Genomic DNA, 144,179 nt, shown 5'->3' on the forward strand with positions numbered 1-144,179 from the left:
CAATCCCGGGACTCCAGGATCATGACCTGAGCCGAAGGCAGTCGCTTAACCAACTGAGCCACCCAGGCGCCCTCCATTTTGTTCCTTAAAAGACAGGAGATCCTTGGCAGTTTATATAATCAGTCTGAGACTTAGTTTTCATCATCTGTAAAAGGGGGATGGTGATACTGTCCTCACGTGGGCACTGAGTGAGACCTGAACTGTGACCACCATCCTCACACATGGCATTACTTTCTCCGTGTCTATAACTGCCCAGTACGTAGTAGGGGTGTGAATCATAGTTGCCGAATAGCTGCTTCTTAAACTTGGTTCTAAACAAAGATTATTTTAAGAGAGAGCATTGAACAACTTCAATTTTCTCCCATGCTGATGACAGGAAGTCAACAGTACTATCCCGATATGGCCAATCATACCACCGGGAAGGGATGTAACACTTTGAGCAGGAGAAAAAATGCCTAAGAGGGCTTTGGGCTGTTCCATCCAAGTTAGCAATCCAAGGATAATTGCTTAAAGGTTCCCAGTTCTCAGTGGGCTCTGTCTTGTCCCAGAGCCTCATTTCCCAGGATGTTGGCTGTCAACCTGGCCCAGGTTAAACACAGATCAAGTTATCATATCATGGTATTGCTCAATTCATTCCTCATGAATTCATTAAAAAATGTGCTCCTCACGGGTAACAAGTACTATTCTAGCTCCTGGGAATATAGATGTGAACAAGGCAGGCAGCATCCTGGCCCTCAGGCAGTGTCCACTCTGGAAGGAAACTAGCATTTTTAAAAAATCGCCAAAAAAAAAAAATTCCCCTTCGGGATCTATAGATACAACAACATAGACAAAGCATATTCCTTTGGAACCTGATAACACCCCACCAAGGCAGTATAGGTCATATCGTGTCATGTAGCAGTGGGCCCTGAGAGGCGCACAAGCCCACAGGGCCCCTGAGAGACAGGAGCAGAGGTAAGGCTGGGCTTTCCTGCCCCACCACCTGTGGCAGGGATCCTGCTGGGGCCAAGGATGCAAAGCAAATAAATCTTCTGTTTCCTCTTTGCAAAAAGGGGAGAATTCCTCCCGCTTAGGGTCATGAAGATTAAACAAGCTCTAGAAGAACAGCAGTTCAGATGGTACCTTACACTCACAGTTCATTAAAAACACATGGTAGCTGCTGTCAAAAATGCAGAGAAAACAAATAACCACACCATGGTGTGATAAAATTACTGGGAGAAGGTGCTTCCAGAAGAGAGAGCGACTAATACTCTTCAGCAGAGTAAGAGAAGGAGCCTAGATGGACTTTGAACACAAGGCGGGAGTGTGTGGTAGGGCCGGGGCACCACGACAAGGGGGAAATAGCATGGATGCTGCCCGGAAGAACGTGGCCCATGGTGGGAATGGACTGTAATTGCTTCTTGTGGTTGGAATATGAATGCCCTGGAGGAGGAGTGAGGGATGGGCTGGCTGAGCCCAGCAAGTAATCCCTTTTCCATGGCTGTCAGGAGCTCTTGAAGGTGATGGGAGACTAGGAGCCCCAGAGAAAACCTTCACCCAGGCCCAGGCACGGTGGACCATTTGGAACTCCATCGGCTGAGAGGTGAAACCCCAATCGTGTGCCAAATTGCCTCTTCAGGCTCTAGTCTCTCCCCACTGTGGACTGTTTGCCTGTCTGGAATGAGATAATTTGTCAGACACCAGCTGCTGATCATTCTTTCCTCATGGGCACATTTATTATTATGTTACAATGCGCATGAAGAATCTTTACCATCACTGGAGTGAAAATGATTAAAATGTTGTTGTTTTTTCCCCCCCAGAAATTCTCCAACCTTCCCTCTGCCAGAGATAGCATCGGTCATAGACGGTACTGGGGGAGTGAAGTGAGTGGGGGCGGGGGGATCATTGTCATAATTAACAAAACAGCAAGTAGAGAACCCCAGGGTGTGGGGCTAGAGAAGGAGGACCATTCAGAGCTTGTGAGCAGACCAGGAGTTTGGCAGCACAGAGGCTGGGCTGTGTGTCTCAAAGAGTGCAGAGGATGGGCTGGCTGGCTGGCTGGCTTCTAGAGCCACACCATGTCTAATTATGTACCAGGAGGCAAGAAAAGGTGTAGGTCTGTCTTTCCAGTTCAGGGGGAGAAAAAAATATGTGGTGTCTCGCGTCTAAGAAACGAACAGGCTGACCTTTTCAGAGCGTCTGAAAGAAAAAACCAGATGTATTCCTCAAGAGTCACTGTGACTGAAGGCTTGCATTGTGCAGTCACATAAAGGGAGAGCTAACCAGAAAACAGCAGCTGATGATCTGAAGCCAGGCTGTGCTATTGTCCGGCACACAAATGTTCTACAAGGACCCAGACCACCATGCAGTTTGCTGTGCACAGACTATGGAGGTTCGGGGAGGGGGGGAGTGGAGGGGGCCAGGGCTTTTTTCCCTCCTTTTCTTTCTTTCCTTCCTGAAACCTTTTCCTTCCAATCCCTCTACAGCCGCTCACATTCAACGGCTAGCAATTATTCCCATTGACCCTCCTCACTCTCCAAATGGGGTGTGGGTCTCTGAAGGCTTTCTCTTTGTATCTGACAACCCCATGTTGCAGGCAGGCTCCAGGGAGGAGGTGAGGGCTCAGCTCCCTGGGGACAGTGACTGGGAACGGAGTGGCTGTGATTTATTTTCCATCGAGCAAAGTCAAAGCGAGGTAAATGTGGGCTGGGAGGCAGACAGGAGAATCCCCCCAGCCTCATCAAGGGCTGCTTCTCTATTGTCCTCAGGGAAGCTCGGGTGAATGCTGGTGGTGTTGGAGGGGGAAGGGAGAAGAGGAAGCAAGATGAAAAAGAAGAGGCAGCCGAGTGAGATGAAGTGAGATCCTTTCTTCATTCCAACTCAGTTCTTTTAGATTTTCTCCAACAGCCTTCACCATTCTCAGCTTTAGTGGCTACATTTCAACTCCCCTACAAACTGTAAAGTCGTTGAAGGGAGACACTTGTCTTAGCCTCCTTCTTGTCTTTCCATTGCCCCAGTATTCTATTTGCTCCAAGCAGGTTTCAATCAACGTCTACTAACTAGAATTCACTCTGTGTCCCTAGATCTTCGGATCTGGTTCCTTCCTCCTTGTCATTCACAGACTGCCTCCCCCCCTCCTAGCAGCAGAGGTCCCTGACTACCTAATGTGAAGTAGCCCCTGCCCCAGAAACTCTATCACTTCATTTTTTGGTCATATCTACAGACATTTACTAAACAATATTAATTGGCCAGTAGGCAAAAAAAAAAAAAAAAAAAAGAAAAAAAATTCCATCAAGAAGATGAAATAATAATTCTCTGTCTTTTTAAGTGGTCTGACCACACTTTTCATAAGCCACTTGAGGACGACTCAATAATATTCCAGAAGCAGGATCTTATTACCTCTGTAATTGAGATCAGAAATCCTACTACCTAATGGCTGGACACTGGGCCACTCGGGGGTGAAGCGTCAGGTCCTATTCCTGAGGTTACAGGCTATACCCTATTTTAGATTTGCTATAGCACTTTGCATTGGAGGTAGTTCTGGTCATATATACATTCGGTTGTTTCTTGTCTCCTTCCCCTACTGGACTCCAAGTTCTGTCCAATAGTAGTAACACCAACAACTACTATTGGTTGTTTAGCGTGTCATGGTACTATTTTAAAAGCTTCACATGTATTACCTTATTCAATTTTTCCTTTTGTGGAAGCATATTCCCAGTGTCAAGAAGAGTGGTTGGCACATTTGGGACTTAATAAAAATTTGTTGAAACCAAGAGAAGGAACGAATGCTAGACCTTTCCCAGATTGCCACTAAACTACAGCAAAGTTCTAGAAAAAAAAGATGTCATGAGAAAGTAACTAAGTCAAAGGAACCTCCTAAAGCATTCTTGAAAATTCAGGTGAACCCAGCTTTGTACAATAAATTGCATGGCCCCTGGGTTTTTCAAGGATCTCTTCTTACTTAAAAAGCATCAAGGAGTTAGTGATTTTAAGAGAATTCTGTTGTGGATTTTTTTGTGAGGCGAAGATTCATTTCGTAATGAAAATAAATCATCCCCCTCCTCTAAAATAGTAATCATTGGCAAGAGCATCACAAATTAGCATTCTTCAAAGTGCTTTTCTACATTTGGCCATATGCTTACACATACGCTTTTCATGTCACTGGAAAACTCAGTGTATTGAGCACCTACTCAGTGATAGATCTCCTAAATACCAAGAGCCAAATACTCCCAATTTACTAGATAAGGAAACTGAGGTTCGGGGAGGGGGGGGAACATATTTTGACTAGAAAAAGCCCCTTTGACAACTTCTGCCTCTGACAGGTCTTCTCAGGCATGTTATCATTTTGAACCATGACCTGGGATAATTCAAATTTAGAATTAGCCTGGTTTGTTAGGTTGGTCCCTGATCAGAGATGGCTGTTTCATGTCCAGATTTCTAATTTATTTTAAAAAGATTTATTGAAGGCCTCCTATGTACTTCCTAGTGCTCTGGGAACTGGCAGGTATGACAGGAAACAAAAGAGAAAATAATTCCAGCTCTCAAGGACTTTTCTGGAACCTCACTGGGAGCCACTAGCCACATGTGGCTATTTGAATTTAAATTAAATTAATACAAGTTTAAAAAATTAAAAATTTAGTTCATCAGTTTCACTAGCAAATCTCAAGTACTCAAATACTTGAATTTTAAGTCTTTCAGTTGCTACTTGTGTCTGGTGGCTAACACATTAGAGGGTACAGATGTAGAATTCACCATTGTCACAGAAAGTTCTATTAGTATTGCTCTAGATAGACAATCAACAAATATATATTATGTGTCTGGAGGCTGTAAGGGTGGTGAAGACCATTAAAGCAAGGTCAGGGGATGAGCTGAGATGGGCAGAGAGGTATTCATTTATACTGGGTGGTGAGGTAAGATCTCTGACCAAGGGCCTGAATGGAGATGAAGCAGGCCTTATGGATCTCTAGGGGAAGAACATTCCAAGGAGGGGAGTACTTAGTACCTAGTACATTCCAAGTAAGGAAGCATGCATGTATTTGAGGAGTAGAAGGGGGGCCTCTTTGGCTGGAACGGGGTAAATGAAGAAGCAGTGATTGGAGATGAAATTAGAAAGGGAGGCTGGGCCAGATCACACAGGGACTTGCATGTCCCAATAATCCTTGGATCTCCATGAAAGCTGAGCACCAGCAATTTGGAGCTTTGTCTTTCCCCCGTCCCTTCTCTTTTCCCTTCAAGATTTCTCTCTCCCTTTCTCTCTCTCTCTCCACACCCCCATACCTCTCCATATCTCTTTGTCTCCCCACACCTTATGACAACTCATGCCTCTGTAAGAGATGTCTCCTTTTCATTAATGAGACCCTAGAGGAGAGCAGAGCACAGAATCACATTTTGCACCTGACAGCCTCAGGTTCTCTTCCCAGCCCGGAACTCTGACTCTGTGACTGCAGGATTAGGCGGGTCTGCTGCTTGTTAGGTGGGCATGATGACTGGGAGAGTTAGGCTGTGTTGACATTTTCACCTTCTGGCAGAGAGATACTGTGGGTAATGAATACTAATCAGTACTGTGGGCGATCAATACTAACCCTAGAGTTTACTATTTACAAAACAAAGGTGATATAACATTGTTCTTATTGATGCACTGAACATACTTATTGAGCACATACTGTGTACCTAGTGGTTTTCCCAGGGATGAGGGGATTCCCAGGACACCAGACCCCCCATGTTAAAACCAGAAAAGTTGCAGGCCAGGTGCAGTGAGCCTACTTGTGGTGGACATCATGGCTACAAAGACAAAACACGGTGCCTACCCTCAAGACGTCACAGCCTGGGAGAGAAGACAGATAATACAGAGATCTAAGTGCTCTGATAGAGGAGAACACAGTTGCTCTGGCAAGTTGCCCACTTGCAAAGCCTCAATACAGTGTGAGGGCAATGAGGGAAGGCTTCCTGGCAGAGGAGGATATCTGCTTTAATTCTGGAGGATCAATAAAAATGCCTGCCTTGTGGCCCCAACACAAATGGGCTCTCTGCAGAAATTTCTTTAAAAGGTAGGACAACATGCACCCACATGTCTGACTCTTTTCCACTGTGCCCTCTCCAGCAGAGAACCAGCTCACCCCCTGACCTCAGATTCTACCGGCCCCCAAATTCTTCTATTGCTTTGTTTGATTCAGAAACACTAGAGGGGAGGTATCAATATTTGGCAAAAGGAGGCTGTGGATCACATCTGTAATTCTTTCTGGCATAAAGAGAACTAGGGGACATCTACAAGAATGTATATTCATCTAAATTCGTGGGACAGAGGAGTCAGGCAGAAAGGCTTTTCAAAGGCGTGCTGCATCTTGCTCAGTGAGTGAGCATTTCTCAGTTCTTTCTTAGAAGCAGACATTAAAACCTGCAGCACAGTCATTTAGAATTTCAAAGGTTTCTTCTTCAGGGGGTGGGACACAAAGACACCACCGTTATTCACATAATGCCGGGATGGTGGGGGACAGCAAGCACACCATTAACGAAGTCTGTGCCGCAAATCTTTATGGAGAAAGGCAAGAGCTATTCTGCCAGGATAAAGAAGATGCTCATTACAGTTGTTTTTAAAAAAAGATTATTATCATTATTACCTTTTAAAATTCACTCCTGCATTCTACCTAGGTTGGGAGAACTTAAGAAGGGAAAGACAATTTTTAAAAGTAGTTCACAGACCACGAAAGAATCACAAAACACTCAACATTCAGTGCACATCCATCTCTCTCTCTCTCTCTCTCTCTCTCTCTCTTTCTCAATCTGACTTGAGGTTGTCAATCTGAATTTAGAATAAATGCAACACCCACATCAAGAGATCCTTCCTTTCTTAAGGCAGATGTCTCTCAGTGCTGCTCTACGTGGTTTTAAATGGTCCCCAAATCCTAGCCAATGGCTTGAAGGACCAAATAAGATGGAGCTTCTCACACGTAAAGCTGCTGGTCCTTCAACATTATCTTGCGAGGCTTTGCCTGTCTTCTCCCTCTCCTTTGTTTTGGAATTACATGAGGCGAATACCACAGATATAAGTTGGAAAACCAGGAGCCCAGGCTGCAGAACAGCCAGCAGACAACATTGTCTCTGAACTGCTATTGTTTCTATTTTAGGAGCACATTGAGTGATTAGCTTGGGTAACAGTAACATCACATTACCTTGCACAGGCTGGAAACGTCTTTCAATAAGGAGGCAACACGGAGGCCATGTGATACAATCCCGTAGACAGAGCCAAGTGGAATACATCAAAGAGAGCCTTGATGCAGATGTTTCATGCAGAAGAAAATTAGGTCAGAGACCACTTCAATTTCAGCTTCTGCCAGCCTCGTTTGAGAGCTTCCAGTGAATTCGTAATGAATAGCTTCTAGGGCACTTTTCTCTCATTCAGTCACAGGCTGCCACAGCCAGATGAGCGTTCCATGTGGGATCTTCTCTCATTATTTAAAACTGCTACTTTGTGTTCTGAAATTCCAGAACCTTTCCAATGCACTACCACTGTGGCCTAAAACAAAAAGACTCCCCAAATACGGAGAGACATTGATCTGTATCATATTCTTGTTCTGTTCCTTTCTTTCTCTCTCTCTCTCTCTCTCTTTCCTATCCATCATACACGTTCATGTGTTTTAATGCATCCCCCAGTCTCTTGTTCATCTGCCTATGCAGGTACATAAACCGTTGCTGAGGAATATTGGAGATGTCGGGCTTTTTTAATCTTACTCAACTTTGAAGAAGCTGAGTGGCCTATAGATGACCAAAATGCTTTGTTGGCTTCTTGCAGGGAGCATGCTCGTGTGAGTGAGTGTGGCGTGCATGTATTAAAAAAAAGCTTTTCTCTGTAAAGAGCAGAGAAGGGCAGTGTGACCTCAATGAAAGTGAATGATGCATCTTTTCCCTGCCCACCCCCAGCCCCATCTCACACATTATTTATTATATTGGAAGGTTAGAATCTGGAGCACCCTGGACTCTTCCTTTTCCATCTGCTCTGGCTGAGAGCTGCCTACCTTTTGCAGGGTTCACACTGACAAATCCTTGCGGACTGGAGTGGGGGTGTGTAGAGGGATCACTTCAATTCATGCCAGGAGAAGAATCATTAGATTCTAAATGCATTTGGAAGAGAGGGGCAGAGAGACAGACACGTAGGATCACAGAAGCTCCTCAAAGCTGGGGATGCTCCCATTTCCCATGGGAAAGGAAATGAAGTGGTGGCCCCAGCCCCTGCTCACCGTGACACAATTGCTTTGTCTTTGCTACCTCCAAAGCACCAGGGCATTCAGTAACTGTTGTTCTCCATTCTAGGGTTTGCAAAGTGGCGGCACTCAGTGGCCTGGGTCTGCTCCAGTCCAGGATGGGAAACCATCATGAAGCTGTTGCTGTTCTTGCCTGACATTTAAAGGGCTTTATCTGGCTTAAAAAAAGATACTAGTCTTCCTGCCTTTCTTCCTCAACTGGGTCTCCTATCCACCAGCACTCTCCTGCCTCGGTCTCTCTCTCTCTCACAGGCACACACGCCTATATACACTCACACACACACTCACACTCAATTTCCCGAGGAGGGCAGGAGTGCAGGGGAGGCGGTGATAGCAGAAAGATGACCTGATAAAGAGACCCAGTTTCAGCTCCACCTTTGTGGAAACGGGACCAGCAGCTCTCTTCTGTGGGTTCCGTTCTCACCTAGAGCGATGTGGGTGCTGATCCCTGATTCCCTCACAGCTTTGACACTGACTCAGTAAATAAGCCTTTCTCATGTGTTCCAGGCAATTGCTGTCATCCGGAAGTATCTGGCTGTGGGTTGTAGCCACAGGTCTACCTCCTAAGATGCTATCTAAGACCTTGCTCTAAGGATGAGCCTCAAGCCACCTGGGTACATTCATGCAGCTACAGGACAGTGTGATTCCTTCCAGACACACTGCAGTGGGGCAGCTCAGCACAGGAGAAACAGCTTTGACTTCATAGTCAGACAGATTTGAGGCTGAATTTAGGCTCTGTCACTTCCTGGCTGTGTGACCTCAGGCAAGTCACTTAGGCTCTCTGATACTCAGTTTCTTCCACAGTAAAATTGGGATAGTAACCATTATGAAAGGTTGTTACAAGATTAAATGAAATATATGTGCCTGATACATGGTAGGTACTCAGTAAATATTGGTGTGATTTTTATCATTGTTATTAAAAATTAATAATGGAGATATATATTGACAGATTGATATATATAGAAATATACAGATACCTATATTATATATTATATATATTTATGTATATTTCTGCATGTATATATGCAGAAATGGCACATATGACTTAGGGTAGTCAAAAAATGAACACTATTTGAATTAACTATTCTTGTGTGTGCCATGTGTCCACACACACACAAAATTTAATTTCTAAAGACAGTAGCAACTAATTTGAAATGCTTAGCAGAGATTTTGGCACATAAGTGCTTAGTGTCAGCTACATTTATTTTTATTTGCAACAATATTAGGATAGTGAATTCCCAAGTTATCATGCACTCCCTTCTCATTTTCCTCTCTGAACAGGCTTCTTTTTGAGAAGCAAAATGGGGGCAGACAGAACCTATATTAGTAGGAGTATAAAGCCATTGATTTGATGCTGAGTTCTTAATCACAAAATCATAGCACTTCCCAGAACTCGGTAGGTGAGAAACCGAAACACAAAGCCATCGCATGACTTGACCAAGGTCATGGAAGAACTCCGGTCCTCACTGAGTCCTCCTCTATGTCCTTAGATTCAACTGAGGCCATGAGTCTGAACATGCTTGGCAAAGACCAGGTGCTTTCCACAAGTCCACGCGCCCTCTGCTAGCACCTGCCCCGACTCCTACAGCAGCTGTGCAGAAGGCCATTATCACCGCGGTGACTATGGGGCTGTCTGATGCCAAAGGCACCACTGTCGAGCAGAGTCCTGCTTGCCCAGAACTGGACTTGGCCCCTGTCAAGTTATGAGGCATGGAGGACCACATAACCCCCCAGGAAGGAGCTCCATGACCCATCATGCTGAGCAGGCTGGGCCAGCACCAAGACTGGGAATCAAATACCAGTCTACCAGATTCTGGCTCCTAGTGCTGGTATGTGACCATACATGTTCACAAAAGCTAGAGAGACCAGACTTAGGAAAGGGAAACATCCATGTGTTCTTTTCTACATTTATTCATTCACTCACTTGCTTACTCATTTAATTATTCTTTATTGAGCACTGTGTTTGAAGAAACAGGGCTTCTAAGATTTCATTGAATAAAAGAGACTACATGGACAGAGATACAAACCAATTACGATACAATATGGAAAGTCCTATAATAGCAAAATACTGTGGCAACACAAGAGAGGAAGGCATTCAACTTTCCTGCTTTATAAGCATCAGATGGAGTAGAGATTATGTAATAATCAGCATTTGAGCAGAGAAATAAAACTGAAAAATGTCTGTATAGTCCTATGTGTGGATACACACACACACACACACACACACACATTTGTGTTATATATATGCATATCTACGTAGGGATTTGACCTTACACAATTGTGGGAATTGGTTTAACAGTCCATGTATGATTACTGTCTCTGCCAGGGTTTGGCAAACTTTTTCCATAAAGGGCCAGGCATAAATATTTCAGGTTTTGCAAGCTATATGGTCTCTATGTAGCAAATGGTCAACTCTGCTGACTTAGCACAGAAGCAGCCCCTAACAGTTCACAAACAAATGAGCATGGCTATGTTCCAATAAACTTATTTACAAAAACAGGAGATGAGACACATTTGTCCTGTAGGCCGTAGTTTACTGATCCCTGGTCTTTGGGCCTGGCTGTGGAGCCCAGAGTCAGTGGAACAAACATTGGGGCAGGAAGATGGATGTGAAGTGGAAGAGAGCAGGGACAAAGTAGGGCCCATGAGATGACCTAGAACGTGTGTCCATCTCTCATTGCCTTCAAGGCTTCACCTTCAATGATGTGAGTCCAGTAGGAGAAGGAGGGGGTCTTTCCTCATGTTGATAAACCTCTATGGGACCCAGGAATTGGACACACTGAAAGAGGACCCAGAGAGGACTGGAGTTGCTGCTGGTCCGGCTGCTGCCCCATGGCAACAAGTCAGCTGAGAAAGGACATCAGACATGACCTGCAATAGCTCCTGGTGCTCTCGTGATGACCTTCGGGATGTAAAATGAATATGGATTCTGTGTCAATTTGACCACCCCAAACTCATTCAAAACGTCTCTTCTGACCCACACTACTGTGGAACAATGTAGGGAAGGAAATTCTGAAACTTGGCATTCCTGCTTCGCTAAGTGATTCAATCAGGTCCATGCAATGAGAAGGTTTCAGAGGAGAGGTTGCGCTGGAACTAGACTTGAAGCACGAGTGAGGATTTTCCAGTTCGAGGGCATCCTTAAAATCCTCAGACAGCACGCCTTGTGAGTGATCTGTTTTCAAGCAACTCCAATACAGAGTTCAAAAGGAAAAAGGAACAACCTGTTCTTTTGCCTGCCAAACACTTGAAGTATTTATTTTCTTAATTTTTCACTAATTAACTATTTCCATCCACATCCTGATGTGAGCAGGGTGGTGAGTGCTGTGACAGACTCAGCTCAAGTCTCCCCATGCAGGCTGAGAGTCAGTCTGCATGTCTGGCACCAGCAGGCGTACTCGCCCGTGGGACAAGGGGGCCAATCTGTCCGTGTGGGCCTGGGCATCCCATGAATGTAGTCCCATTTAGCTGCGTTTTAGCAGACAACTCCCATAAAATTTTAGTCTGAGTCACAGCACCGAATGTTTCCCCCTTTTTTAGTAACTTGTTCTTTCTTCCTGCGTTTTGTCTTGATTAATGCTGTCAGATTTTACTAGATGTTCTAGCACCAAAAGTTATATTTAATGTCTTATTCTTTCCAGTTCCTTTGTTGTATTGATACTACCATTCATCCAGTCTCCACCCATATGTCCATCTATCCATTCATTTTTGCATGTATTTGTCTATCCATCTCTCTCTCTCTCTCTCTCTCTGTGTGTGTGTATATATATATATATATATATATTTGGCATTTTTGGCTACTACCCCATTTCAGTCCTTTATCATCTCATGCTTAAATGATTACAAGATCCAGTAAGTTGATTTTCCTGAAAGGCCTACTAAATGAATAGGATGTAAAGTAATATAGGCTTAGATCTAAATTTTGTCTCTGTCCTTAACTATCTGTACAACCTTATGTTATGTAACTATGTTAAGCACATAATTGAAACTAAGTCTGCTGAGGAACTAATAATCCATATCTCAGTATTGTGAGCATTAATTGAAATAAGGTATATAAAACAGGTAGTTCAATGCCTGGTATATAAGAGGTACTCGATAAATGTTATTTTACTCTCCTTTTCCTTATTTCTCCTACCCTATCTACTCTATAGCTTTCTTGAATACCTTCTTCATATATACATGCAGTTTTTACCTCATCCTGGACTTTGCTGATGTCATTCTTATTCCTAAAATTGTACCCTCCCCAATTCTTAATTTACTATTAGGAATTCACTCTGACTCTGGGTCTTTGATCATGGAAACTCTCCTCCCCGAGTTAGCCACATTCTTTTTTCTCTTTGTAAGGAATTTATCTGATTTCTTGGAATTACTCATTCCCCAGGTAAAATGTTATCTCTTCCCATAACCCTTCCTGAATCCCCCCCAATTTAAACTTTTACTCCCCTTGCATTATTATATGAATTTATTGTAGGAAAGGGAAAGGGAAACTGCATCTTTGAGCACAGTCTGTTGAGTGTTGATACCTGTGTCCTATACTCTTCACCAGAACCTCATGAAGTAATTATCACTCTCTTCATTTTTCAGCAGAACGTTCCCAAGGTCACTCAGCTAGTAAGGACCAGGGCAAAAATTTGAACCCAGGTCCGTCTGATTTCAAACGTCCTTTCCATTTCACACTACCTTGTCTTCTTCCATCCTTTACACTAAAATAGTAATAATTACATTCTGACATTTATGAACGATTACAAAAATTAAAAACCATGATTGGCTCCAACAGTGAATTCTATTAAAGGATACGGATATTTTATTTATTCTTATATCACTTTAAATGTCCTGGCATAAAAATTTAAACCTACCAGTAGGCACATGGTAAATGTTCAATTAAATGGCATTCAGTGCACAACCAGAACTTTCACTAGAGTCCTTATTCTTGGGAGATTTTACTCCAATTTCAAATGTAGTAAGTGACCATAAATCCTTCAGCCATCATATTCTCAGGGTATGGTCAATTTTGGCTTTCTTCCTTTTTAGTAAGGAAGTCTGCAACAAAGAGGAAATTAGTAGTAGTGGAAGCGGTAGCAGTATTTGGTTAAGATCTTATCACAATAAAAGACTCTTCATACACAGCTCTGGGCTATTTTGTGAAAATCCTTGGACCAGCCAGTCCACTGTCCATGGCATTCAGTAACCTTGTAAAAGTTATATTTGTTTTATTTATAGGTTGGAGGAGTCTTTACCCATGAGGAGTACTGAATAAATAGAGTTTCGCCATTTCTCTCCAAAGAGGTTGGGAAGGAACCACTCATGAGGAAAGCCTGGAGGGTACAAATTGTCAGAATGAAGTATAGTCCTTTGTTCAGTATCAGAAGAGTTAACCACTCAAATCATAAAATACCAGCTGAAGCTCACTTCACCAAGCAGGGGGAAGCAAAATGCAAAGAAGTAAAACATAACAACACTGAAAATGCCCGAGATATAATCTCTCCAGATTAAATCAAGAACTTCATTTGGGATCCTAGAGGTCATGCTTTGCCTAAAAGACCCAGAAAGCATGCTTTGAGGTGCACAGAAGACAGTAGGAGCTTTTTGTCTTCTTTTCTTAATTTAATAAAACAGAATAAGATTGACTGAGCCATGCAGAATAATCTGCCTATCTGGGAAGTGTTTCTGTTTGGTTATTTGTACTTGAGTGAAAGAAGAGCAACTCTAAGTTATTAAATTAAGGGGGTGCAAAGATCAACCTGACATCATTAAATAATCATATAAATTTAAAAACATGAAAACATGAATTAGTTAATATTCTATCTTAGGTCTGTTATTTCTTTGGAGAGAAATGAAATGGTTATGCTCTTTGATAAACCCCCAAAATTTGTGCTCTCCTCATAAAAGGAGCATACTGCTGAGTCACCATGAGCTTTGAGATCTTTTCCAAGAGAAAGAATGGGTTTTTGTTGCTCAGTCCACATGAACTTGCCTGGTGCCCCTACTGATTAATGGCATTTATTCCCTCAGAGAGCTGCCTGAGGCTGAAGGCAGAGATATGACATTGAGACAGAGCTAACCTAACTGGCTCTCATGGGGATTGATCGCATGCCTGACCTTTCACTATAGTGTTCTAAGCATTTGAGTTAACTGGGTGTGCCTCCCCTACAAATAAGTCTCAGCCATTCCATAAAAGGGAAGATGGGATGCTCAGATATCAGGTTTTAAGCACTCTACCTTTAAGACAAGTTAAGGTTTACCTTCAAAGCTCGGTGTGGGACCTCCTAGAGAAAAGACCTGTATGGTCATAAACTATTCATGCAGGTTATCATGTTTCTAGAACTACCTACTTTCTAGTTTCCTTACCTTGTCTCATTACCACCTGTCTCATCTCCTTGACAACTCTGATCTCAGATCTACCTTCAATTTATTTTTATTATGTTCATGCTCTCATCCTGGACATGTCTAGTCTTATTGATTTGATACCTGACCTTGACTTAACCTGACTCCATTTTCCCTACTTGTACTAGAGGTGGGTGTTGATGTCAGACCCATTTGTCAGTGCCTGTTCTTGATTCCATCCCCTGCCCCATTTTTGGCTTTGCTCTTTCTGTGAAAACATTGATAACTCTAAGAGGTCTCACTCCAGAGGCAAGACTCACAAATAATGTCTGAAGGGTTGCAGGCCTGAGAGAATGTGCTCCATTATCCTTGTCACTTAAGCCATGAGAGGAGTCCTGCATACATCCCAGAAAACTCTTAACTAAGAAGGAGCTACAACCCATCTCAGACTGTACTGTATCTTTGTCTTGAGAAAAGCCAACTATGCCATTATGCATCACCCAATGTGATACAATAGAATATCAAGTGCTTTGAAGTCAGGCAGACCTAGGTTTGAATCCTGATTCTATCCGTGTTGTCTGTGTCATCTCAATCAAGCTTCTTAACCTTTCTGAGCCTCAGTTTCTTCATTTATAAAATGGGGATAATTATATCTACTTTATACTGTCATTGTGAGAATTAAAAGACATACTGAATATATAATACAGAATATATGATATTCAATAAGTAGATCTTATTATTATTATTATTGCCATAATAAGGTCTTAATGCCTAAATTCTGGCAAGAATGGAGAAAATTTCAAATATTCAGGCAGCTCATTTCTTGAGAGATGGGTCACAGGTTTCTTCATGCACTGGGCTGGTTGATCAGAGTTATAAGTCACCAGTTGGCTTCCTGCCTGAACTTTTAATCTTGTCCCCATCTCGATTTAAAGAGGGTGAGAAAGCAGAGACATCAATCGTTTCCTTGTCAAAGACAACAGCCCCTTCCTTCTTCCTTAGTTTTCTCCTGGGGCCCCATCTACCCAGTGCCAAGTGATGGGGACTGCTGCTGAATACAAATCACCACGTGGTGGGGGAGCCTTTGTGCCTCCATGGGAGGCAGGAGTAATTTCACTGTCTCTGTGTTAGGCTGTGATGAGTCCAATCCAGTCCCCTCACTCCTCCTGGGGTTAAGAGCCCCACCGTGTTCCACAGTCGCCCTGGATAGTGATGTAACCATGAAGATGGCAGTTACCCAAGGTACTGGGACACAGACTGTATTGATTTGTTCTTCTAATGCATTAGGAGGAAACAGGAAACCTCAGGAAGGTCACAAACGACAATTGTGCATTGACTGGCACAGACATTTACTTCATTCAGGAAAGCACAACTCAAGTAGCCTTGCTATGAGAGGAAAGGAGACCATAGATGCATGACTCAAAAATAAAGACAATAAACATGGAATGGATCAGAAGGAATCAGAAAGGACTGAAGCACACTAATGCTCAAGCTCAAACTGGAGGAATAGTCTTTGTTCAGTTACTGGCAAGGCAAGACACTCAATCAATGTTGCTAAACAAATGGATGAAAGAATAAACCAGGCAAGGGTGATCCCCTTAGGTCTTTGCTCTGTTGATTCTCTAGGTAGCTCTATAGCATTCTCCCATTTGATTCTGTGGTTACATGTCCTTATTTCCATCTCTTAAAGTTGAGCATGTCAGAGAGCTTTCCATGCATTCTCACTGTTCTCAGCTTTCTCCCCTTTGTGATCCTGCTTGGCATCATTGATCATTGAAAAATCACAACATGTCTGGAGGTATCTTAGCCTTCCTGTACCCTCTTTCCTTCCAGACCTGGGTTCTGAATGTTTGGGGTCTGCCTCCCAATAGGTCTAGGCTGGGTTTGTCTTCCTTGATGATTTTAAGAGGCCAAATCTCAAATCTTCCTTTGAGGGTTCTGGTTACTTCAACTTTAGCAATCAGTTCTTGTTTTCTGGTGAGCAATTATTCCAGAATGTCAGCTCCAAAGTTAGCTCACTATCCTCTAAGAAATGAAACCTACAAAACCAAGCTTTCCCAAATGTTTGGTCTTTAATCATTTCAGGAGATTCTGGATAGGATGCTAAGGTCTCTTCTAACTTCATAAATCTATAATGAAAGCCAAGTCATCAGTCCAGGACTCCATGGAATATTTTCATTTTTCTATAAACATTTCTGTATTGCTTAGTAGAAAGTGAAAAATTGTAAAACACCAAGGTGAGATGGGCCTTAAAACTATATTTTTGTTCAAGCTTTTGTAGGCTCTATATGGACATTTAGTCTCTAATCCTGGTCTGAGAAGCCATATGAAACACCATCTTGACAGTAGGAGAAGCAACATAGGAGTGATACCTCCAACAAAAGACATAATGCTAGAGTTTACTCATATACAACGTGGAGATTGAGTGAGGACAGTCCAAGGCTTCTGTGGATATCAGATTCTAGCACAGGACATTATTTATCCCAACCCTGCCAGTCACTCTCCCTGTAATTTAGGCACAAGACAGAAATTTTGTAGCCACAGTGGCCTCATATTAAAAAGAGATTACTAATAAACTAATTTGGGGTTACTATGAGGATTAATCAGACAGTGGATTATAGCCTAGCACATAGTAAGTGTTCAACAAATGTGTTTGTTTTTCTCTGAGGGTCCATAAGATGTCTAGCCATTGGAATGTAGTTTGAGTCTTAGGATAAAAGAGCTAACACTTGACTAACCATTAACTACATGCCAGGAAATGTGCTAAGCAATTGGAAAGTAATGTTTTATCTACCTAGATACAATACTATATTTATATTTTTCTAGATATTAACCTAGATATAATACAGATACTAATTTTCCAGATAAGGAGAAGGAAGCGCAGAGGGATTAAATAACTTTCCTTACATTATACATCTAATCACCGATAAAGCCAAGATTCTCATCTTGGACTTTCTTACCCAGAGCCCATTGTCTCAACCACTTTGTTTTAAGGACGTTTTAGAATGAGAAATCGGTGGTATGACTTTAATAAGTGAAAAAACCAGTGAACTGTAGAGTCCTTGGGGAAATAGGGGTTGGAGAATGGAGGTGGAAATGCACTAAAATAATAGATTCCAGTATTGATCTAGTGAGCAGGGCTGAGGAGAACGAGATTAGCAGGATTTGTAAAGTTGTTATTAGTATTTGCCAAAGATGTTTGCCATCTCTCATGTTCTTCTTAGGAATGTTGCTTTTTGAATATCTCTCCAAAAATCAAGATCATAAAAAGCAGCCTTCTTCCTTCCTTCCCCCCAAAACATTTATTCAATCTTTTTAGCACTGGGCACCAAGCTAGTCACCAAGAATAGAGAGATGTGGAGCATGGGGCAAGATTTTATATTTGATATGTTTAATTTACAGATGCAACAAGTTGAGTCTGGGAAGAAAATCTGGGGCAAGATTTGGATGAGCATTGAGTTCACATTGAGGAATCTTGACTTTGATGACAACCTTACATATGGAGTTATTTGGGAAGAGAATGCTGTAAGGGTTGTGATTTCTAAAACCCACTATGGACCAGTGATGATGCTAACATTTATCACATGGTGAACATCAAGAGGTTCATAGATGATGAGATGAATACCTTAAACTCGTAGTTAAAAAGTTGTGCCTTATGTGTATATGGGTTTGTTTTCTGAGGATAGTGTCCAGCTTTATTCTCAAAGGGTCAGTGACACAAAATGATTAAGATCAAATGCCATTACGGTTGTCTCAGAAGGAAGAAAAAGTAGAGGAAAATAGGGGAAGGTTGGTGAAAAATACAGTCAAGAGATGAGGATGAGCTGACCTAGTGACAATGGAGATGGTTCTGGCAGGTAGAAAGGCTATTTAGGAGCTAGGAATGATAACTGGAATGGATAATCAACCAGATGTGGAAGGCGAGAAAGAGGAAAGATGAAGCTTCAACGCCTCTCAATTTTCTAGCCTAGGAGATGGGTTAATTCACCAAGAGAGGAAATAGAGGAGAGCCTGTAAGTTTGGGGTGGGGGGAAAGGGTTGTTAAATTTAGTATTGTTTTAGGTATTGATTGCTCCTTGGAATGTGATTATGGTATTGCTATTTTCTCTATGGGCCTTAAAACATATTTCAGGAAGGATAATTTAACTCATTGACATACCAAGCAAATGAGGGAAAACATGGTGATTTGAAATTTGTATTTCAAACACCAGAAGGATATTTTTCAATAAAGTTTGGATATATACCTAAAATTGAGGGGCATGACTTCATCCCCCATTTCTAGTCCTCCCACCACTCCATAGTCTCAGAGACAAATAGTGGTAATTCAAAATGACTTAGGGTATGTTTACATAATGCCAGGTGTTTAGACAATTTTTTTTTTACACTTTCCTCTCCTCACTTTCCTTTTTATTATGTTCAGTTAGCCAACATATAGTACATCATTAGTTTCTGATGTAGTGCTCAATGATTCATTCGACAAATACTTAAGAAGTGGCATAATCCAGATCTCTTCCCAAGTGGGTATAGGAGCAACCTAGCTGTTGCCTGAATTTTTCCTTTTTATAAAGCTATTTGACACTGTGTAGATATAGTTAAAGTCATATAAATGCCTCAGCTATTAGAAGGGTAAAACCTGGGCACCTGGGTGGCTCAGTTGGTTAAGCGACTGCCTTCGGCTCAGGTCATGATCCTGGAGTCCCGGGATCGAGTCCCACATCGGGCTCCCTGCTCAGCAGGGAGTCTGCTTCTCCCTCTGACCCTCTTCTCATGCTCTCTATCTCTCATTCTCTCTTTCAAATAAATAAATAAAATCTTAAAAAAAATAGGAGGGTAAAACCTTTATAAAGAAGATTTTGAGCAAACACTGTATACCAGTATTCTATCTCTTGGTGAATATTAACTATTTAACAACATATTTTTATGGTATCAACCCTGTTGAGGTAGATATTTTTATCTCTGCTTCACTAAGGAGGAAAATAAGAGTGAAAAACAAACAAAAACGTGCCCACGTTTGTTCAAGTAGGAAGTGGTAGAGCTCTTCCATCTTTCTCAACCAGCAAAGCTCAATCCTTGAACCCAGCCCTGCCCTCTTCATTCCTATTCCAGTCACTGATGGACTAGAAAAAAACACTCAACCATGCTCACTGGTCTCGCCTCCAGTTTGTGACCACAAACCTCAAGCGGGCCCTCTACCCTACCTGGCAATCTGGCCACATCTGTCTAGTCAATTGACTCTTTCATCATTCAAGACACCCATGGTCAAGACTTCTCATTTCTCAAGTTTCCTACCCTGCTCCCTTCTCCTTACTTTCCAATGAAGACTTTGCTTCTTGTTTGATTGAAGAAATAGTCATGAGCTGATGGTAAATACACCTATTCTTATGACCAAATTTACTAACCAATCTGCATCTTAACTTACAGACTCAGCCTTCCTCCTATTTATATATTTATTCATAAAAACTGTTCACACGTTTACCAAGACCAACACCTCCACTGATGTACTGGAGCGTATCCCCTTTTCTAGGACTTTGTTCCTGCAGTTGTCTTCTCTCTGTCCTCATTTTTCCCCTCTACTGATCATTGCTATCAGCAGAAAAACAGGCTTTACTGTCTTCCATCTTAAGAAAACAAAACTTGCCCTCGATCCACATTCCCTTCCAGGTCTTATCTTATGTTTTTCATCTCTTTTAAAGCAAACTCCTAAAAAGAATTGTCCATCCATAATTGCTCTCTCCACTTTCCTACCTTGAATTCCCTTTTTAACCTGTGCTAATCAGGCTTAGAGTCCCACTCCTTCAAAAACAATTTTTAAAACCATACTCGTCAATGTCACCCAAAACGACACGTTGTCAAATCCAATGATGAATTCTCAGTACCACTTTCAAACTCAGGAGCTCTGACAAAGTTGTTTACTTCTTCCTTCCTCAAACTCTCTGTTCTCTTGGCTTCTGGGATAGCATGTTCTGGGTTTTCTTCTCCTTCACTGGCCACACATTATTACTACTGTTGCTGGCTTCTCAATCCCTGCTCTAACTCAAAAGATTCAGTGTGGCTCTCTGTTGTTTCCTCCTCTCCATCCACATTTACTCTTGGGTGACCTCATACAATCTGATCACTCCCAAATTTCTATCTCTTCTCCTCACTTCCTCCATGAGTTATGAAATAACAACCTACCCATTGAATATTTAGAGGGTTTATTATGTACATTATACTTCATATGGCCAAAAAGAACTCTTGGTTTTCTCTTTCCCCCTCAAAATACTCTGATTCTTTCCAGTCTTTTTCAAAACCTAGAAATTATTCTTGCTTTCTCTTTTCCCCTTGTTTCCCACATCCAACTCATCAGCAAATTTTGCCAGTTTTTCCTTAATCTCATCACTTCCCTCCATGGCTACCAACACTTCTAGTCTAGGTCACTATTCTCTCTTGCCTGGACTACAAAAGCCTACAGATTGATCTCATTGCCTCTACTCTTCCCTCTTCCTTCCACCCAGTCCTGTTCTCTACATAGCAGCCAGTGTTCTTGAAAAGAATTATGTTCTGCCCTCCCCAAATGACTTTAATTCCTTCTCGTTTTACTGGGAATAAAATTCAGACTACTTAATGGCTTACCAGGTGTTACTTTTATCTGGCCACAGCTTACCTTTCTGACCTTATTTTCTACCGTTTGTCCACTGATCAATTGTGCTATATCTACACTGGCTTTCTGGCTTTCTTTTAATACAGCAAACTCACCCCTGCCCCAGAGCCTTTCCACTGCTTAATTCATGTACCCAGAATGTTCTCAGCTCAGATATTTATAGAACTCCCATCGTCAAGACGTATAGAGCATCTTAAAAGCATAGAATATCAGAATTAGAAGAGTCTTAGGGATCTTCAGAACCCATCCTAGCATTTTAAAGCTGAGAAAAACTGAAGCCCAGACAGGTTGAGACTTGCTCAAATCCACACAGTTAGTGACCCAGCTGAGACCTCCACCTCTCCTGACCAATTCTCTATCCTTTAAATTCTGTTAGATGAGCTAATTACTCTGTGTATGGCATTCTTATTGCTTTGTAGTCAAATTAACTATGGTTGGTTTTAAACTACAACATAATCTGTCCAGCAGAATTAAATGCTTCTGAATCATTTTGACATCTTCTTTCCTGGGGCGGTTGGGCTCCAGTGGGTGACAAAGGGTAGAGAAAAGAGGATGGGAATGCAGGACTGGTGGTATTTAATTCCATAGAAATATTTGGCCTTTCGATGTGAAATCAAAGTGCCCCACCCTGGAGTTAATTCAGTTCTCTTGCTATCCTTCTGAAGCAACTTACGGACACCAATGCACAGAGGAGAAAACTGAGTGTATATAGTATTCACATCAGGGTGACTTTTCTAAAACACAGAACTGGCTGCCTCATTTCTCTGCTTAAAATCCTTCTGTGGCCTCCTTTGCCCTCAAGATAAATTCCAGTCTCTGTCACTAGGCAGCCAGCCTCTTACAGTCCATGGTTCATCATTAACTTCATCCCCTCCCACTTCCTTTCCTATGGCCACTGCTCCCGCCCTGGTTCTCAGGGCTTCAGCCTCACAGGTGTCAAGTGGATTGTTTTTCACCTCTCGGGCCATTGCCCGTGCCGTTTCTGCTCTGTGCCCTTACATACCTGTCCTTTGTAACAAGAAGCAGGTGTTACCTCTTCTGTGCATCCTGTGAAGGCTTTCTTAGGCAATGTCATTTGCTTCCCCAGGATCCTGAACATCTTGCATATGTCCCCATTAGAACATTTGTCAGAGTAGGAAGGAGTTTTGTTTGTTTTTGCAGTTCTCACAGCCCTGCTAGACTGTGAGCTCTTGAGCTGTTATTCTTTTTGGTCGCCATAGAGCCTAGTTCAGGACCAGGCACAATAGTCACTGAGAATGTCCTGGATGAATGAGCGCGTGAATGAATGTGACCAGTAGGCTGGAAGGGAGTGAGAACAGCCTCCCCCAAGAATGTGTTAATGGAGCTCATCTGCTGCCACCTTGACCACACCTCTTTCAATCCCACTTATATTTCATAGACTTTACAATAATCTTTCACCAGGGTTAAAGAGACCAGTTACTCTTGCAAGGCTCCTTCTGGCAGGCACTAAAGGGCCTCTGGAGCCATCTTTGCAGTCCCAAACATGAACCGAACGTGAACATGCTGTGGGATTTTACATTCATTTATTTATTGCAGTGCACTTGCTCCTAGTGGAATGCAAGGAGATGATCTCTAGGTGGTGTGTGGATTTTTAAAATAGATATAAGTTTATTTATATATGATTTAGGAAGAACCCCTTTTCCATTTATGATGGCAAATTATGCTGCTTAAAAAACTTATTTAGGTTTAAAAAGTGAATCAATTTAAAGAGAAACATTAAATTACATAACACAGATGTATGGCAAAAATAGTGAAGTGGTGCCTGAATGACTAATGATTGGGAAATACTGATTCCATTCATGTAAGCATTCATTCATGTGTTCATTCATCCAGCATTTATGGCACATCACAGGCCAGGCCCCATGCTGTGTAAGGAGTATATAGATGATGAGTACTTTTTGCCTTGGTCACTGTCCTTTAAATTTTAGATACTGCCCCCTGGGCACTCTGCATATTCCTCTACCGGATGCTGAGAACAATTTGTTAACATCCCCAAGTGATGTGGGTTGACCAGATTGGGTGGCAATGGAAACAGGAAAATATATGCACATATATGCATAAATTTACATAGATGTGTGTGTACATATGTGTGAACACGTGAGGGTGGGCGGGGCTTACTGTTTCATACAGTAGAATATGTCAGAGGGTATACGCACACACACCCTTACTCACACACAACCACCTAAACGCTAGAATTGGAAATCCATACTGCATGGAACAGTAACTTGCCAAGAGTGGAGTTATAAGGTAGACAGCGAGCAATGGGAAGAGAATAGACATTGGCATCAGATCAGAATTCAAATCTCAACTTTGCCACCTACAGCAAAACTTTGGGTAAACTCTTCACCTCTCTGAGTTTCAGTTTTCCTCTGTAAAATGAGAGGATTGGACTGGATCAGTGACAGAAAATACAGAAGGTCTGAGGGCAGATCCTGGTTTCGTGGGAGAATGTTCTTGAATGACTAGTTAAGTCTAGCATGCATGTGGGGGAGGGGAATGGAATGATTAGTTATGTCTCATGTGAGTGTGAGAAGGGAGAATGGCAATATCTTTCTAGACCACATTTAGGGTTTCTAAGTTGAATTACCTTGAAGAGAACTTCAAGGTCTGACATTCTATAGTTCTTCAATTCCATATTTTTCTCAACAGTAAGTAGTGAAGGAATATGACAAAGATGGTGTTGGTGGTGATGGTGGTTATGGTATAGAACAGCTTCAATTTACCTCTGTAAAACTTGTAGGAGGCAGCCTCTAAGATGGCGCCCAGGGATCCCCACCTTCTGGTATATTTGCTGCTTTGTGTAATTCTCTACCTTTGACTGTGGTTGGATTTGTTTTGCTTCTAACAAAAAAAATACTAGAAGTAATGTGACATCATTTCAGAGATTACGTTATAAAAAGACTACCTATGGCTTTGCTCTTGGGTTCATTCTCTCTCCGTCTTTCTCTCAGATGCCATGTTGTGAGTCACCTGAAGGAGAGATCCATGTGACAAGGAACTGATGTCTCTAGTCAACAGCCAAGGAGGACCTGAGCCTGCCAACAGCCCCATCAGTGAGTTGGAAATGGACCCCCCCTAACATGATCATTACGATGACTGCTGTTTTAGCAGCACCTTGATTATAGCATGTGGGGAGATCTTGGAGCAAAGCTGATAAGCTGAACCCGGATTCCTGCCCCACTGAAATCATGAGATAATAAATGTTTTAAGCTGCTAATTTGGGGGGTAATGTATGATGTAGCAATAGATAACTAATAGAACTCTAAGTTTGGCAATCACTAAGGTGAGTCTTGACAAGTAACATGTAGGTCCAATTTCCACATTCTATATAGTAAGGATTACCATGGGCTCAGATCTCGATATGGCCTCCAAGATGTCCTCTGCACATACAGCCACTTGGGGACCAGGGTCACACCTTATCTTGAGTTCCAAACTTCTTTCCAGTTTTCCAACATATTCCACTGGCATCTCCCACATAACATCTCTGAAATCCTCCCTAGTCTTGTTATTCTGCTATTCCCTATTTTATGTGCAAGCCCTGAACTTTGGAACCATTAGCGATTCCCCCCTTGCCTTCACTCACTGTATCTTACCTCTAGAATCCCTCCAACTGCTGTCCAAGTTCACTACTGTAGTGATGTCCAAGTTCATTACTGTCCATGTTCCCTACAAGGATCTCACATCCGATTAGGGCAATACCTTCTCACCATCTCCTTGCTTGTCCCCAGACTTCCTCTGTGCTGCAACAGATAAAATGCCTCACCTTTTTATCACTGAACATTTAATATATAAGGTGGAGAAGAGCATGTGAAAATAAAACTATCCCTTATCCCATCACCATAAAATCTGGTTTATTTTTGTACACCCGTCCGGTGTCTGTCTCAGTGCAAAAATGTATGTCCTTTGATGGTAATAGTAATCTCTACACAATCTTGGTTTTACTTTCAGTACTTCATTAAATAATAAGTATTTTCCCAATTTGCTACCTTATCTTAGAAATGATCACTTTTATTGGTGCATGCTACTCCATGGAGGAGATATAACCTAAGATACTTAACTATTTCTCTATTGGATATTTGAGTCATTTCTAATATTTGTTGTTATAAGCAACACTGGATTAATCTTCCTGGGTAAAACTGTTTGCTTGTCTTTAATTAATTCACTGTAGTAAATTTGTAGGAAGAGAATTCCTTGGTCAACTCCTCTGAAGACTTTTTGGTACAGGATAGGGGTCCCGAATGTTCTGGAAGGTTAATCCTCAGTGACAAGAGTGTAAAACAACATCATTTCATTAACAATTTTTTTTCATATTTAACACACTTTTTAAAAGTCCTTAACTTTTTTTTCCCCCCGAGAGCTTCCTCCTTCTCCCTTCCTAACTCTTCCGTGTGTTCCTTGTCCTCCTCTACCTCCTTCTTCTTTTTCTTCTTCCTCTTTCTTTCAATATCAAGCTTTGCACACTGAGGTAGCACCAGTAAAGAAGTCAAGAGTAAAGCCTGTGGCATCAAATGGTCTGGGTGAACAGCTCAGCTCTTATCTACTCAAGGAGCAAGAACATCAACACAGTTTTCTCTCAGATCCTTGCTCACCTCATCTGCAAAATGGGGGTAATATTACTACTTTCCCATGGAGTTGTTATGGTGGTGAAGTAAGTCAATATACATACAACAATTAGAACAGTGTTGGCACACAGTGAGTGCACAATAACTACCAGCCACTGTGACCAAATTATTTCAGATTATTTTCTTAGAACAGATTCCCAGAAGGAGAATTACTGAGACACAGGCTAAGAGTACTTCTTATTCTCTTCCCAGGTATAATTTCCCAAAAATCATTGCGCTGATTTCTACTGGATGGAGGTGACATTTTCAAGAATGCTGCCTCACAGAGGGCTGAAGAGGAAGGCACAGAGGCTAAATGATTCACTGGGGCCATGATGCTGTCTCAGCACTGGGAAACCAGGCTTGCATCTGAGGAAAAGGCAGCCAGACCCACCAACATTATGAAATCAGCTATGCAGGGGTGTCAGGCAACAAGCTGATACTGGAGAGAAGTCAAGGAGAAATATGATTGCCTCAGGATAGGGACGGCTCTTGTCAGGAAAATTCCTAGGAACATGAAGAGAGACGTGCTTAAACAGTTCTGTGAGTCATATCCAGGAATTTGTAGAACAAAAAGGCGATCACACCATGGCCAAGCAGGGCTCCTGACAGAGAGCTTTTATGGAAGGACCAAGGAAGGCCAGAGAACACAGAGCAGACTGAGTCATTACCACCCTGGTGATTCCTGACCCACATTCACAGGAGCCGGTTCCCTTTCTTCTTCTTCTAGGAGGGACATTAATAGTTCAGTTCTTTTCAGGAGACAGGTTCTGGGTATCCGAGGGGCTTAAGAATGACTGACAGAGAGGTCTGCAAGGAACTCGATGCACACTGATAAGACCTGACTCCCAAAATAACTTACTACTCACCAGTTCCTTGTTGCCAGCCACTCAGCAGCAGTTGGGGTGTTTTCATGATTGCCTTGAAAGTCAGGGTGCTGGTTGATGCTACTGTACTGACAATGATGAAAAGGTGAGCGTGTTGATAATGATGATCATGAAAGGAAAGGGAAACTCATATTTTCTGAGTACACCAGTGCTGGGGGCTTTTATGTACTTGATTTTACTTTATTCTCACACCCCACCCCCTGCCCCCTGGAGAGGTGGATATAATTACTCCCATTGTACAGATGTGCCTCACCGGGGTTAAGTGTCTTGCTGATGGTCACACAGCCGCGAAGTGCCCACCAGGAGCTTAAATTCCCATCCGCACTTCAAACTCTGGCCTTTCCCTCTATACCGCATGCAGTAGATGAAAACGCCACATGCACACACCCCCCACACACCCCTCACCTGGGTAAAAGACCCCCATGCAGCCATTCCAAAGGGCACTGGCCTTTTTTTTTTTTTTTTTTTGTAATTATACCACTAACTTTGCTCACTGTCCTAGACTCTGTCTCCTGTTGTAATAAAGCCAACTGAACATTTCATTTCTGCCAGGGTTTTAGAATATAAACCAGTTCCAGATGTGTGATAACAGTCTGGAGATTTGGGGCCAAAAGCAGCCTGCTCACCCTGGTTGAGGCCATGAGAAGGGCCAGCAGCCTTCGCCAGTGATCCTAGTGACTTGAAGCCCACATGGGGCACCGTTAGGTTTCTCCGCAGAGCAATTGTTCCCAGTTGATTTTCTTTTCTGAGCAGCCAGAGAGCCCTTTTGGTCTTGCCCACTGGGAGCAAACCTGAGGCTGCCCGGCTTGTCAGAGTGCCCAGCAAGTTTGTTGACCTGATTAACCTATGCTAATTATCTTCTGAAGCTACACGGTGGGCAGAAGGGAACAGACAGACAGCCCTGTTGGCTCGGCTTTCACAGCTCATTTCCACAGGGCATCCCCCTTTGGGTCTTTGGACATGAGCTAAGTTCATTCCCACATATTCCTTTCCTTTTTCTGCTTCTCCTCTCCCCTGCCCTCTGTCATGCACATGCCAGGGTCACCAATTTCCTTGTATAAAGAGATGCAGAGTGGAGAAGGGAGAGAAAGGTGAATTGCTCGTCTCCAGGATAAGCTAAACAGCGTAATGCATATTTAATATGAATGCTTTGCAAAGTACTAGTCATGTCTCCCAAGAGTTATGGTGTTTTTCAGGCCAAACGGGGAGAAGGGAATTTCCCAAAACACTCTTCACTAGAAAAAGGAGAATGTCAACTCTTCTCTAAATTGGCACAGTCTCGAGGAGTGGTGGTCGCGACACGGTTTTTATGGTTACAAACCTGGTTTGAGGCTTGGTCTTACACTTTCCTGACCTTCTGACCTTGAGCTGATTTTTTTTTTTTGACTTCTCTAAGCCTCAGTTTCCTCATACGTCAAGTGGGAATAGCGATACCTAGCCACATGGTTAGTTGTAAGGACGAAATGAGAAAACATAGATAAGAACCTTAGCATGGTGACTGGTGCAGAGAAATATCCAGTAACTGGATGACGTGTTGGCATTGACTATTGTCACAGCTAAGGGGAAGTCTAAGAACCATATACTCATACAGGCCAGGCCCCCTGAAGCAAGGTGGGAGTCAGGAGCCCAGGAGCCATGGAATGAAGGGATTCCTGAGGGGACCCTCTTATGAAGGCATGGTGCTGCCTCCTCTGCTATAAAGGAGAGGGACTGAGTGTCGCGCTCAGGAGGTGGTGTATGATCGGGGAGATTTGCTTTAGCCCTAAGAGACTGGGAACAAGAACTTCTTTTCATAAACCACGATGCCCCCTGAGCATTATGACTTCATTTTATTTTCTTGAAGTAAGGCTCAAAAAAGCAGCTATCAAATGATACCCATCCACTTGAAAACCCTGATCTGCCTCAGCAGTAGCCAGGGGAAGGTCACGTCATGTTCTAGGCCAACATGATTGAGGTCTGCTTTTCTGTTCCTTCAGATTAATTCCCTCTTTTGCTCATGCAAGGGGACCTGATGCGAAAGTGTGTGAATCATCTATTGCTTACATTTTTAAAAGGGAAAAAAATACAATGCTAAATAAAATTTGGAAAAAGAAAACTAGTCAACCAAAACCACTTTGAGTTTTCTTATTTTCTTTATCTCAATCTGCTCAGAATTTAGGTAATAATAATCATTATAGACATTTAAAATGTTTGCTTCTTTCATTTTAAAATTGTATCATAAGTCTTTACAGCTTCTCATAGCCTTCACGGCTATCACTGCAGATTCTCCTGTAGTATTCCTGTCCCCTAATGTCAGACACTTGGGTTGTTTCACGTTTTTTCCTCAGTCAGGCTAATACTGAGAAGAGCATTATCTTCTACAGACGCATTTTATTTTTTTAAATGATTTTTTTGGGGGGGAGGGATAAATTCCTAGTTCAGAATGACTCATAATTTTTGATATGTATTACCAAATTGCTTTCCACAAGACCTGTGCTAATATTATTGCCCCCAGAATATTATACTTACAGAATTGCTGGACTTGGGTGTTACTTATTTATAATTTGCTAATTCTTTGCCTGATGACTTGTGAACGTAGCCATGCTTCTGATACTTATTAACTGTTTGTATTTCCTCTCAGATGGTCTGTTTTTACAAGAACGGAACCCAAGTTGGGGATCCCAAGTGTGACTGTGACAGGTCAGCCGCCGCTGCCCTGAGGGATCACATTTCTCATTCTACCCTGGCCCTGGAAATCTGGTTGTCTGACCCTGGTGCCCTGCTCTCAGCCCACTTTGCAAGCACTGTGTGGGGGCACTTAGGGAAGAAAGAGTATGCAGGGTAGGGGTACAAAGTTTAGTGGGGGGGGGACCAACAAGGAACATACAGTACAGGGCAGGGGAGTCCCCAGGACCAAGATAGGGAGCTCAGGGAATGCCTTTCAGAGGAAAAGCTTAGGCTGACATTGGAAGGATGAACTAGAGCTTATCAGGCCAAGACAAAGGGAAATGGCACCCCCTCTGCCATTATCACCATGTCACTCCCTCTCTTCATACCCTCACAGAACTTGAGTCACGCTGAGATGCACACTTTTATGCCCAGAGTTTGCTCACACTGTTCCCTGCGTCCGAACCTCCTCTTCGTTCTTATACACTTACTCAAGTCTTATGTAGTCTTCAAAGCCCATGTGAAATTCACTTCTTCTAACTTCCCTGTCCCAGTCTCAAGGTGGAGGTGACAACAAAGGAGGATTCCTCTTCCTCCGTGTGACCTCCCACAGCACTTCGCATGTATGACAGCTGCAGCTTTCATCAGTTTTTGCCTCCTCCACTGAACCGTGAATTTGGACTCTGTGTGACTCCTCTCTCCGTGTTGCCTTTGCCGAGCTCAGGGCCTGACTCAGGGGGTGCCGGCTGACTGCTGAGCCACGATAAACTCATTGAAAGATCATCTCTTGAAATTCAATCCCTAAGCACTATTGCTGGAACTCAGTAGCTTCTCAATAAATAAATACATACTGAATACATTTAAATATTCAAGTTCAGTTTCAACTAGGTTTCCCCTTAGGAAATCACTATTTTTTTTTCCAGTGGCATTTGCACGGAGTCCACCTCCTATTACATGTGGTTTTCTCTATGGCCTGAGAAACCGGGGCCTTCCTGAAGATCATCCATGGACTCCACCAGCCCCACCCACCAACGGGCAGGCCAAAGCATGTCTCCTTAACACAGAGCCCTTTTTTCTCCTTGTGAGAAAACCAAACCTACTCTGCTATCTGAGATGAATAACCCCTGCTAAAATAGAACCCACTGAGTCTTCCAGCCAGGGAGGCGGCTGGCAGAGAATGGGGGAGGTGAGCACATTTTGAAGCATAAAACTTCCCAGGATTAGGGCATTTCATTAGGAGACTTCTAGATGTGTTTTTCTCTCTAAAGACTCAAATGAAAGTCCAGAGAGTTTACCAACTACAGGGAAACATTCTTTACCATCAAGAGCTCTGGTGCCCATTAATTGTAAACAAGTACGTGTGTTGATCTAACAAATGCCTATTTCTTTTGGGGGCTTACCCTGTTTCATTTTTAATTAAAATTGTTGCATTGATTTGTTTTTTAAAATAATAGTGAAGACTCTGATTTTTGTTGGTTGAGAAATAAATTATCATGTGAAGGATTAGAGTGGCTCTTCTTTTGATTTTAATAAAGATTAGAAGAAGAAAAAGAAGCACAAAGGAATGAACGCCGCTCCCCCAATATAATGAGGTAGACGGCTTCCCCCCCTTGATCAAACAAAAGAACAAATGTATTAAACAAAGAGTATAGATTTGACAAACCATCTCTGCTCTTGCAAAGGATTTTCGAGGGGATTTGGAAAGTTGTAGCCTGACCGTGTTCCGTTATTTCTGAGTATATTAAAGCCAGTACTCTGTTAGCTTAGGTATTGTTTTTGTGTGTGCTTTGCTTCCCGGCAATAGAGTCTTTCTTTAAGAAAAGCAATTGGGAGATACCCTGGTCCTGGTTAATCTGTTCCCCTTTTCACACACAGACCATTGTCTGAATGTGCTTCCCAAGAGGCACAGGCATTATGTCCTGGGCCCCCTCTCCCAAATCAGCAGCCCGTACAAAGGGAACAGTACATCTTGGGAAGAGCCTGCTGGATTTCCATTGGACACTGGAGCAGTTTTGCTTTGTGCAAACCTCCATGCAAAATGTGCTGATTCCCAAGGAAAGACACAAAACAAAGCAAGGAACAAATGTGTGGGGGTGGTTTGTAAGTGTTTCACTCAGACCCTTCACCCCAAAGGGGAAGAATTTGGGAAACTCCTGCCATCTTCATGGGTGACCGCAGGGCTCTGAAGGCTCAGTAAGAGATTCATCTCTGTGGGGTGCTGAGGGTCTGGCTGCATTTCTAGAATAGGAGGTTCTGGAACTGTCCTTTGGTTCCTGTACCCCTTGTGACTTCCCACCCAGCTGCAGAGACAGGGCCAGCTCTCTCTACTCCTTTCTGTCAAAGCTGACAACACACCCCAGGAGTTTCAATCAGCCTTACACAGAGGTGGTCCTTTTCATATTGATATTTAATTACTACCTCTTCACTGGCTTTTTCAGGTTCTAAATGTGGCCACACACGCGCGCACACACACACACACACACACACCCCAATGGGTAACTCTGGATCTCCCTTTCCCCCTTCCTTCTCTTCTCCACAGAAGCTTCTTAAATGTGCTCGATTCTTGCCATATCTCCCAGCTTCAACTCCTGCTCCCTTCTCAAGACGCTGCAGTGTGAGGGCTGGCTTCACCCCCACCCAGGATCCCAACCTGGCTGAGGTCACCAGCAACTGAGGTGCTATTAAAGGCCCTATTTGTTTATTTACTGTCTCTTCTTCCAGGCCATGAGCACTTTCAGAATTGGGGTCAGCCTTTATTCATCTCTGTGTTCATAGCATCATGACACCCAGAACCTATTTGACTAAATGAGCTTATTCCAGAACTATCACATTGTCACAGCTTCTCTTCTTGAGTTATGGAAACAAAATAACATGTCCTGAGCAAATAACATGGGGGAACAGCCATGTACATTTTCTCGGTCATCTTTACTCCCAAAGGCGTTTTGTAGATGAGGCAGTTGAGACTGGGAGAGACTGAGAAACTTGTTCTAGATCCCACAGCCAGTAAACAGAGGATGGCAAATTTAAGGGTTGTTTTCAGGGCATTACTGTTCTTTGGGCTGGTTTGGATTGTGGTCCAAATGTTCCAGGCATTGAGAACACTTCATACAAATGGAAGACTCACCCGAGATATCCTCAGAGGCTCAGGAAGTGGGGGGCAACCTTCAAGCTGCCATTATGGTTAGAGAGATTGATTCTGTTCTTGGGCAGCTCACAACTTTCATAATTGGTAAAGGGACAGTAGCAACAACAAATAATATGAGACTTATGCTCTGCTATTGCAACAACTTGTGCTAAATTTATTAATTTATTAACCCAATTAGTTTCCAAAGCAACCCTATATGAAAGTTCCTATTACTAGTCCTATTTTATTCATGAGAACACTGAGGCACAGAGAGGTTAGACAACTACTCAAGGTCATACAGCTGGTAAGTGATGGAACTGGGATTCAAACCCAGACAAGTATCATTCCAGGTTTAGTACTGCAACCACGGTAGTACCCCAAGAAGTAATAGTAATTCCCTTCTTTTCAAAAGTCCTGGAGTGGCCACATTTGTGTTGGAGCGGGAATATCTTGAGGTCTCATCATGGATTCTCTAAATCAAATAAGCTGAGGTTTTTCATCTGACACTTTCTCACCATTGTGGCAGTTTACTGTCTTGTCTGCTCTTTGGGAATCATCCTCCACTTCATCCATCTTCTTCTTAGAGCATGAACCCCAAAATAAAGTAAGGTATTCCAGAAGTCATCTGACGTAGCATAACTCACAAATGGCTCAGTTTTTGTGGCCACGTCACATATATTAATGTATGCTATTTATGCTATTTTTCCTGCTGACCATACCTCCTGAGCCTTTTATCAGTTGGCCACTGGGACATTCTCCCACGCTTGTCTGATGAGTATTCTGGGCATAAGTTCAGGCAGGTCCTTAAATTTATCTTTGTTAAATTTCACCTTAAACAATTTCTGTGAGTGCTAAAAGTGCACAGGTTTTGGAATCGGAGAACCTCGAATTTAGAGTCTACTTTGTCACTTAGCAGTTATTTGATCTTGGGTAATTTCCATTAACTAGGCTTGCCTCAGTTTTCCCATCTGTAAATTAGGGCTAACAGTATCTACTCTAGAGAACTGGGGAATTCACTGAGAGAAGAACTTTAAAAAAATTATATTCCTATTATCATTATAATTGCAAATATTTCAAGCCTTGCTAACCATCCAAGAGCCTCTCAAAAGTCATGAAACAATGACAATGTACATTTTCTTAGCTTTTGCTTTTATTCATAGGCATTACATTTATGTTGCTCATGTAACCATTTTTGCAAGATTTCCAGCAATGCGCATTTATTTCTTAGAAATGCTTAGTAATTATTTACTGAGAAACTAGCAATGGAATATGAAATACGTATTCCTAGAAATGCTTCTAGTGAGCTTTAATATTTGTATAACAACTTCAGTAATACGGTCGCCTGCACAAAGTGTTAATAGAGGATTATCACCTTCTGGAGATATAGCCTGGGCTGGGGCACATCAAACAAACAGCCCGATGATTTTATGGCTTCTGTCTCTGGCCGAGTCAGAGGTAAGGGTCATCTCTAGGTTTCAGGCTTCCTCTGGGGGCTGAGCTGCCAGCCCTCCATTGGAAATATGAGGGAATAAGAGAACAGAAAAAAGATAACTTTTATTCCTGATCCAGATCAGAACAGCACCTTTATAATACTGATCTTTCTAACCATCTGAACTACTAAATTCTGGAACCTTTTGCTAGCCTGGACTTTCAAAGTCATCCCAATCCTCTGGCATTGTGCTGACTTCTCAGATTCTTCCATGACAGGCTCTGATCACTTCTATCTTCCTGAGCCTTACAGACTTAGAGGGCTTCTGGCCTTGCCCACCGCCTCACCGACATCAGACACCTTCTTAACCCTCAAGTCTTCCACAGTCCCCTGGCCAACAGTGTGAGCTGCAGATCAAACTCTGCTGCTACCAGTGCGAAGAGAGCTATAAACTACATTCTTGAAAGGCTCTATTAGGTCTTCAAGATGAGGCAAGTTCATAATAAAACAAATTTTTCCTATGTTCAGGCAATGGACGCCTGCACAGCTGATTAAAATTGGATTTGAAGCTAATGGGGCAGGCAATAAAACTTAAAACCTAGTGGTTAAGTTGGTTAAGATTTAGGGTGAGACAGACGTGCATTTGAATCCCAGCTCTTTTCATTGTTGATATAACATGGGGGCAAGATATTTCCTTCCTAAGTCTCAGTTTTATCACCTCTAAAATGGAGAGAATAATTCCTATCTCATAGGATTATTGTAAGGATTCCATGAAATAACGTGCAATGTGTCTACTACAGTGAGTGCCTTATGCATAATAAGCACTTCATAAGTACTAGTGTCTATTATTTAATATCATGTGGTACCCATTCTGCAAGATTCAGCCCAGCCTGTCTGACCCCAAGGTCCATGCTCTTTCCACTATGTTGGATGGTCTCAATTTTTCCATTTATGACTTCAAGTCTATCAGGGGGCTCATGAGGTCTTTCTCCAGTTATAGACTATTGGATTTTTTATTTCAATGACTATAGTTTTCATTTATAGAAATTCTAGTTCATTCTTTTTAAAGTAGCTATTCTTTTTTTTTCAGAGTATCTCATTTTTTGGTAGCTCTTTTTTAAGCCTTTAAACTATTTAGTACACTTGTTTTATGGTATCTTTGAAATGGATTATCTGAGTTCTTTAGAATGTAATTCTATTTTTGTTTCTGCTGACAATCACTCAGGACAGATCAATTTTGAGATACGTTTTTGTTTTGGATTGAGGGTTCATCTTGAGACCAGGGTCTTTATCTGTAGAAATCATGTTCATTTTTTTCACTGAGGGTATTTGCCCATAAAAGTGGTAATGTTTGCTTCTTATAGATAATCCAGGAGTATTATAAATCTAGAACCTATTTTGTATAATAGTCCAGCTTGAGGGTTTCAGGATCATATGAGTTAGTATAAGTGAGGGCCACAAAAACACTGTGGTACAAGTCGGTGGTTACAAATTTCAAGGAGGTATTTTTCCTAAGTGCAAGCTAGTTGAGGAAGACAAGCTTTCTTGTCATTTCCCTTTGAGGATAGGCAGATTATTTTTGGTTTATCCTTTCACTGAATGTGCTATTCTTCATGGATCCTGTTGTTTTGCAAATGACTGAGCTCTGATTCTCCCTACCTTGCTTCATCATACACCTCATCTCCTATCCCAACATGGGCATTAAAATCCTAGCCCCTAGATTATTGAGAGTGCCCACGCCTGCCCTTGGTCATGTCAGGACAGCTACAGCATCAGCACACATGCTTACAACCTTGCTTTTGAGTTTCTTCCTCATTTCTGACCTCCAAACTTTGAGGATTTCTCTTTCTTGTGATCTCAGCCATGCATCTAAAAGGATGTTTGTTGTATTTTGTCTAGCATTTGTAGACATTTGGGGAAGGAATATTTTTCAAAATATCTGTTGCACATAATTTGGAACCACAAGTCTTGCAATGGAAGACTTTCTTCCATTGATTAAGACATCCCATCTTTAGTGCTTCCTTTACCATGACCATCTCTGCTGCAAGGATGGTGTTCATGGGAGCTGACGGGCCCTAGGATTGTTCTCTAACAACCGGAGGGGGTCTCTTCCAAGCCTTAGCTGTTTAACTATTTCCTGCTCATTAGCCCTTAAAATGGGCTCTGTCATTTCGACCTAAACTATAAGGTGTTAAGCAATATCCTATATGATTGCCATTTCTCTCAATCCGTATGTTCCACCTCTTGCAACATTTCCCCCAAGGGAATAAGAGAAATATCTGATGACATATGCATATGTTTCCTATGTACATGAACAACCTTCCAGAACTGAAGTCTGAAGAGAAAAAAGATACCTGCATTTGCTGGGCCACATGCACTATGGAAGGGAGACCCACTTTTATTGCTTTGGGTAATGACAGCTAATTTCCCTTCAAGAAATGATTGGCCATTTCCATTGCTCAGGCCCGCTAGGTCTTACCTCACCCCAAACAAGAAAAAACTAGAAGCATTTGCCAGAGTGGAGAACTAAACATATACCAACGCAAGTACATACTGCTACCTTCCTCTACCACTTTTTATACAAAAATGAGCTTCAGATCTTCTCAATAAAAGTCATCAAGTCTGTACAATCCAGACAGCCTCTCTTTGTCCTGGAAGATGTGTCTGTTTTGTTTCATATCACCTCATTCTGCAGTAAATTGTGACTTCTGGGGGCACAGGGGCAGCACTATTACTGAGCTACTCTTTAAAGGGCTTAGACTCGAAGAGTGAAGGAGCACAATGTTTGCTGATTGGCAAGAAGCCACAGGATTATTTTAACTAGGGATATATGAGGCATGGAGGAAAGAACATCAACTCTGGAATCAGCCAGAAATGAGTTCCAGTCCCAGTTCTGTAACTCACTAACAGTGTGATGTTTGGCAAGCTACAAAACTTCACCAAGCCTCAGATGTATGAATGAGAACCAATTTGTAAGGTGTAGGAAGCTGGTATTTGTGAGAGGCCTAATTGAGGGGCAGCATGGTACAACGGAGGTGAGCTTAAAGCCATCCAGAAGTAAGTTCAACTTTTGGCTCTACTGTTTCTTTTTATGTCAAGTGAGAACAATACCCGCTGTATAAAGAGCTGTTGCGAGGATTGACATCCATGAGAAAATCTCTGTTAAGCACTCGGTCCACGATGTAAGATCCCTCTTTTTTTTTTTTGCTTGTTGGCACAGTCCTTGGTGAGGCACATACCTGGTCCAGTCCCTTGCCCCTTGAGAGACTCAGTGACTTGACTCAGCTCTACCCTTCAGGTGTCCTCGGTGCAGGAAGAGGCAAATCACGCAGTTTTTCACCTCCGTAAGATGACCCTTTCATTCTCTTTCCCTCAATTTTTCAGACGGAGGGAGGGGTTCCTGGAAGCAGAGAATGGCTCCAGGCCAGCAGGCCACTTCCTGCCTACCACCTGGCCCTCCCACGGAGCTTTCCATCTTACAACCTCTGGGACTGTGACAACAGGACCCAGGCAAGGGGCCACTGGCCAAAGCCTGGCCTTAAATTCCTGAGAGGCCTCTGGAATTTTCTGGAGACAGACAGAGCTCTGTCAGCAGCCCACAGCCTGGAAAAGAGTGAACAGGGTGTATGGCAAGCTATTACTCCGAGCCTGTTCCCTCCCTGACGCTTGTGGTTTTTGAGCTTTAATCGCTGAGATCACAGCCATCCTGTTTTATTACAGTGCCAAACAGGGCCCCCCAGCCTAGCCTGGGTGATGGCAGCTCCTTCCGGAGACCCTCAGCCTGGCCTCGAGAAGCGATGGCTGCCAGGCCCCAGCGCCTCCTGTGGGGTTTGTGTTTCCCTTCCTATTAAATCCTCTCTGTGCTCAGAAGGCCGTTCCACTTTCCCATCTCTCCAGCTCTGCCTCTGGCTTCTTTAAAGGCTTCAGTGTTTCCTCAAATTAAGGGACCCAGCTGCTCAAGGCCCTTTGTTCAGTGTCTCCAGGATGACCTTTCAGATAATTCGTCCCCACTTGCAGGGGCTGAGCTTTGCTGGTATTTAGACTCAGAGCTTCCTTGGCTAATCGGAATTTATTATCCTCTTTGTTAGGGGACTATGAGGTTCTTTTTCTCCATGGAGGGCTGTCTTCTGGGTGAGTGATACATGGGCTGGCCTTGGCTCTCTAATCCTGGCAAGTCCCGTTTCCAGGTTGTGTCTCCATGGGCCCCAGAGACTCTTCTGTGTGTGTGTGTGTGTGTGTGTGTGTGTGTGTGCGCGCGCGCGCGCGTGTGCGTGTGTGTGTGTGTGTGTGTGTGTGTGTGTGTGCATGCGCGTGCACATGCATGCTCACTTGACCATGGAAAATAAAGACTTTCAGGTCTCAGGATCACCTGGGGATAAGAGAAGCAGATTAGAGATGAAGGAACATGGAGTCTTCCGTGGCTTCACATTCACAGCTTTACTATAGCTGTTTCATTATTCTCACAAATCTGATTAAATCTTGAGTTTTTTTTTTATTGTGGCAAAATATACACAACATAAACCACTTTAATCATTTTTAAGTGGACAGTTCAGTACCATTAAGTACCTTCACACTGTTATACAACCATCACCAACATCCATCTCCAGAAATTTTTCATCTTCCAAAATTAAAACTCTATGCCTATTAAACACAAACTCTCCATTCTTTACTCCAGCTAGCCCTAGGAAATCACTATTCTACTTTCTGTCTTAGGAATTTGACTATTCTAGGTACCTCATATAAGTGGAATCATATGGTACTTGTGGGATAACATTCTATTGCATGGATATGCCACGTACTGTTTATCCATTCACTTGTTGATGGACATTTGGGTTGTTTTTACCTTGTATTACCTGCAAATAATATTGCCATGTATATTCGTGTACAAATATCTATTCGGGTCAACTACTTTCAATTCTTTTGGGTATATACCTACAAGTGGACTTGCTGGATCATATGGTAATTTTATTTTTAATTTTTTGAGAAGCCACCATGCTGTTTTCTACAGCAGTTGTACCATTACTTTCTGTTTTATTGTTTGTTTGTTTGTTTGTTTTATAATAGCCATCCTAATGAGTGTGAGGTGTGTTTATTGAATTTTGAGGGTGATAAAAATGAGAACTGCAATAGTGGTCATTTATTAAATTCATACCATGTATTAAATATTTAGCAAAATTATCTCTTTGAATCTTCAAGACAACCCTCTGTGGTTTGTTGTTATCTCTACTTTATAGAAGGGAAAACAAAAACTCAGAAAAGTATGAACTTGCTCAAAATCAAACAACTGGAATGGAGTAGAATTGGAAATCATGTGCAGGGTCATCAAAGTCCCACATTCAGGCTCTTTCTACTATACGACTTGTCTTCTAACCACACTTAGATGGGTGTTACATAAGTATCTGCTATTATTATTTTCCTGCATAATTTCTTTCAGTGCTTCTTTCCAGTTGTTTTGTCATCCAAGCAGATTAAAGGAAAGAAACATGTTTTTTATGTCTTTCACATTTTTTCACAAAAACTAGTATAAGCACTTAGTCAACTTATTCAAACATTCACCAAGCATTTGAGAACCCCACAATCCAAATCTCTGCAAATTTTCTTCCTAACACTGTTTGGTGGAACTCTCTCCATACATTCTGATACCCTACCCCTCTATAGCATGGCTATACGTACTTTCTTTTCCCACCATCATTCCCCAATCCCTCCCACTCTTCTAGCTTTTTCAGTGGTGTTTTCAATCTTTCTTGAGCCTCAGAGATTCTTTTGCAGTAACATTAATCTTTATTGCAAAAGACTGCCACATTCTTTTAGTATGGATTTATCTTTCCAAATTTTGCCCTAAATAAATAAATAAAATGGAATGTCACACTTCTACAGCTGAACACTAAGGTTTGTTTTTCTTCTGTGAAGCTGAACATTTATTGATGAATCCATATTGTACCAACAGCAACTTCTTCAATAATTTCATGGGTTGTGCAGCAGTTGGTAATAGTGCATGCATGTGGGCAGGGAGAAATATGCAAATATCAGTAATAATTATGCTTGGTGTATGCAAATTCCACCAGGTATTTTCAGAAATTGATTTTCCAAATTACTTTTGCACAATTCAGGAAAATTGAAATGTGCATTTAAATAATTGTAGAAAAATTTAAAAGCAATCTCCACTCATTTAAGTCATCCAGTTAAGGTGCTATTATAAACAAAAGGATTGTAGATATTTCAGACATAGCAGCCATACTGTCAAAACAGAATTACAGGGATCATGAGAACTATGCTTTGTTTGTAGACAACTTAAACAGGGATGACATTGTTCAGATTATTTTGTTTGGCTTAAAAATTTATTATTAATATTCTTCAAAAATCATTACTGAAAAGAAGCGTTATTGTTTTATTTGTTCTTATATTCATTTATATATTCTTCATGTGTTTATATCTCTGTTTATCAACCCACTCACCCATCAAGTGTATGTTTTAAGCATGACTGTGTGCCAAGACTAAACTAAGTTAAATTATATGGGGAGGAAAACCTTTTGGCTTGTGCCTCCTGCCCAATGTGGGCCACAGATTTACATAGTTTAGCCATGTTGGGGTCTTTAAATTTCCTCCATGAGTTTAATATCAACTGGAACTTTGTATGAAAGCTAGATTTTCTTTTTTGGCAATAATTAGTGCATTACACAGGTAAAGCAATTTTAATGTCTTCTGTGTTCGTGTAGTTTGAAGTAATCAAATTATGACCAGGGCTTTAAATGTTGAAGATGACCCTAGGTTTCCTGGACTTCCTTGAAGACTTGATAGGAAGTTCTCAGGGAGAATATCATTGAACTAGTAGATAAAGGACAGTAAGGTACACAAGCTCTGTCTACAAGAAGCTGCCACCTCATGGACGTGTGGAACAAGGAGCAATAAGCCAATTAATAAATAAAGCTTGTGATTAGAGTGTTGTAATCACAGTCCATGGACATTCTGAGGAGCAAAGGAACTCCTTCTTCCACGGAGGGTGATCAAGATGTTTTCAGGAGATCCTCGAGTTGTGCCTTGGGAATGGGTTTTACAAAACAGGTGGTGGAAACAGCTTTGCAAGAGGGAGTTCTTCAAGGCTTTGACCTTGGCTCAACAGCTACATGACTGTGGGGTCTTAACAATGAGCTTCATCTGTAAGATGAGGACAGTGACACCAACCTCAAAGATTTTGGGGAGGACTTAGCTTATATTTGCCAAAAAGCTCCTTAAGTCATGTTAAGCAAGGAATCCTAGCAGACGAGATGGCCCAGGGTAACGGCACAGAAGTCAGAGGAAGAAAGATGTATCTGAACACTGGTGACAAGGCCAGTTTGCCTGAAACTTAGATTCTTTTATAGAAAATCCAGCAATTGCACTACTGGGTATTTACCCCAAAGATACAAATGTAGGGATCCGAAGGGGTACGTGCACCCCGATATTTATAGCAGCAATGTCTACAATAGCCAAACTGTGGAAAGAGCCAAGATGTCCATCGACAGATGAATGGATAAAGAAGATGTGGTCTATATACACAATGGAATATTATGCAGCCATCAAAAGGAATGAGATCTTGCCATTTGCAACGACATGGATGGAACTGGAGGGTGTTATGCTGAGCGAAATAAGTCAGTCAGAGAAAGACATGTATCATATGACCTCACTGATATGAGGAATTCTTAATCTCAGGAAACAAACTGAGGGTTGCTGGAGTGGTGGGGGGGTGGGAGGGATGGGGCGGCTGGGTGATAGACATTGGGGAGGGTGTGTGCTATGGTGAGCACTGTGAATTGTGCAAGACTGTTGGATCACAGATCTGTACCTCTGAAACAAATAATGCAATATATGTTAAGAAAAAAAAAAAGAAAAGAAAAAGAAAACCAGAGGCAGTAACCACAAATTCGACATTTGTCTGTTTAGTGACCTTGAATTTATCACTGAAGTGTTTGGATATTTAATTGCCTATCTCTAAAATGGGTCAAGAAAACAAGCTGTCCCAAGTGGTAGGAGGTTAAGATGCAGAAGTGTCTGCATTTTTTGTGTTTCTCTTCTGATTAATTCATTTGATTATTTCTTATCAGTTTTTGGCCAGGGATGACTTCCTGGTAAAAATACGCACTTCTTTGGCCACCCGTCCTAAGTCAGCTAAGATGTTCCTCATAATGAACATAGTTCTGATCTAGAACATAAGTTCCAAATATCCTCACTGTTTTTATTGTTACGTTATAAACCAGTTTAGCATTCTTTTTTTTTTTATTTTGAGAGCAACATTAAAAAGTATCCCTTCAAGGAGGTGGGTGGGGGGTTAAATAGGTGATGGGGATTAAGGAGGGACTTGTGATGAGCACAGGGTGATGTATGCAAGTGTTGAATCACTATATTGTACACCTGAAACTAATATTACACTGTATGTGAACTAACTATAATTTAAATAAAAACCTTTACAAATAAATTCACAATCTTATTCTCATTGACTCATTTGGTGGAAAGAATTTATTCTCATCCTAACTGATGAGATCTGGGTTCTTAGATTAGACAATCTATTGTCATGTTTTCCTACATTTTTGAGCACAGATTAGCTTTCCTTTTCTGGTTTCCCATGACTACATCTGTGATCTTAGAAATGGCATACCAATAGCAGAAATCAAAACAGGTAGAATGGCAGAGAAAGAAGGTAGGAAACACAGACAGGACAGTTGTCTTCCTCATCTTGCACTTATTCATTCAACAATCATCTTGCACTTATTCATTCAATAATTACGAAGTTCCTGATCGGTAGCTAACACTGTGTAAGAGCCAAAAAGAAAGCTCAAAGAGATATCATCTGTACCTTCAACAGACTTGAGAGTTGAGGAGAGGGTGCTTGGTAATACCAATTGCCAGTGTTTTTATGGAGGATGTTCATATGCTCCAGAAGTGCTGGGGAGGGAATGAGTAGCTGCCTAGGAGAGCTCAGAAGGCCTCACATAGGAGGTGATATTAAATGGGATCATGAACATGAGAAAGAAAAGAGATAAAGGCCATTCCAGGCAGGGGCAGTTATTACTTCAGTGATTAAAATACTAAGGCATTAAAAGGTTAGGCCACAGAAAGGTATAAAGCTCTAAGAGGTCCAGAGGAAGGAAACATCACATTTCATAAAAGGGGTAAAAGAGACACTTCAAGGAGGAAGTGGTATTTAAAATGGGCCATGACATTCCAGAAGGCATAGCAGGGCTGGTGAAGACATTTCAGATAGAGGAAAGAGCATGACAGTGGCATGGAAGTAGGAAAGTTATGGGGCTTTAGGGACCATGGAGGAGTCAGGTGTGCTTAGAACAGCAGCTGGGCATAGTTAAGACTGAAAAGGTCAGGTGGAGTTGGATGGTGAAGAGGTTGATGTTGAGGCCTTAGTACCCACTTCCATTATTTGGTAGGAGTTACTGAAATTTTGACTGGGGGAATGAAAGTCCATTCAATTTAATGTCACCTCAGTATTTTCTGGGCCCTTGCTCTGAACCAGGTACTTTGATAGGATCTAGAGACAAACTGATTCAAGCATGTTTCGGGACCTCTCGAATCTTCCGTTAAATTATATCCATGTCTGTGCCCATGCCTGTACCTGCACCTAGGTCCAGCTTACTCCTGTGTCTACAACCATACCACCTCCACCTGTCTGTCTACACCTGCACAGGGATCCACAGCTCTGGGGAGATCAACCCGCCAGTGGTGTGTAGGAAGCTTGAAGCAAGATGGGGGATGAGTAAGCATCAGTCATTCAAGTTGGAAAGCCCCAAACTAGTCCACATGGGAGGGCCTGAACAGGAGTGTGACCGTGAGAATAGCAAGGAGAGCACTGTCTGTGGAGCCCAGGGAACCTGAGGTTGAATCCAGGCTCTACTGCAAACTCTGATTCAAAACTTCTTCCAGTACTTTCCTCACCCTTATTCTCCTCATCTGTAAAACAAGGATAATAACTTTACCTTTGGGAGTGGACGAGAGGAAAAAAGGTGGTATACTAAGCACTTGGTACTGGCCGGCATCAGGGGTTGGCAGTGATGGGATCCATGATAAAGAAGCCACAGGGTTTTGGCTCGTCACTCCCTGCTCAGAAAGAGGTAGGTACTTCATCCCAGGAACAGAGGCAGGTTTGGTGGCTCCGGGCAGGGAATAATGATTGCGGCAATAATGAAGCCTGCCCTTTGACCTGTATGTTCTCCTTCCCAGGTAAGGCGCCCAGATAGTCCTGGCTTGGCTGGCAGAGCCAGGCTCACTTTGGGAGGCCTTTTCGTGGCTGCTCTTCCCATACCACCAATGAACCCACGGACTCGGAGCCTCTGAGAGGCTCTGGCAGCAAGCACGGCTGCAGCTGCAACTGGGCCAGGTTGCTCGGTCTCCAGCAAACATTTACCGTGGCTCAGGGCCTGCTGCTCGTGCCCTGACACACAGGAAGCCGAGAGTCGGCCAGGCAGCGGTGGCCCGGAGGAGGCTGCCAGCGTGGCAGGCAGGAGCTCCTGGGGCCCTGAGCAGGAGTCTGGCTGGCCTCTAGCTGTGGGGAGCCTCCTCTGCTGTCGGCCTTGAAGCTGTGGGTGCAGCTTCTCCTGGGAGCTCACCTGAAGGGACCAGACCGTCTCACGGGCCCTGGCTCTTCCTGGCTGACGTCAGGTGGCTTCCAGGGCCGACAGCGCCACAGTGAACAAGGAGGAAGCCAGAATATACTGAGGAACATGGCCGAACATTTCCAAAGGCAGATTCTGCTGGGGGTTCTTGTCTGTCCAGGGTTGAGACTTGCTTTTATGATCATGAGTGTTTGTGAGAGGTGTATGCTGGTAGAGGTGTGACAACCAGCTCTCGGAAGGAAGGGAGGAAGGGAAGGTGGGAAGGAGGGACAGAGGGAGAGAAAGAGAGAAAGAGAGAGAGAGAGAGAGAGAGAGAGAGAGAAAGAAAGAAAGAAAGAAAGAAAGAAAGAAAGAAAGAAAGAAAGAAAGAAAGAAAGAAAGAAAGAAAGAAAGAAAGAAAGAAAGAAAGAAAGTTTGAAAGAAAGCCCTTATTTGTTGTTTTTGCCTATTTCCGTGATATGAAAACTCACACCACAAAAAATTTTGAGGTACCAAGATCTCACCAGAGGTGAAGCTGAAAAGATTTGTGCAGTAGGTCATTATATAGTATTTCCACCATTGATATATGAGAAACAAATAACCTCAAGAGCATAGATAATAGTAAAAAAAAAAAAGTAAAATAATAAGTGAGAATTTTGAGCACTTATCTTTGTTCTTTATTTTATTTTTAACTTTTAATAATGGCGCACTTTAACAGCTGGCTCACAAAATTTCTGATTTTTTTTTTTTTTTTTTTCCCTCAGAGCTTCTGTTTTACCTTCTCTGTAGAATAAAGCTCTTTGTCTTTTGAGAAGGAAAATGGCCTGCTCAATCGGTATATGGTAGGGGATCTGGGGATCTGATTGTTTTAATCTATGGAGGTGAAATTCACATAACATAAAATTAAACATTTTAAAGTGAACAATTCAGTGGCATTTAATGCATTCACAGTGTCGTGCAACCACCTCCTGTCTCTAGTTCCAAAATGTTTCTGTCACTCCAAAACGAGACCCCTGTGTCTGTTTCTCAGGGCTGCCATCACAAAGTAGCCGTGGCAGGGTGGCTTTAAGAACAGAAATGCGCTTTCTCATGGTTCTGGAGGCTGCAAATCTGAGATCCAGGTGTCAGGAGGATTGGTTTCTTCTAAGGGCCATGAGGGGAGGATCTGTTCTAGGCCTCTCTCCTTAGCTTATGGATGGCTTTTTCCTTGTCTCTTCACATGGTCTTCCCTCTGTATGCCTGTGTCCCAATCTCTTCTTTGAAGAACATCAGTCATATTGGAATCAGGACCCACCCTACCAACTTCATCGTAACTTAATTACCTCTTTAAAGACCCTATCTCCAAATACAGTTATGTTCTGAAGTCCCGAGGGTTAGGATCTCAGTATATGAATTGGGGCTGGGACCACTCTATACCCATTGATCAATTTCTCTCTATCTCCACAGGCCCTGGCAACCGACAATCTGCATTCTGTCTCTAAGAATTTACCTATTCTGGGCATTTCATCTAAATGAAATCATCCAATATGTGACCTTTGTGTCTGGCTTCTTTTACTTAGCATAACATTTTCATTTTTATGGGAGTGTGTTATGTGGCTTGCGGGAATATATTACTCCTATGTGTTGTGATTTAAGAGAGAGAGAGCGAGCCAGCAGTCAAAAAAGCTACCAAGAACAACTGCTTCAAAGTTAAGGGATTCTCTTACGGTCCACAAAACTGACCAGTATCAGATATTAATATTGGCAGATAATCTTGCCTCCTATTTACAAAACTAAGGTAAGAAGACTGGTCCAGAGACCACTGAGACAGCTGAGGCGAGATAGTTTGAAGGTGTGAACCGGGAAAAGAGCAATGGGGATGAAGAGATGAGGAGGAGAAGCTTGCCTCAAAGTGATTAGAAAATGCAAATCACCCCCAAAAGCTTAAATATTATCTATTTGAAAAGTATATGAAAGTATAATGTAAAGAGAATTAAGTGTCACTTATGATACAGCTCAGTTATAAATACCATGAACATTTTGCCACATGTCTGTTTATCAAAGAACTACACATACAAGAAAAGCACACAGTGGTGGAATTTTAGAAAGTTGCACACCCATGTATCCACCACCCGCATCACGATCATGTAACATTACCAGGACCCTAGAAGGCTCTCTCATGCCTCTTCTACCAGAGGTAATACTTATGAGTCTTGGCCTATTTTTGAGCTTTATGTAAAGAGAATCACATTATGCTTTTTCATTTTTGGTGTATTTTCCTCACATTCTGGGAGGCTGATTCATGTAGATACATAAAATATTTGCTCTGCCATTTGCTTACTACTACTCCATTGTATGAATACACCAAAAATAAAGACTTGATCTTATTACTGATGGGCATTTGGGATATTATAACCACGTTTGTTCCTAAATCTTGCACTCATACTGACGCACGCATATCCGGTGGGGTAAGTCCACCAAAGTTTTACTTCTTTTGTTGACTGTATATCTAAGGAGTGGAATTGCTGGTCATGGAGTACCTACGTTCAGGGTTAGAAGATCTGTGCCAGAGAATTCTCCTTAGTGCTTGTACCACTGGGCACAAGTAAGTAAGTGCATAGTAAGTGGGGGTTCCCATCCTCACATACACATTCTCACATACACATTCTCACTAATACTTGGTAGTGTCAGTTAACGTCACCATATTGGTGGGTGTTGTTTGGTGGTATATAATTGGGCTTTTAGTTTCCATTTCCCTTATGATTTACTATGGTGAGCTTTTCATTTATTTGCCATTTGAATGTTTTCTTTTGGGAAGTTCCTGATCATCTTTTGCCTAGTTTTTCTTCTTCTTTTTCTCACTGTTTAGTAAAAGTTCTTCATATATTCTGGATATGAATCTTTTGTCATACGTATATGATATATGATTTATATCACATATATTGTGTATATCTTCTCTATCTTATAAAGATGTACTGCAAATATCTTTTCCCATTCTGAAACTTGTCTTTTCATGAGCAGAAGTTATGAATCTTACTGTAGTCTACTGTATTAATCTTTTCTTTTATGGTTAATGCTATTTGTATCCAGTTTAAAAAAACTGTACCTATCCCATGAGAATATTCTACATTATTGTCTAAAAGTTTATTGCTTTAACTTTCAGATTGAGCTTATGATCTATCTAGAATTTTTATGTATGGTACAAGGTGAGTGTCAAGTTGTTATTATCCTTATGACTATCCAATTGACCGGCACTATTTATTGAAAAGACCATCCTTTTCTTGGGCTATGGCATTTTTGTCATAAATCAAGAGATTGTATATGTGTGACATTGTTTCTATACTTTTTATTCTATTCTATTCATCTAATTTTTTAGCTTTTTAAAGATGCCTTGATATTTAATAGAATGAATCCTTTAAAGTTGTTCTGCTCCATGATTATTTTTGCTATTCTAAGTTATCTGCATTTCCAAAGAAATTTTAGATCAATTTTGTCAACTTCCTCAAGACTTATGGGGATTTTGCTAAAAACCAGTTTGTTTTTGTTTTTGTTTTTAAACTCATGAGCAGGTTTTGAATTTTAGCAAATGCTTTTTCTGCATTATACTGAGATAATGATAAGGTTATTCTTACATGGACTGGTGTTTGAAAGTTACTGGTGTTTGAACAGCAATTCTTGAAACAAATCCAATTTGATCATGATAAACTATTCTTTTTATATAAATTTGCTAATGTTTGGTTTAGTATTTTTGAATATATGTTCATAAGAGAAATTGGCCTGTGATTTTCCTTGCTTATATGTTCCTGTTAGATTTTGTGTCCAAATTATGCTGCACTCATAATGACTTGGAAGTATTTTTTTTTCGTCTTCAAATTTTTATTTAAATTCCAATTAGTTAACATATAGTGTAATATTGGTTTCAGGTGTAGAATTTAGTGATTCATTACTTCCATACAATACCCACAAGTGTTGTTCTCAATCCCTATCATCTATTTAACTCCCCACCCATCTCCCCTCTAGTAACCATCAATTTGTTCTATGTAGTTAAGAGTCTGTTTTCTTGATTTTCCTTCCCCCCCATGTTCATTTGTTTTTTCTTTTTTTTTAAGATTTCATTTATTTATTTGAGAGACAGAGAGAGGAGCAGAGGGAAAGGAACAAGCAGACTCCATGCTGAGCAAGGAGCTCAATGAGGGCTCCATCCCACGATCCTGAGATTATGACCTGAGCCAAAATCAAGAGTTGGACACTCAACTGACTGAGCCACCCAGGCACCCCTTGTTTTATTTAACTTCCATATATGAGTGAAATCATATGGTATTTGTCTTTCTCTGACTTTCTTTGCTTAGCATAATACACTCTAAGCCCATCTGTGTTGTTGCAAATGGCAGGATTTCATTCTTTTTGATGGCTGAGTAATATTCCATTATATAGATGTACCACCTCTTCTTTATCCATTTGTCAGTCAATGGACATTTGGGCTCCTTCCATAATTTGGCTATTGTTGATAATGCTGCTATAAACATTGGGGTGTACTAATTATTTACCCAAAGGATACAAAAATACTAATTTAAAGGGACACATGACTTGGAAGTATTTCCTCTTTTTCTAGTCTCTGAATTTTTTTAAAAAATAAGATTGTTATTCCTTAAATATTTATAAAAACACTTAGGTGTAAATTCTGCACCTGGGAAGGCACTTGGGTCTGGAGACCACCCTATAGGAAGGACTTTATTTATATATTCAATTTCTCTAATACATTTATAGGTTATTTAGTTCCTTTTTAAAAAAATGTTATTTATTTATTTGAGAGAGAGAGAGAGCACAAGCAGGGGGAGCAGCAAGCAGAGGGAAAGGGAGAAGCAGGCTCTCTGCTGAGCAGGGAGTCCGATGTAGGACTTGATCCCAGGCCCTTGGGATCATGACCTGAGCCGAAAGCAGACGCTTAACCAACTGAGCCCCCGTTACTTAGTTCTTAAAATTTTTTCTTGAGTCAGTTTTGGTAAGTTGTGTTGCTCTAGATATTTGTCAATTTCATCTGATTTTCAAATTTATTGACCAACTCTTTCAAAGTAATCTCTTATTTTCTTTTTAAGGTTCATAGAGTCTATAATTAGGCCCCTTTTAAAAAAGATTTTATTTATTTGAGAGAGAGAGAGAGAGAGAGAGCAGGAGCAGAGTAAGGGGCAGAGGGAGAGGGAGAAGCAGGCTCCCTGCTGAGCATAGAGCCCAATGTGGGGCTTGATCCCAAGACCTTGAGATCATAGCCTGAGCCAAAGGCAGATGCTGAACTGACTGAACCACCCATGTGCTTCATAGGCCCTTTTTTACTTTCCAACTTTGGCAATATTTTATTTCCCTCCTTCTTACTTCATTAATCTTCTTAGAACTTTGTAAACATTACTAATTTTTTCAAATAATCAGCATTTCTTTTTGTTGGTTTTCAATTGCTCACTTATTTTCTATTTTATTAATTTGTATTCTTTAAAATAATTTACTTCATCTTTCTTTTGATTTTACTTTTCTTTCTCTAGCTTCTTGAGATGGTTACTTAAAATTTTCTATCACATGCATTTAAGGCAATAAGTTTCCTTCTGAGAACAGCTTAAGCTTCACCCCATAAGTTCTGCTATATAGTGTTTTTATTATCATGTACTTCAAAATATTTTCCAATTTTCATTGAGATTTCTGTTGATTTATGGGTTCGTTTTCTAGCTTCTTGAGTTATAATTAGTTTATTTATTTCCATTCTTTCAATGTACAATGATAAAAGCATGTACATGATAAAAGCATGAAAAGTAATAACTTATCTTCTATATGACTTTGGCTGGATCCTGTGAACTTTTATATTTAATGCTTTTATTTGGGTAAAGAATACTTCAAATAGTGTTTAAAATTTTTTTCTCTTTAACAATTATTTACAAGACTATTTTTTACTTTTCCAGGTGATTGGGTTTTAATGATATTTCCTTGCTACTGATTTCCAGTTTTATTGTAACTCTTAAGATAGAATTGACCTGCAAAACCTCTACAGTTTATTAAGCTCTTCTTGGAGGATCATAATTAACATCTGTAAATGTTTCATAAACCTATGAAAAGAGTTGCATTTTCCGTTTGGAGACTTAGATTTCAAATGTGCCTGTAAGGGAAACTTTAATCCCAGAAATTAGATATTCTATATTCTATTAAAAATTCTATTAATTTATTCTTAAGTTTCTAACTATTATTGCTTTATATATTTTAATGCTTTATTATTCAAAGACTCATGGCTTCTATACTTTACCTTGGCTTATGGACATTATCAACATAAAACATTTTTTCCATCTTTTTAATGACTTTGCCTTTAATTTCTTTCTTTTTTTAGAGAGAGAGAGAGACTGCATGTGGGAGGGAGGAAGAGGGAAAGAGAGAACCTTAAGCAGGCTCCATGCTCAGCACAGAGCCTGATGTGGGGCTTGATCTCACGTCCCTGAGATCATGACCTGAGCCAAAATCAAGAGTCAGACACTTAACCGACTGAGCCACCCAGGAGCCCTGCCTTTGATTTCCACTTTATTTTAACATCCTATCCCTAGGATTTTTTTTTTTTCATTTGTATTTGCCTGATATTGGACTATCCTTTAAATATTAACCTATCAAAAACACTTTCCTTTATGCATATCCAGTGGTTGTAGTTGGAATTGGTTTTCTTGTCCACATTGAAGAGTTGTTTTTTTTTTTAAGTTCCTTCTTTTATTTTTTAAGATTTATTTATTTATTTTGAGAGAGTGAGAATGAGAGAGAGAGAGAGCGTACATGAGGGGGGGAGGGTTAGAGGGAGAAGCAGGCTCCTCGCTGAGCAGGGAGCCCAATGAGGGACTCGATCCTGGGACTCCAGGATCATGACCTGAGCCGAAGGCAGTCACTTAACCAACTGAGCCACCCAGGTGCCCCATATTGAAGAGTTTTGTCTCTTGATGAGAGAGACATCCTATTTAGTTATAATCACAGTTGCTGTTTTGTCTTACGTCTATTATCTTGATTTATATTTTATATTTTCAACACTGTTATGCATATATGTATATATATATATTTTTCTAATAACTTAGAAGTTTTAGATCATATTCTTTATTCCACTAGTTCATGTACCCCTGGGAAGGATATACAGCAATGTACTCAGGATATGTCACGACACAGGATAAATACATGTTCTTGAAGTATCAATTGCATTAAATGGTAAGGAAATAAGTTTTGTTATTAAAATCAATACTGATATATAATGTGATAAAATACAAAATTCACATGACAGTTCTGAAATTTCTGCCTGGGATTGGGCCATTCTCAGTTATGTTCACAGATCCCTGGGGTATACATTCACTTTCTCTGATGTTAGTTGTACTTATGTGGAAACACTTGAGAACATCTGTGTCCATTTTTTAAAATTACTTTTGATCCCTGAACCTATATTTTCTAATTTTCAAAGTAAAAAACAAAATAGTGTTTCTTGAATTTCCACTCTATCAACTAAGGAAACTAGCACACTTAAATTTCTTTCCCCTTTTCCCCACCACATTTTTCAATTTGGTTGGTCTTACCTAGAATTTTGGACTCAGATTATTTATTATTCCAATTTGACTATGAATTTTAATAATCATTCAAAGTTTTTATTTCCTATTTATTATACAAACACTTTGTGGTTATGGTAAAAGTTAGAAAATACAGATGAATACCCTCAACCTTCTATTACTTAAAAATTCAAAGAAGGGGTAATAATTTTATCAGTGTGAGATAGAAATCAAACTTAAATGTTTTTCCAATTCTTTAGTTTGCATAACATCAATTAATTTGAGTCACCATCTATCATATATATTATTCTCATCTCTGCTTTCCTGTGCCTAAATACTATATTGCATTATATACATTAAAGTAAGTTAAATAGTAAAAAAATGAGATCATAGTAAATAACAGTACACTAAATAATACTACACTACACTAAGCTAAAGTCTATTTCTGGCTCTCCTATTTCATTTCCTTGATTTGTCCTCAATTACTGTTTCACACACACACACACTGTGTGTGTGCATGTACATACATATACATACACACGCATACAATTAGATTCTCATTATTCATGGCTGTTATGTTCTATAAAGTCACTGCAAACACTGAATTAGCAATATTGAATCACTGTTCCTAAAAGAAATATAGGATTATGTTCCTGTAAGACTCCGGTCACAATGCTTTTATCAATTGATCAGTAGATAACCTCGTTTTTATGTGTATTTCTGTATAAATACACACACACATTTCTAATATGTATACATGTATATGATTCATTAACCTTAGATTCATGTTGTGCCTAGGAACATCAGACAGCACATCAGCACTACACTTAGGGCCATTTTGAACAGTGAAACCAACAACAAAACACACAAAAAAATGTGAAAAGTGGCACTAAATATACAGCAAAAAAACATACTTGTTTACAGCATGAGAAATCCAACAAAAAGCAGAGCAGTGCCTCATTTGAACTGAGTTGGGAACATACAAATCAGGCAATTCAAAGATTTTGCAACTCATCTGTGAATGACTGTGAGCAGTGATTTAAGTTACAAATAAATTTTAGTGAGTACAAGAATTTGCAAATACAGGATCTGCAAATAATGAGGGTTGATTCTGTATGTGAGGATATATAATATTATATCTATATAAAATATTAATAGGCTGGTTTCCTCTCATTGCATTAAAGTAGTTCTTGGCTATGTTTTTAAAGATTTTATTTTTATTTATTTGAGAGAGAGAGAGAGAGAGAGAGCATGCATGTGAGTGGGGGGGGGAGGGGCAGCAGGAGAGCAGAGAGAGAATTTTAAGCAGACTCTGCGGGGTTTGATCTCACCACCCTGAGATCATGACCTGAGCTGAAATAAGAGTCAGATGCTTAACTGACTGAGCCACCCAGGTGCCCCATTTCTTGGTTATTTTTGAGGTTTTAGTTTCAGAAATATTGTCCTTCTCTGACTACTCTCAGTTTTTTACTCTGCAGTGTTTTATGTTTGTCTTCTTTTGCTTTAGGTACACGTTCAGACTAATCAGCTCACTTTAGTTGATGTCCCTCTCTTCCCTAGAGTGTAAATTTACTTTTCTTGGCTATTAGGAGTCTTTGGCATAAAAGACACAGGCCTTATGGAGATCAGGATGATGACTTGCCTTTCTTTCCATTTCTGCCTTTGTGTGGTACATATAATCCTTCCTCATATCTATCACTGTTGGGCAAGTTTTGGGCACAATTCCTACTCTACTTCTCTGTTATTAGCAGTTTATCACCTATTGCAACAGTTTCCAAACTACAGTCTTCAGACCAATGCACATTTCAGATGATGTGTTCACTGGTCTACTGCAAACGGAGAAAAATGCAGGCAATGTACTGAGAATACTGAAGGGAAAATTCTTTGAGATTTATTTTTCTATATTTTTGCTAAATAAACTCCTTTGCTCTTCTTTTTTTAATTTTTTTTAAAACTTGATTTATTTATTTGAGAGAGAGAGTATGAGTGGGAACGGCAGATAGAGAGGGGGAGGGAGAATCTCAAGCAGAATCCCCAATGAGCACAGAGCCTGACATCTATTTTATTTTTCATTTTTTAGGAGGAGCAGAGGGAGAGAGAAAATCCCAAGCAGGCTCCATGCCCAGCACAGAACCCAATGTGGGGTTTGATCTCACAACCCTGAGATCCTGACCTGAGCCCAAATCAAGAGTCGGACACTCACCTGACTGTGCCACCCAGGCATCCCCTTTGCCCTTATCTTTTAAATGCTTTTACTTGTAAAATAAATGGCCACCCAATGTTGATTTCCAAAATTTTATCTGAAATTTTATTGATGTATGAAATCCAGAAGTCCAGACACAATACACTCTGTTCTAGCAGTGCTTTTACTTTCCCAACCACCTTTCTCCTCGCAAAGATAGATAAATAGATGTCATTATCATTATTAAAATTATATTGCAGGTCCTACCTAAGCACATGACACATTTGAATGTGTCCTCCCAATAATCCTCCCAATAATTCTGCTAAGTAGATAGGAACTATTATTATCCCCATTTTATAGATTAAAAAACTAAGGCACCACAGGACCCTTAAGATAACCCAATTGGTTAGTGGGAGATTCAGGGCAGTCTGGTTGCTGTGTTCACTCTTCCAAGCACCACACCGACCTCCCTGTCTACCTGCCTCACACCTGTATTCCCTACTGTGCTGTGGGGTTCTTCCTGCTCCCACCTGACTTTAGTGCTTTACTTATAGGTATTGCATTTCCAGCACACAGTGCTCCTACCTACCTCTCCGTTCCTGCCCTGTTCTTGACCATGAATGGACAGACATGGCCAATATGGTTGGATGAATCAACACAGAGGAAGGAATACAATGCGTGATTCTTAATACACACAGAGCAGAGAGAGACACTGGCTATTTCCTGTTTTCCTGTTTGCTTGTGATTCTGAGTGACTTATTCTAAATAACACTTTGGAAAAGACACAAAGTATCTTCCTACTTATTTTTAGATCTCTCTCTCTCTCTCTCTCTCTCTTTCTTTTTTTTACAAGAACAAGAAGCAATTATGGTCTGTGCAATGCAGCTGGATACATTTTCTTCAGTCCATCTCTTTGTGTCTTACAGGTTCAATATCTTTCATATTTTAATACAACATTTCTCAGTTTCAGCTTTTAAGGCTGTTTAGAGAATTTGGTTGTTTTTTTTAACTGTCTTTATGAGTATGTTGGAAAAGGCTGTTAGTCAACATTTTAAATTCCAAAAAGGTTGTCCCTAACTTTTTTCTGTATGTTTTCATGAAGTTTTTCCAAAAATATATTTTTCTGATTCCTTAGTGATAGGTTTTCCTCCTTTTTTAAAAAAAAATTTTTTTGGCAGCATCTCTTCACTGCTTCCATCTTGGTTCTATCAGTGTTGGGTCAAGTAGAAAGAGGACATATTGTACACAAGACTGACATTTTCTTATAAACAGGAGGGGTGGATCCTTGTTGATTTCCCCTCCTCTGTTTTTTGCTTTTGAAGCTCCATCTCAAATCCTAGACTAGAGAGCTAGTTACCTTCTAGTTCTGTATGGTGGCTCCCTGAGCAGGGAAGGTGGGGACATTAGCTTGGGTCATTCCTGAGGGAACTTCGTCTGTGTGTGAGGCTCCTGCCATACCCAGAAGTCAGCATTTGCTCCTGCTTTCCCTCTCCGGGCCACTCTAGGGGCACATGTGCCCGTCTTGTCTCCTGCCTTGCACTGTTGCATGTGTACCACGGAGAAGACTCACTGTCTGACCTCTCCTTGGTAGCACCTCTGCAGACCCACTTGGGAAGGTCATCCATCTGCCACTGTGGACAGGGTTCCCAGTGCAGCATGTCCTCTCTGTGCCATTGCTTTCCTATGTCCCCGGTCCTCCTGTGTCTCATCCAGACAGCTTCTACCAGGGTTTCCCACTGTGCTCGACAACTCCCCTTGCTCTTGTCCAACTCTACTCTTCCCATGAGAAAGTCCGCAAGGTTTGAGGAATGTGGTCAACAACTTTCCCTATTTTGCCATGCCAGTGCAGAATTATTGGTAATTTTATTTACCTTTGGTTATGCCAATATGGATAGGAGAGACCTGTACTCAAGTCACCATCTTCCACTGAAGTCTTTAACTTACAGTTACTGTTTTTTAGGTGTTGTGCCAGTCTCTTTCACTTAGTTCTCATTTAACCCACCAAATATCCCTTTAAGATATTTTATCAGCATCCCCATTTTACAGGCAAGTAAATCGAGGTTCAGAAGAGTGTATTAATTTAAGTTGGTACAATTAGTTAGAAATGAATCCAGGAAGTAGAATCTGGTTTCTATAATAGAGTGTGCTGCTTTCCTCCCACCTTTCCTTGTCATAAGCTAATTATACCTCTTAGAAAAGGCATACAGGAGCACAAGTCCAGCTTTTGATGGCCCATGGTTTTGTCACTTTCTTGCTGTGTGACCTTGGGCCCACTTATTCAGTTTCTGCTTCAGTAAAATGGGAATAATAATGTATTTATTTTTAGAGTTGGATGAGAGAGTACATCTCAGGGCTTTCAAAGTCAGATGCCTCTCGGAACATGGCAGGTGGCATAAATGTGTGGGCTGGCCTCACATAAGAACGCAGGGATTGACAGGGACCGTGAGACCTGAAGAGGGCTTCTGAAGACATCAGATTCTATTTGTTAAAAGTCACTGGGCTGACTGTATGCCCACCAGAAGGGCTAAAATGGAAAGGAAAAAAAAAGAAAGAAAAATGCTATGTGTTGTCAAAGATGTGCCACTGAAACTCTCATAGATGGCAGGTGGGAATGTAAATCGCATAACTGGTCTGGAAATCCAACATACACATACTCTGACCCAGCATTTCGGCCCCAAAAGAGTGCAGATATCCACCAAAAGATATGCATGTTCCAGAATGTGTGTAACAGCACTATTCATGATAGGAATCTACTTGCCAACTTCACCATGGACCAATACCTGGTGGAATATTAAGGTAATGGAATAACACAGCACAATAAGGAAGAAGAATCTGTCACCACATGCGACAACAGGGACACATCTCATGGACATAAGGCCAAGCAACAGAAGTGAGGTACAGAAGAAGGTAGGTGGGATTCCAAAAAGTTGGAAAAACAAATCCAAGCTGTAGGAGTGAGAAGAGCAGTTAGTGCCCAGAGAGAGTTTGAGAGAAACTTCTGGAGTGCTTCTACTTCCTGCTTGCTGATCTTTTGACTGGTGTTCACTCTGAAAACCACTGGACTCCATGCTAACGATGGTGTACTTCTTTGTAGGTATGTGACGCTTGGATGTACAAATTTGAAAAATAATAATACTTGCAAACTTTTCCCCCAGATAAGAGCACTAAACTGAACACACACACACACACACACACACACACACGTCAGATGGCAGGTGTGTGTCACACTCTTTCTCCCTCAGGCTCCCACTACCCTCTCTGTGCCTTGGAATTCTACTCCATCAACACTGGCTACAGAACAGGACAGGTCCCCCCTTTTTCTGTTTGGTGGGTTTTCCAAGGAAGCAATGAGGAGGCACAGGCATGGTGGAGGTGCAGGAGGAAGGCCTAAATAGGAAATGTAAGAAAGACGTTTTGAGAACCTTTGCATTAGTCTCAGCTAATTGCCTGGCTCTGCCACTTCTGGGGTCCCCTGGGACCTAGATGTACCCTGGCTTGCTTCTGTTACATGAAGTGTGTGTATGCTCTGGAAATTGAGCAGGGAAAAAGCTAGCAAACTTTTTTCTCCCTAGGACTCCAACATTTATTCCTGAACCATCCTTTAAAAAGTCCTGGATTCTCAGCGAGGAGCAGCACGGGGCTCTGGGGTCTGGGGAATGCATGTGGGCAGGGAGCTGTTCTAGTGCCCCCTGGGTACAAGTGGGTTGTTTCCAACTCCAGGGAGGAGGTGTCTCCTGATCACACCAAAAAGAGCACCACGCTCAAGTCAAGGATCTCAATTAATCCCAACAACAGAAGCTGAGGCTTGGATCATTTGCCCATTTTGTAGAAAAGCAAACTACAGCTCAGATAAATGACTTAATTTCCCCAACCTCACTCGGCTGAGTGGCAGGGTCTGGATTTGAACTCAGATCTTCCGAATCCCACAGTGTGGCTCCCATTTAAGGGAAACTGTCAGTCCCACCTCGAGGCTTCTCCTCATCTCTCCTCCTCCCCACTCACAGTCCCTCCTTCCTGCTCTAACCTGTAGCTACCTAAGGGCCTGCTTTCCTACCATGCCATCAATTTGAGTGAGTCAGAAAAAAAGCCCAGATCCCATGTACAGTGCTGTCAAGTCTTCAAAGGACTTCCTATGGCTGTGGAAAGGGCAGCTGCTAAAGGGAAATCAGCACATCCTTTATAATTTCCTTTTCTCAGACTACCCGCTTGGGAAACCTCGGTGGATTGGGTCCCACCACCTTCGTAGCACAGCCTATACTCATTAGAAAAGGGCCACTGGGGCTCCATCAATGCCTTCTCATGGGGGGGGTCATGTGCTTCTCTCCTTAGCAGCCATTTTGAGGCCCAGACCTGGCCCAGCTTTGCTAATGAGGAAGGAGGAAGCCTCGGGGGTGCCCAGGTGCTGAACTCTAACAAGGTGGCTGGGTATGACTCAAGAGCAGGTGCTCTGGAAGAAGCAGAACTGATTTTGAATCCTGGCTTCATTGTTCTTCACTGTGTGCTTTTGTCCTCTCTGAGGCTCCAGTTCCCCAATTGTGAATTCAGACTTTTAATAATAACTAGGCAGAACTCTTTGAGGGGATTCACAAAACTTGCTATGTAAAGGGCCTAACACACAGGATTGATATTTTATTTTATTTTATTATTTATTTATTTATTTTAATTAAAGAGGGCACATACTGCATGGAGCACTGGGTGTTATACTCATACAGAGTCATGTAAATTAAAATGCACATCCCTAGGTCCATTCCTGACTTATGGAGTCAGAATCTTGGGGAGCAGGGCCCCAAAATCTCTCTTAATAAGCCTCCCAGGGCGAGGCAACTTTAACAGAGAGATGTTGGTTCTATGGTATGGAAGCAAAGGGGCCAGGAAACATAGGCAAGGACTGCTAAAGCGTCAATGGACACTTCCCATGATGCTTGAGCCAAATACCGCAGATTGCGTGGGACATGGCCTCTTTAGGAAAGAGACCAACTTTTTCCACTGGAAGTGTGAACGTAAGATCCACACAGTCAATGGTCAGGAGTGGGAGGAAAGGAAAGAAATGCTTGAGACACTGAGGGGTGTCAGAGATGAACTGATTCAACGCAATGACCGATACACATAAGCAGGGTCATGAGACTCTCATTCCTGCTCATCTGTACCAGATAAGCCCAGAGCTGCTGTGGGATAGGCTGATGATGTCTAACTATCCTGGAGACTTGTTGAATTGTTTTCCCGGGCTTCCCTATTCCCCAGTATAGCTCTTCAGTAAATTTAACCACATTTGAATGTCATGTGGGTATTTTGCAACCTGAAAAATTACTAACACACCATGATAAAAGGTTTGGACTTTATCATGTAAAAAAATGGGTAGCTGGTGCAGATACTAATGTTCATCTAAAGACAGCCATTCTTTGCTGCAACTTTGCAGCCACAGTCTATTTCCCATTGTGGAAGCTGAGCTTTCCAGACACTCACTGTCCCAGTCTCAGTAACTCAGGAGTAAATCAGAAATAAATCAGCAAGGGAAGGGTCATGTGACTGAGGTCTAGACCCTGGGACGTAAGGGAAAGATTTTAGAGGACTCCTGGGAAAGATTTTCCTCCATGATAAAAGGAGAGGTAGGCCACCTCCTTGATTATTTCATTCTTTTGTCAGTGCATGAAAATATGATTTCAGGAGCCATGGCAGCCTTCTTGAGTCCAAGAGTAGAAAACCAAAAGAATTTCAGAGAAACCAACCCAGGGCTCTGACATTACTAAACTAACTTACCAACTTTCAAACCGGTTAACTTTACTCCGTTGTCTGTGAGAAAACAAATATATTTATTTTCAAGCCACTTTTACTCTGAAAGAAGTTTTACCAATATAAGATCCATTGAAGGCTTTCAACCATGACCAGTTTTTTGTTTTAAAGATTCCACATTAGGGTATGACATATGTTTTGAATGGGGGAGTGAGAGACAGAAGGCAGTTTCCTAATAAGAAAACTTTTGGTAATCAAAGCAAAAGAAATAAAAACTTGAACACATATATTGAAAGCCTACTATACACTAACCAGTAATCTGAAAACATCATCTCATATCACCTATAACATTTTTACTCAATATTTTTTAAAAATAGCTTCCTTTTTAAATAAAAATTGTCATCATATTTTTTATGTGCTAGTTGTTGTTTTATTTTTTTTCAAATACACATTAAATGAGTAAGGGTTTGTCTCCACTTTAGATTATGACAAACTAGGTTTTATGGACTAATTCTGCTACTGAGAATAACCAGTTGCCCAGATAAAAGTATTTCAAAATCAGGACTTACAGGTCCAGGATCCTAAAGAAAAGAGGAGCACAGAGACATTCTGGGACAATTTGCCCCTTGAGGGACTTACCAGTTCACAGGTAGCAGGTGTCGATCAGAACATCCAGCAGACTCACAGGCCAGTGAGACAGAAAGTCAGAGTTTGAGGCCTCATAAACACTGTGGATTTTCCGCTGGAACTGCAGAAGGGCTGCAGGTGTAAGAGTAAGCCAGAAATAAATCAGCTGTCCCAATGACTGAAACCACCACCAAATCAGCTTAATGTCTGATTGTAATAAAGTGCATTCCCAGTAGTCTAACTAATATTAGTTTAGACTATTTTGATTACTTTCCTTGGATCCTACAGCTTTGCTTTCTCCAGACGAAGAGGTAAGGTGAGAAAAATAACAGTGTTCCCTACTATTCAGTAAGCATTTACTATGTATCAGATTCCTACTGTTACACCATGAAAGACATAACATTATAACCCCAATTACCTATCAAGAAAACGGAGTCTCAGGGAGTTAAATAACTTGCCCAAGGCCACAAAAGAAGTACAGGATTGAGATCAGATCTGACTCATTTGTGTCTGCAGAGCCTGGGAGGTCACCAGACTAGCACCTTCTGGCTCGCCAGGTTCCCGCGCCCCCGCCAACATGGCAGGCAGGGTGGCAGGGCAGCTCAACCAACTGCGCCCACAGGACCTGAGGCTCACGGACACAGCATGTACCCAAACAGCTGGCCTAGCACTGCCTCTTTTAGGCAGCAATGACCAAACATACGTCCCTGCAACTGGGTCAGAATTCCAAGACACCTCCCCACACTCACGCTTTGTCCACTCTCTTTCCGAGCTTTCGTGGTACCTGTGACTTCACCTCACCCCACCTCATCTGTTGTTTTCTCCTACCACGGGGCCACTGTGCCAGCAATCCTTTACATCTGACCTGACCTTTTCTTTGCTTTTCAGCAGACCGCTCTCCTTTCTGAGTCCACCCTGTTAATTTTTCTGACATTTATTTCAATAAAATTCAGTGCATCTGGTTCCATCATTCTGACTGAGCTCTAGGCCAGCGATAGCAAACTGTTTTCACCTCACATGTTCTCTCTAATCAATGGATAGTGCCTGCCTGGAGCACAATGGCTAGAAGGATGGTGAGGCACATTCACACTCAGAGGTAGAGCCTGCCACGCTTGGTGAATGATGTCTATGTCTGACAGGGTGTGAGGGAGAGGGAGTGGTAACGCAAACACCACATATTGGTCCCTATTGCTCCATGCTCTGGACATGATTCACCTTTACCAGCTACTCTGATTTTGTTTCTAGAAGAATGAGCTGCATTCTGGTTCTGAAATTCCCTTCTGGTAGAAGTTCTGCCAGGAGAGATGCCCCGCTGGTCAGGTGAGGGTCCTTTTAAACTCATTTCAGATGATGCTTACAGAGGTGCACCTGCTTTGGGGGGAAGTATCAGAACAGATACATAAACCTAGTCTCCAGAGAGCAAATTCTCCATTCTTTCTAAAGCTGCCCTCAGATCTCTCTCCATAAGCCTTTCCACAGCTGATTGTGGTTTATGAACCAAGAATTTATATACTGGATCTGACAAAAGATTTTTTTTTCCTGAGCTGTGACTATTTTTATATAAGCCTAGCAAGGTTATAAAAATGGAATCACATTTAGTTACACATTTAATGAATCACCTTCTTTATTGAAAAGAATCAGGTTACATGAAATCAGGATGGCCCCTGAACACCAAGCACACATCTTTTACATTAAAAAAAAAAAATGTATGGAAGAGGAGAACTGACTTACATCACTCACTTGACAGTGGTGGTAGGCACAATGGAACATGTTTTCCTTCTTTCTTGCCTTCGAGGTTCTTCTGCACATGTCTCCCTCCCGCCTTCAAGCCCCTCTCCAATGAATTCCCCGTATGTGTTCAGTTTTACTTTTTCTGCAACTTCAATTATTTTCTTCTCTCTCAGCAAGGAGTTTCAGTCAAATTAACAACTTCAAGTCCCAGAACCTCCAGAAAACTAGTTTCATGTCTATGAACTGACTTCTACCTCTGAGCCAGGAAAATGTAGCTATTCACTTAGGGATACTACATAGTATTATTCATGTTAGTCTGGGGGCGAGGGGTGGGAGGAATGAAGAGATCTGTGAAGAGAGGTTGCTTACAAGCAAGCTGAAAATGATGAAATCTTGAAAAGCTGACTCTGGAAGGAAACATAGAGGACATATAATCCACCTGCTCACTTGAAATGAGAGCACAGAGAGACAGAGAGCTAAGCAGAATGGTAATGACCAGCCAGTGTTAGGGGCTGAACTGTGTCCTCTGACAATGGATGTGTTGATGTCCTGAACCCATATCCCAAGATGTGCCTGTAGTTGGAGATAAGGTCTTTATAGAGGTAATTAAGTTAAAATGAGGTCTTTAGGGTGGGCCCCGATCCAATCTGACTGGTGTCCCTATAGGAAGAGATTTGGACACAGACACATTTGCACAGAGAGGAAAGACCATGTGAGGACACAGGAAGACGGTGGCCCCCTGCAAGCCGAGGAGAAAGGCCTCAGGAGAAACCAGACCTGCTGACACCTTATTTGGAGTGTCGCCTCCAGAACAGTAAGAAAATAAATTTTTGTTTAAGCCACTCAGTCTATAGTATTTTGTTACGGCAGTCTGAGTAAACGAATATACCCAGCATCAGGAAAGGGATTCAAACCCAGGACCCTGACTTAAAGTCTAGGTGCTCTCTGTCTTATTCTGTTTGTAATGGTCCCTAACAGTGTTCAGGATGGGATATATAACACAAATCTGCCTTTCCTTTTAGATGTATGGATGCAATATTGCTATCTCAGTAATACTGCTAGCTCATATCTGAGAACATTAAACAAGGAGAGGAAGACGTTACCTGAAAATGATACTCATCTTTCGATAAAGAATCCACAAATTTTTAGAACTAATAAAAAATTTAGTGTATGTATCTGCATAAAAGATCAGTACCAGAAAGAACCCCCATTCTGATCCACCAGAAACAGTAAAATGTAACATATAATAGAAAAAACATAAAATGGCAACAAAGTATCGAGGAATAATTTTACATTGCTGACTTGTATTTACTAATATTTTGCTAAGGATTTTTACATGTATACTCATGAGGTATACTGGTCTGTAGTTTTCTTTTCTTTTCTCTTTTTGGTATTATTGTTAGATGGTTTTGGTGTCAGGGTAATACTAGCTCCATTAGATGGATTGGGAAGTATTCCTTCTTTTATTATCTGGAAGAGATTGTGTAGAATTCGTATTAATTCTTATTTAAACATTCGGCAGAATTCCCCAGTGAAACTAGCTAGACTTAGAGATTTTGAAGGGAGAGTTTTAAAGCTCCAAATTCAATTTTTTTTCTGAGATACAAAGCCATTCAAATTATGTATTTTATACCGAGTGAGTTGTGGTAGTTTGCGCATTTTAAGACATAGCCTGTTTCATCCAAGTTGTCAAATGTATGTATGTACAATTGTTCTTGACATTCCCTCATCTTTCTTTGGATGTGGGAGGAGTTTATAGTGATAGACAGTTTCACTTCTTCTATTGATAAGTTGTGTCTTCTCTCTTTGTCTGTTCTGCTATGGGTTTGTCAACGCTATTGCTGCTTTCAAAGAACAAGCTATTTGTTTCACTCTTTTCTCTATTTTTTTTCTGTTACCATTTTCATTCATTTCTGCCTTTACTTTTATTATTTCCTTCCTTCTCTGGCTCTGGGTTTATACTGCTCTTCTTTCCCTAGGCTCTTGAGGTGGGGGCCTAAATAACTGATTGAATATTTCCTCTTTTCTACCGTGTTTCGTGCTATAAATTTTCCTCTCAGCACTATTTTAGCTGTTTCATGAATTTTAATATGTCATAGTTTAATTTTCATGCAGTTTAACATATTTCTTTTATTGTCCACTGGACTTCCTCTTTGATCCATGAATTATTTAGAAGTGTGTTGTTTAGGGGCACCTGGGTGTCACTCGGGTAAGCACCTGCCTTCAGCTCAGGTCATGGTGTTAGCGTCCTGGGATCGAGCCCCATGTTGGGCTCCCTGCTCAGTGGGGAAATTGCTTCTCACTCTCCCTCAGCATCCTCCCCTACTCATGCTCTCTTTCTCTCTCTCAAATAAATAAATAAAATCTTAAAAAAAATAGAAGTGTGTTGTTTAGTTTTCAAGTGCTTGGAGGTTTCCCTGTTAACTTTCTGTTGATTTGGTTTCTTATTTGATTCCAATGTGTTCAGAAAACACCATCTATATGATTTAATTCTTTTAAATTTCTTGAGGTCTGTCTTATACTCCAGGATGTGTTCTATCTTGGTGAATGTTCCATGTGTGCTTGAAGAAAATATGTATTCTGTTATTGTCAGTTGAATGGTCTACATATGTCAGTGAGAGCCTAATCGTTGATTGTGTTGTTCAGTTCTAGATCCTTACTGATTTACTATTAGTTCTATCAATTGCTGACAGTGGAGAACCAAAGTCCCCAACTTTAATTGTGGATTTGTCCTTTTGGCTCAATTTTTTTTTCATGTATTTCAGGCTCAGTTCCTTGGAACATAAACATTTAGAATTATGAATTGTTTTCTTCCTAATGGATTGATCTTTTTATCATTACATAATATTCCCATTTGTTTCTAGCAATAGTTTTGTCTGAAGTATACTCTATTTGATATTAATATGGCAATGTATATATCTTTTAAAATTAATGTTTGCATGATATAACTTTTTCTATCATTTTCAGCTTATTTAAGTTGTTGTGTTTGAAGTGAGTTTCTCTTAGAAACCACATAGTTTGATAATTTTTTTATTCATTACACCAATCTCTGCATTTTAGTTTGTATATTTAGACCATTTATATTTAAGATAATTATTGTTACTTCAGGGCTTAAGTATGCCATTTTATTATTTGTTTTCTCTTTGTTTTCTTTCTGGTTCCCTTGTTTCTTTTTTCTGTTGTTCCTATGGGTTACATGAACAGTTTTTTAGGAATCCATTTTGATTTATCCATGATTTTGAATATATCATTTTGTAAAGTTTTCTGATCTGGGTATTAAAGTTTACATACATAACTGATCAAAGGCTGCTGGTATCATTTTACCACTTTGAATGAACTGCAAATACTCTTTATAAATTAAGGATATTAGTTCCTAAATAGATGGGAATTATTTTTCCACATTGTGAGTTTGAATTTGATGTTTTATATATGAAAAATTCTTGTTTCTTAGTATGATCTCTTTTTCTTTATGGTTTCTCTTGTTGTTTAATGATCAAAAATCCCCTTTGTAACTTTCTGTTTAATATTTACCTAATTTTAGATTGTTTTGGTCAGTATACATAACATACATGTACGTCATCATCTTTAAGAATTTAAGAAGGGTAGTATTAAACTTATAGCTTAACATGGAAAAAATAAAATCTTAACAGTATTTGGAAACATGTACTCTCTTCCACTGGATAGATAGGTAGATAAATAAATAGATAGACAGACAGACAGATATTGATATAGATATTACACCTTGGTAATATTTTATAGTTTTCCTTATAGAGACCTTACAAATTTCTCATTAAGATAACTTCTAAGCATTTTATATTTTATTCTGTTCTTATGCATATCATCTTTTTATCCACTATATCCTTTCACTTGCTGTCAGGAAAAGAGCTATTGATTTTGGATATTTACCTTGATTCTAAATTCTATTTTTTTTTTTTTTACTTTGAGTATTTCAGGATTTATTCTTGAAGCTTCTACCTTTATAATTGGATACATTCTTAATAGAAATGAAAGTAGTTTAAATATAACTAGTTTATGAATTTGATCCTTTCAAAGAGAAACAGCATAGTAAGTATAAAAGAAAAAGCACGGATTTTTAATTTGAGTAGACCTTGATCCAAATCACTTTTTTGTCATGGACTAGCTTTACCACACTTAACTTCACTGAGCTTTTTAGCATCCTTAGCTGTTAAAAATAGTTTATATCATAAAGTAGTTGTGATGATTAAATAAAGTAATAAATGTAAAATAACTAACACAGTATTGATAAAGAGTGAACATGCAATAAACTTATATTGTTTCTCTATTATTCAACATTTAGTTTTATGCATTTTGCCTGTACTCTATTATAGAAAAATCTTGGAATTAGAAGGTAGGAAAATTGTTTCTTTTATTGGACTGTAGGTTCTTGGAGGGCAGGATTATGTTGGGAATGGCAAATAGTATCACCTGACAGCAGCTCTGACAGACTGTAATTTCCTGCTTGGGTATCTAGGTTGAGAAGGATGAATACTAGATTGATTTGTGTTGCCTGCGACTAGTGTGTATTAGAAAGGTGATGGGACATGTGTCATATACATCCTGGTTCTATGCTTTGTCTGATTCTCCTCTAGCAAATGATAGTTCTTAATTATAGAGGCATAGAGACAGTCCTTAATACTAAATGAAGAAAAGAATGAATGATTCTCCTATATTCTGGCATGAAACAAATAATGAAAATAAACTCATACATGGTAAGTGTTAAACAAAATGAGAGGATAACGTTCAAATTCAATAATGATTACTGACATATATGGAAATTATGAGAAACATTATCTTGGAAAGAATGTGAATTCCAGAATCAAACAAATCTGGGTTCAAATTTCACTTTCACTGCTTTCTGGCTGTGTGTCCTCAGTACAAAATAACTCTGAACTTTAGTTTCTTCTTGTTAAAAGAGATAATAACTTCCAAATTCTTTTAATTTTTCTTTATCTGATCATGTCTTGATTTATCCTCCATTCCTGGAGGACATTTTCTTGGGATATAGGATTCTCAATTGAAAGTTCCTTTCTCTCTGTACTTGGAAAATGTACCATTTTTTTTCTAGTCACTATGGTTTCTGAACATAAATCTGCTCTCATGCAAATTTTTCTTTTTCCTTAAAAGTAAGGTGCTATTTTCTCTTGTTGTTTGAAAACTTTTCTCTTTGTCCTTAGTTTTTAGAAGTTTGATGATGATAATGAATGTTGGGATGAATTTCTTTCATCTTATCCTGTTTGGAGTTCCCTCATCTTCTTGGACCTATAGGTTTTTGAAAAGCTTAATGTTCTTCCTCTCTCTAATCCCTTCCCACCTTTTGTTAATCTCTACTTTTTAAAATTCTTGAATGTCCTGTTTGTTACTACAAAGCCAGAGCCCAAAGAGTTTATTCCAGTTCCTTCCTGTTCCTTCCACTTCCCTTTTGGCTAGTTCTTGAGATTGATGGGCTACTGTTTGAGAAGCTGCCACAGCTATTTTTAGATTTTTGAAACTGTGTTCATGTTTGCCACTCAGAGACAGAGAGATATGTGTAAATCTGTTCTAGTAGTGTAGAGACTCTAGAAATCTCTTAGCTTATCCAGAAATTCTTGGTGATCTGACATGGATGGTGTGTAGAATTCATAATAGGCTGTGGTTTCAATGCTTCTTCGGAGCCTGCAACAAACTTCCCTACAGAAATCTGGTATTTCTGGCTGCTATAGTCCAGTACAGTTGAACTGTTGAATGCGAAGTTCCAAGGCTGCATCAAGGACTGAGAGTCAAAGAAGGGAAGGATCTCTTACTAGGATTGCCATATATCCATCCTAATTTATTTGCCAATCAATGCAGAAATTATCCCTACAGTCTACACTTTGGGACTGTTAGAGGGACCTTCATATTTAACCCAAACCATCTCATTTCAAAAAGGAGAATAATGAGTCTCGAATGAGGGGAAATCACATATTTCAGGTCAACAGAAGGGGGACAGCACCCTGGGCTCCCAATTCCAGCTCTGGAACTTTTCCCTTGCACCATGCCATGTACCTACAAGAGCCTCACCCTGGATGAATTCTGATCACTGAAATGTGACGCATAGATGAAAAGCTAAGCTTTCTCAAGATGGGGATTGGCAGAACTGGTCAGTGCTAACCAAGACCAGGCAACATAGAAGTGGTGCCTACTTCCCCTCTATGGACCATATCACAGCCACCTTGGCCAACAAATGGGAATCAGCACATCCCTTAGGCATCATACGGTGGAGAGGACCTAGGCAAGTGCCATCCCCTCAGTCACTCTCTACTGAGTGTGGTGGCAACTAATCTACACATGACCTAATTGCACCAGGAATTGGAATCTGCCCAGGACTGAGATCTGAGATCAAGAGATCTGGGTTCTCATCCCAACTCTACTGCTTACACGTTTTCAGGCCTCAGGCAATACACTCCCCCTTTCTGATTCTGAGTCTCCATCTGAGGTAGGAAGAATAATGTGCCCCCCCAACCAGGATGTTCAATCTGTGAAGTTATTTTACACAACAAAAGAGATTTTTGCAGATGTGATTAAGGGGTGGGAAGATTACATAGTTGGACCCAACATAATCACATGGGCCCTTAAAAATAGGACCTTTCCTGGCTGTGGTCAGAGAGAGATGTGACTGTGGAAGAATGGGCAAACAGATGCAGGGTTGTTGGCTTTGAAGACAGAGAAAGGGGGCCACAAGCCCCAGAATGTTAAGTAGCCTCTAGAAGCTGGAAAAGACTAGTAAATAACTCTCCTCTAGAGCCTCTAGAGCCTCTAGAAAAGAATGCAGCCCTGCTGACATATTTTCCTTAGTTCATTGACACTCATGTTGGACTTCTGAATAAATCTGCGTTGTTTTAAACCACTCAGTTTGTGGTAATTTGTTACAGCAGCAATAGAAAACTCATACACCATCTTCAAGTCTGAAAGTAATACTAAATAAGCGATTTTATTTTTAAATATAGGATTACATTTTATTTTTAAATACAGGATTATATTTTATTATGTTTTAGGGGTTAGAGGGTAGCTGAAAGAAAATAAGCTATTTTAAAAGTCAACTACTTAAGGGACCTGCTCTCCAAATCCCTGGCACCATCATAGTTTAGGCTTCACTATCTCTCGCCTGGACTATTACAGCACTCTCCTCACTGTCTCCCTGCCTCCAGCCTCACTCCCCCATGCACTCTCCACACTGGTATCAGAAAGCTCAGTCTTAAACATGTTTCTGATCTCACAACAACCTTCTGAAAATCCTTCACTAATTCGTCATCTCCTAGACTGCTGGTTTTTAATATTGTCTGTGTGTAGGGAGAGTGTGGTGGTAGGGATGCACTAAAGAATAAATAAATATGAAGATACTCCTCCCAGTAACATTTATATACACATAGATGCCCAAGAACTTATGTGTAATTTCCAGAGGTTTGTGGATCCCTTGAAGATCATCCATGGAATCACATAGAAGACACTTTGGTCACAAAGATAAAATGAGAAGAATGGGAAGAATTTGCCTACCTCTTCGTCATAGCCTTAACTCCCACCATTCCCTCTGCCACACCAAACTCCCATCAGTTGCCCAAATATGCCAAGCCAATTTAAGCCTCCATGTTATTCATAGTTCTCTCCTTCAACTCTCATTGTCTGACAGGCAAACAGATATTCATTTTTGCAGACTCATTTTAAAAATCTGCTCTCTTCTTGACCAACTTCTTACTATCTCCCCACCTGCCCCACAGGTATGACAGGCCATACCTTCTTTCATGCCCTTCAGGGCATCATTTCCACAGTCTGTCAGCCAGGCCAACCCTTCCATATGCTCATCTGTTCAACCATCTCACATCTTCTCAACTAGATGGTACACACTAGGCTGAGGAGGGTGGGGGACAGAGACCACACCTCACCCCCTTGGCAGCCCAGCACCAAACAGCAGGGTTTACAGTAAGAGCTTGAAGAATGAATGCTGACTGGATGACTGATTCTGGAATTGACACCTACTTCAGGGCACTGCTTTAATTTACTCAACCTCTTCTCTTTGCAATGCAGTGCTTTACAGGCTACCCAGCTTTGTTAAGTTTCTTAAGTATTTCTCTGCTGTACAAAGTTATTTAATCTCAGTGTGGAGCTGTTGTACATGGGAATCCATTTGCCACTCTTTGAGTTTGATTCATTCAGAGTAACTAATACCCACCTTGACCAACACTGTGTAGTTTTGTTCCCACTTCATGACTCCTTCTACCCAAGGAGTATCTTCCCACTGACTAGAGTGTCTATTTTCTGCCAGGAACAGATCTATTATCTGGAACACAACACAGTGCTCTGGATGATAAAACCATCCTATGTTAACTGTGTCACTTTTTTTTGAGGATCTAAAAATGTGGTATAAAAAACACTGAACTGGTGGTCAAGAGATCTGGATTCTGGTTCAGATGGTCACCACATGCCCTTTGACACACCACACACATTTTCTTAGATGTGATGTCCTCATCTATACAATGGAAAAATTTAAACTCAAACACTCTAAGGAATCTCTGGGTTAAAATTATATGATGTGAAAGTCATATATCTTCCTAACCCTCACTAATATATTTTTTTAATAATTTTTTATTGTTATGTTAATCACCATACATTACATCATTAGTTTTTGGTGTAGTGTTCCATGATTCATTGTTTGTGCATAACACCCAGTGCTCCACGCAGAATGTACCCTCTTTAATACCCATCACCAGGCTAACGCATCCCCCCACCCCCCTCCCCTCTAGAACCCTCAGTTTGTTTTTCAGAGTCCATCGTCTCTCATGGTTCATCTCCCCCTCCGACTTACTCCCCTTCATTCTTCCCCTCCTGCTATCTTCTTCTTCTTTTTTTTTTCTTAACATATATTGCATTATTTGTTTCAGAAGTACAGATCCGTGATTCATCAGTCTTGTACAATTCACAGTGCTCATCAGAGCACATACCCTCCCCAATGTCTATCACCCAGCCACCCCATCCCTCCCACCCCCCACCACTCCAGCAACCCTCAGTTTGTTTCCTGAGATTAAGAATTCCACATATCAGTGAGGTCATATGATACATGTCTTTCTCTGATTGACTTATTTCACACAGCATAACACCCTCCAGTTCCATCCACGTCGTTGCAAATGGCAAGATCTCATTCCTTTTGATGGCTGCATAATATTCCATTGTGTATACATACCACTTCTTCTTTATCCATTCATTTGTCGATGGACATCTTGGCTCTTTCCACAGTTTGGCTATTGTGGACATTGCTGCTATAAACATTGGGGTGCACGTACCCCTTCGGATCCCTACATTTGTATCTTTGGGGTAAATACCCAGTAGTGAAATTGCTGGATCGGATGGTAGCTCTATTTTCAACTCTTTGAGGAACCTCCATACTGTTTTCCAGAGTGGTTGCACCAGCTTGCATTCCCACCAACAGTGTAGGAGAGTTACCCTTTCTCCACATCCCGGCCAACATCTGTCATTTCCTGACTTGCTAATTCTAGCCATTCTGACTGGTGTGAGGTGGTATCTCATGGAGGTTTTGATTTGGATTTCCCTGATGCCGAGCGATGTTGAGCACTTCTTCATGTGTCTGTTGGCAATTTGGATGTCTTCTTTGGAAAAACGTCTCTTCATGTCTTCTGCCCATTTCTTGATTGGATTATTTGTTCTTTGGGTGTTGAGTTTCATAAGTTCTTTATAGATTTTGGATACTAGCCTTTTATCTGATATGTCATTTGCAAATATCTTCTCCCATTCTGTCGGTTGTCTTTTGGTTTTGTGGACTGTTTCTGTTGCTGTGCAAAAGCTTTTGATCTTGATGAAATCCCAATAGTTCATTTTTGCCCTGGCATCACTTGCCTTTGTTGATGTTTCTAGGAAGAAGTTGCTGTGGCTGAGGTCGAAGAGGTTGCTGCCTGTGTTCTCCTTTAGGATTTTGATGGACTCCTGTCTCACGTTTAGGTCTTTCAACCATTTGGAGTCTATTTTTGTGTGTGGTGTAAGGAAATGGTCCAGTTTCATTCTTCTCCATGTGGCTGTCCAATTTCCCCAACACCATTTGTTGAAGAGACTGTCTTTTTTCCATTGGACATTCTTTCCTGCTTTTTCAAAGAAGAGTTGACCATAGAGTTGAGGGCCCATTTCTGGGCTCTCTATTCTGTTCCATTGATCTATGTGTCTGTTTTTGTGCCAGTACCATACTGTCTTAATGATGACAGCTTTGTAATAGAGTTGGAAGTCTGGAACTGTGATGCTGCCAGCTTTTCTTTTCTTTTTCAACATTCCTCTGGCTATTCGGGGTCTCTTCTGGTTCCATACAAATTTTAGGATGATTTGTTCCATTTCTTTGAAAAAAGTGGATGGTAGTTTGATGGGGATTGCATTGAACGTGTAGATTGCTCTAGGTAGCACTAACATCTTCACAATGTTTGTTCTTCCAATCCATGACCATGGGACGTTTTCCCATTTCTTTGTGTCTTCTTCAATTTCTTTCATGAGTACTTTATAGTTTTCTGAGTACAGATCCTTTGCCTCTTTGGTTAAATTTATTCCTAGGTATCTTATGGTTTTGGGTGCAATTGTAAATGGGATCGACTCCTTGATTTGTCTCTCTTCTGTCTTGTTGTTGGTGTATAGGAATGCCACTGATTTCTGTGCATTGATTTTATAGCCTGCTACTTGACTGAATTCCTGTATGAGTTCTAGCAGTTTTGAGGTGGAGTCTTTTGGGTTTTCTACATACAGTATCATATCATCTGCAAAGAGTGAGAGTTTGACTTCCTCTTTGCCGATTTGGATGCCTTGGATTTCTTTTTGTTGTCTGATTGTTGTGGCTAGGACTTCTAATACTATGTTGAATAGCAGTAGTGAGAGTGGACATCCCTGCCGCGTTCCTGACCTTAGGGGGAAAGCTCTCAGCTCTTCCCCATTGAGAATGATATTCGCTGTAGGTTTTTCATAGATGGCTTTTATGATATTGAGGTATGTACCCTCTATCCCTATACTCTGAAGGGTTTTGATCAAGAAAGGATGCTGTACTTTGTCAAATGCTTTTCCTGCATCTATTGAGAGGATCATATGATTCTTGTTCTTTCTTTTGTTAATGTATTGTATCACGCTGATTGATTTGCAGATGTTGAACCAGCCTTGCAGCCCAGGGATAAATTCCCTTGTTCATGGGGAATAATCCTTTTAATGTACTGTTGGATCCTGTTGGCTAGTACTTTGGTGAGAATTTTTGCATCCATGTTCATCAAGGATATTGGTCTGTAATTCTCCTTTTTCATGGGGTCTTTGTCTGGTTTTGGGATCAAGGTAATGGTGGCCTCATAAAATGAGTTTGGAAGTTTTCCTTCCATTTCTATTTTTTGGAACAGTTTCAGGAGAATAGGTATTAATTCTTGAAATGTTTGGTAGAATTCCCCTGGGAAGCCATTTGGCCCTGGGCTTTTGTTTGTTGGGAGATTTTTGATGACTGCTTCAATTTCCTTAGTGGTTTAGGTCTGTTCAGATTTTCTATTTCTTCCTGGTTCAATTTTGGTAGTTGATACATCTCTAGGAATGCACCCATTTCTTCCAGGTTATCTAATTTGCTGGCATAGAGTTGCTCATAATATGTTTCTTATAATTGTTTGTATTTTTTGGTGTTGGTTGTGATCTCTCCTCTTTCATTCATGATTTTGTTGATTTGGGTCATTTCTCTTTTCTTTTTGATAAGTCTGGCCAGGGGTTTATCAATCTTGTTAATTCTTTCAAAGAACCACCTTCTAGTTTCGTTGATCTGTTCTACTGTTCTTTTGGTTTGTAGTTCATTGATTTCTGCTCTGATCTTTATTATTTCTCTTCTCCTGCTGGGTTTAGGCTTTATTTGCTGTTTTTTCTCCAGCTCCTTTAGGTGTAGGGTTAGGTTGTGTATTTGAGACCTTTCTTGTTTCTTGAGAAAGGCTTGCATTGCTATATACTTTCCTCTCAGGACTGCCTTTGCTGTATCCCAAAGATTTTGAACAGTTGTGTTTTCATTTTCATTGGTTTCCATGAATTTTTTTTAAGTCTTTAATTTCCTGGTTGACCCATTCATTCTTTAGTTGGATGCTCTTTAGCCTCCATGTATTTGAGTTCTTTCCGACTTTCCTCTTGTGATTGAGTTCTAGTTTCAAAGCATTGTGGTCTGAAAATATGCAGGGAATAATCCCAATCTTTTGGTACCGGTTGAGACCTGATTTGTGACCTAGGATGTGATCTATTCTGGAGAATGTTCCATGGGCACTAGAGAAGAATGTGTATTCCGTTGCTTTGGGATGGAATGTTCTGAATATGTCTGTGAAGTCCATTTGGTCCAGTGTGTCATTTAAAGTCTTTATTTCCTTGTTGATCTTTTGCTTAGATGATCTGTCCATTTCAGTCAGGGGGGTGTTAAAGTCCCCCACTATTATTGTATTGTTGTCAATGTGTTTCTTTGCTTTTGTTATTAATTGCCTTATCTAATTGGCTGCTCCCATGTTAGAGGCATAGATATTTACAATTGTTAGATCTTCTTGTTGGATAGATCCTTTAAGTAGGATATAGTGTCATTCTTCATCTCTTATTACAGTCTTTGTTTTAAAATGTAATTTGTCTGATATAAGGATTGCCACCCCAGCTTTCTTTTGGCGTCCATTAGCATGGTAAATGGTTTTCCACCCCCTCACTTTCAATCTGGGGGTGTTTTTGGGTCTAAAATGAGTCTCTTGCAGACAGCATATCGATGGGTCTTGTTTTTTAATCCAATCTGATAGCCTGTGTCTTTTGATTGGGGCATGAGCCTATTTACATTCAGGGTAACTATTGAAAGGTATGAATTTAGTGCCATTGTATTGCCTGTAAGGTGACTGTTACTGTATATTGTCTGTGTTCCTTTCTGATCTATGCTGCTTTAAGCTCTCTCTTTGCTTCGAGGACCCCTTTCAATATTTCTTGGAGGGCTGTTTTCGTGTTTGCAAATTCCTTTAGTTTTTGTTTGTCCTGGAAGCTTTTTATCTCTCCTTCAATTTTCAATGAGAGCCTAGCTGGATATATTATTCTTGGCTGCATATTTTTCTCGTTTAGTGCTCTGAAGATATCATGCCAGTCCTTTCTGGCCTGCCAGGTCTCTGTGGATACATCTGTTGCCAATCTAATATTTCTACCATTGCGGTTACATATCTCTTCTCCTGAGCTGCTTTCAGGATTTTCTCTTTGTCTCTGAGACTGGTAAGTTTTACTATTAGATGTCGGGGTGTTGACCTATTTTTATTGATTTTTGAGAGGGATTCTCTGTGCCTCCTGGATTTTGATGCCTGTTTCCTTCCCCACATTAGGGAAGTTCTCTGCTATAATTTGCTCCATATACCTTCTGCCCCTCTCTCTCTTTCTTCTTCTTCTGGGATCCCAATTATTCTAATGTTGTTTCGTCTTATCGTATGGCTTATCTCTCAAATTCTGCCCTCTTGATCCTGTAGTTGTTTATCTCTTTTTCTCAGCCTCTTTATTTTCCATCATTTGGTCTTCTATATCGCTGATTCTTTCTTCTGCCTCATTTATCCTAGCAGTTAGTGCCCCCATTTTTGATTGCACCTCATTAATAGCCTTTTTGATTTCGACTTGGTTAGATTTTAGTTCTTTTATTTCTCCAGAAAGGGTTTCTCTAATAACTTCCACACTTTTTTCAAGCCCAACTAGTATCTTTAAAGTCATGACTCTGAACTCTAGGTCCGACATCGTACTAATGTCAGTATTGAGTAGGTCCCTGACAGACGGTACTACCTCTTGTTCTTTTTGCTGAGGTGATTTTTTTTGTCTTGTCATTTTGTCCAGAGGAAAACAGATGAATGAGAGAACAGAATGCTAACAGGTCAACAACGTCTCCAGGAAATATACTCTATACAAATCAGAAAAGACCTGAAACCAGGGGACAAGAAAGGGAAAGAAAGAAGAGAAAAAAAAAAAAGGATAAAGGAAAAGATAAAAACAAACAAAAACAGAACAAAACAAAAAAAAAACAGAACATGATCAAATATGATCAGGCTAGTGCATAGATCAGTGCCACACACTAGCTTTTGGGCATATTTTGGTCTGTTAGAAGAAAGTGCCTGCTAAAATTTTAAAGGAAGAAAGACTTATATATGTACAAAATAAGGGTTGATACAATGAAGGGATGGCAGATGACTGTAAAAATGAAAATTATAAAAGATTTTATAAAAGGACTTAATAAGATAAGAAGTTGTTTTTAAAAAGAAAGAAGAAGATTTAAAAAGAAAAAGAAAAAAGAAAAAAAGGGAGAGACTGTGATCAGGCAGGGGACTAGAATAAAGCCATACACTAGTGATTTAGGGTATATTTTGATCTGTTAGAAGAAATTGTATCTCAAAATTTTAAAGAGAGAACAACTTACATATATATGCCAAAAATAAGGGTAACTACTATGAAGGGATAAAAATATGACTCTAAAAATGAAAACTAAAAAATGTTTTTTTTTAAAAAAGGGCTTGATAAGATGTTGTTTGAAAAAGGGAAAAAGAAAATTTCAAAAAAAAAAAAGTTAAAAAATTAACTATGAAAAACTAATGAATTATGGTAAAAAAAAGCCATGAATTCTATGTGCAGTATTCCCCTAGCGCTGGAGTTCTCCCGTTCTCCTTGATCGGTAAACTTGGTCTTGGCTGGCTGTTCATGTTGATCTTCTGGGGGAGGGGCCTGTTGCCGTGGTTCCCAAATGTCTTTGCCGGAGGCGGAATTGCCCCGCCCTTGTCGGTCTGGGCTAAGCAAGCTGCTCAGGTTTCCTCTCAGGAGCTTTTGTTCCCTGCAAGCTCTCGGTACAGCTTTGGAGGACCAGGGTGAAAATGGTGGCCTCCCAATCTCCACCCGGAGGAGCTGAGAACTCAGGGCCCCACTCCTCAGTGTGCCCCCAGAGAAAAGCAGTCAATCACTCCCGTGTTCCCGGTCTCTGGCCGCACTCCGTGCTCACCCGGCCTGTGACCGAGAGTTTCTATGTCTGGCACTCGACCCCATGTGGAGTCTCCAAACCCAGCAGATCCCAGAGTCTCCCCGGATCTGCTGCTTGTTGGGTCCCTGCTGGAGGAGCAGTAGCCCAACTGGGCCGCAGATCACAGTTTATGGCAACCCCGAGCTGAGAGCCCGCGCCTCGGCTACGTCTCTGCAGCCGGCTTCCCTGCTCCGATACCTGGGAGCTCTGCCACACTCAGGCACCCCTGGTCTTTCTGTGACCCTGAGGGTCCTGAGACCACACTGTCCTGCGAGCGTTCCACCTCCCGCTTAGCCACTGGAGCGACATCCCTCCGCGGAACTGACTTCTAAAAGTTCTGATTTCGTGCTCCGCGGCTCTATCACTTGCCAGAAGCAGCCGACGGAGGCCCCCTACCCCTCCGTCTATCCTCCCAAATATCTCCTCGGATTCACTTCTCCGCACGTCCTACCTTCCAGAAAGTGATCGCTTTTCTGTTCAGAGTGTTGTTACTATTCTTATCTTAGATCTCCTGTTGAGTTTGTAGGTGTTCAGAATGGTTTGATCCCTATTCAGCTGAATTCCTGAGACCAGACGAAATCCAGGTCTTCTACTCCTCCGCCATCTTGCTCTAATATATTTTTTCTACTCGCAATTAGGAAAACTTGAGTTCTGAAGGTGATGTGATTTGTCCAAAATTATTCAGAACACCAGAGTATAATTATCATTTTTGCACTCAATACATTAATTCATGCAGTCAGTCAACATGTATTTTGTGAATGTGTTATGACTGACACCACACCAGGGGCAGTAATCCAAAAATGAATAGGAGGACACCTTTGCCTTTTAGTGGCTGATGGTAGACTGTGGGGATCACATGTATAAACAGGTACCCTGCAGTGTGATAAACATTATGTTAGAGAGCAGCTCCAAATGCTTTGCGAGGGAAGGAGGAGGTACTAACTGCCCAGGTGAGCAGCATACAGAGTCTGCTGTTTACCAAACCCTTTTACATGCCTCATCTCTCAATTGTCACAGCCCTCCCATGAGGTAGAGAAGAAGTTTTGTTTGTTTCCTCTCTTAAATCAGGAAACTGAACATGAAGAGTAAAGTGATTTTCTGAAGGCCATGTGGCTGGCAAGAAACAGAGCCAAGGAGTGCAAAAGGGCCATTTGGATGCCTGGTGTGATGGTGTCTCCATCGCACTAAATTGTTGCCTCTTTTGGGTCAGTAGCCCTGACCCTCAGACAAGTAGTGACACAACAGAAATTCATCGAGGGTGCACCAGCTGCTCTGAGAGATGGGACCAGGTCTTACTTATCTTTGTACTGAGGAATTCCAGTAGGACCGAAGAGGTCTCTAAACAGAAAAATTTGGACAGGTCAAGGCACTTGTAATGGGTTGGTGACAATGTGCACAAGGACTCTGAAGGAAGGACAGAGAAGAACATATATAGGTAAGAATGACAATTAGGAGAGCATAAAGCCTGTCCCGGAGATTGGTCCTCCAACGCTTCCTCACGGACAATTTCTAGAGCCCATCACAAGCAGGAGGTGAAGGAGCAATTTCCAATTACAACTTCATGAGACTTCTTTGGTCCTAGGTTAAAAGATGTGGCAAAAGTGGACTTTGGAGTGGGATCCTGTCTTCACTTTTATGTGGAAAGCAACGGCTTTGGTATGCTAAAGGCTGCAGAGAACACTGGCCCCTTATGAAATTCAAGAGACATCACATACCACAAAGGAGATGAGTGGTCATGCCTACGTCTTGTGGGGTCACTCAATGGTGGGCACTGGAAGAAAATATATTTCTCACAAGGTAGCAGGTGGAGGAGACCTTGTCAAGACATTTCACTGATCTGGCCTAGAATAAGATGCACTCATGAGCATATGAGATGTCACCTGGGTTGCGCAGAAGAAATCATGGCAGAATCTTTGGTAACTAGAGTCAGTGAAACAAGGGTTACATTTGTATCCTCCACACCTACAACACCTAGTGACCTACCACATAGCAGGAACTCAATGAATGTCTGTTTATCTGAATGGAACTACATTTTCACCATCACCTCGTGCCCTCACTCCATCAAAGGGCACCCTACACAAGTCTCCCAGGGCCTTGACCTTTTATCGGTGGCTCTGTAGTTCATTCTCATCTCCTCTATTGGATATGAGGACCCCCACTTCTCTTTATATTTCAGTTTAGAACTTTGAATTCAAAAGGCATCTGAGGCTCAAGAGTTCATTTTGAAGATGGTAAATGCACGATGATGAATCATAATCTGACTTGTTACAGAGTTGAAATATCCTGAAATATTTCTTGCTTCCTAAATCAGCAAACATAGAAAATAGGTATAGTTATCTGAAGCAGACCCCATGTAAGCTTTTGAACAACAACAACAAAAATTATTTTTTTAAAATTTTTTTATTGTTATGTTAATCACCATATATTACATCATTAGTTTTTGGTGTAGTGTTCCATGATTCATTGTTTGTTCATAACACCCAGTGCTCCATGCAGAACGTGCCCTCCTCAATACCCATCACCAGGCTAACCTATCCCCCTACCCCCCTCCCCTCTAGAACCCTCAGTTTGTTTTTCAGAGTCCATCATCTCTCATGGTTCATCTCCCCCTCTGACATACTCCCCTTTTCTTCCTCTCCTGTTATCTTCTTCTTTTTCTTTTTTCTTAAAATATAACAACAACAAAAATTATTGGACCAAATGCAAAGAGGAGCTGAAATACTTTTTGAAGGTCACAGTCTAATTCAAGAGGTGATTTATGGTATTCACAGGTCTTATTCCAAAGGGAAAGTTTAGGGCCCATTAAACATCTGAAGAACTTTCCAGAAACTTGGCCACTTGTGAATAAGAGAAGTTAGGAACCTAAGCACCTTCTAGTACCATGAGAAAGCACTGCAGTTACAAAACCTACACAAATCTCCCAGGGGCCTTGCCCTTTCATAGCTGGCTCTGTACCTCATTCTCATCTCCTCTATCAGATATTAGGACCCCCACTTTTTTTTACTCTCCCCCTCCCCCATTTGAGGTTCTAGGGATTAAAGAGGAAATGACAGCTGCTTAAAGAAAGCTGGCTTTTTTCATCTTGCTGTTCTTAGTTGTCTATGATCTAGTAAGTCTAACAACTCACATAAACAGTTATTGATTAAATCTATCTTGAAAGATGAATGAGAGAGACTATCAGACAAGATAGAGAAATCAAGATCTGGGGCCAGAAAACCTGGATTTGAATTCTGGTTCTGGCACTTAACAGTGGGTAACTTGGAGCAATGTGACATAAATTTTTCCTGCCTCATTTTCTTCAACTGAAAACTGAGGGAAATTATAAATGTATGTACCTCATAAGAAGATTTCGAGGACTGAGTGAGTTCACATATGGAAAGTTATTAGTACAGTGCCTGAATAGTTGTAACTCCTGTATCCGCTAGCTATCATATAGGAGTACCAGGAAATGAAGACACAGAAGTAGTAGTTTAAAAAGATACATTCATACACTGATAAAACATAAAAAAAAAAGAAATGGCTCATAGCAGATACAAACTAAATTTTATTCTGCCAAGAGCATTCATTGTTGTGTGGCAATTTCTCCACAGATGAAAATGTCAAAATTAGTCATCTCTCTTCACTATGTTTCTATGCACTCCAAGCAATCTTCTGAGGACTAATTCAACTTTCCAGGTACCTTAGTACTGGGAAAACAGTGTGGCAGGTAGAGAACAGGATGACTCTGGCCACAGGAAGGTGGCAAATTGGCATTTTAAAATCAATCTTATGTGAAATTATTATCAGCATGTCACTTAGAATCTCTCCTTTCTAGATGTACTGATGAGATAATTTTCTGGACTTTGAAGACTGGATCCAAGCCCCTAAACCACGGTGAATTTGTGAAAATTACACTCCTCTGTGGGTTCATTGTCTGTCTTGCCTCAGGACCATTGCTTCTGCTTTATCATATACTATGCTCTTTCACTGTATTCAGACTTCAATAGGCTAACTTTAGTCCTAGCGGAATCTCTCAGCTCTCCAATCCACAATGAAATAATACTTTTTTTTTTAATGGTAGGCATGCTCCAGGAAATAGGACTAGAAGCTCCAGAAGATTAGAAGCTGTATGTGTTATACACCTAGCACAGTGCCAGGCATGCAGTGGGCACTCAATTAATATTTGTCATATAATATCACATACTCTCAGCAATCCTAACAAGCCCTTCCAAGAAGAAGTGGCTTATCCTTTTATAATAATAAATATGAACAAAATGTGATTAAAAAATCTACACATTCTAATATACTACATACAACTTTTTACTCCGAAAGCCATTTTTCAGAAAGGGGGGCACTCCTTCACACATATTCCATTTCTAATACTTTCAAATCATTTTAATCTACTATAGTGGTGGAGAAGGTCATGAAATATCTTATTCCACAAAGGCAATTTAAAAGAAAGAAAAGCCAGATAGTACATTCAGAATGAGAGATATTCTGATGTCTATTTTAAGGAGAAGGTCAACTCAAGGTCAGAAGACAATCTACAGAATTGCCCAAAATGAGAGCCTATACTTCCTGTACTGTAGGAATTATGGTAAAAGTGTGACCTGCTTGAGATATCCTTCAAAGTCTGGGGTCTCTAGTTCAGATGATCAAGGGCAGTGTTCATTTAAAATATGCCATTTTTCCAATACCAAGTCACAAAGGATGTACCCAGATTCATTGAGTCCCGACTCCACCTGGGAAAAACTGGCCAGAGCAACCACCAGTGGTACCTAACAGGTTTTCTATTTCATTAATATCTGTTTTTATTTTAAAAAAGTCTTTCATTACACATTTTTTAAAAGTCAAACAATAAAAAGCACCCAGATTGGTAAGGAATAAGTAAAACTGTCACTATTTGCAGATGACACACTATATATAGAAAACCCTAAAGATTCCACCAAAATAACCATTAGGACTAACAAATGAATTCAGTAAAGTTACAGGACACAAAATCAATAAAAAGAAATCTGTTGCATTTCTACGTACTAATTATGAAGTAACAGAAAGAGAAATTAAGAAAACAATCCCATTTACAACTGCACCCAAAAGAATAAAATACCTGGGAATAAATTTAACCAAAGAAGTGAAGGACTTATACTCTGAAAACTGTAAGACACGAAAGAAATTGAAGATGACACAAATGGAAAGCTATACCATGCTCATGGATTGGAAGAATTAATGTTTTTAAAATGTCCATATTACCCAAAGCAATCCACAGACTCAATGCAATATCATTAACAATAACATTTTTCATGGAACTAAAACAAATGATCTGAAAATTTATATGGAACCACAAAAGACCTCAAATAGTCAAAGCAATCTTTAAAAAGAAGAACAAAGCTGGAGGTATCACAATCCCAGATTTCAAGGTATACTAGAAAGCTAAAGTAATCAAAACAGTATGGTAGTGGCACAAAAAAAGACATAAATCAGTGGAACAGAATAGAGAGCACAGAAATAAACACATGCCTATGTGGTCAAATAATCTATGACAAAAGAGGCAAGAATATGCAATGGGGAAAAAGACAGTCTTTCAGTAAATAGTGCTGAGAAAACTGGAGAGCTTCATGCAAAAGAATGAAACTGGACCACTTTCTTACACGTACCTAAAAATAAACTCAAAATAGATTAAAGATTTCAATGTGAGACCTGAAACCATAAACCCCTAAAATAAAACATAGGCATTAATCTCTTGGACACTGGCTTTAGTAACATATTTATGAATAGGTCTCCTTAGGCAAGGGAAACAAAAGTAAAAGTAAAATATTGGGACTAAACCAAAATAAAAAGCTTTTGCACAACAAAGGAAACCATCAAAAAAGCAACCTAGTGAATGTGAGAAGATACTTGCAAATGATATATCCAGTAAGGGGTTAATACCCAAAATGTATATAAAGAATTTATACAACTCTCCATCAAGAAAATAATCTGATTAAAAAATGGGCACAGGGCATTTTTCCAAAGAAGACATAGAGATTGCAAACAGACAATGTGAAAAGATACTCAATATCCCTAATCAACAGGGAAATGCAAATCAAAACCACAATGAGCTATGACCTCACACCAATCAGAATGGCTAGTATCAAAAAGACAAGAAATAGATACATGGATGCGGGGGGCGGAGCAAGATGGCGGAGGAGTAGGAGACCTAGATTTTGTCTGGTCTCAGGAACTCAGCTGAATAGGGAATCAAACCATTCTGAACACCTACGAACTCAACAGGAGATCGAACAGGAGAGTAGCAACAACTCTCTGAACAGAGAAGCGACCACTTACTGGAAGGTAGGGCGTGCGGAGAAGTGAATCCGAGGCGATATTCGGGAGGATAGACGGCGGGGGAGGGGCCTCCGCCGGCCGCTTCTGGCAAGTGATAGAGCCGCGGAGCACAAAATCGGACCTTTTAGAAGTTGGCTTGGCGGAGGGACGTCGCTGCAGTGGCTAAGCGGGGGGTGGAATCCTCCCGGGACAGTGTGGTCTCAGGACCCTTGGGGTCACAGAGAGACCGGGGGTGCCTGAGTGCGCCAGAGCTCCCAGGTATCAGAGCAGGGAAGCCGGCTGCAGAGACAGAGCAGAGTCGCGGGCTCTCAGCTCTGGGTTGCCATAAACTGTGATCTGCGGCCCAGTCGGGGCACGGCTCCCCCAGCAGGGACCCAACAGGCAGCAGATCCGGGGAGACTCCCCTTCCTTCCCGGGGAGGAGCGGTGCGGGAATGCACTGCAGGGATCTGCTGGGTTTGGAGACTCCGAGCGGGGTCGGGTGCCAGAGATAGCAACGCTCGATCACAGGCCGGGTGAGCACGGAGTGCGGCCGGAGACCGGGGACACGGGAGTGACTGCTTTTCTCTGGGGGCGCACTGAGGAGTGGGGCCCCGAGTTCTCGGCTCCTCCGGGCGGAGACTGGGAGGCCGCCATTTTCGCCCTGGTCCTCCAAAGCTGTACCGAGAGCTTGCAGGGAACAAAAGCTCCTGAGAGCAAACCGGAGCAGCTTCCTTAGCCCGGACCGACAAGGGCGGGGCAATTCCGCCTCCGGCAAAGACATTTGGAAACCACAGCAACAGGCCCCTCCCCCAGAAGATCAGCACAAACAGCCAGCAAGCCAAGACCAAGTTGATCGATCAAGGAGAATAGGAGAACTCCAGCGCTAGGGGAATACTGCACATAGATTCATGGCTTTTTTTTTTTTTTTTTTTTTTACCATGATTCATTATTTCATCAAAGTTAATTTTTGTTGACTTTTTTTTTATTTTTCTTTTTCCCTTTTTCAACCAACATCTTCTAAATCCCTTTTTTTAAAAAAAAAACATTTTTTATTTTTTTTTCATTTTTAGAGTCATATTTTATCCCTTCATAGTAGTTATCCTTGTTTTTGGCATATATATATAAGTTGTCTCTCTTTAAAATTTTGAGGTACAGTTTCTTCTAACAGATCAAAATATACCCTAAACCACTAGTGTATGGCTTTGTCCTAGTCTCCTGCCTGATCACATTCTCTCCCTTTTTCCTTTTTTTTTTTCTTAAATCTTCTTTCTTTTTTCAAACAACTTATCTTACCAAGTCCTTTTATAAAATCTTTTATAATTTTCATCTTTACAGTCATCTTCCATCCCTTCATTGTAATCAACCCTTATTTTGTACATATATGTCTTTCTTCCTTTAAAATTTTAGGAGGCACTTTTTTCTAACAGACCAAAATACGCCCAAAATCTAGTGTGTGGCACTGATCTATGCACTAGCCTGATCATATTTGATCATATTCTGCCTTTTTTGAATTGTTTTGGTTTTGTTTTTATCTTTTTTTTTTCTTTTTCTTTTTCTCTTTCTTTTTTCTTTCTTTCCCTTTCTTTTCCCCTGGTTTCAGGTCTTTTCTGATTTGTATACAGTATATTTGCTGGGGACGTTGTAAACCTGTTAGCCTTTTGTTCTCTCATTCATCTATTCTCCTCTGGATGAAATGACAAGACGAAAGAAATCACCTCAGCAAAAAGAACTAGAGGTAGTACCGTCAGCCAGGGACCTACTCAATACGGACATTAGTACGATGTCGGACCTAGAGTTCAGAATCATGACTTTAAAGATACTAGCTGGGCTTGAAAAAAGTGTGGAAGTTATTAGAGAAACCCTTTCTGGAGAAATAAAAGAACTAAAATCTAACCAAATCGAAATCAAAAAGGCTATTGATGAGGTGCAATAAAAAATGGGGGCACTAATGCTAGGATAAATGAGGCAGAAGAGAGAATCAGCGATATAGAAGACCAAATGATGGAAAATAAAGAGGCTGAGAAAAAGAGAAACAACTACAGGATCACGAGGGCAGAATTCGAGAGATAAGTGATACGATAAGACGAAACAACATTAGAATAATTGGGATCCCAGAAGAAGAAGAGAGAGAGAGAGGGGCAGAAGGTATATTCGAGCAAATTATAGCAGAGAACTTCCCTAATGTGAGGAAGGAAACAGGCATTAAAATCCAGGAGGCACAGAGAACCCCTCTCAAAATCAATAAAAATAGGTCAACACCCCGACATCTAATAGTCAAACTTACGAGTCTCAGAGACAAAGAGAAAATCCTGAAAGCAGCTCGGGAGAAGAGATATGTAACCTACAATGGTAGAAACATTAGATTGGCAACAGACCTATCCACAGAGACCTGGCAGGCCAGAAAGGACTGGCAGGATATCTTCAGAGCACTAAATGAGAAAAATATGCAGCCAAGAATACTATATCCAGCTAGGCTATCATTGAAAATAGAAGGAGAGATAAAAAGCTTCCAGAACAAACAAAAACTAAAGGAATTTGCAAACACGAAACCAGCCCTCCAAGAAATATTGAGAGGGGTCCTCTAAGCAAAGAGAGAACCTAAAAGCAGCAAAGAGCAGAAACGAACACAGACAACAGACAGTTAACAGTCACCTTACAGGTAATACAATGGCACTAAATTCATACCTTTCAATAGTTACCCTGAATGTAAATGGGCTAAATGCCCCAATCAAAAGACACAGGCTATCAGATTGGATTAAAAAACAAGATCCATCAATATGCTGTCTGCAAGAGACTCATTTTACACCCAAAGACACCCCCAGATTGAAAGTGAGGGGGTGGAAAACCATTTACCATGCTAATGGACACCAAAAGAAAGCTGGGGTGGCAATCCTTATATCAGACAAACTAGATTTTAAAACAAAGACTGTAATAAGAGATGAGGAAGGACACTATATCCTACTTAAAGGGTCTATCCAACAAGAAGATCTAACAATTGTAAATATATATGCCCCGAACATGGGAGCAGCCAATTATATAAGGCAATTAATTACAAAAGCAAAGAAACACATTGACAACAATACAATAATAGTGGGGGACTTTAAGACCCCCCTAACTGAAATGGACAGATCATCTAAGCAAAAGATCAACAAGGAAATAAAGATTTTAAACGACACACTGGACCAAATGGACTTCACAGACATATTCAGAACATTCCATCCCAAAGCAACGGAATACACATTCTTCTCTAGTGCCCATGGAACATTCTCCAGAATAGATCACATCCTAGGTCACAAATCAGGTCTCAATCGGTACCAAAAGATTGGGATCATTCCCTGCATATTTTCAGACCACAATGCTTTGAAACTAGAACTCAACCACAAGAGGAAAGTCGGAAAGAACTCAAATACATGGAGGCTAAAGAGGATCCTACTAAAGAATGAATGGGTCAACCAAGAAATTAAAGAAGAATTAAAAAAATTCATGGAAACCAATGAAAATGAAAACACAACTGTTCAAAATCTTTGGGATACAGCAAAGGCAGTCCTGAGAGGAAAGTATATAGCAATACAAGCCTTTCTCAAGAAACAAGAAAGGTCTCAAATACACAACCTAACCCTACACCTAAAGGAGCTGGAGAAAGAACAGCAAATAAAGCATAAACCCAGCAGGAGAAGAGAAATCATAAAGATCAGAGCAGAAATCAATGAACTAGAAACCAAAAGAACAGTAGAACAGATCAACGAAACTAGGAGCTGGTTCTTTGAAAGAATTAACAAGATTGATAAACCCCTGGCCAGACTGATCCAAAAGAAAAGAGAAATGACCCAAATCAACAAAATCATGAATGAAAGAGGAGAGATCACAAGCAACACCAAAGAAATACAAACAATTATAAGAACATATTATGAGCAACTCTATGCCAGCAAATTAGATAACCTGGAAGAAATGGGTGCATTCCTAGAGATGTATCAACTACCAAAATTGAACCAGGAAGAAATAGAAAACCTGAACAGACCTATAACCACTAAGGAAATTGAAACAGTTATCAAAAATCTCCCAAGAAACAAAAGCCCAGGGCCAGATGGCTTCCCAGGGGAATTCTATCAGACATTTAAAGAAGAATTAATACCTATTTTCCTGAAACTGTTCCAAAAAATAGAAATGGAAGGGAAATTTCCAAACTCATTTTATGAGGCCAGCATTACCTTGATCCCAAAACCAGACAAAGACCCCATCAAAAAAGAGAATTACAGACCAATATCCTTAATGAACATGGATGCAAAAATTCTCACCAAAATACTAGCCAATAGGATCCAACAGTACATTAAAAGGATTATTCACCACGACCAAGTGGGATTTATTCCTGGGCTGCAAGGCTGGTTCAACATCCGCAAATCAATCAACGTGATACAATACATTAACAAAAGAAAGAACAAGAATCATATGATCCTCTCAATAGATGCAGAAAAAGCATTTGACAAAGTACAACATCCTTTCTTGATCAAAACTCTTCAGAGTATAGGGATAGAGGGTACATACCTCAATATCATAAAAGCCATCTATGAAAAACCTACAGCGAATATCATTCTCAATGGGGAAAGGCTGAGAGCTTTTCCCCTAAGGTCAGGAACACAGCAGGGATGTCCACTCTCACCACTGCTATTCAACATAGTATTAGAAGTCCTAGCCACAGCAATCAGACAACAAAAAGAAATCAAAGGCATCCAAATCGGCAAAGAGGAAGTCAAACTCTCACTCTTTGCAGATGATATGATACTGTATGTGGAAAACCCAAAAGACTCCACCCCAAAACTGCTAGAACTCATACAGGAATTCAGTAAAGTGGCAGTATATAAAATCAATGCACAGAAATCAGTGGCATTCCTATACACCAACAACAAGACAGAAGAGAGACAAATCAAGGAGTCGATCCCATTTACAATTGCACCCAAAACCATTAGATACCTAGGAATAAATCTAACCAAAGAGGCAAAGGATCTGTACTCAGAAAACTATAAAATACTCAGGAAAGAAATTGAAGAGGACACAAAGAAATGGAAAAACGTTCCATGCTCATGGATTGGGAGAATCAACATTGTGAAGATGTCAATGCTACCTAGAGCAATCTACACATTCAATGCAATCCCCATCAAAATACCATCCACTTTTTTCAAAGAAATGGAACAAATAATCCTAAAATTTGTATCGAACCAGAAGAGACCCAGAATAGCCAGAGGAATACTGAAAAAGAAAAGCAAAGCTGGCGGCATCACAATTCCGGACTTCCAGCTCTATTACAAAGCTGTCATCATCAAGACAGTATGGTACTGGCACAAAAACAGACACATAGATCAATGGAACAGAATCGAGAGCCCAGAAATGGACCCTCAACTCTATGGTCAACTTATTTTTGACAAAGCAGGAAAGAATGTCCAATGGCAAAAGGACAGTCTCTTCAACAAATGGTGTTGGGAAAATTGGACAGCCACATGCAGAAGAATGAAACTGGACCATTTCCTTACACCACACACAAAAATAGACTCCAAATGGTTGAAAGACCTAAACGTGAGACAGGAGTCCATCCAAATCCTAAAGGAGAACACAGGCAGCAACCTTTTCGACCTTAGCCGCAGCAACTTCTTCCTAGAAACATCGCCAAAGGCACGGGAAGCCAGGGCAAAAATGAACTATTGGGATTTCATCAAGATAAAAAGCTTCTGCACAGCAAAAGAAACAGTCCACAAAACCAAAAGACAACCGACAGAATGGGAGAAAATATTTGCAAATGACATATCAGATAAAGGGCTAGTATCCAAAATCTATAAAGAACTTATCAAACTCAACACCCAAAGAACAAATAATCCAATCAAGAAATGGGCAGAAGACATGAACAGACATTTCTCCAAAGAAGACATCCAAATGGCCAACAGGCACATGAAAAAGTGCTCAACATCGCTTGGCATCAGGGAAATCCAAATCAAAACCTCAATGAGATACCACCTCACACCCGTCAGAATGGCTAAAATTAACAAGTCAGGGAACGACAGATGTTGGCGGGGATGTGGAGAAAGGGGAACCCTCCTACACTGTTGGTGGGAATGCAAGCTGGTGCAACCCCTCTGGAAAACAGTATGGAGGTTCCTCAAACAGTTGAAATTAGAGCTACCGTTCGATCCAGCAATTGCACTACTGGGTATTTACCACAAAGATACAAATGTAGGGACCCGAAGGGGTACGTGTACCCCAATGTTTATAGCAGCAATGTCCACCATAGCCAAACTGTGGAAAGAGCCAAGATGCCCATCGACAGATGAATGGATAAAGAAGAAGTGGTATATATACACAATGGAATATTATGCAGCCATCCAAAGCAATGAGATCTTGCCATTTGCAACGACGTGGATGGAACTGGAGGGTGTTATGCTGAGTGAAATAAGTCAATCAGAGAAAGACATGTATCACATGACCTCACTGATATGAGGAATTCTTAATCTCAGGAAAGAAACTGAGTGTTACTGGAGTGGTTGGGGGTGGGAGGGATGGGGTGGCTGGGTGATAGACATTGGGGAGGGTATGTGCTACGGTGAGCGCTGTGAATTGTGCAAGACTGTTGAATCACAGATCTGTACTTCTGAAACAAATAACGCAACATATTTTAAGAAAAAAGAAAAAGAAGAAGATAACAGGAGAGGAAGAAAAGGGGAGTATGTCAGAGGGGGAGACGAACCATGAGAGATGATGGACTCTGAAAAACAAACTGAGGGTTCTAGAGGGGAGGGGGGTAGGGGGATGGGTTAGCCTGGTGATGGGTATTGAGGAGGGCACGTTCTGCATGGAGCACTGGGTGTTATGAACAAACAATGAATCATGGAACACTGCACCAAAAACAAATGATGTAATATATGGTGATTAACATAACAATAAAAAATTAAAAAAAAAAAGACAAGAAATAACAAGTGTTGATGAGGATGTGGAAAAAAAGGAACCCTTGTACACTGTCAGGGAGAATGTAAATTGGGGCAACTACTGTGGAAAATAGTATGGTGTTTCCCCCAAAAAATTAGAAATAGGACTACCATATGATTCAATGATTCCACTACTGGGTATTAACCTAAAGAAAATGAAAACACTAATTTGAAAAGATACATGCACTCCTATGTTTATCGCCACATTATTTACAATAGCTAAGATGTGAAAGCAACCCAAATGTCCAATGATAAATGAATGGATAAGGAAGAAGGGATTTTATATATATATATATAATGGAATATTATATATATATAATGGAATATTATATATATATGTATATATATATAATGGAATATTACTCAGCCATAAAAAGAATAAATGAAATCTTGCCCTTTGCAACAAATGGATGGACCTAGAGGGTATTATGCTAAGTGAAATAAGTCAGATAAAGACAAATACCATTTGATTTTGCTAATAAAGTTAACTTTTTGGAATCTGTTGGTATTTCATTGGTGGCCTTGTCTAAGACAAATTTTACTGTTGCACATGTGTTACAAAATGATGGAGACTCTCTTTATTGGGTACAAAATTCTCTAACTAGTATATCAAGCATATTGATGCATTACTACTAAGATTCTTCATATCCTTATTTATTTTTTGTCTGCTTGATTTTGTTTTCTGGAGGGGTTTGTTCAGGCTTTCAGCAGTGGTTTTTTTTAATTGACCCTCTTGTAATTCGGTCTATTTTTGCTTCAACTATTTCATGGCACTATTTTAGGTGCATAACAGTTACTTCTTGGCTGCATTTATCCCTATGAAGTGTATGTACATCTTTCTTTCCATGGTTTTCAACTTGAATTTTGTTTTACCTGATTTTATTTTATACAATCTCTCCAATTCTTTCCCTCTTGTCTTCAAGTTTTCTTTACTCGTTTTAAAAAAATATGTTCTATTTGTTTGAATTTATTGATTTGTCTTCTAGTTGTTATCATGACATTTTAATAGCCATATTGATATATAATTTACACACCCTAAGTGCTACCCATTTATTGTGTACAATTCAATGCTTTTTTACTATATTTACAGAGTTGTGCAACCACTACCATAATCTAATTTCAGAATATTTTTACTGCCACAAAAAGAAACCTTGCACCCAATGGCAATCTTTCTCTCCCTTACCAGCCAAAGGCAACCACGAATCTACCTTCATTCTCTCTAGATTTGTCTATTCTGAATACTTAATATAATAAATATGCAGTATAATGTTGAATGGAAATGGCAAGACAGGCCATCCTTGTCCTTATTTCTGATCTTCGGGATAAAGGATTTAGTCTCTCACTGTTAACTAAAATGTCAGCTATTGGTTTTTCTCAAATACTCTACCAGATTGGAGGTTTCTCTTCTATTCTTAGTTTTCTGAGTGTTTTTTTGATCATGAAATGGTGTTAGATTTTTTCAAATGCCTTTTCTGCATTTATCAATATTATTACAAAATTTGTGTCATTCAGTTTATATAATATAGTACCTTATATTAATTTGAGGATGTTAAGCCAGTTTTACATTGCTGGGATAAATCTTACTTGGTCAAGGTGCATAATCCTTTCTAAATGTTGCTGTATTCAGTGCATTAGTAACTTTTTTTGAGGATTTTTGCACCTATATTCATGATGGATATTGGTACCTAGTGTTTTTGTGATGTTTCTCTGTAGTTTTGGTGTTAGGCATTATATTTTAAGGATATTTTAAAACATAAATCAACATATTTTTCTGAAGAACTACTACACACATGAATTATCTATATCCTGCCTCTTTGAAAACAAGAGGATTAGTGTAATTTTACTCCCTGCTCCTTCTCTTACTCCATGTTCCCATCTATCATCTACATTAAAACAATCAACACAGTGGGGACACATGGGTGGCTCAGTCAGTTAAGCAACCAACTCCTGATTTCCTGGCTCAGGTCATGATCTCAGGGTGCGAGATCAATCCCCCCACCACCCTACTCTCTGGCTCTAAGTGCTCAGCAGCTCAGCAAGTAGTCTGCTTGGGATTTTCTCTTTCGCCCTCTCCCTCTCACCCTCCCCCTACCTGTGCTATAAATAAATAAATAAATAAATAAATAAATAAATAAATAAATAAATAAATAAATAAAATCTTAAAAAAAAAAACACCAGTAGGTTTAATATGAGTTTTACTAATTCATTTCCTTTACTCATCACCGCTTTATGCATCTCACCTTTCCCTCCTGGATTAATTCTCTCCTCATAAGACATCCTCTAGTGATTATTTATTTAATTACTTATTTACTCATTTATTAGAGAATGTGAACTATACATTTTTTCAAGGCCATGTATCTCTGAAAATATCATTTGCTTTCACTCTTGAGTGAAATTTTGGCTAGCTACAAACTGTTAGACTTGAAGTAATTTTCACTAGGTCTTCTAATTTTTCTTGTAGTTAAAGTGACGTCTGATGGCATTCTGACTCTTTTCCCTTTGTAGACAGATTTCCTTTTCTTTTTCTGGATGCTTTTCTGATTTTCTTTCTCCCTTGACCCATTGGCGTTCTGTAATTTGGATGTGTTGTGCTATCTGATTCTTGCTGAACACCTTAAATCTGCAGAGTCTTATCATTCTTTAGTTCCGGGGTCTTCTATTATTTCTTTACATATTCCTTTCTTTTGGAACACCTTTTAAATGGATATTAGAGATTTCTTATCAATTTCCCATGATTCTTTAAAAACGTAATGGACTCTGAGAAACAAACTGAGGGTTCTAGAGGGGAGGGGGGTGGGGGGATGGGTTAGCCTGGTGATGGGTATTAAAGAGGGCGCGTACTGCATGGAGCACTGGGTGTTATATGCAAACAATGAATCATGGAACACTGCATCAAAAACTAATGATGTAATGTATGGTGATTAACATAAAATAATTAAAAAAAATAAATAGAAGAAAAAAATAAAAACATAACGACTTGATATCCGTATATATTGTGAAATGATCATCACAATAAGTCTAGTTAACATCCATCATCTCACATAGTTACAATTTTTTTTCCTTGTGATGAGAACTTCTAAGATCTATTTTAGCAACTTTCAAATGAACAGTGCAGGATTGTTGACTCTAAGTCCCCAGGACTTATTTATCTTATAACTGGAAGCTTGTTGGACCACCTTCACCCATTCCCTTCTCCATGCTGTTCTCTGCCCTGGCAACCACCAGTCTGCTCTCTGATTCTAGTTCATTTTTTTAGATCCCACATATAAGTGAGATCACACAGTATTTGTCTTTCTCTGTCTGACTTATCTCACCTCTTTAGTCCCTTTTCCTGCATTGTGAGAATTCCTGGGCTCAATCTTCCAGCTCACTAATTCCATTTTCAATTCTGTGCGTTCTACCATTTGACTGATCTATTGTTTTTTTTTCTTTTTGCTCACTAAGTTTCTAATTTTCATGATCTCTAGTTGGTGTTCTACCAATAGAAGTCCTTTTACCTCTGCGTGATTTTAATTTTTCTTATTCTAAAGTTCTGTTACTCTCATCCCTCCAAGTCACCAGGTATAGATTCTGGATTTAAGTTTGCTGCTTCTCTTTCGTGGTGTTAGCTTTCCTCAAACTACTGGTGGGAATGGATTGTGCACCCCTCCCTGCAGCTGAGTTTCTGTGTTTGGCTCTGTTCTATTTGATTACTTCGCCTGTCTCAGAACAGGAATGGGACGCACTTCCTGGATGGATCTGCCCTTTTCAGTGAGGTTTGGGAAGTGATGGGACTTGCCTCTGGATAGCTTTGTGAGATAACTCTCTTCTGGGCATGGATGCTCTCCTTCTTCCTCACTGTTCTCAACCACCTGTGTCCTGCCTATTTCTCCATTCCAGATTCCCACAACATCGCTTTTTCCTGGAGGAAATCACCCCAGTAATAGCTGGTCACCATCAGGGGAGGGAATGGGAGTCACCTGATGGCACCTGCTCTGTCACCCTGGGTCTTCTCTTCTCTCTTTCTACCCCTTCCAGGCAAGTAGGTATTTTTCAGTAGAACTTCCTCCATGCTTTTGGGTTATGGTTTCCCCTTTCATGCCAATCCCACTCATTTTTTGCTTTTAAAGAAATCTTCATTATTTCTGGACACACTGAGGGCTTCATTTCTTGATTTGGGGCCTCATTTGGAATTTATTTTTTATTTTATTTCCTATTACTTTTAGGGGCCTGTTATGGGAGAGGAGCTGCAGCAAAGTTGAGATTTTCATCTTGTAACAAAAATTAGTGACACTTTATTGGAAGAGAGTTTTGCGGCAACCACCACCCTCCTTGTTCAGTTGAATCCTCTGATTGAGAGAAAGAGACAGAATGAGAGAGCATGCAAGAGATGAACTTGGAGAGCTGTTTGAGACTCATTTGAGGAAGGGGCATCTCTTAAGGAGCTCAGGGCTGTTTATCCTATTTCCACGTCCTGTAATGACAGGTGCCACCTGCAGCAAAGTAACAAAGAGGGTATTCTTCAGAAGTATGGGATAGAATCAGAAGCTCAGCTATAGACAAACCCCAGCTGGCCTCTTTTTAGCCTGTCAATAAAAGGCCCTGTGCTTGCACTGTGGCTCCATTATCCCAACAGCATCAAAGCCAGGACAGGCTCCTCCTATCTCGGATGCCGACGGCAGCTCTTCAGCTGAGCTCTGCTTCCTGGTGCAAACGCAGCTGCGTACACTCCACATGTTCTTTGAGTGTCTTCTTATTCTTTCTTCAGACTCACCAAGGGTAGCAAGACATTTCATCCAAATGAGTTGTTTCAAAGCCAATATAGTGTCTAAATTCACAGCTTGCCACATTATATTCTTTTTCTTTAATCTATTTTTTTTATTTTTCCTTTTTAGATGTGCCAAAGTAATTATCAATAAACCCTCCTTGAGGAGACATTATGTACAAGTCCCCCTGGATAAAGAGAAGGTCAGGAAATCCCTGGTATTCCCAGAGAGTTACCAAGGTATCCCTGGAGGAGGAGAATCCACAAATGAAGCAGATGGCTATAGTTTTATCTGTCTAAAACCTTCTCCTGTTTTCTGGTTACAGCAACCCATCCTTTGGGGGGGGAACTGCTCCTCCCTTACTGTAAGCATATGATTTTGGAGAGAGCAGCCGTCCTAGAGCCCTGCCCTAGTCACATTACCCAGGCCTGCTCAAATACATCCTCCATGGCGGTGACCACGGAGGTAGCCTTGGAGGTGGGCACATGGCTCAGACTTGTCAATCTGGGACCTTCCTTGGGATTAGCATATGCTGAAGTTGGAGAAAGAAGCTTCTCCCTCTGAGTTCCTTCAGCTGGGATAATGAAGTCTGAAGGTGCAGTACACGCCACCTTCCTCCCTGCCACTTTACATGGAAGATGTTCTTTCAAATAAGAGCAAATGAGACCAATGTCAGGAAAGAAGAGACAAGGGGGGAGAAGAGGAGAGAAATAGGGGAGGGAGAGAGAAAGAGAGGTCTGATGACACAAGGTGAGGTCTTACATCCCCTCAAGTCTCTTGCCCCACCCATTCTATTCAATTATACCTTGTTTCCAAACATTCCACAACTGCCTTCTATGAGTCTTTGCACAACATGGCTTATAACATAGGAAAAGTCTTTTTACTTCTTTCCCTCCTTTTGTTCCTGGGAAATGACTAATCATCTTCCAAGAACTAGCCCAAAATATTCTTTCCCAATCCCACCACATATAGTTGGTTTCCAGTCCCTCCAGCCTTGCACTTAAGCCCTGCAAGTCCCTCCCGCCTGCACTTAAGCCCCACCTCCCTCCCTCAGATCACCTTGAGCAGACTTCCAGGATAGCATTGTCCTCCTTCCATAATTATTTGTTTCTACTTCCTCTTCTTCCATCAGACTGTGTACTCCTTGAAAAAAAAGGGACTGTGTCTGATGATCTTCAAGTTCCCAGTTGTGCCTCAAATAAGGTTGGGCATGGAGTGGAGTGTCTCAGTCACTGAGTTTCCCTAGAATTGATTTTCCCATGAGAGGAATGGGGGTGCTTGTGTGGGTATAGGAATGAAGGTGGTTCTTCTAGAAAGAGGGCTCGTTCCTGCCATCAAACCACCATCTCTCTCCTGAATCTTTTCCTTGCTAGAGGCTCTCTGACTGCCACGGTGAGTGAAAACAGAATCTCCTCTGTGGGGGAAAATGGCAGCCTTTGGGCATCAGGAAAGGGTTTAGGGAAGTCTTACATGTCACCTGAGTAACAGGGAGCCATTGAAGGATTTTAATCAAGGGTATCTAAATCACAGTCGGGTAATTTAGAAAGACCACCAGACGGCAGTGTGGAGACTGGGCTGGGGACAGATTGAGGCTGAAGACAGCAAACAGTGGGGAACAAATGGAGAGAGCTGGGTCCAGGAGAGAGCTCATAAGGACTTGGATGGTACAGTGGAGATGGAAAGAAGGGGACAGTGGCCTTCCTCATCATTTCTTCTCTCTTGATCCCCTTAGCTGAGCAACTGAGACTTCCTCCCCAGTGGCCTTCCTCCCTGGTGTTTTCCATTCTTCTCTGTCTTGTCGGCAAACCCCAGAATGCCTCTAAATCAGGAGAGAACGAGGCTTTCTCCTTGCCCCACAGAATCCTTGGGAGTTACATCTTTGTCAGCACTTCTGCTTCCAGCTCCCATCGGATCGGTTAATGTTTCTTTTATGAAGTGAGGACACCTGATTTCTGTCAGTGCAGGGCTTAAGAGTGCCTCGTCAGCACTGTCTTCCTGGCTGGCCATATCAAATAGACAGAGGAAGAGAGCAACCAAACCGGTGATCAGATTCCAAGCCAATGATGCCAGGGCTGCGTGCTGTTTGTGAGTGGAGCTAGAGAGAACTAAGGGCTCCCATAGTGCTAGGATGACAGGGTTATGACCCCTTTCCTTGTCTGGTCTGTTTCCCTTCTATAAGATGTCAGTGATCCCTGATGGTCCCTTCTAGGCTCTTGTAAGCCAGACTAAAGGATCTAAGGGGTCTCTTCATTGTTATAGCCTCTTGTGGTGGTGTCCCAAGAGCTAAAGCAATCCTCACTCTACTTGGAACATTCATACACCCACTCCTTCATTTATCGAATAAATCATTCATTCATTCAGTAAATACCCACTGAGCCCCTATTCTGTGATAGGCCCTGTGCTCAGTGCTCTGGATATAGAGATCCCAAGGAGTTTATACTCTAGATAGAGATCCAGAAATGTAAATGGATAATCACCATACAGTGGCAAAGTTAGGAGAAAAGTGAAGAGGAGTCAGACACCAGAGTCATTACTAAAGGATTCTTTTTTTTTTCATTCTCCAAGTATCTGACATTCTTCCTAAAATACACAGGTTAGCTCCTCAATAAATGAATGAAGTGACATGTTAGCTGGACCTAAAGGTGAGTAAAAGGTAAGGGGAAAGCACTTCAAACAGAGGGAACTATATGGGTTGAGACCTATAAGCATGAAGGAACTTAGCCATCTTTGGGAAGAGTATGCAGTTCTGCGTGCCTGGTGTGTAGGGCACTGTAAAGACCTATAGGAGCTGAGGCTGGAGAATCCGATGGAGAGAGGATTGTAAGTAGTCTTCAATGCCATTCGGAGAATCTGGGTTTGATGTGTAGCAGTGAGGAAATGCTGAAGGTACGTCATAGCAACTTTTGAAAGAATCTCCCAGGCTTGATGTGGGTGGATTGGGGCAGGAAATGCCCCAAGTAGGGACGCCTATTAGAGGGCCTTCTCCAGGCTGGTGCTACTCTCGGCTCAAGGCTAGCAGGAATGAACAGGGCACCTCCAAATCTGTGTTCTCCTCCATCTCAACAGAACAGGTTGGGTCACTGACTTACGGAGATCCTGATGAGGGACAAGCAGATTACATGGGGAACACCTTGACCTAAGCAGTACCCCTACAGATGGAATATATCAGGAAAACAACTGACATCCTGTCAGAGGTCAGAAATAAGAAAGCACTAACCATTTGAAATTCCCTGGCTCACGTTTCCCACCTCTCCTAACCTAGACCTATTCTCTTTGATTCACAGAAACCTTGCTATCTCCTTTATTGCTCTGTTAAATGTAAAAGTGCATGTAGCATTTTGGCTAAAAACAAATCAAAGCCATCAGGTACTACCAACCTCAGAGAAAGCAACTGATTCATTTAATTTACTATGTGCTTGATGTGGGAAGCTAAGGACAAGAGATGGGGAAGGATCTGGCTAAGGTCCCTCAGCAAGTTAGCACCTACAATAGGATGAAAACCTGGGTCTCCTGACTTCCAGGCAACTGGTTTCCCCAGGGTGACACAAGGTCTCTGGCTGTGTGTGCAGAAGGAAAAGTGAAATCAATTGTGTCTCAGTAAGCACAGGTGGTCAAGCTCTCTGAGAAGATGAAGCCAGAATTTCCCCCGAGGCTCGGCCTCCTAAGTCTTGACTATTATGCTGACTCATTTCCTATAAGTAAGGTTACTTCCCTGTTTAAAAACCTTGCATGCCCACAGGGGAAGTTCAAACTGCTGAGGGTGGCATCCAAGGCCTTCATGTTTATGTAGTTCCTTAGTCTCCATACTCATCTCTCGAACCCAGTCTTACTCTGGACAGCCCACCCGTGGGTCTCAATCCTGGCAACATATTAGAATCACTGGGGAGTTTTACAAAAAATCCTGAGACTGAGACTGTACCTCTAGAGGCCTAAGGTGGGGGGGTGGGCCTCGTGCATTTGTACGTTTTAAGTCTCCCCATGCAATTCTAATGAGCAACCCGAGTGGAGAACCACTACTCACCCATAGCTAATTACATTCTTTTACCCAAATCTGCCTTGTCCTCTCCAAGGCTTTCGGCAGGGATTTTTTACTCTGCCTTGTCCCTACTTTTCCACCTCGCCCTTCCCCCAAACTGCCAAGATGAATCTCTCCATTTGCTTTGGACCTTTGCACACACCTCCACCATAACATTTATCCTCTTTTACTTATCCTCTTATATGTCTTTTGGGCACCCTAAAAAAAAATTGTGCTCTTCAGAAGGAAGACAGTTCTATATGTTTTTTCATTGCCAAAATTATAGGACCTGACATAGTAGGTGTTTAGTAAATAATTGTGGTCTGAATAAGAATTTATGAACCCCAGAAGGACCTCTGCTCAGAAAGTTGCCCACATTCCTATGGTGTTGAGTTGTGGGGCAGAGCTTCTGAGAGATCCCTACGGTACTGTGTCCGAGTAATGAGTCCTTTACAATATCTGTCTCCAGGGAAGGGAAGTTATCAAAGAGCCTCTACTCACCTGCATCTGGAAATGGGAGGCTAATCTCACCTTTAGGTATCTGGGCAACTCAATAGCTAAAAAGAGGTAGATGGGATTATTTAGACCCAGAGAGGCCTTAGGTTGGAAACTTCCTCTCCTATGTAACAAGTTACTGAGAGTGTCTCAGCCTCTGTGAAATAATATATCAGGAGTTCATCACATTGCCTGCTGTACTAGTCAGGGTTCTCCAGAAAAACAGAACCAATTATATAGAGAGAGTAGAGGGGAGAGAGAGGGAGAGAGAGGGGGAAAGATTTATTATATTATAAGGAACTGGCTTATGTGATTATGGAGGTTGAGAAGTCCCAAGATCTGCAGTTGGCAAGCTGGAGATCCAGGAAAGCCAGTGGTGTTCAGATCCAGTCTGAGAGCAAGCAGGCTCCAGACCCAAGAAGTGCCAGTATTTCAGTTTGAGTCCAAAGGCAAGAAAAGAATGAGTCAAGAAGTCAATGAGTCAGTCAAGAAATCAGACAGGATGAGATCCCTTTTCCTCAGCCTTTTTGTTCTATTTAGGTCTTCAACTGATTGGATGAGGCCCACCCACACGAGGGAGGGCAATCTGCTTTCCGCAGTCCAATGATTCCAGTGTTAATCTCGTTCAGAAACCTTCTCACAGACACACTCGGAATAACGTTTGACCAAAATGTCTAAGCACCACCTGGCCCAGTCCATTTGACACATAGAATTAGCAATCGTACCAGCCATATAGCAAATTTACCATACATGTGAATTCCCTTCCTTCCCGAAGATAGGGTTTCAGAATCCCCCAACGTTCTATCCAACTGTCTGCTCCCAGGTGAACTTAATCTCTGTGATCCTTTTCACCATCCCTTCACCTTCCCTCCTTCTTTCCCTCACTTCTTCCCCCTGTCATGACCCTTTTCCTTTTTTTTCCTGTCTCCTCACTTTTTTAGTTTGTCTCACAACTGGTTCACTTAGGATTCATCCCAGGAAAAGGACTGAATTCCTCTGGCACTCTTTCTTCCCATCTGTGTTTTCTGGAGCATGATGAGCACTCCCAGCACGATTCAAGCAAGTTGGGAGAGAAGTCGGATACCAACTTTTGCTCTAATCTTGCACCAGAGCAGCAAGGGCCTGGTCTTTTTGTGCTGGGGCAGGAGGTGGGGGAAGGAGAGGAGTGAGGCCTCTGACATAAATACTGTGCAGTGTGTTTTTATTGCTGCATAATCCATGCTCGTGCCACTTGTCCGCATACCACCAGTTAATGGAAACCTCATGTTCTCCTGATCTGGGCTGCTGTGTGGGTTAACTCTTGCAGGGCCAGGTATGCACCCAGGCCAAAGGAAATACTTTCCAGAAGGAGGCTGGGTTATCAGACAGGCAGGCACTGCCTCACATGTTGAAGGTAGTCACCATGGGGTGTGGTTAACGATAAAGGCAGGAATGTGGCAGGCGGGCACTCGTCTAGACCTGTCTGCGGAGCTGTTCATGAGATGTCACATGGCATTTGGGTGTACTCATCTAGAGGCTGAGCTACCTCTGGATTCATGGAACTAGCTTCTCCTGGCTCCCTGCTCAGCTCTCTCAGAGTTTTGATTCATCTAGGAGAATGGTCTAAGAAGTCTGCACAGGCCAGGCACAAAATGAATGCATGGGAGGAGGGCACTAAAGTACAAGTGTGTATTGTGAGTTTGTGCAAGGGGTAAGGGAGCTCCAAGGAGAAAACCACTAACTCTGCCTGGGGGTTCCAGGAATGGCATCCAGAGGAAGGGATATTTGGCCTTGATGGTCTTGATGGACAAAGAGATTGCTTTTTAAATCAGGCACATAAGAAGAAAGATCAGTCCTGTGCAGAGGAAACAGTGTGTGCAAGGTCTAGTGCTATTTTCTCCTGCAGAAAAGGAGGCAGGGGTGGAAAAGTGGGGGAATCATACTGCCTTCTAACCCTGCCCTTCTCCATAGTTTGTGACCCAGTTTTATAACCTCTGCTTTTGTTTCCTTGTCTGTAAACTGAGGACTATAATGGAGTCTACCTTCGAGACTGCTCTGAAGAGTAAATGATGAAACGCCTATAGCACTTAGCTCAGTTCTTGGCATTTTCAAGTCCTGGATGAATATTGGCTATCATTACCATCAGGGAACAAAGGGCAGTTTGGAATGGTTGAAACAACATGCTGTCTGGGGACAATGGAAAGACCCAAGGTTAGTCAGGGACCAGATGGGGGAAGGAACTAGAAGTTGCACTAAGGATTTGGACTTGATCCTATGGGTCATGGGAAATCACTGAAGGTTAATTCATTCAAATTCTGTCCTCCAGTTGCTTTCCTTTCCTGGAAGATACTTCCCAGAAAGCCTCTACTTTCTCGTTAGGGATCCAAACTGTCCTGGGTAATGCCCGCCCCCCCCCCAAAAAGAAATCAGCCCACATAGTGCAGCCCACACTCATCGTACTCTGCATCATCAGACCGCCTCCTTCTAACACCTTAGCTGTGGGGCACTGGATTCAAGAGCCTGCACCTGGGTTTTCCTTATCATCACCAGTGAATGTCCATGACTGCAAAACAAGGAGAAGGAACCAAGTCTGGCCCTCACCAAAGCTCTGGGCCCCAAAGGAAAGTTTGTTGAGCAGCGTCTCCTTGTCCTACTTAGGACAAGTTGCCTGGCATGTGAAAAGCCCTGGAAATGTGCCACAAAGTGGTGATGTGTCCTGCACGTAATGCTGATGGAATTTGAGCAGCAGTTCACCAATGGAGGATGCCCGTCTGTTTGTGGGGTTATCAGGGTAATGGATCCTGGCATTTTGCTCACACCATCTTTACAAATGTCACTTTCACTTTATTGTACATTAACCCTAATCTCTTCACAAGCTCCAGAATAAAACTTCTTTGCAAACAACCAAGGTCCATCTACTGCTCTGTTAAAAATACCCCAGCATGAAAATACTGAAGCTTTAGATAAATCCATGATCAGAGATATCATAGCAGACTCACCTGAAAATGCCTGCCTTTGATCGGGAGAAATCCATCTTTCTTTCTCTTAGATGGGACATTGATTACTCTCCACCCCCATGGTAACCCCTAAATTTAGGTAATCCCTAAATTCCCAAGACTGATCAGATTTCAAATACTGCATCCTAGTGTCATTATGAGCCCATATGTATCTATTCCTCTGAACCCTCAATGGAACTCAGCCTATCAGCTGGTGACAGGTTGATTCTCTAGTTGTGAATGAATGAATGAACCCATGATGATTAGCAGATAAAGGTTCTATATCCCCACTAAGTGCACATGAGTTTTATCCACTTCTTTTTCTCTTCCTTGATCAATTACTCTCTGTTGCAGAGACAGAACACCTTCCGATGTTCTTGCTAACAATCTGCAGTTTGGGTCTCACTTCCTCTACTGAAAGAACAACCCCCAACAGTGAGTACTTAAATTAATCCACCTCTGCTGCCACACTGCACAGCCCATCTATCACAGCAATTTGTGCAAATGCCACTCTCGTATCCAGCTCTATGTATCATGTATTTTGAGATTGCACAGTTCCTGAGGCCTTTGTAAAGCAAACCTTTCATGAATAAATCAGGAAATACCCTGATGCATGCTTTATGTAGAGGAAGATATTCTATTTAGGTCACGCAGGGAAGTTCTGCCAAGTTTGCTAAAATGAACAAATCCCCTGAGTGCAGTCTACCTCTACACATTCCAAAACACAAGCAAGTATCTCCTAGGCCCCCAGGGCTGTGCTTTGTAGACACTGAGGACTCCAGGTCTATAAAGTATTAGTTTGATCACCTGAGGCTCCAAAGACTTTCAAGTCAGGAGCCAGGCAAGGAGTTTTGCTAGTCCATGGGAGGAACTTTGCAAACTGATAATTTGTCCACTATGGTGCCTGGGGCAATGGGACTTCTGCAAGCAAAGGAGGAAGGAACAAGAAAAATTACAGTGAGCCTGTTGTCCCAGCTTGTTTTTTGAATCCACTTAAGAAAGTCCCTGACTTTGTTTGAGTCCAAAGCATTGCAACGGACTCTTCTGAGCCTCTCCCAGAACACAGGATGTGGCCTAGTGCGCCCTCCCCTTTAGCAATGGAAATTCTTCTGATAAGAATAAGGATTTCCAGATTTCTAGCCAACCTCGAATTAGAGAAGGTTATCTGGGGTAGAAGAATGCAGAACAAAAATGTTGAATGATTCCCTTCCTTTTAACAAGGGCAGGCGGACCCACCCCCTTTTGCCCAAAAAAAGCTGTATGAGATTAGAAGATCTGGTTTGAAGATGATGGAGCATTGACTTGGATTGAGGGGGGCTAGAGCATGGAGTCATTTTGTCCTCAAGAAGGTGGGCAGGAGATTTTGCCAGGCTCTGAGCTAATATGACCTTGCTTGGACAGGGTCTAATGTTTGCTTTCTGGGCTCCCAAATTTGTTTTGGGCAGTGCAGTTAATGCCAATCAGCCATTCAGGGACCAACTCCTTCTAACAAAAGTCAAAAGAAACAAATTCAAAACAAGAATTTTCAAGAAGTTAAGGGTGTTGTTAGCAGCCCATCAGCCCATACTCTGATTACTTTGGGAAGTCAAAAGATAATCCAAAGGTTCCCTGTGAGTAGAATCTGAACAAAGGGACTTTATTTTTCTTATTGATCCCCCTAATCTGAGAGGGTGCCTCTACCTTAGCTTTGCCCCTTCGATTATGTTAAATACATAAAGACCATATCCTCTTTCCTTCTCTTTCCACTACTTTCTTCCAAACATCTGTCTTTGGTTGAAGCTTTTTCCCTTATATCTGATAATGCCCAGCTTTAGAAAGCTGAACTATTCTGACGGCACTCTAAGGATATCATTTGGTGCGCCCAAATCTTTTTAGCTTTCATTATCATTTATTGCCAATGTGAATATTTTACATGTAGTTGGTCACTCACAACTTGATATTCTAATATTTACCTTCTAAAAGTGTCACTGATTTCCAAGTTTTTAGGAATACAGCTTCTACCTGTACCACTCACATGATTCAGAAGTTTGAGTTGAACCTCATCCCTAATGGACTGAATGACTTCAGGCAAGTTTCTTCATTCATAAAACATTGACCAAAATCTGTACTTGCCCCAATATAGAGAGAAGGACCAATTGAATTTATACTGAAGCATGGTATGAACTATAAGTTGCTATACAAATAGGAAGTGATTTTGCTGAAGATTTCTCAAATAATGTCTCTGGGTTGTCCTTTTGTTTCTTAGCACTTTCTGCAGTGTCTGGCATATAGGTGGAAATCAATACAAGTTTCTTGCTTGATGCTTGTCTTGTAAATGGGAGCCCGAGTGTGGGAACGAATTCTCTAAGGAAGAGGAAATAGGAGAGGGCTTAAAAGAGAATATACTTTTTTTTTTCTCATTATAAAAGTAATTGAAGCTTAAAACATAAAATTTAGAAAATGTATGAAAGTAGTAAGAGGAAAATTAAAATACTTCATTTTTGCAACCTGTTAGCATTTTGCTGGGCCTTTCTTTATTCTTTCTTTCAACTTACACATACACTCACATATCCTCAGAGTATAATACTGTCCCTTTAAGTGCTGACTACAGCTCAGACCTGGAAATATATTTTCTCAGCAGGCAAAGGGATAGGAGATTACTTCCCCGGCAAATCTATTAGTTCATTAATTATTAGAAATCTGAGAAATGTCAGTGAGGGCCTATGAAGCCTCATTCTCTCTTGGTTTTACTCTTTAAGATAATAAAAGTAATAATAGCTAATATTTATTCAGTGCTTACTATATGCCAGGCATTGATCTAAGCCCTTTATACATATTAACTTATTTTATCCTCATGACTACCCTAAATGGCAGGTACTACAGGTCCATAATCCCTTACCTACAATTCCACAGTCCAAAAAGCTCTGAAAATAGGAATGTTTTGGTAAGTTTGGTACAAACTCCTTTGGTAGCAAAACCTCATCTGATCTGAGATGAGGCTATTCATAGTCTTTATTTATCCTACTTATGAATAGTCAAGTTTCACTGAAAAAAAAATTGTGTTTGATGATAACCCTCAGAACTTTCTAAGGGTTTTATGTATTAGATAGTAGACATGCTTTATTACTTGTATAAAAATTTGAAAAATTCTACATTCCAAATCATATTCAAACCTAAAGATTTCAAGTCCACGGTTGTGAACATGCATTATTATCCTCACTTTACAGATGAAAAGATGAAAAAAACTGAATCATAGAGGCATTAAGGAACTTGCCTAAGCTAGGTCAGGATTCTAATCCAGACTGGCTTTAGAGTCTGCATTAAAAGTGTCCACATTTGTATAATTCTCAAAAGCTTATACAACCCTCTCAGGCCCACTAGCTTTATATATTATACTTAAGAGGTTTTACTCTACTTTATATTCAAGACAAGGGAGATTTAGGGAAGTCATAGGACTTGCCCAAGGTCCCTTAACTAATACAGCAGAATTAGGACTCAAGTGCGAGTCTGCCGGTTCTAATCTTAGCATCCTCGCTGCTGTTCTGGGATCACTTGGAATAGTCACCAAACTCATGTCACACTGTCATCAGCTAGACCCTAAGACCTGACCTTTACTGCCCACCTGCTTGGACTCACTGACCTATTTCCCACATTTTTCCTTAAGCTCTTCTCTGCAGCTTATCTCTTAACTCAGGCAGATGGAAACCGAAACCACCCCTCGAGCAATGGCAACTGCCCAACAGGACCTACAGCCAGCCCAGACCCACCAGACCAGCTTGAGTGTCACTCCAGACTCATTACTGCACAGAAGGACCATGGAGTGACCCCTGGAATGACTGATAACTACCTTTGCCTCATTATAATACTAAAATCTCTGCCCAAGGAGGAGCACAAACCTCATTTACATAACATACAATGTATGTATAGGCATGTTTCCTTAAGGCACGTGTACCATCTTATGCTCGCCTCTACATAGGATGCCAAGGTTCCCTTATCTAAATATTCATCCTAACCCTAAATAAAAGTAACCCATTCATCTTTACGTGAGACGAGTCATGGCTTTGGAAGCCATTTCCTGTGATCTCTTTATTTACTGCAAATAAAGTTTTCTTTGTGCAACAACTCAGCTTAGTACAGTTTCTGAGTCACCACAGAGTGAACTCATGTTGGTTTGGTTACAACAATACAGCATTACTTTTTCACTTACACCAACATGGCTACTAAGGCAGACTGCACAAAAACCATTCTACCTTGTTTAAGCCACTGATGGCCAGAAAATGTATGAGAAAGCTTGGAGCTGTCCACACATCACTCAGGGGTTTGGTCAGATACCAGCGTCAATTTCCCAGACTCTTTAGGCTCCTCGGAGGCTAGAGGTCATTCCCCCTTCTGGCTCCTGGCAGTCCCTCCCAGGCACAGCATTTGGGCCAGAGTGCATTGCCCCACATTCGGCCAGGTCCCTGGGACAAGGCACCCATGCTATGACTCTGATTGGGGCAGGGCTGAGGAGTCCACAGGTATTACAGCTTGTGTGACAGGTGGTGTGAATCAAACTCCTTACAGAGAAATCTGGGGGGGGAGGGGCCTTCAGCAGGAGGGCACCCAGATTTTTCTCATCCTAGAACTCCCTTGTTGCCCTGTAGATCTCCCAAGATCCTGCTAGATTGGACTTCCTCTAGAAAGTGTGGTCACAGCCAAAACCAATAGGGCACCTCTCTAAAAAAAATTAACATAGTGATGAAAAGGACACTAGAACATAAGGCCAGAGATGTGAGACCTAAGTCCAGCTTTGGGACTTTGGACCAGTCCTGACCTCTCTGAGCCTCTCGGGGATGTGTGCCTGTCCTACCAATGCCACATGAATATCGTATGGATTCAGAAATAGTTGTAAAGGAGTCCAGATATCATAGTATCATTGAGACATATAACAACATGAAAATTAGCTGGGGCTCAGGACCTAAATGGCCATAGCACAGTCTAATCTTGTGAATGCACCTGAAGAGTAGTTGACAAAAGGGCACTGTCTGGGTACAAAGTCTAGAATGTGGAAGGAAGGGACCGGCCAGCCAATCTGTGCTTGACTCAAACACACCTAGGGTGCTGTTAGCAGTTTTGAGTTTCATGTTTTAAGACTAATAGAGATAATCCTCATAAAGCTCAGATCCCTGAGGGTGAAATAGCTTGGTACTCTAATGTCTACCTTGAAAGTGAATCCTAGACTTAGTTTATGCTGTTTCCTCTGCTTGGATTGCTCTACTCAGATATGACAGAGACAGTGACCACCAAAATGAGCTTAGTACATGGCAATCTGACTTCTGGCAGAAGTTTTTCACTCCTGCTTTGTTCCTAGCACCTGGCTCCATTTCTCCTTGGTCCTAGGGCCTAACCTTGGTTCCGTCAATCCCCTAGGCCTTACTTGCCTCCTGTAGGCAATGAAGGATACAGCATCTCTGGTTTGGGCATCTGTGCTCTCTTTTTGTGCCATGGCTTCCCCTCACCCTCTGTCCATCAATGTTTGCCTGTTCAGGATAAGGAATAGTACATTCCAGCCCTGGGCTGCAGAACTCAACCCAGGACCTGCACACTTGGCTGAAGCTCCCAGGTCCAGGGAAGAGTGAGTATTCCCAGATTTCCTTTCCTCCCTCCAGACCCCCACAAGGTAGGTGAGGGCCTACAGCCTGGGCACCCCTCTATTCCTTTACAGTGGGACCCTGGAAAGGGACTCAGGCCCACAGTCAGCTCTGCTACATCTGTGGAATATCTGGGACACCTACCGCTCTGAGGTTCTAATGGCTGGCTATAAACACAATGTAGACAGGATTTAGGGGCTGGGGTAAGACAGGAAGTTCATGAGAAGAGGATGGAGAAGTACTTCACAGTTTCTTACAGTTTTCCACAACTACCACGTCCCTCTCCCAATACCAAGGGCATTGAACCCCAATTCTTTGCTTTCATTTCTCTCTCTTTCATCAGACTTTGAGCACTGTGAAGGTCCAGCACTGCTCCTCTGACTTACCTGCTTCTAATTTCCCAGGGCTAAGCTTGGGCCCTTGCTCTTGATAGGAGCTCAGAGTGCTTGCTAACTGAAAGAATGACCAACTGAATGAATGAATGAATGAATGAATGAACTATTCAAGAGTTATGACTGGAAACGAACGTTATATCACACATTCCTATTTCAGAAATCCAGACCTGCTAGACAGGGTTGACAGAATTCCCTTATCAGAGCAATTTCATGAAGGTGGGATATTTTGTCCCCAAATTGGATAGTGGATGGCTGCTTACTCTGGGCAAGTTAAAGCTGGAGCACATGAGCTGTGTTAAGATATAAAACTTTACCTGCAATCTCCACTCATTAAGATGGCGGAGGAGTAGGAGACCTGGATTTTGTCTGGTCCCAGGAATTCAGCTGGATAGGGATCAAACCATTCTGAACACCTACGAACTCAACAGGAGACCGAAGAAGAGAGTAGCAACAACTCTCTGAACAGAGAAGTGACCACTTACTGGAAGGTAGGATGTGCGGAGAAGTGAATCTGAGGTGGTATTCGGGAAGATAGACGGCGGGGGAGGGGGCCTCCGTCGGCCGCTTCTGGCAAGAGATAGAGCCGCGGAGCACAAAATCAGAACTTTGAGAAGCCGGCTCCGCTGAGGAAGGTCGCTCCAGTGGCTAAGCGGGGGGTGGAATCCTCGCGGGACAGTGTGGTCTCAGGACTCTCGGGGTCACAGAAAGACGGGGAGTGCCTGAGTGCGGCAGAGCTCCTGGGTATCAGAGCGGGGAAGCCGGCTGCAGAGACGGAGCCGAGGCGCGGGCTCTTAGCTCGGGGTTGCCATAAACTGTGATCGGTGACAGTCGGGCCACTGCTCCTCCAGCAGGGACCCCACAAGCGGCAGAGCCGGGGAGACTCCTCTTCCTCCCCCGGGAGGAGCGGCGCGGGAGCGCACCGCAGGGAACTGCTGGGTTTGGAGACTCCACACGGGGTCGGGTGCCAGACATAGAAACGCTCGGTCACAGGCCAGGTGAGCATGGAGTGTGGCCGGAGACCGGGGACACGGGAGTGACTGACTGCTTTTCTCTGGGGCCGCACTGAGGAGCGGGGCCCTGAGTTCTCGGCTCCTCCGGGGTGAAGATTGGGAGGCCACCATTTTCACTCTCATCCTCCAAAGCTGTACCGAGAGCTTGCAGGGAACAAAAGCTCCTGAGAGCAAACCCGAGCAGCTTGCTTAGCCCGGACCAGCAAGGGCGGGGCAATTCCACCTCCGGCAAAGACATTTGGGAACCACGGCAACAGGCCCCTCCCCCAGAAGATCAGAACGAAAAGCCAGCCAAGACCAAGTTTACCGATCAATGAGAACGGGAGAACTCCAGCGCTAGGGGAATACTGCACATAGAATTCATGGCTTTTTTACCATGATTCATTAGCGTTTCAAAGTTAATTTTTTTTAGCTGTTTTTTTTTTATTTTTCTTTTTCCCTTTTTCAACCAACATCTTATCAATCCCTTTTTTTAAAAAAAGGAAAAATTTTTATTTTTCATTTTTAGAGACATATTCTATCCCTTCATAGTAGTTACCCTTATTTTTGGCAGATATATATATATAAGTTGTTCTCCCTTTAAAATTTTGAGATACAGTTTCTTCTAACAGATCAAAATATACCCTAAATCTCTAGTGTATGGCTTTGTTCTAGTCTCCTGCCTGATCACATTCTCTCTCCCCCTTTTTCTTCCTCTTTCTTTCCTTTTCTAAAATCCTCTTCTTTCTATTTTCAAACATCTTCTTATCAATTCCTTTTTTAAAATTTTTTATAATTTTCATCTTTACAGTCATATTCCATCCCTGCATCGTATCAACCCTATTTTGTACATATATAAGTCTTTCTTTCTTTAAAATTTTAGGAGGCACTTTCTTCTAGACTAAAATACACAGACTAAAATACACCCAAAATCTAGTGTGTGGCACTGATCTATGCACCAGCCTGATCATATTTGATCATATTCTGTGCTTTTATTTTGTTTTGTTGTTTTTGTTTGTTTTTATCTTTTTCTTTTTTCTTTTTCTCTTTCTTTTTTCTTTCTTTCCCTTTCTTTTCCCCTGGTTTCAGGGGAAAAGAATCAAATCTTCTCTGATTTGATTAGAGTATACTTTCTGGGGACGTTGTTAACCTGTTAGCATTTTGTTCTCTGATTCATCTATTCTCCTCTGGACAAAATGACAAGACAAAAAAAAAAATCACCTCAGCAAAAAGAACAAGAGGTAGTACCGTCTGCCAGGGACCAACTCAATACGGACATTAGTATGATGTCAGACCTAGAGTTCAGAGTCATGACTTTAAAGATACGAGCTGGGCTTGAAAAAAGCATGGGAGTTATTAGAGAAACCCTTTCTGGAGAAATAAAAGAACTAAAATCTAAGCAAGTTGAAATCAAAAACGCTATTAATGAGGTACGATCAAAAATGGGGGCACTAACTGCTAGGATAAATGAGGCAGAAGAGAGAATCAGCGATACAGAAGACCATATGATGGAAAATAAAGAAGCTGAGAAAGAGATAAACAACTACTGGATCACGAGGGCAGAATTCGAAAGATAAGCGATACGATAAGATGAAACAACATTAGAATAATTGGGATCCCAGAAGAAGAAGAAAGAGAGAGAGGGGCAGAAGGTATACTGGAGCAAATTATAGCAGAGAACTTCCCTAACGTGGGGAAGGAAGCAGGCATCAAAATCCAGGAGGCACAGAGAACCCCTCTCAAAAGCAATAAAAATAGGTCAACACCCCGACATCTAATAGTCAAACTTACGAGTCTCAGAGACAAAGAGAAAATCCTGAAAGCAGCTCGGGAGAAGAGATATGTAACCTATAACGGTAGAAACAGATTGGCAATAGACCTATCCACAGAGACCTGGCAGGCCAGAAAGGACTGGCAGGATATCTTCAGAGCACTAAACGAGAAAAATATGCAGCCGAGAATAGTATATCCTGCTAGGCTATCACTGAAAATAGAAGGAGAGATAAAAATCTTCCAGGACAAACAAAAACTAAAGGAATTTGCAAACACGAAACCAGCACTCCAAGAAATATTGAAAGGGGTCCACGAAGCAAAGAGAGAGCCTAAAAGCAGCATGGACCAGAAAGGAATACAGACAATATACAGTAACAGTCACTTTACAGACAATACAATGGCACTAAATTCATACCTTTCAATAGTTACCCTGAATGTACATGGGCTCAATGCCCCAATCAAAAGACACAGGCTATCAGATTGGATTAAAAAACAAGACCCATTGATATGCTGTCTGCAAAAGACTCATTTTAGACCCAAAGACACCCCCACATTGAAGTGAAGGGGTGGAAAACCATTTACCATGCTAATGGACACCAAAAGAAAGCTGGGGTGGCAATCCTTCTATCAGACAAATTAGATCTGAAACCAAAGACTGTAATAAGAGATGAGGAAGGACACTATATCCTACTTAAAGGGTCTATACACCAAGAAGATCTAACAATTGTAAATATCTATGCCCCTAACATGGGAGCAGCCAATTATATAAGGCAATTAATAACAAAAGCAAAGAAACACATTGACAACAATTCAATAATAGTGGGGGACGTTAACACCCCCCTGACTGAAATGGACAGATCATCTAAGCAAAAGATTAGCAAGGAAATAAAGACTTTAAATGACATACTGGACCAAATGGACTTCACAGACATAATCAGAACATTCCATCCCAAAGCAACGGAATACACATTCTTCTCTAGTGCCCATGGAACATTCTCCAGAATAGATCACATCCTAGGTCACAAATCAGGTCTCAACTGGCACCAAAAGACTGGGATTTTCCCTGCATATTTTCAGACCACAATGCTTTGAAACTAGAACTCAATCACAAGAGGAAAGTCAGAAAGAACTCAAATACATGGAGGCTAAAGAGCATTCTACTGAAGAATGAATGGGTCAACCAGGAAATTAAAGAAGAATTAAAAACATTCATGGAAACCAATGAAAATGAACACACAACTGTTCAAAATCTCTGGGATGCAGCAAAGTCAGTCCTGAGAGGAAAGTATATAGCAATACAAGCCTTTCTCAAGAAACAAGAAAGGCCTCAAATACACAACCTAACCCTACACCTAAAGGAGCTAGAGAAAAAACAGCAAATAAAGCCTAAACCCAGCAGGAGAAGAGAAATAACAAAGATCAGAGCAGAAATCAATGAAATAGAAACCAAAAGAACAGTAGAACAGATCAATGAAACTAGGAGCTGGTTCTTTGAAAGAATTAACAAGAAAGATAAACCCCTGGCCAGACTGATCAAAAAGAAAAGAGAAATGACCCAAATCAACAAAATCATGAATGAAAGAGGAGAGATCACAACCAACACCAAAGAAATACAAACAATTATAAGAACATATTATGAGCAACTCTATGCCAGCAAATTAGATAATCTGGAAGAAATGGGTGCATTCCTAGAGATGTATCAACTACCAAAACTGAACCAGGAAGAAATAGAAAACCTGAACAGACCTATAACCACTAAGGAAATTGAAGCAGTCATCAAACATCTCCCAACAAACAAAAGCCCAGGGCCAGATGGCTTCCCAGGGGAATTCTACCAAACATTTCAAGAAGAATTAATACCTATTCTCCTGAAACTGTTCCAAAAAATAGAAATGGAAGGAAAACTTCCAAACTCATTTTATGAGGCCACCATGACCTTGATCCCCAAACAGACAAAGACCCCATCAAAAAGGAGAATTACAGACCAATATCCTTGATGAACATAGATGCAAAAATTCTCACCAAAATACTAGCCAATAGGATCCAACAGTACATTAAAAGGATTATTCAACATGACAAAGTGGGATTTATCCCTGGGCTGCAAGGTTGGTTCAACATCTGCAAATTAATCAACATAATACAATATATTAACAAAAGAAAGAACAAGAATCATATGATCCTCTCAATAGATGCAGAGAAAGCCTCTGACAAAGTACAGCATCCTTTCTTGATCAAAACTCTTCAGAGTATAGGGATAGAGGGTCCATACCTCAATATCATAAAAGCCATCTATGAAAAACCTACAGCGGATATCATTCTCAATGGGGAAAAACTAAGAGCTTTCTCCCTAAGGTCAGGGACGTGGCATGCATGTCCATTCTCACCACTGCTATTCCACATAGTATTAGAAGTCCTAGCCACAGCAATCACAATAAAAAGAAATCAAAGGCATCCAAATCAGCAAGGAGGAAGTCAAACTCTCAGTCTCTGCAGATGATATGATACTTCATGTGGAAAATCCAAAAGACTCCACCCCAAAACTGCTAGAACTCATACAGGAATTCAGTAAAGTGGCAGGCTATAAAATCAATGCACAGAAATCAGTGGCATTCCTATACACCAACAACAAGACAGAGGAGAGAGAAATGAAGGAGTCGATCCCATTTACAATTGCACCCAAAACCATAAGATACCTAGGAATAAATTTAACCAAAGAGGCAAAGGACCTGTACTCAGAAAACTATAAAGTACTCATGAAAGAAATTGAAGAAGACACAAAGAAATGGAAAAACGTTCCATGCTCATGGATTGGAAGAACAAACATTGTGAAAATGTCAATGCTACCTACAGCAATCTACACACTCAATGCAATCCCCAACAAAATACCATCCACTTTTTTCAAAGAAATGGAACAAATAATCCTAAAATTTGTATGGAACCAGAAAAGACCCCGAATAGCCCGAGGAATGTTGAAAAAGAAAAGAAACGCTGGCGACATCACACTTCCGGACTTCCAGCTCTATTACAAAGCTGTCATCATCAAGACAGTATGGTACTGGCACAAAAACAGACACATAGGTCAATGGAACAGAATCGAGAGCCCAGAAATGGACCCTCAACTCTATGGTCAACTCATCTTTGACAAAGCAGGAAAGAATGTCCAATGGAAAAAAGACAGTCTCTTCAACAAATGGTGTTGGGGAAATTGGACAGCCACAATGGAGAAGAATGAAACTGGACCATTTCCTTACACCACACACAAAAATAGACTCCAAATGGTTGAAAGACCTAAACGTGAGACAGGAGTCCATCAAAATCCTAAAGGAGAACACAGGCAGCAACCTCTTCGACCTCAGCTGTAGCAACTTCTTCCTAGACACATCGCCAAAGGCAAGGGAAGCAAGGGCAAAAATGAACTATTGGGATTTCATCAAGATAAAAAGCTTTTACACAGCAAAAGAAACAGTCCACAAAACCCAAAGACAACCGACAGAATGGGAGAAAATATTTGCAAATGACATATCAGATAAAAGGCTAGTATCCAAAATCTGTAAAGAACTTATCAAACTCAACACCCAAAGAACAAATAGTCCAATCAAAAGATGGGCAGAAGACATGAGCAGACATCTTTCCAAAGAAGACATCCAAATGGCCAACAGACACATGAAAAAGTGCTCAACATCGCTCGGCATCAGGGAAATCCAAATCAAAACCTCCATTAGATACCACCTCATACCAGTCAGAATGGCTAAAATTAACAAGTCAGGAAATGACAGATGTTGGCGTGGATGCGGAGAAAGGGGAATCCTCCTACACTGTTGGTGGGAATGCAAGCTGGTGCAACCCCTCTGGAAAACAGTATGGAGGTTCCTCAAAAACTTGAAAATAGAGCTACCATATGATCCAGCAATTGCACTACTGGGTACTTACCCCAAAGATACAAATGTAGGGATCTGAAGGGGTATGTGCACCCCAATGTTTATAGCAGCAATGTCCACAATAGCCAAACTGTGGAAAGAGCCAAGATATCCTTCGACAGATGAATGGATAAAAAAGATGTGGTCTATATACACAATGGAATATTATGCAGCCATCAAAAGGAATGAGATCTTGCCATTTGCAACGACGTGGATAGAACTGGAGGGTGTTATGCTGAGTGAAATAAGTCAATCAGAGAAAGAAATGTATCATATGACCTCACTGATATGAGGAATTCTTAATCTCAGGAAACAAACTGAGGGTTGCTGGTGTGGTGGGGGGTGGGAGGGAGGGGGTGGCAGGGTGATGGACATTGAGGAGGGTATGTGCTATGGTGAGCACTGTGAATTGTGCACGACTGTTGAATCACAGATCTGTACCTCTGAAACAAATAATGCAATATATGTTAGGAAAAAAAAAGAAGATAGCAGGAGGGGAAGAATGAGGGGGGGCAATCGGAGGGGGAGACGAACCATGAGAGAAGATGGACTCTGAAAAACAAACTGAGGGTTCTAGAGGGGAAGGGGGTGGGGGGATGTGTTAGCCTGGTGATGGATATTAAGTAGGGCGCGTTCTGCGTGGAGCACTGGGTATTATGCACAAACAATGAACCAGGGAACACTATATTAAAAACTAATGATGTAATGTATGGTGATTAACATAACAATAAAAAAATAAAAAAAAAACACTTTACCTGCACTGCAGCATTGTCTGAAGTCAGAAGTTCTCTTCCCTGTTTGCACATGGAATCACCTGAACTTTTTAAAAAACAATCTGTGCGTTCCGCTTCAGAGCAATTGAGTCCAGATCTGAAGGTATGGTTCAGGCCTTGGCATTTTTAAAAGCTCCGCAGATGCTGAGCTCCACATACTTGCACAGTAATGGTTGAGACCACTAAATGACAGCGAAGTACTAAGTTTATGCTTGAAATCTTATTCTGTCACCATCAGCTGTGTAGCCTCAGTTTTCCCATCTGCAAAGGGGGAGTATTACATCTACCTCCAGTTGTTAATATAGATAAAATGACACACGCAAAGATAAAGACTTTGTGTACTAGTGCTCGCTATTATTTTCCTTAATAGTATTACTTTTATTATTTTGTATCAATGTCTTAAAATACAAGTAGAAAAAATATTCTACTTAAATTAATCAAGGTTTATTTCATGCTTAAAACCTATTAAGAATTGTACAATATACAACACAAAGAGAAATCAAAACCAGTGTCTGGGCAAGGAAAATCCATGTACTGAGTTACTTATCATGGGCTAGGCTCTTCATACACTTTATCTCATTAAATACTCTCACTCATCCCATGCAGGGGCTATTTCCATCCATGCTTACAGATGAGGAAACTGAGTCTTGGGCAGGTTATGCCAAAGTCTCACAGCTCCCGTGTGGGAGAGCCCGGTTCAAACTCAGGACCTACTGCATTCAGGTCTGTGTTCATTCACTGCATCACCTTTGGGCTCCTGGGATGTATGTGCTGGGCACAGCCTCCCTTCTCTCAAGAAATCTGTAGGTAAGAGGAAGGGATCATTTGTGCTGAGTGGGGGAAAAGCAGAGAAGGCTTTTTGACGGAAGTGAAAATCCAACTGGGATTTGGAAGATGAAAAGGATTTCGCCAGGTGGGAAGTAGGAGGGCAAGCACATTCCTGGTGCAGAAAACCAACAGGAGTCAAAGCAAAAGAAGAAGGCCACCCTCAGATGACTTGAGGTGATGCGCATTGTACGCTTGGCTACATCATTCCTTATTCCTCCCATGGCGTCACTCTCTTAAGAGAGACTCCTTCCGAAGGAGGACCTTGGAGGGATTGGCAAGTAGTCTCAGCAACATTCTCTCCAACTGTCTTCGTATCAAAGCAAAAAACCTCCTCTGCATTCTGGGCTACTGTCCTATTGATGTCCAGGTGAGTTTTGTCAGTCAAATGCTTAATGTGCAAAGGGAGCTCTAGCATAGACAAGGGTACTTGTGTCTCTCCTGTTCATGTCAGACACAGCATGTGTGCATCTATATGCACATGCAAACACACACACACACACACACACACACACAGTGAGGAAGAGACCCAAGAATTCTGCTGGGCCCAGATCTTTCTCTTCATACACCACCAAAGCAGCTTAGTTCATTTTTTCTTTGCTAACCAGACTCCAGGTCCCATCTGCTCCTTGCAAAGCAATAAGGTCAATGCCAATTTCCCTTTCATCATCCATGTCTGTGGCTGAGCTGTCTGCGGTGGCAGAAATGAATGTTCTCCATAGCTCCCAGCTCCAGGGTGGCCACTTCCAGCCTGCCGACAAAATGCGAGGGCGCTACATTACAGCCAAGCAAAATACACTCTGCTGTGTCAGTGTCCTTTGCACAGCAAGGCCACAGAAGGGGAGACCCTCCTTTGGAGGAAGCTCTTCCACCGCCCAAGGTCTGCTTGAGCCTGTTGAGAATCACAGCTCAAAAAAAAAGCAAAGCCTAATATATGTAATATGAACTCTGTGGTTTCCTCTGGCACTTGGCATCGCCCAGGCTGTCACATTTCAGGTCTCCAGTTCCACAAAAACAAAAAGACCATGTGTGTTAACCACACTGTCCTGGAGATTAGATCAAAATTCTGATTGGAGAATAAGGTTAATCATGGGTTCATCACCCAGTGACCTTTGCAAGGGCTGCAACCCAATGAGGTTGCTATTGTGCAAAGACCCGATTCAGAAGGAGCTCTATGTAGGTTTCTGCAGTTCAGGCTGTCTGGATTCCGAGGGGAGGGGGCTCAGAGCTCCAGGCTGATTCCTGCAAGGGAATGGGGGTGGGGTGGGGAATGGTACAGGAAGTGAGATTTATAAACTCAGTCTCCATAGAAGTCCCCTGGTCAAATTAAGTAATGGGAAGGGGAAAGGAGCATTTTTGCAAGTTGGTTTGTGGGCATGTTGTTGCAGGAAAGAAACCTGGTATCTCCTCTTTGGCTGAAAGGCTCCAGCTCCACTTGGAATTGAACAAAGAAACACGCCCTTGTAATGCAGGGTCAAGAGGCCCATGATCAGGGATCAAGGTAGGAAAATCCTTCCAGAAGTTGGCATGGTGGAGGTGAAAACAGACTCTGCTGCTTTGTTTACAATTATGGGGGCGGGGGGACGGGGGTGTCACGTGACTTACAGCACATACCAAAGCGAGTTCTAAATGCTGGCCCTAGTTTAACCCAGTCTTCTCTGGAGAATCAGCTCGGTCCCTGCAGTCCCGGAGCCAGGTGTGAATCCAGGCTCCTCAATTTGCCAGTGATGCGATCCTGGGCTAGTCATTTAACCTCACTCAACCTGTTTCCTCATCTGTAAAATGAGTTCATAATAAAAGGGACCATATTTGGTGAGGCAGTGCATGGAAAAGCCTGTTATAGGGTAAATACTCATTATGTATAAGCTAGTAATATTTTTCCAGACCTCTCAAACCAAACTCCCCCTATCACTCCTGCCCCATCTACTGCCTCTCTCTCCCTAATTTTATTCTTGAACAACAGAGAACTTCTTAGGGTCTCCTGCCATCCTCTCCATCATTCTCTTGTCAATACATACACACATACACGCATGCACACGATGGGAGGAGATGCTGGTGCAAGCCTACAGGGCTCTCTGTGCCTTTACACATACTACTTCCTCTGCCTACAAAGCCCCTTCCTATTCCCAAATGTCTCTGAAACACCACTCAGACTTCATCCCCTGTGAACTTCCCTTGAGGCTTGATTTCCCTCACAAACAATACCGTCTCCCAGCACAATAGAATTCACCAGTCCAATTTCTGTGCTTTTTTCTTCTGGACTACAACAGTCTGTGTCTATTGTTGCATGAACCACATTCTGTATATTTACCTGCACATAGGCCTGTCCCTCACATTGGATGGTTCCAAGCACAGAAGCTATGTGCACAGTCAATCCACTAGTAAATGACAGAGGCAAGACTAGAATTAAGGTCTATTTCTAAGGCATTTTTCTCCACCAAGATTTATTGACCCAAAAAGCAATCAGGGCACACTTCTGTCTTTTCCATAGCACTTGGTCCGTTCCTATATCAGATTATGCACCATGTTGTACATGTTCATATGTTTCGCCCCCCATCCGTCACCAATTCTTAACCTACAGTGTCCCATGATGTGCAGGAAAGATGAAGTTCATGTTGATAAGTAAGAATGAGATGGGACATACACAGGATAAGCTTTGATTATGCACAGTTCTCTCGGCAACAGGAGAAATTCCACTTATTTTCCTCCATTTAAAAAATTATAAGCAGGGACACCTAGGTGGCTCAGTCAGTTAAGCGTCTGCCTTTGGCTCAGGTCATCATCCCAGGGTCCTGGGATTGAGTCCTACATTGGGCTCCTTGCTCAGCGGGAGCCTGCTTCTCCCTCTGCCTGCCTGCCACTCCCCCTGCTCCCATGCTGTCTCTGTCTCTCTCTCTCTCTCTCTCTCTCTCTGACAAATAAATAAATGAAGTCTTTAAAACAAATAAAAAATCATAAGCAAATGCAACCCACAGTAATATTATTGGGATACATTTGGCTCCTCTTACTTTATCTTTCTAAAAGATTTTATTTATTTATTAGAGAGAGGGAGGGAGAGAGAGAGAGAGAGAGAGCGCACGAGAGGGGAGAGGGTCAGAGGGAGAAGGAGACTCCCCACCAAGCAGGGAGCCCGATGTGGGACTCGATCCCAGGACTCCAGGATCAAGACCTGAGCCGAAGGCAGTCACTAAAACCAACTGAGCCACCCAGGTGCCCCTCCTCTTAATTTAAAAGCCATATGCAGGGGCACCTGGGTGGCTCAGTCGTTAAGCATCTGCCTTTGGCTCAGGTCATGATCCCAGGGTCCGGGGATCGAGCCCCATATCGGGCTCCCTCTTCAGCCGGAAGCCTGCTTCTCCCTCTCCCACTCCCCCTGCTTGTGTTCCTGCTCTTGCTATTTCTCTCTGTCAAATAAATAAATAAAATCTTTAAAATAAATAAATAAATAAAAACCAAATACAAATAATATTTATTTTAATTATATTAGTAACAAATAATTTGCCACTTGCCTTACAATTATTCATATCACATCAATGTGTCGTTGAATTACAGTTGAGAATTGCTGAACTTTCATACATATTTACAGAGCCCAGAACTTTGTAGATGGCTGGGAATAAACGTTGAAAAAAAATGGGCAGTTGTTTCTGTCCTTGTGAAGATTTCAAATCAAGGGAACATATTAATAAATAGTTGCAGATGTGAAAATAATTGTAAATATATAATTACAAATGTACATGATATTTATATAAAAATATATGTATGATATAATAATTCAAAGGAAACACATGGGGCAGGGGTAGTGATATCTGCTTTAGGTAGGTGGCCATGGAAGGAATTTAGAAGAGGTGACATTTAACTGATAAAGTAGTGGTCTCCAGAGTGGGGACCCACAGACAAAATGCTGTGCCAGAGATCTGAGATATAGAAAAAAATATAAATATATATAGAAAAGTATTAAAAATTTTAAAATCTATAAATAAGAACTTCTATTCCCTTCATATCTATTGATGATACTCCCTCCCCCACCCCCATCCATTTGTCAGATGACCACACGTCACACACAGTAGATTAGAACTCTTGAGAGGGAAAATGGAATTCCACAACATCTAGGAACAGACAGTGGTACCTCACTTGTTCTTTCTCTGTCCATGGACAGTAATGCATTACAGTTCATGAGTGCCTGATTAAGTAAATTTCCACATGACATTATTTAGTTTTAAATAAATGAACACTGACAAAATTAACAAGTGCCTTTAAAAGATTCCTCCAAAGAAACCATGGATGGAAAATTATAGTAATAAGGTAAAATACAAGCAACATTAAGAAAACAGCAACCGATACATCTACTCCTTGTGTAAAATCTGTGTTTGTTTCATTATGGAGTTAAATACAATTATAATGAAAAATAGATATAACAAGAATGTTCTCCAAAACAGAAGTTATTAAAATGACTTGAAATATGGATTTATAGCAACTATTATCAAAATGCAGTATTCAGAGTTTGGGAGGTAGGGGGAAATGGGGAGATACTGGTCAAAGGGTATAGGCCTCTGGTTATAGGATTAACACGTTCTGGGGAATCTATTGTACAGCATGGTGAGTATAGCTAATAATATTGTATTACATACTTGAATGCTGCTAAAAGAGTAAATATTCTCACCACATACACACAAAATGGTAATTATGTGATGGGATAGAGATGTTACCTAATGCTATGGTGGTAATTATTTTGCAATATATACATGTATCAAATCAACACATTATATACCTTAAACTTGTATAACGTTTTTGTCAATTATATCCCAATAAAGCTGAGGGGAAAAATGCACTATTAATAAAGTGACATGATTTACTTACAATATTATTTGATCTTTACTGTTTTCCTTATAAATCTATATTTACATATATCTCATAATGTACATATTAGCAAAGAAGTAGTTATATAGTTATATATAGTTTATGTACATATTAGCAAAGAAGTAGTTATATAGTTTTCAAATAAATAAATACACCTATATTGGAAATTAAGGTTAAACGTTTTTCCCTACAATAGAAAATCAAAAAACATTTGAAGACTGAATGGATATAAGGGATGAGAGCAATTAGCCATGTGACAAGCCTGGAAATAAACAATCCAGGCAGATGGAATAGTATCTGCAAAGGCCTGTGGGAGAACTAAGGAAAGGCTGGGGTAGTTGGAGTGTAAACAGTGCAGAGGAAAGAGTGATGTGAGATGTCGTTGGAGAGAGAAGCAAGAGCAGGGTCACTGAGGACCTTGGAGACTGTGGCAGAGTTTATATTTTATTCTAGTAAAATTACCACAGCCTGTAAGTGTTTAAGTAGTGCAATGATGAAATAGAGTAGAAGTTTTAAGAAAATTCCTTTAGCTGTGTTTGGATGAGGGAATCATGCTGGGAAGGCATGGAAATGAAGCAACCAGGTAGGAGGCCGTCATGGTAATACAGGCAAGAGATGACGGTGACATAAACTAATGTGGTAACTCTATAGATAGAGGTAAACAAACTTTAAATACATGTTGGATGTAAATTCAATAGACTTGCAGATGGATGGGATAAGAGTGAAAGGTCGGTGAGGGGAATAGAGGAATCAAGAATAATTTCCAGGTTTCTAGGGCGTCTGGGTGGCTCAGTCAGTTAAGTGTCTGACTCTTGATTTTGGCTCAGGTCATGATCTCAGGGTTGTGAGATCGAGCCCCATGTCGGGCTCTGTGCTGGGCGTGGAGCCTGCTTAAGATTCTTCCTCTCCCTCTGCCCCCGCCTTTCAAAAAAAAAGAATAATTTACGTTTCTTGCTTGAGCAACATAGTGAAAGTTGGTGGCACTGGTTAAGTTAGGTAGTGGGTTTGAGTACAGAATCCAAGATATTTGTTTTAGGCTTATTATGTTTGAAATTTCTGTGAGAAATCCAAGAGAAGATGTTATCAGGTGGTTGGATGGACATGCTATCTAGGATTCATGGGAGAAATATCATTGGCTGTCTTTAGCTGTTAGTATCTTCAAGGCAGGATGCAACATCTCTAAAGCCTTACGATTTAGCTCATTACAGTGACGGGGCAGAGTCAATGTCTTTTGAATCTAGAAGTTTAGGAGAAAAGGAATAAAGGGAAGAGTACCTGACTAGAATCTAGGTCTAGTAGGTCAAGGAAACAGACATTGTCCCAGCATACACTAGACCTTCCATGGCTGATGGTCCAGTCATTCTCAGTTGGGAAAGAGCATTAAGGCAGGTCAAGGTCAACATCAGAAGAAAAAAAAAAAAAAGGAACTTAGCCAGGTCTAGGGCCAGCTTTGAGGAATACCAAGGCAAAAGAGTATCTCCTCCTTGGATAAGAAATGTTCTGGGAATTCCAGCAGATGAAATATGAAATGAAACAGAACAATGAGGGAGGAAAATTATTTTTCATTTCTGCTAACTTTCTGCTCTATTACCAGATGAGAATTTCATTCAGCCAATATTTATTATGCACTGACTGAGCATTAACTGAAAAAAATTAAGACCCACTAGAAAGTTTAATGAAGTTACTGAATGTAAGATAGTTTTTTTATAGCTTCCCTATATACCAAAAAGTATCAATTGGAAACATAAATACAAAAGTATTCAATTTGTCATTAGCCAAAAAAATCCTAACAATAATCTGAATGGGAAATGTTTAGAATAAAAATAAAGAAAATCTATAAAACTGTACTGAGAAATACAAATTAGGAGTTGAATAAATGGGGAGGCAGATTGTGTTCCTTTACGAGAAAGCCAAGTATTTTAAGACTATAAATTCTCCCAAATTAGTGCATAGAACTAAGAAAATGTCAATCACAATTACAATGGAATTTACTTTTGGAACTTGATGAAATTATTCAAAAGTTTATCTTGAAGAATATATGTGTGAGAATAACTAGCAAGTAGGTAAGGAAGGGTGAGGGTGTAGGAACAGTCTGTTACCCAAGGTAAACTCAGACGTATCAGAATCAGATAAGCTCTCTTGTTACACAAGGATAACTATCGTCTCTGTAGGTCCTTAATATTGCCCACCCATCCTGATAAGCACCCATGACCAGTTCCAGAATTTCCATTTAATTGTACCACCACTCTGTCTGTTATAGCAGAATCTTTCTTTTAAAAAAAATTTTTATTTATTTATTTATTTGACAGAGAGAGAGACACAGCGAGAGAGGGAATACAAGCAGGGGGAGTAGGAGAGGGAGAAGCAGGCTTCCCACCTGGCAGGGAGCCCAATGTGGGGCTCGATCCCAGGACCCTGGGACCATGACCTGACCCGAAGGCAGACACTTAACGACTGAGCCATCCAAGCGCCCCTATAGTGGAATCTTTCATTCCAGCACCAGTCCAATTGTTTTTACAATTAATTTTTTAAATGGCTGATTCTCTCACTAGATTAATTGTTCTCACGTTTTTATTTCTAACACAGTGTTTAATATATTGAAATTGTTTATGAACAAATAAATGACCATTCTAGAGATCCTAGTGCCTTTCTGCTCTATTACCAGGTGAGAATTTCATTCAGCCAATATTTATTATGCACTGACTAATGCTGAGGGAGATAGCAGAGAAGCCAAAAACCATTCCATTGATGAGAATTAGAAAGTCTATTAGGAGGATTATTCCTAGTACCTCTGAGTATAGATTATTCATTCCTCCAAACACTTGAATGCCTGTTTCTTAACCTTCTGACATTTCACAAAGGCCACTTAAGAACAGCTACATACGGCATCCAACCTGATCCCTCTGGAGATCAAAAATATTCAATATTTAGTAGCCCAAACATGGCATGATGCAAAAGAGACTCTCAAGTTTGATATCCCCCATGTCTTCCAGATTTAAAAGAAAGAGCTTCCTTGTTTAAGTTCACAAAAAGTACTTTTATTAATATAAGTTGGAAAATTTGAAACATTAAAATGTTCTGATATTTCTTCACAGCTAGAAATCTGGATCAGGGTTTTACTACCAAACCTAATCTTCTTGCTTTGGTACAAGGATGAGAAGCTGTTGCTGTGTATTGCAGTTGGTTCACCAGGCAGTCAGTTTCAAAGCCATAATGGATGGATATTGATTGATGTTTATTTTCAAAATCATTTGAAAATCCTGACACTGCACTGTCTACCTGTGAACTCAAAATGCTGTTGAATGAACTTCAATTAACTGGAAAAGTGGTTTGTCTCTGCTTTGTGTTATACTCACTGGTGAGCTCCTAATTCAAAAGCAGACATTTTGAGACTGTTGTACATTTCCTAGCCGAAATACTCCTTATTGAAAAAAATATATATAACAACCACAGTTAACTGTTCACAGTTATGCACCAGAGAGTGTGTTGAGTGTAGGCGTTTAAGATAAAGAGGATGACAATAGCCCTTGTTTCCATGTTGGTCCTTCGGAATTATTCTCCATACAGCAGCCAGAGTGAGTGTTTGACTGAAAAAAAAAAAATCATACATCTTCCTTGATCAGACTTTCCAATAGTTTCCCATCAATCATGTCCAATATGGCCCTACTTGAATTAGCCCTTGCCTACTTCTGTGTCCTCACTCCTGGTATTCTCATTCATTCCATTTCCATCCCACGGACTTTATACCTGCCTTCATGAACCCACCGAGCTTCTCTACCTCAGACATTTGCACTTACTATTCCCTCTATCTGGAAATCTCTTCCCCACATTTCCAAATGGCTTGCTTTCTCATTTCATATATCTCAGCTAAAAGTTATCTTCTCAGAGAGAATTTCCTGCAACCATTTCAAATTAGCATCATTACCACCATCACTTTCTATCCTTTATCCTTCTATATTTTTCTTCACAGCACTAGTAATTACCTAAAATTATGGCATGCATTTATTGTCTGTCTCAACCCCTCTAGAATGTAAACTTCATATGAGTATGAATTTATTTGACTTATCCACAGCTGTATCTCCAATGACTTATGCCATAAATCCTCAATAAATATTTTTTGAATGAGTGAATAAATGAATGTTTGTACTTTGTTCTTGGGGGAGTTTCTGGTGTATATAAACACACAAATAGATAATTCTTTTCTTTTCTTTTCTTTTCTTTTTTTTAGAGAGAGTGAGCAAGAGAAAGAATGCAAGTAGGGGTGGGGGTAGAGGGAGAAGGAGAGAGAATCTTAAGCAGACTCTGCGCTGAGTGCAGAGGCCTATGCAGGACTTGATCTCAGGACCCTGCAGTCATGACCTGAGCCAAAATCAAGAGCCAGACACTTAACTGACTGAGCCACCCAGGCGCCTCGATGATCATTTCTTTTAAGAATTGCAACTCTGTCAGATGGATATGTCATCCATCTTCAAGAAGTAAGGAAACAGACTCAGCAAGGTTAAGTAATTTTTCCAGGGTCATTCAGCTAGTAAATTGATAGAATTCAGATTTAAACCCATAACTATTTTGCCCACAGTGAATTCATTAATTTCTTGTGAATAACAGATTAATCTTTCAAAGAAGATCACGTAGAATTTGCTTATCTCACATAGCCTTCCTATTTATTTGCTTGGCACACAATTTTTATTTTTTTTTAAGATTTTTTATTTATTTGAGAGGGTGAAAGCAAAAGAGATCACAGAGGGAGAGGAAGAAGCAGACTCAGTGCTGAGCAGAGAGCTCAATGTGGGGTTGATCCCAGGACCCTGAGATCATGACCAGAGAGCTGAAGGCAGACATTTAATCAACTGAGCCACCCAGGTGCCCCAACTTCTCACACAATTTTTAGCAGTTACTCATCTATATATGTTATATCATGTACAAGATGCAATACTGTATGCAGAAAACATAAATATATCTAGGGAAGCATATCAAAAGTCTCCCTGAAAACAGTGAAAAATTAGAAGTAGCCTGAAGGCTCTCAATATCAGGGAATTGGTATAGTCAACTGTGATACGTTCATACAATGGCATATTATATAGCCCCTGAATGGTAAATTTTACATTTTTTCAATAACATAGAGAAATGTCCTAAATATATCATTTGGTGTAAAGTGTATATATAAAATTAAATGCAAAATGTGTACTTCTGGCTATGAAGGAGTAGCTTATATCAGACTAACACTCCCACAATGAACAACTATAAAAGATATATAACATATAAAAAACAGCTGTTTGAGGAAGAGCGACCAAAGCATCCAGGACTTGAGAGACCAAGATCCCAGAGAAAAGGAGAAGAATTGAGGCAAACTGTATATACATTTGTCACTACCTTCTCCTCTTGGACCATTTGCCAATTTGCAATGAGGACATAGCATTAAAAAAGAAATTGGGAAAATAAATATTATGGCAGTATTAACAGACTGGAGAAACAAAACTGAAGTTCAAGCATGCTACCAATGTAGCCAGCAATTAACACAACAAGATTCTAGTGGGAAGAAAACCGAACCCAACATTCTGAGCACAATTTCTTCTAGAGGTATTTGCCAATGTCAAAGTTGTATATATGTTTAAAACAGCTTAAAAGAGCTAGAAAGCTAAGCAGAGATTTCATTAGTTTAACAGAGCTAGCAAAATTAAAATTAGCTTCAGGGAGAAGGGGTCCTGATAGACCGTCCACAACCTCAAATCATCTTATTCTCTGATTGGACTGAAATAAATCTGTCAATGGTCAAGGAAGCAAGATTATTTTTGGAGGAAAATAAGATCATTCGATGCCTCTACAATATTTCAAACAAAACATCCAACATTTAATCCAAAATTCTGAGGTGTGCCAAACTGGGGCCAAATGACCCAAAGAAAAAAATAAACAATAGTAAGAAGCCTAGAGGTAATCTAGCTATTGGAGTTATCAAACATGGACTTAAAGTAAGTATGTTTACCATGCTTTACAAAATAGATTAAAAGGTGGAGAATTCTAATAAGCGCCTATAAATTACAAAGATAAGCAAATGAAAATTTAAGAATGAAAATAAAATAAGATTGCTTTAATAGAACATAAGACACAGCAAAAGAGAGATTACCAAACCTGTGCATAGGTCAGTACAAAATATACAGCCTGAAGCACAAAATGTACAAATACACAGACTGAAGCACAGACAGATACACAGAAAATACAAGAATGGCTTTAGACATATATGGGGTATGCTGACAAGATTTAATATGCATGCAAGTAGAGGCCTAAGAGGAGAGAAAAGAGAAGATGAGCAGAAGTATTATTTGAAGAGATATTAGATGAGAATTTTCCAAAACTGATAAATGATAGCAAGTCACAGATTCAAAACTCTATAAACCTGAGGCATAATAAACACAAAGAAAACATACCTAGACAAATCACTGAAAAATTGCTAGAAACCAAAGATAAACAGAAGATGAACAGCTACTGGGGGCAGGCATACTGTTTTCAAAAGAACAATAATAAGATTTACAGTTAACTTTTCAGCAGAAACGATGGAAGGCTAAGGCAATGGAATAGAATTTTTAATGGGCTAAAAAAATAATAAGCACCAGTTTAACATTCTATGCCCAATAAAAATATTCCTCAAAAACTAAGGTGAAATAAAGATATTTTCAGACAAAAAATAGTAGAAGAATTCATCACAAACCAAACTATATTAAAAAAAAATACTGAAGAGTGTTCCTCAAGCAGAAGAAATGCTGTTCCAGATGGAAGCAGATAATTCAGGAACAATGAAAAGAGACATGAGTACATATATGATGATAGCACAAAGATAAGAAGGGGAAAAATGGAGCTAAAGTTCTGTACAATCTTTGTATTGTTTAGGAAATGATAAAAGTTAATGCAAAGGAAACATTAATAAGTCCATGATGTATGTTGAAATCTGCAGGATAACCAGTAAAAATTAATAAAAGAAAATGCATATATATGCAAAAAAAGGCAAATACAATAATTTTTAAAATAATTAGTACAATAGAAAAGAAAAAAGAAAAATAACAGAATACAAATTAAAAGGGATTAAAAAGGTAGTATATTTTGACTCAGATATATTAGGGGTTATATTAAATATAAGTGTACTAAATATTATAAATACCTAAGTTATAAAATCCACTATGCGTACATTATGAGACAAGTCTTAAATATAAAAACACAGAAAGTAATATACCTATACCAATAGCAAATAAAGTAATTTTGAAAGCAAGAAGCATTACTAGAGATAAAGTAAGATATTTCACTAAAAGATTAATTCAAAGGGAAAATATAATAATCCCAAATTTATATGCATCTAGTAACACAAGGTCAAAAGATATAAAGTGATAACCAACATATCTTTCAGTAACTGATAGAAAAAAATAGAAAAGCAGAGAAGGAAAAAACTAGGCTACACGGCTTTACATATGAATGTGTAAATGAATTTTTATAATCTATTAAGGAAAAAATACCACAAAATTACAATAAATTCCAGAGAACAGAAAAACTTATTTTATTAAGTCAGTACATTCTTGATACCAAAACATGACAAGAACACTACAATAAAATAAAATTATTGTCCAATTTCTCTCAAGAGCATAATTGCAAAAATCTTAAATAAGTGAAAATCAAATTCAGGGATATATGGAAAAGGTAATACATCACAACTAAATAGAGTTTGTTTCAAGAATTCAATATTGGTTTAACATTAGAAACAAGTAATTCACCACATTAGTTTCATGAATAAGGGAAAATTAATTAACTCAAGAGATTCAGAAAAGCATTTGTAAAATTCAATACAATTTCATGATAAGCAATGGAATTAATATCCAGAAATATAAAAAAATCCCACAAATCAATAAGAAAGAGAGAATCCAGTTTTTAAAGTGACTCAATCTTTGGAATGGGTACTACAGAAAAGGAGATATCCAAATGGTCAATAATTATAGCAAAAATTATCCCACATAATTAGTGTTATGAATTGTGTCCCTCAAAAAAAATATGTTGAAGTTCTAAACCCCACAACCTGTGAATGTGACTTTATTTGAAAATAGGTCTTAGTGAAATAGAAGCTTTATTCCTCAAAGTCTACTCTTTTGAGATAGGCTGGATATTGAACAGGGCTCTGTCAAGATGCCGGAGCCACTCAGAAATATCTGAATCTCTGCTTCTTCTACCTGAGGGTCATTGTCCATGTTGCCCTGACTTTTTTAAAGGGTCAGCCTCAATCATAGGACACACTGCTAGGACTTTACCAATACCCAAGAGAGAAGATGTCAGTACCCTTACCACTGTACAGTGATTAAAAAACAAACAAACAAAGGTACAGGTTTTGGAGTGAATCACATCTGAGTTTAACTATGAGATCAACCACTCAGCAGCTGTGCAACCCTAGGCTTTCTCCAAGCCCCTCTTGACCTTCAGTCACTCAGTTCAACTAAACTTAATCTATCAAACATTAATTGAGGTTCTGAGTGCATTTAAAAAACGTGCTTAATCCTGGAGTGTGAAAAAACAGTCTCAATCCTTAAGGAACTATAGAATGGAGAGAAATACCACACCTTCCTCACAGTTATTTGTTTTGAAAATTTATGTGCTACTATTTAAAAGAGCACAGCATAGTTTGTTCGTATCATAAATGTTAGTGTTACTTCCCTTTTCCTATTTCTTCTATATGATCAAACTGTCCGTGGCTGTGTGCTTTGAACCAATTACTTTATCTCACTGCACTTCTGTTTACCCACATGCAAAATGGAGAAAACATTAAAACTCCTACTACATCCATCAGGATGTAGAATTACGCTGCAATAACAACTCCAAAACTGTAGTGGTTATTCCAGTCACCTATTGCTTTGTGATGAACCACTCCAAAACTTAGTGGCTTAACACGACTACATTTATTTTGCTCACAGATCTGTACTTTGGGCAGAGTTTGATGGGGGCAACTTATCTCTGCTCCAGTCAGCATTAGCTGGGGTAGTATGAAGGCTCACTCACTTGTGTGTCTGGTGGTTCATGTTGGCTGTTGATTGGGACCTCAGCTGGGAATGTGGCTGGAATTCCTACACGTGGCCTTCCCATGTGTCTGGTTGGTTTACTCACAGCATGGAGCCTGGATTCCATGGGCAAGTAGCTCCAGGGGAACAGACAAAAGCTGTATTACAATTCATAACTTAGACTCAGAAGTCAGTGTCATTTCTGCTACTATCTCAGGCTGGCCCAGATTCAAGGGGAACTTAGACCCCTTCCCTCAATGGGAGAATGTCAGTGTCACAATGTAGTAAGAACATGGGTAATGGAATATATTGCCATCTATTACAGATTTTAAACAACAGGAGTTTAATTTTTGTCCTTACCACATGGTCACTGGGAGTCAGCATGGGAGCCCTATTTGTAGTCACTTGGGAATGCAGTCTGATGGAGGGTCCATCTTGACATATGTTACTATATAATTGGTGAGACAGGAAAAAAGGATGTAATTTATCTCATAAAGCTTCTACCCCAAGTGACATTTGTCAATTCATCTCACATTATATTGGCAAAAAGTCACAAGGCTGAGCTGAAACTTCAAAGAGGGTAAGGAGGGGCAATCATACCACATGCCTGGAAAGAAAGAACTGGATTATTTATGAACAGTCCTAATGACTAACATACCTACCATGTAGGGTCTCTGTGAGGATTCACTAAGATAAAGAACATGAGGCGCTTAGTTCAATGTTAAATCATTGAATATGTTTGATAAATCATAGCTATAATACTTATAACTGTGTAGTTTGTATAATGGCCTGGCATTTTTCTAGCCACACTTTCCAACTTTGTGGATGAGTCCTTGAGGCTTCTACAATTCTTTCCTGTGGAATGTGGAGTCAAAGGCTTAGGAGACAGGATTGTTAGCTTTCTCAAGCTTGGTTACCACTTAATTGTTATTGTTCAATGCGGTAGGTTCAATGTGTAGGCTTACTTAGATGAGTTTTTAACTTTAATGAGGCAGCTTAACCTATATATGCCGAATGTCATGACTGAAATATAGACCCGTAGTTCAGTCATCTGCATTGTGCTTTCTGTTTTTTATGCTTCTTTGGGGTTTATTTTTATGTCTTCTTTTGTTTGGACTGTGTTTTGTTTTATCTTTTCTATTAACTTACTCAACAAACAAACTGCCTCTTATGTGGCAGGCACTTTGCTAGGCTTTAGGCACAAAAAAAAAAAAGAGAGAGAGAGAAAACAGCTTCAGTCCCTGCTGGGGTGAGGCAGCAGATTAGTGGGGAAAATAAATATAAATAAAATAATTTCATTATTAATAGTTGCAAATAAGTGCATTACAAATCATGATTATACACTAATAAATCTTCCACAAAAAAAGGAATGAAGTTCTATGAGGGCATATGAGAAAGACAGCTGACTTAGGAAGGTCTTGGAAAATTTCTCAAGATTTACACATGACGTGTGAAACATGAAGACTAAGTAGGAGTTAACTCATTAAAGGCAGGATGGTGATCAAGATGAAAGCATTCCATCCAGAAGAATAGTAGGGAGAAAGGACCTGTAGCAGAAGGAAGGCTTTGACAATCCCCAAAACAAACCATGTGCAACATTTCTTTAAAAGTACACCAGCTGGAACCTAGAGAGCTGGCAGGATCTTGGTCTGAGATGAGGCTGATAGGAGTTTGATCCACATTCATCAACTCCTGTCTCTTTAAATCTCAAAGTTAGAAATGAAACTAGACGTTCTGATTCTTCCACTACCAAGCAGTTTAGATGAGGAATCAAGTGATAGTTTTCTTCCCACTTAACACTTCTCAGTCTTAAAATATAATTTTGGATGTGGCACACCAGACTGTGTTTAATAAATTATTCTTTTGTGTGGCATGTATCTTCCGTGTCAGGAATTTTAATTGACATTTGTAATCAATTTTGAAACAATATTTTCAATAGTCATTTTAGGCTAGGCTCCATAACTGTATGTTTACCTGCTTTCCTACTCCTCCTGAGCCCCCTTTTACCACAAATTCCCCATGCTCATGCTTTCAACTTTGATTAATTTGGTCATATAGAATAGGCATGTGTCTTCAACTAATTCTTTCAAGAAGGGTGTGTGGAGGCATATATTCTGAACCTGCTCATGTCATGGAACGTCTTAGTGCTGCTGACTTCACACATGAGCAACAACCTGGGTGGTTACAAAATTCTTGGCCTATATCCAGCTTTCTTCAAAACTCTGGAAGATTATTTCATTGTTTTTTTGCATTTAGCATTACAGAGGAGAAGTCTCCAGTTACTCTGCTTATTGTTCCTCTTAAGTAATCTCTTTTGTTCTGTTTGTTTTGTTTTCAGCTTGGATGCTTATAAAACTCTTTTTTGTCTATTTAAATATTTGTCTGTTTAAATATTTGCAGGAAACTTGGTGGGTGTGGCTATCTTTTCATTGTCTTAAAGTGATCAAGTAAAGTTTTTTTAAAATTTGCATTTGCAAATTTCAAGGGGGGTTGCTTTTTCTAGATACCAGGTAGCTTTAGATTGAAGAACATTGACTATAGAGTCTGGCTGGCAGGATTCAAGTCCCAGGTTTGTCCTTCACTAGGCTTATGATCTTGAACAAAGTTTTTTAAAAAGAAAGCCCATGATTAAAAACTTCCCTCTGTTTCAGTTTCCCCACTTGCAAAAAGAGGCTAATATAGTACCTGCCTCATTGGGTAGCTATGAGGGTAGAGTGGGCCCTAAGTCCAAAATGGTGTTCCCTATAAGAAAGCAGGAGAGGCACAGACATACAGGCAGATAGGTGAGGAGGTCATGTGAAGACTGAGGCAGAGACTGGGGTGATACATCTACAGGCAGAAAGAACAGCGAAGATTGCCAGCAAACACGAGAAGCTAGAAAGAAGCAGGGAAGGATCCTCCCCTAGAGCCTTCAGAGAGAGCATAGCACCTTGATTTCAAACTTCTAGCTTCCACAGCTGTGAGATAACAGATTTCTGTTGTTTCAGGAAAAAAAAAATTAATAAAGGTAAAGTATCTAAAAGGACATTTAGCCTGAGTGTCTAGTAAGCACCTCTTAGGCCACTATCCTTTTCTCTTCTTTTTTTTTTTAGCTTTAAAAAGTTTCCTCCTTGGGGCGCCTGGTGGCTCAGTCGTTAAGCGTCTGCCTTCGGCTCAGGTCATGATCCCAGGGTCCTGGGATCGAGCCCTGCATCGGGCTCCCCAGTCGGTGGGAAGCCTGCTTCTCCCTCTCCTGCTCCCCCTGCTTGTGTTCCCTCTCTCGCTATCTGTCAGATAAATAAATAAAAATCTTTAAAAAAAAAAGTTTCCTCCTTATTTTTTTGAAAACGTCTACTGACTTTTTATTAGGTATTTTAAATTTCTGAGCTGAAAATTCTAACAATATATTTGACTAATTATGTTGCCATAAGTAATAATACCAAAGGTTTAGCTTAACATGATTACATAAATTCACAAGGTATCTCTGAGAATTAAGAGTTAAATTAGACAATATATAATATGCAAAACATTTTAAACACATAGAGTTAATACATCCATCACCTCACATATTTATCTTTTTTTAAAGCAAGAACATTTAAGTTCTATTCTCTTGGCAAATCTCGATTATACAATGCAGTGGTATCAACTACAGTCACCATGTGATACAGTAGGTCCTCAGGCCTTATTCATCTAATAACTGAAAGTTTGTACATTTTTACCATCCACTCTCTGTTTCTTCCATACCTAGCCCTTTGGCAGCCACCATTCTGCTATTTGTTTCTAAGAGTTTGATCTTTTTTTCTTTTCTTTTTTCTTCCCCAGATTCCACATTAAAGTGGTACCACGCAGTATTTGTCTTTGTCTGGCTTGCTTTTCACTTAGCATAATGTCCTCCAGCTTCATCAAATTTGTCACAAATGGCAGGATTTTCTTTCTTTAAGGCTGAATAATATTCTGTTTTATATTATATCACGTTTTCTTCATCCATCCATCCACTGACAGACAGTTAGGGTGTTTCCATACCTTGGCTACTGTTGAATACTGCTGCAGTGAAGGTGGGAGTACAGACAGATCTTTGAAATAAAGATTTTGTTTCCGTTGGATATATACCCAGAAGTGGGGATTGTTGAATCACACATTAGTTCTATTTTTAATTTCTTGAGGAATTTCCACACTGCTTTCCATAGTGGCTGCATCAGTTTATTCTCCCATCAACAGTGCACAGTGTTCCCTTTTCTCCACATCCTCACCACCATTGATTTCTTGCCTTTTGGAGAATAGTAATCCTAACAGGTGTGAGGTGCTTTCTCACTATTGTTTTGATTTAGATTTCCCTGATGGTTAGTGATGTTGAATAGCTTATCATGTACCTGTTGTTCATATATCTTCTTTGGAAAAAATATATTCAGGTCCCTTGTCCATTTTTTATTATTTGGTATCTGCTATTGAGTTGGTTTAGTTCCTTATATGTTTTGGATATTAAACCTTTATCAGATATGTGTTTGCAAGTATTTTTTCTCCCATTTCATAGACTGCCTTTTTGTTTTGTTGATGGTTTCCTTTGCTGTGCAGAAGCCTTTTAGTTTGATAGAGTCCCACTTGTTTATTTTTGCTTGTGTTGCCTTTGCTTTTGGTGTGAAATTCAAAAAATCATTGCCAAGACCAATGTCAAGGAGCTTTTTCCCTATGTTTTACTCTAGGAGTTTTATGGTTTCAGGTCCTACATTCAAATCTTTAATCCATTTTGAGTTGATTTTTGTGTATGGTGTAAGATATGGGGTCCAGGTTCATTCTTTTGCATGGGGATATCCAATTTTCCCAATACCATTTGTTGAAGAGACTGTCCTTTCCCCATTGTATACTCTTGGCTCCTTTGCCAAAAAATAATTGACCATACATGCATGGGTCTATTTCTAGGGTCTCTATTCTGTTCCATTGATGTATGTCTTTTTTTATGCCAATAATATATTGTTTTGATTCTATACCTTTGTAATATAATTTGAAATCAGGAAATGTGATGCTTCCAGGTTTTTTCTTCTTTCTAAAGGTTGCTTTGGCTCTGTAGGATATTTTGTTGTTCCAACAAATTTTGGAATTGTTTTTTACCTATTTCTGTGAAAAATGCTATTGGAATTTTGATAACAATTACATTGAATTTGTAGATTGCTTTGGGTAGTATGTACATTTTAACAATATTAATTATTCTAATCCATGAACACGGAATATCTGTTCATTTATTTGTGTTTTCTCTAATTTCTTTCATCAATTTTTCATAGTTTTCAGTGTAGTGATTTTTCACCTCCTTGGCTGGATTTATTTTTAAGTATTGTATTCTTTTTGATGCAATTATAACTGGGATTGTTTTTCTGATAGTTCAATGTCAGTGTACAGAAACAGAACTGATTTTTATGTTGATTTTATATCCTGCAACTTTACTTAATTCATTTATTAATTCTAACAGTCTTTTTGGTGAAGTCTCAACTGCAAAAAGACACTATTTTATTTCTCCCCTTCCAATTTGCATGCCTCTTGTTGCATTTTTTTTTTTACTTAATTGCTCTGGCTAGGGCTTCTTGTTCTATGTTGAATAAAAGTGGTGAGAGTGGATACTGTTGTCTTGTTCCTGATCTTAGAGGAAAAGTTTTCAAACTTTTCCATGAATCATTTCAACCAATTCCATCTATGCCTAATTTGTCAAAGGTTTTTATCATGAAAGGATGTTGAATTTTGTCAAATGCTTTTTCTGCATCATAACATGATTTTATCCATCAGTTTATTAATGTAGTATATCATAATCATTGATTTGCATGTATTGAACCATGCTTGCATCCCAGAAATAAATCCCATTTGATCACGGTGTATGATTCTTTTTATGTGCTGTTGAAAGGTTTGCCAATATTCAGTTGAGGAAATTTGCATCTACTTTCTCAGGGAGGATAGCCTATAATTGTCTTTAGTTGTCATGTCCTTGTCTGGCTTTGGTATCAGGGTAATGCTGGCCTCATAAAATGAGTTTGGGTGTGTTTCCTCCTGTCTAATTTTGGAAGAGTTTGAGAGGATTGGTATTAATTCTTCTTTAAATATTTGGTAGAATGTACCTATGAAGACATCTAGTCCTGGTCTTTTCTTTGTTGAGAGATTCTTGCTTACTGATTTAATCTCCTTACTAGTAATTGGTCTGTTCAGATTTTCTATTTCTTCATGATTCAATCTTGGTAGGTTATATGTTTCTAGGAATTTATCAATTTCTTCGAGGTTATCTAATTTGTTGGCATATAAGTGTTTATAGTAGTTTCTTGTGATCCTTAGTATTTCTGTTTTCAGCTACAATGTCTCCTGTTTCTGCTTATCTTTATTTGAGTCTTCTTTTTTCTTAGTTGGTCTGGCTAAAGATTTTTCAATTCTGTTTATCTTTGAAAAAAAAAACTAGTTATTTTCATTGATCTTATGTATGCTTTCCAGTCTCTATCTCTTTTATTTCCACTCTGATCTTTGTTATTTCCTTCCTTCTTCTAACTTTAAGCTTAGCTTGTTATTCTTTTTCTAGGTCCTTGAGGTATAAAGTTAGGTTGTTTATTTGGGGTCTTTCTTCTTTCTTAATGTAGGCATTTCTCCCTATAAACTTTCCTCTTAGAACTGCTTTTGTTGCATTTCATGTCTTGGTATGTTGTGTTTCCACTTTTGTCTGTTCCAAGGTATTTTATTAGTTTTGTGATTTCTTCTTTTACTCATTGGTTGTGCAGGGGCATATTGTTTAGTTTTGGTATGTTTGTGAATTTTCCAGTTTCCTCTCGTAATTGATACCTAGTTTTTAGATGTTAGATATGATTTCAGTCTTCTTAAATTTATTAAGATTTGTTTTGTGACCTAACATATTATCCATCCTAAAAAATGTTCCATGTGTGCTTGAGGAGAATGTGTATTCTACTGCTGTTGCATAGAATTTTTTGACTATGTCTGTTATGTCCATCTGGCCTAACGTGTAGCTTAAGTTCAATGTCTCCTTATTGATTTTCTGTCAGGATTATCTGTCCATTGATGAAAGTGGAGGACTGAAGTCCCCTACTATTTCATTGTTGTCCAATTCTCCCTTTAGATCTGTTAATATTTGCTTTATATATTTAGGTGTTCCAGGTTGGGTGCATAAATATTTACAACTGTTATGTCCTCTTGACAAATTTGACTCCTTCATCATTATATAGTGACCTTCTTTGTCTCTTATTAGTTTTGGGTTTAACATCTATTTTGTCTGATATAAATACAACTACCTCTCTTTCTTTTTATTTTTCCATTTGCATGGAATATCTTTCTCCATTCCTTCACTTTCAATCTGTGTATGTCCTTAAAGCTGAAGTCTCATGTGCAGTATTATATTTGGGGTTGGTTGTTATTGTTTAAATCCATTCAGCTACTCTATGTATTTTGATTGCAGAATTTATTCCATTTACATTTATAGTAATTGTTGATATGGACTTACTATTGCCATTTTGTAAATTATTTTCTGGTTATTTTGCAGTTCTTTTATTCCTTGCTTCCTCTCTTTTTCTCTTCCTTTAGGATTTCATGACTTCCTGTAATGGTATGCTTTAATTTCTTTATCTTTTATGTATCTAATATAGGTTTAAGCTTTATGATTACCATGAAGTTTACATAAAATACTTTATAACAGTCTATTTTAAGCTGCTAAGTTTGAATGCATACAAAAGCTCTAGATTTTTACACTCCCTGTCTCCCATAATTATATTTTTCATATTACAACTTATGTGGTTGTATATTGTGTATCCATAAAGGTGCCTTGAAATGGGTCTCTTCAAATTGTCTTATTTACTATTTTTTGAGCTTTCTGGATATGGATGTTGATTTCTCTCCCCAGGTTAGTAAAGTTTTTATCCATTATTTCTTTGAATAAGCCTTCTGCCTCTTTTTCTCTCTTTTCCTTCTGGGACCCTTATAATGCACATATTGGTATATTTGATGATGTCCCATAAGTTTTTTCTTTTTCTGATTGAATGAATTCCACTGGCCTGCCTTCAAGTTTGCTGATCCTTTCTTCTGCCTGATCTCGTCTGCTGTTGTACTCTCTTACTGAATTTTTTTCAGTTTAGTTATTGTATTCTTATATTTTCTACCTCTCTGTTGAAATTCTTTGTTCATACATTGCTGTCTTTATCTCAGTGAGCATCTTCAGAACTGTTATTTTGAAATCTCTACTGGGTAAATCACCTATCTCCATTTCATTAAGATCAGTTTCTGGAGATTTTGTTCTTTTGGTTAAAATATATTCCCATTTCCTCATTTTCCTTGGCTCTCTCTGGGAGAGCCACCCCTCGTAGTCTTGACCGCATGGTCTCATGTGGGAGCTCAAACTTGCTAATTAGTCTGGCCCAAGTTCCTGACTGCCTTTCAAACCTTTGTGATTGTTCAACCTGCTTCCAGTAGTTGAGGGTGTGTCAACACCCATCAGTGCCCCAAATTGGAAGATTGCTATCAGCACCTAGCTGCAGGATGATTAAAAGCTAAACCATCAAGCAGCTTCTAGGAAAGTATGTAGTCAAAATTCTTCCAGGAAGAAACTGGGAGATGGGTGTTTTTGCTTGCTCTCTCTGTGCTGAGCCCACATGTATACCCATGGTGGGGGAGGTGTTCCTATGTCCATTCAAAAACTTGGTTTGCTGTAGTTCTGTGGTACCCCTGAATGCAGACCCCACTGGCTATCAGAGCTAGATTTGGGACACATCCCTCAGGTAGTAGTCATAAAATTTGCAGTGCTAGATGTGTGGACAGCTTCTTCCAAGGAGATAACGGTAACTTGGTTTTATTGTTAGAATGGGCCAGAGGGAGAAAGCAGGGAAAGTGTCCACTGGCTCTTATGGGCTCCAAGGAAGATCACAGTCAGTACCTGGATGTATGCTAATTAGAAGTCAGACCCTGAAGAAGCAGCTTATGCAGTATGAAATCAAAACCCTTCCAGGGAAAGACCAGAAGATGAACAATTTTGCCTGTTCCCTCTGTTCTCTTTCTCAGCAGAGAGCCTCGACAAGTGCTTGTGTGCCCATTAACAACTGGTTTCCTCATTTGCTATAGTCTTGTGGGACTTGTGAATGTAAGCCCTGCTGACTTTCAGAGCTAGTTGATTTGGGGACCTGTGTCTCATGTGGGAGCCTTAAAGGTTGGGGCATTAGATGTAGTTCAAGACCTTTGCTCCTCAGAGAGAAACTGGGCATTGGGCATCCCCTCTCAATAGGATGGCACTGTGTTGGGGATGGGGTTTGTGGTGAGAATGTGTCCCAGACTTTCCCACCAGTTCTGACTAGGGTATTTTCTCAGCTGCCTGATGTGTAGGAGTCATTCATCTAGTTTCTGGATTTCTCTTTGGCTCATCCATGGGAGGAGGGAAATTCAGGAGACTCCTTTGTTGCCATCTTGGTCTGGAGTTGAGAAAGTTTTCTCTAAATGAGAGTTTGCTTTTGCTTGTACTGTAACTGTTTTGATTTAATATAGTTTGAGATCTGATCTCCATTCCCTGTGTCTCACCCTATATTTTTCTAGTTCTACTTCTTGCTCTTTTCCTCTGAGGATAAAGATGCTTCTCCAGTCTCAACCTCATTTCATGATTTGTTTTATTGCAACACCATTTCTGCTCCAGACTGCCTCCAAAATTGATTATTTAAATTTTGTCCTTCACATTTTACTTTCTTTGGAATTCTGCCTGACTACCTTTTCTACTATCTATTGTATATCCCCTAATTAACTTTATTTGTAAACTTCTTTTCTTTAAAATTTTCAGTTCCTTCCCCAGAATGCAAGCTTTCTTGTGGATACTATATAATTTCTGAACTTTCCTGCTTTCTAAAGTAGTTCATATTTTCAAAGTCCTGTTTCATGAAGCTTCAGAATTACTTTCTTCCCTTCTCCTCCTAAATTCTTGATAGGGCCTCTATTGTTGCTATTGCTGTATTTTCTATTTATTCATTCTAAGAGGAGGAGAGATCCAGACTCAATCAGAATTTACCAAGTGTCAGGGTATGAGCATTTCCTGTGGCTTCATTCACTCTCTATTTCCTTGCAAATCAAACTTCCTCCTAACAACTGCAGCCAGAGGGTAAATTAGGGTTGCTAGGTTAGCAAATAAAAATATAAGATGCTCAGTTAAATTTGAATTTTAAATAAATAATCCATTTTTACTATCAATATGTTCCAAATATCATATGGGATATACTTATGATAATTTTATTTAAAAATCATTTAATATTCAAATTTAATTTAACTCCCTGTTTTATCTGACAACCCTTGATTAGGCTGACACACTTCAAACCCAGCCCAATTCCCTCTGTGTAGCAGGTTTTTATCTGGTGCAGATCTACTGAGGGGAGTTCTTTTTCTTTTCTGTCCATTGGTTCTCTACAAAGGTTGTACTATACTGGGAGCTCTGCTCCTTCTCTTTTCCCCACCCTGTCTACAATGTTGGAGGGGACTCCATATCCTGGGATATTATGTATGTTTGCCTTTCCTCCTTCAACTTCCTTTTCACCACCTTGGTAAACACCCTATTCTCTGAGAGATCAAATTTTCAAGAGGATGGAGTAAAAATCGTAAGTATTTATTGAATATTTACTATGTTCTAGGCTCTGTGCTTACTGTTTCACATAAATTAGCTCTTTTAATTTAATCTTTATGGCTACTCTTTAAGGAAAGTACTATAGGAAGCCCATTTAGCAGATGATAAAAAGAAGGCTTAGGAAAGTTAATGACTTGACAAAATAATAAGTTGATGACATGGGGTTCAATGTTATATCCATTTGTCCCTGACTATAAGCTTTTAATTCTATATGATCTCCATATCTCTGGGCCAGAAAGCAGCTATGCAAATAGATACAGTGTATCTACTTGCTCTGCCTTTCTGTGAGGTCACACATGGACAGCTTACCATTTTCTCTCTCTTAATCTGGGTCCAAAAGCTGTTGTATGAGTGAAATTTCCACTAGATTCTGGAAATATATCTTCTTGCCATTCTTAATAATTTGTTTTTTGGTCAATTTTCATCTACTATATTTTTATGGGGATTCTAGTAGAATTTTGGGACAGGCTGTGACAAGACTTGTAGCCAGTTTCCATTTTAATCTCTAGGACAGAATTTCACATTTGACTCTTCCATTCCTCTTCTGAGAAGACAAGTTCTACTTTTTAAAACTTTTTCAAAAATCCACTTTGTAGCCTCATGGATATATGACTATATCAAGTATCCCTACACACTTTCCCCAATTACCAAATCTACTTTGATATTAATGTTTCCCTTCTTGCTCCCAATTAAGCATGATGTAGTTATTTTCTTTGTCACTCTCTTGATCTTTTGGGAGGTGATGTTCTCAAAAAAAGTTGCAAATAAGTATGATTGGCTTTTTAAAAATGGAGATTCTCAGAAGATATGAGAAATGGTAGAGTTCCCCAGGTTCCCAAAGTCCTGGGCCAGCTTTTTACCCTTTGCAGGAGAGCACCATCAGTTTCTTCCCTCTCACCAGGTGGTTGGTGCTATAGTTCTAAGGCAATATCACATTAGTTCCTCTCTCCTTTTCTTTCTTTTCATCCTAGTTCAGGTCCTAAATTACCTTAGTACTCAATACTGTCCAGACATACTCTACTTCTTCATTTCCTCTTCTTTTTCTATATTTCTATTTCTTTAAAATATATGTAACTATACGTAACTTTCAAGTGTCATTTTTCATCCTTGATCCCCACTCTCTCAAGTTGCCCTGATGCCTGTGAAATTTTATTTGACAATTTTGTGCTTTCTTCCTTCTCTTGATTGATCTTTATCCTGAATGTGTTGGCATGTATGGAAGGTGGCTATAGGACTTATTTCTGAACATATTTTTATCTGAGAGTTCCTGTGGTACTTCACACTACGTTACTTCTTTTTCTCATACCTATTGTCCTCTGTCACATCTGCTTTTGCAATTTTATCTGGGATTTCCTTCCCTCTCCCTAAAAATCAGCTACTCAGGCCAGGGACTCTCTTGCCAAAGACATTCTTTCCAATCTTTGTGAAGTTCCTCCAAGCCTGTAGGAATCCTCCTTCAACTGACTAGAGTGGTGGGGTTTTTGCTGAAACTTGAAAAACAAACTGCTATATGATTTCCTTGGTTCTCCCAGGTTGAGGTCATATGTAAAGATCTCATATTACTCATGACCTTGATCTCACCCTGAAAACATCAACTATATGCCTTTTCGTTAGGGGGCCATTTATATACCATTTTGCTTTGGGATGAAAAGGGAAATAGCTGCTTCCAGAGCTAAAAATAAGGAGGGATCAAAAAAAGATAAACTTAATAAAAATTACATTAACACTGTATTGTACATTGAAAATTTGTCAAGAGGGAAGCTCTCATGTTAAATGTTCTTACCACAGTTTTAAAAAAATTATCATCTTTAAAAAAGAGGAATTCCAGCAACATACTGTGATGGTTAAGAGTGCCAGCACTTATGTTAGAGAATTGAATGTGAGCACATGTTTTGCCTTTTACTAGCTAGGTGACCTTAGACAAGTTACTTTATCTTTCTAAGTTTCAATTCCCTCCTCTTTTAAATAGATACAGTGATAATAAGAACCTAATAGAGATGTCATGAGAAATATTCTCAAAATTCACATTTGACTCTTCCATTCCTCTTCTGAGAAGACAAGTTCTACTTTTTAAAACTTTTTCAAAAATCCACTTTGTAGCCTCATGGATATATGACTATATCAAGTATCCCTACACACTTTCCCCAATTACCAAATCTACTTTGATATTAATGTTTCCCTTCTTGCTCCCAATTGAGCATGATGTAGTTATTTTCTTTGTCACTCTCTTGATCTTTTGGGAGGTGATGTTCTCAAAAAAAGTTGCATGTAAAGTGCTTTGCATATGGCAGAGATAATATGTGAAGTATAGTAACTATTCAATGTTACCTGCAATTAAAAAATTATATTATAAATGCAGTGTTTACCTCTAAATTCATCAACAAAGGCAAATTTTCTATTTTTTTCTATTGTTTAACCCTTTCCATTCTGCCCAGCTATTGACAATATTTATATAGTTATAATTAAATCTAGATAAAATTGTATTGTTTTCTCCTATTTCCCACAAAGATTTTGTGATCTTTTAAAATGCATGCATCAGCTGTAAGATACTCATTTGAGACCTAAAGACACATGCAGACTAAGAGTGAAGGGATGGAAAAGTATTTATCATAGAAATGGAATTGAAAAGAAAGCTAGG

The sequence above is a fragment of the Zalophus californianus genome, chromosome 13 (assembly GCF_009762305.2).
Source record: "Zalophus californianus isolate mZalCal1 chromosome 13, mZalCal1.pri.v2, whole genome shotgun sequence".
NCBI lineage: Eukaryota > Metazoa > Chordata > Mammalia > Carnivora > Otariidae > Zalophus > Zalophus californianus.